The 144,179-nt window shown below is 35.4% G+C and overlaps 3 protein-coding genes and 1 pseudogene across 3 annotated transcripts; 2 read left to right on the top strand and 2 right to left on the bottom strand.

Moving 5' to 3' along the window:
- Positions 1-30,262: 30,262 nt before the first annotated feature.
- LOC115982074 (probable metal-nicotianamine transporter YSL7) lies at positions 30,263-33,939 on the top strand. The gene is made up of 6 exons (XM_031104575.1): positions 30,263-30,701; positions 31,236-31,399; positions 31,544-31,641; positions 31,771-31,905; positions 32,243-32,432; positions 32,570-33,939. The coding sequence occupies exons 1-6, from the start codon at positions 30,323-30,325 to the stop codon at positions 33,680-33,682; spliced, it is 2,079 nt and encodes a 692-aa protein (XP_030960435.1). The 5' UTR covers positions 30,263-30,322; the 3' UTR covers positions 33,683-33,939.
- Positions 33,940-58,065: 24,126 nt separating this feature from the next.
- Positions 58,066-118,287, bottom strand: LOC115981871 (MAP3K epsilon protein kinase 1-like). Its single transcript, XM_031104287.1, has 24 exons — positions 117,987-118,287; positions 117,655-117,789; positions 115,461-115,481; positions 107,711-107,784; positions 107,520-107,610; positions 107,356-107,439; positions 97,779-97,880; positions 97,278-97,409; positions 96,881-96,952; positions 91,859-91,962; positions 79,604-79,718; positions 79,052-79,447; positions 77,597-77,935; positions 77,449-77,493; positions 66,866-67,060; positions 66,645-66,728; positions 66,092-66,183; positions 65,852-65,935; positions 63,219-64,102; positions 62,420-62,808; positions 62,179-62,313; positions 60,011-60,417; positions 59,538-59,652; positions 58,066-58,354 (listed from the first exon to the last, which is right to left on the bottom strand). The coding sequence occupies exons 1-24, from the start codon at positions 118,044-118,046 to the stop codon at positions 58,178-58,180; spliced, it is 4,332 nt and encodes a 1,443-aa protein (XP_030960147.1). The 5' UTR covers positions 118,047-118,287; the 3' UTR covers positions 58,066-58,177.
- Positions 118,288-119,445: 1,158 nt separating this feature from the next.
- On the top strand, positions 119,446-121,092 carry LOC115980947 (annotated as a pseudogene).
- A 10,176-nt stretch (positions 121,093-131,268) lies between these two features.
- On the bottom strand, positions 131,269-134,748 carry LOC115980946 (F-box protein PP2-B10-like). Its single transcript, XM_031103139.1, has 4 exons — positions 134,464-134,748; positions 133,294-133,415; positions 132,766-133,195; positions 131,269-131,394 (listed from the first exon to the last, which is right to left on the bottom strand). Exons 1-4 carry the CDS (start codon positions 134,746-134,748, stop codon positions 131,269-131,271), a joined length of 963 nt encoding a protein of 320 aa, XP_030958999.1.
- Positions 134,749-144,179: the final 9,431 nt, after the last annotated feature.

Here is a 144,179-nt window from a genome sequence, read left to right as displayed (position 1 = left end):
CCTCCTCTATTTATAGAGGTGTTAGTTTCTTAGAAAATAAGCTAGGTTTGCTTAAAAATTAAGTCCAATCAGCTTAAAAAATAAGCAAAAAAACGTATGGTGAGAATCCTAAAAAAAAAAAGAGATTTGGATAAGAGTAAGCTAATTTTTCATATCAGAACATGTTTCAGTATTTTGATCATATCTTTTTACTAAAAATTATTATTAAGCTGAAATTTTTTAAAGATAAAGTGAAATTCAATTCTCTACAACTTTGCCAGAAATAGCGTAGTCCTAATTTTGAGTTTTACTATGCCAAAAGTTCCCTGGAATGTGAATCTAAAATCTGCTACTTGATTAGCACGTTTTCGAAGTGTTTTCCAACTCTAAAACTGTATTTGGACGAATTTTAGAGTTATTTTCATGATAAACCTCATCCCAAAGTGATAATTTGTATTATTAAAATAATTTTTTTGAATATAATTATTCCAAAAGTCTAATTATCTACCGCCTTTAAATATTATCAGTTTAATTGTTTTAATCCTATGCAACAAATCTCACTTAAAAAAAAAAAAGTTAACCAATCATAAAAATTCATTTAATTAATTTTAATCATTAATCAATCAAAATCAATTTCAATTAATCACATGTGATTAGTTCCACCCCCATATAATGCATGCAAACCCTGAAAACTTGATCTTGTGATATCTTTCAATCTGATGGTTCGATTTGGGAACCGGGCATATCGTCGCGATCATTAGAACCTCAAGATTATTTTTATGTTATGTGATGAATGATTTAATGCATAAAATGAAATTATGATTTTTTGGGAATTTGAAATGGTCATTTCAGTCATCTTCCAAAATTAAATTATGGGTGCAAAATTGAGGGTCTACAACATATGGTTCTTAGACCTAATTTACGTAACGACTACATTTACACCCTCCGCCTTGGTCTACCCTAGGCCGAGGTGTACTTCCCATAAGGAGAACCAAAAAATGCTTGTCACGGGTGCTTGCACCCATAACATGCTCTCATGCTCACATGCTTACATGTTCGTATGCTTGTATACTCACATGCTCGTACGCTTTCATGCTTGTATGCTCTTATACTCACATGCTTTTGTATGCTCTTATACTCACATGCTTTCATGTTCATATGCTCTCATGCTCACATGTTTGGATGCTTGATCGCTCACATGCTTATATGTTCATATGCTTGTATGCTCTCATGTTCACATATTTGGATGCTTGATTTCTCACATGGTTATATGTTCATATGCTTGTATATTCTCATGCTCACATGTTTTGATGCTCTCATGTTCACATGTTCATATGCTCACACGTTAACATGCTCGTATGCTTTCATGCTCATATGTTCATTTGTTCTCATGCTCACATGCTTGTATGCTCTCATGCTCACATACCTGTATGCTCACATGTTCACATGCTTAGATTTCACATTCTTGGGTGTTCATACTCTTACATGCTTGCATATTCACATGTTCACATGCTTGCACGCTCATATCTTCACATACTTGTTTCTTCACTTCTTCACATGTTTGGATGTTCACATGATCAGTTGTCATATGCTCATACATTCCTTTGACATTCACATGATTGATTGCCTTTCACATGTTTACTACACTCCATATTTGTTTCACATGACCCCGTAGAAGAATTCTAGGGCTTAATACATGCACACATTCACAGAGGCTCATTAGATAGACACCATTTATCTATTATCCAGTAATGATATATGAAGGTTAGCTATGGCTGGGAAGGCTTTGGGGTGCCTAACCTCTTCTCACCCAGTACCCTAACTTTGGACCTTGTCTAGGTGGAAGACCTTCAAGGAGTCATTTTTTGGTTCTTGGACCTATAAACTAGGTGACAATCTTTTGCCTCTTTTTAAGAGGCACTGTGTACTCCCAGACTCACATCGTTTTGAGCCTAAAATCGCTTTTAGGGAGGTTAAGTACCACGCACACTGCCTTTTTGAGAAGGAAGTGACATGTCAATATGTCATTTAAAGGGGGTGCGGATCACGGAACTTACACATGGTGTCTTTTATGAATATCATGTCATTGTTAAGCAACACACACTCCAGGTAGTATCGTATTTTATTTTGAAAAACCATTTATTTTGGCTATAAAATTTAAATAAAATATGCCTAAGCATCTATAATGCTAATTTCATTGATATACTTTAGCTTTTATTATTTTTTTTTTTCACATTCATACATGTTTATAATTTAAAATATTTTTTTTTGACTATTCCAACTACAACTATACAAAAAACCACTTTAACCGTGTGATACTGTATTTTGTCTGGCCCCAATTAACGCACCAAAATAGTGACTTAAATATAAAAAAAGGGTGAAAACTATGATTTTGAAAACCAAAAGTTGGGAAAAATTTGATAAAAAAAACTATTTACCTAATCGAATGATGATAAAAAATCCAAAATCAAATTTGCCATTTCTGGCAAAATTTGACTCAACATTGACCAAAACCCTAATTGGGAATGGTTAAAATGTTGACTTTTTGCTCTGACTATCCATTCAAGGTAAATTTTGGATCGTCTCAAAGATCATGAAATTCCCTTCGAAACGATAGTTCATGGGCTAAAATCGAAGTTAAAACGGATGAGATATCAAGAAAAAACCAAAATCTTGATTAAATGTATTATTATTTTCAAGTAAAAAAGAGTTGTTTTGGGGAATTTTCGCGCAAAAAACTATACCAATTTAGCCACAATTTGAGCAATCTTCCTAAATGAGATTGAAGTTTGATGTCTCATCTACCTTCAACAAATTGAGCTTGACAATATATGCCATGGATCGGGAGAAATGAATTTTTCAAAAAAGTGCTACTAAATTTCCTATACTGTGTCACCTCCCTTCTAGACATGATATCTTGACGACCGTATCTCCAAATCATACAAAGTCAGAACCGATGTAACATAGACATCCACGCCTTTCCAGAGACACCAAATTAGATGAAATCTAAGCTCGGAAAGGCCTCCAAAAATCAGCACAAATATTGGACCAGAACCAGTAAAAAGGCTAAAAAAGAAGTGAGGGCGTTGAGGTAATTTGAGAGAGATGTTGGATGCAACACTTTACCCAGCCGCATATCACTGTGTGGATAGGTAAGGGGTGCCTCTCTCTTGGAAAAATCACCAACAAATCAAGAAAATAGGCAAAAATTCTCTCCTCTCTTTGTTTCTCCTAGAAATCTTTCCCTAGCTTTAGCTTTTTCTTTCCCCTTAGGAAACCCATCTAAAAATCCATCCCCTCTCTCCATTTACTATCTTCAAAAAAGGTGATTGGGTAAGTTTTGTAATGAAATGGGTTAGCTAAATCTATAGCTATACCCATTTATTTTCTCATTTCCTTGTAAACATCTCATTACATATATAAAATGTTCTATTTTATTGTTCATTAACTTTCTTGTTCTTTATATATTGCTCTCTATATCTCTCTATTTCTTGTTTATGTTCTTTTATTGTCTTCTCACTTCAGAAAACAACCCAACATTTATGATAAATCTTTACATTCCTAACTAGATGGTTTGCGGAGGCCTTGCCCTTGTGCACGACCAAATTTAGTGGGAAAATGAGGCCTTATCATAGATTAGTTTTTCCTAAATGAGTTTTAAACCTTGTTCCTAGGCACAATATGGGTATGTTTCCTAAAAAATGGTAAAATTCTCTAAGACTCCCATTTCTCATTATGTAAAAGGACCCACAATGTTTGGATATTGTAGATACCGTATTTAGTCTACTCTTGATTTGCGTGCCACACCCCGAAAATTCCAAAAAATACTAACTTTTCACCAGGGGACCGTGGGAACATGAAGATTGACATGGTACAACCTGTTCAGGCATTGGAGCACTCGAAGTGCCTTTTTAGGTCAAATTGACCAAAATGCCCCTAGTCAGTCCTGGGTTGACCAAAAGTCAAAGTTAGTCAAAATCACCCAAAACAACACTTTTCATGTTTTCACATCAAACCCGAGCTTGTCAGAGATTTTTGTCAACTTTAACCTATGTTGACTCGAGGTTGACTCTCGAAAGCGCCCGAAAACCTAATTTTGATCCAACCATTGAAATAGGTTGGAACCAATCTTATTATGAATATTATTGAATTCCCTTTCCAACGACTATTCATTGGTTGAAATCGGAATTAAAACGGTTGAGATATCTTGAAAACAGTGTTGGGCGTGTTAGCTAGCTTCCCAAGGCCATAACTTTTGATCTGACTATGGATTTTCAATTTCTTAAGTGTTACGGAAACTAGACTTCCATACCTTTCCAGAGACACCAAGATCAACTCAATCGGAGTCCGGTAAGGCTCCAAATATATGATTGAAGTTAGAATGGGGAAAAGACAAGATTGCTAATGTTAGCAGTTAGCCTTTGTGCCCCTTTAAAGGCCGCTGGAGCTGGCTGGCGAACGAAAGCTAAATGGTCACAAAAAAATATAAATACCTCAAGATCCCCTAGATTTCAAAAGAAGAAAAAAGAAAAAAAAAGAAAAAGAAAAAGGAAAATTGGGCATTTTGGAGCACTTTTTTGGGTAGATTCTATTTTTCTTTCTTTCTAAATCCTTTCCAAAACACACACAAAAAACCTTTGATTCTTCACCTTTCTCATCAACCAAGAGGTAGTGTTCTTGCTCTCATCTCTTTCTCCTTGGTCCATCTACCTTGGATTTGAGGTTCAAGGGTGTAGATGTAATTTTTTAGCTATAATCTACACCCATTTAATTTCATAACATGTTTTATTGTTTTGATGTTGTTGAACTAGTCTTCTTGGGCTAGGATATGTCTAAATTTTTTTGTTTGTGTTTGGATGCCATGCTTAGTGCTTTTATAGTTTTTATCTCTTGTTTATGCCTCTTTCTTGTGTCTTGGCTTTTGGGTAGGGTGTAGATCTAGATCTAGTGGTCTAGACCTACATCCATACACCCAAGTTTGAATAAAGGGTTTGGATTAGTTATTTTTTGCATTTTTGTGCTTTGTTTGCTCTTTTCCATGCCTTTTCCTTTAGATCCATGCTTGTTTGCTTTCCTTTTGTGGGTTTGTGCTTGTTGGTCTTTAGGGCCCTCTTGTTTGTTTGGTTGTATCCACTCCCCTTTTGTGACTTGTTTGGATGCAACCACGTATGGGAGAGTACATCTTTGTGATTTTGGCTCGCTTGCCACTTGCCTTTCCCTCCTTTTTTTTAGCTTGGCATGTTAGGGTTTCTCATGTTAGCCTTCTCGTGCTTTATAACATGTTTAGCGCTTCCTTTTGTGTGAACATGCTTGGCTACCATTGTGCTTATTGTGCTTGTTTTGTGCCATCTTGTGTGACTTTCTTTGTTTTGTTTGCATCTTTGCTATGTTCATGCATATGTCTTTGTGTGTCTGTTTGTGCTATCAAGCTTAGCTCCTACCTATGATTTCGTGTGGGTTTACACTCGTCCTTTTACATGAAATCCCAAGTCCCTTTGTGGAACTCTACTTGATGTCACATTTGTCGTCCGTACTCCAACATGTTCGTTTGCCATTTTGTTTGATTTCTTTCCATGTTTGCTTGTTTTGTGTGTTTGCCTTGTGCTTTATCTGTTTCTTTGCTTTCTCTTGTGTTTGTCTGCTGTCTTTGTGTTTTTTTGTTGTTGCATGTACACGCTTGGAGCGAGGGCATCACTTTTAAAAATGCAATTGCAAGAAGACACAAGCCTAAAAATGGCAATGTTCAATAGATTAGGAGGTTTAGCCTCATAGTGTGGTTGTCTCTCTCTCTCTCTCTCTCTCTCTCTTAGCCTTTTTCCTTAGAACCATGCCTATAGCTTTCTCGACTAGGGCTTTCCTTTCGTTGTATCTTGCTTAGGCTGCATTCTTAGGGCATGGCAATGTTGGATTTACTTTTTCTGTACGTTGGGTGTAGACACCTCATTTTGTACTCAGTTAATAAACTTTGGTCCCTTGTCTCAATGATTAGCTTAACATGTCTTCAAAATGCAATTGAAGTTTTTGATAGTTTGGAAGTAATCACAACTCAAAATTGCTTAAATCACATTGAAAATGATGTTGAAAAATGACTTTTCCTCACTGTTAACTTTTGATCCACAAAGAATTTTGAGTGAGGTTTGTTTCATTGGAAAGTAGACATCCTGGGCTTCAATTTGAACACATATTTTTGCCTAATTTGGACTTATATTTAGTCGTTTGAAGTTGGGCCAACCTAGCAATCAAAATTTGGGTTTTTGGGGACACATGCATATGTATGAATCATGCATGTGTATGCATGCACATACATACACATGAACATCGCATTCTAGAACCTCAAAACTTTAGTTTTTAGGGCCCAAAGCCTCCCCCTTTGATGGGGCCTGGCTCCTAGACCCTTTGGAACATCTAAAACCCCCTAAATGAGTTTGAAACCCCTAATTTAAACATATAAATACAGCCTTATGCCTCCAAACTCAAACCCTAACTAGGGAGAGTTTATCTTATTCCAGGAAATGTTTTTCGAAGATTCTTTCAGAAGTTTTTAAAGAACAACTTTTTATTTTTGAGTTGTGATTCCTTTGATTATCATCCGATTTTGTTGTGTAGGCACTGAGGGGTTAGTTAAATATCAACCAAGTTGTGTTCCATAAGCAAGGTGAGTCTCTCTTCATGGCTCTTCCTTAATTTAGGATTTTATAACTTGTGTTTTTTTGGTTCCTAAATTGATTTATATGTTATGAATTCTTAGAAACATGATTTGATTTATTTGGTTTTGCTTTGTTATGTCTCACCATGTTTTGAATGAAGAGTTGGATTAATTTATTAGAAGCATGCTAGGTTTTGCTTGATTTTTGTTTGTTGTTTTGAAATTTTGTTTCTGGGCGTGTATGCGTGCGCATGCTTTATGCATGCGTACGCATGCTCAAAGTATGCGTACTCATACAGTTGTGATGCGCACGCATACCCTATGTATACGCACACATACTTGTGCCCAGAAATGCAGATTTAGGATTCTTGCAATTTTGTTCGTTTTGATTAGTTTTAATCACATGTTTAGGTCTTGTTGAGTCTAGTTTTCACATGTTTAGGTCTAGGGTTAGTAGAATAACATGTTTCACATGTTTTGATTGTTGAATTGATAATTAGAGGTTATGTCTTTGATGAATCACATGAACATGCATATGAACTTGAACATGCATTGATGCATAGGTACTGAAGTATTATAGTGCAGCGAGGTAAATGAAGGTAAGTCATGCATATGAATATGAACATGCATCTTCGAATATGATGATTGATCTCCTTGATTGATGAATACTATGATGCTAGGTTTGAAAGATTGAATATACTTGATGATTAATGCCTTGTTAATGTTTCTGCCTTGTGATATACTTGCTGCCCTTGCATATATATGTGTTAGATGAATGGTAGGGTTTTTATGCTATGTTTGAGTGTGGGACATATGCCACGTTTGGATGTTAGATGCATGTTAGTGTGTGTGAGTTTAGAATAACATATTAGATCCTTTGATGGGATTAGGATTTGGAACACAATGAGTGGAGGCCGACCTACGGGATGGGTGGGGTTAGGTGCGTAACACCTTCCCATCCCCATACCTAAACTCCAAACATGTGCTTTTGTAGTAGACCAGTCCTTCCACAAAGGGCATTATATTTGTGGTTCCTAGACCTAATTTAAGTGTCGACTCCATTTTTCTCTGCCACAGTCCACTCGGCCTAGGCATACTCCCCCCGTTACGCCCATAATGGCGACTTCACTGAGGATAAAGAGTTTGACTCCAATGTGTTCCATCTCCTAATCTTAACAAAAGCTTTTCTAATATTGTTTGCACACACCTCACTTAGTTCTTTTTGTCCCTTTCACCCTGGTTGGTGATGAGTGGGAAGATAAGTATGCTTCATTCGGACCACAAAATCTTCCGGAGTTCATCCCACCAACTCACAATCTGTGCTATTGCTTATAATGGACTTTGAGTACGTTAACAGTTTGCTACCAATCCACAACAGTCCATTTAGGCCTAAGGTTGGAATCATGACCCATTTAGTTGTGAGTGACCTATTGATCTTGTCCCTTTAGCATTAAAGGCCTTACCCACACATTAAAGGCCTTACCCAACTGCATGCGTTTGATCTTTGTTTGATTTGACCTAAAAGAAAAAGTAAAAAAAAAAAAAAAATGAAATTCAAGAAAAGAAGAAAGTCTTTTTGCAAAGAAGAAAAATTTTCAAAAAAATAATCTTTTGTATATAATTTTTTAAGAAGTGAAATTTCAAAAAAAAAAAAAAAATAGCAAAGAAAAAGAATTTAAGAAAAGAAATGTTTTGCAAAGAAAAAAATTTTCAAGGAAAAGAATTAAAAAAAAAAAATCTTTTGTAGATATTTTTTTTCAAGAAAGGAATTTTCAAATAAAAAAAAGAGAAAAGAAGATGAAAGATGATCCACAAAGCCATGATATATCCTAAGTTTTGGGTCCATTCAAAAAACTTTTCAAATCAAGAGCCCCAGATCATGAGTATATCATAGACTTTGGAGGAAGTCATTGGGCTATAAATTCATAACATACCCTAGTTTTTGGGTCAAAATTCAAAAATCTTTTTCAAAAGCAAGAGAGCTCAAGATCATGAGTATGTTATAGATTTTATTGAAAAGTTGTGAACCCATCCATACTTTGAAAACTTTTGAAACCCTAAAACCCAAAGACATGGGTAAGCTCACCAAAAGCCCAATGAGGATTAAAAGAAGAAATCTTTTTGAACCAATTGACCAAACTCTTTGAACTAGGGGCAAGGCCCATTTGAGAATGAAAGATAAAAATGGATCAAACTTTTGAGACTAGGGTCAAGGCCCTCACGAGGGAGGAGAGTGAACATTCAAGATGGGCTTTGTAATGGGACAAATAAAAGACTTTGATATGTTGAGATAAAACTTGGTCACTTTTTTTTTTCTCTTCAAAGAAAATAAAAAAAAAAGAATAAAAAAGAAAAGAAAATATGTGGACTTCTAAATGTCATGACTCATTTCAAATACAAGTTCAAATAAGTTTTTCATGAGAAAATAAATTTTCCAATATGTTAGGCTTGCATTATAAATGGGGCATTGATTTTTGTGTTTGAATTCTTTCATGGGACCATTTCCATAAGGTCTAATAGAGCACAAGATGTGGACTAACCTTGCAAAATTCATGAACAACCTATGCTTAAGCCCAAATGAGGATGAGGGGGCGAGATGAGTGACTTGTAATTGGATCCAAAGTCCAAAGAAAAAAACAAAGAAAATAAAAAGAAAGAAATGAAAGTTGGGCTTGGATTCAAATGAAGAAAGGAGAGAGAATGAGAGATGTGAATGATGTAATTGGGCTTTAAGCATAGGAGAAAACATGAATTTTGAAAGATTGATGTAGCTCATTCTATTTCTAACTCCAAGATAACAAAATGATACAAGGCTTAGAATATGAATGAGGCATACATGTAGTCCACATTTTAATGCAAGCAAGAAAATTTGATTAAGATGTTGGGTGTAAAACTTTAAAAGACATTGAGAGCACATATTTATTTGATCAAATTTTATTTTTGGCACAATAACACTCTACTCAAAAGAACTTCCCAAGTTCACTTGGTTTCAATCACCTACCCCTAGTCACCTAAAGGAATTTGACATTATTGTACTAGAAGACATGGCTGGAGCTACTAATGAGGCAATTGAGAAGATTATCCAAATGTTGGCTAAGCAAGGAGAAATGCTAGCACAATTAGAAAATTGCCTAGGTTGTTTGGAAGAGGGAAGAAGGAAGAAAACCCAACAAGATAAGGAAGGTGAGGAAGATGAAAATAATCATGACAAGAATGGGAAGAAAGACAAGATAGCTGTTGAGACCGCCATGATGAAGGAAAGATGGAAAAGATGCAAGAAGCCTTTTGCAAGGCCTACGGTATGGATGACTTCTTGTATACTATGGGTGGATTGGGCTCAACCTTATTGGCGCAATTGCCTCCCAAGTTCAAGATTTCTGATGCTGAAAAGTTTGATGGAAGTGGTGATCCAAGGAAACATATTCGACAATATTTGAGCTTAGTTGGAATGAAGGGATTGGATGAGAAGCAAGCTTTGTGTGCCTCCCCTATGTCTCTTATGAGGAACGCATCGAGATGGTACTACAACTTGGATTCGAGCAAGACTAAGGTGTGGAATGAGCTAGTGGAATTGTTTGTGGACCAATCATCTTCAACACTGTGATTGACGTGACTTTGAGAGACTTGGAGGCTACTAAGCAATGGTTCAATGAGACATTTTCTGAGTATATGATGAGGTGGAAGAAAAAAGTTTCAAGGATAGTTAATAGGCCCAATGAAAATGATCAGATTAACATGATCATCAAGAACTTGCTTGTAGCATACAATAATAGGCTTTTGTCATCGCCTATCAATTCCTTTGCGGAGTTATGTGATTGTGGTATGAGAATTGAAGATGCCATTAATACTGGACAATTAGACCTAAGTGAAGCTAAGTTTCAAGCCAAGAAAGTCTTCAATGAAGGAGAAAAGGGTGTTACTCTCAACAACGTGAATGTTGTTTTTGTTCGACCACAAAAGAGGGTGTTCGATGATCTTTAAATGCCTTTATCAGAAGTACTAGCAGTCTTGACTAAGGGGGGCACCTCAAGCCACTTGATCCTACTCCTCTTCAAAATCCAATCCCATCAAATTGGAATAGAAATGACCATTGTGCATTCCACCAAAGGATAGGACACAAGAAAAATAGTTGCCTAAGGTTGAAGCATGAGGTTCAAGATTTGATAGATCAAGGGGTGATTGCCAAGCCACAACCTCAAGAAATGGGTGGGTGTAAAACAAGCAAGAATGAATGAAGGGATGTGCCTAAGAAATTTAATCCATGTGAACACCTGTGCTAAAGGATGAGTCATTTCAATTATGTTGAGTTTTTTTTTTTTCAATTTTCGGATCTTCAATTTGTCGAGTCTATTTGAATCTTTCTCAATGTTATGTTGTGGAGTCTTTGTTTAAGATGTCTTGTTGAGCCTTCTTTTGTCATGTTGAGTCATGTTTCTTTGAATTTTCAAATCAATTTTATTTCACTTTCAATAAAAATGACCATTCTGTGAGAGACCGTGCCCCCGACCCGTTTTTATAGATGTTGGGACAAACTCACGTGAATGAGTGGAGTTGTGTTATTGCCTCTCGAAATGGAGGTTCGACTAGTTATATTTTCCCCTTTAGATTAAGAGTTTTACAATGGAGTCTCCATTTATTTAATTATTGGAATAAATAAGAAAACTAAAATTGAAAAATTCCTCATTTTATTAATTTGTGATTGAATTTACATTGATCATAGGAAAATTACATGGCCTTGGTCCTAGATACAATCTAAGATAAAGTACATGACTTTGTTTCCTACTTACAATCTAAAAATCGAAAATTACATGGATAAATATTTGATTTACTAACCCTTGATCTAAGCTCGGAGGCTATGTTATAAGGTGGGAAAGTGTTAGGCACCCACCTTGCTCGATGAAACCGGCCTTCTAGACTATGGTGGCCAACATTCATATCACATCATCCAATATGTTATCAATCAATTTACATGTTAAATTTAATGTGTGCATGTGATAAACCTTAATTCAATTTATTAAGCATGACATTTGGATTAAAAAATAAACTCTAGTGAATGTGTGTGGATGGTGATATCCTAGATTCAAGAATTTAAAAGAATTATTAAACAAACATCTTTTTCATGTTTTTTTTTATGTGGATTTAAGATCGAAGCTAGTGTTATGCATGGACATGTGATGAATAACCAAGAACATATAAGAACATTCCAACATATTCAAGAGATATTAAATAATTACTATCATGCTTTAATCCTAAATTCTCATCATGGCAACACAAAAAACAAGTTAAGGAAATGGATTATACTTTCATGCAAGATTCATATGGTGGAGGAGGAGACTCTTGGTAGAGGTCCTAAGGGTGGAGGAAAAGAAGAGTTAGGAGAGGAAGAGTGAGTCTCACTCAATATTTTGAGTCTCAAGAAGACCAAGATATGACAAGACTACTCAACTTCCTAGAACTCAAGAGAAGAGAAGAGAGAGGGTTTTTTGTGTGTCTTGGAATGGAGGAGAGGGGGGGAGGGTTTATATAGTAGTGGTTGAGGAAATATGAATGGAAGACCATTTAATGAGGGTTGACAAAAAATTATGAACCTAGACCTCATTTTAGCCTTTGGGGAAATCTAGTGCATTAAATGGAGAGATTGGTGGGAGTGAAGAGCAAGCCAAAATTCGGTTTTCCCGTAGCTGCTGTAACAACCTGTATAGCTAACTTCGAAAAATCATATCTGACTCAATTCTGATCGGAATTGTCTCGTTCTTGTGTTCAAATTGAAGCCCCAGATGTCTAGTTTCTGGGAAAATTAACCTCATTCACAGATTCAAAATATTCTGAGAGATATCGATGAAATGGTGAGCATATGTCATTTGTTAGAAAATGGTTTCAGCACAATTAACATTAATAGGTCCCAAATTAGCTCCCAATTAACATTAAATAGCTCAAATCACTCACATTTCAGACTTACTTGGTTCCAAATTTACCCTAATTAAAAGATAATTACACAAATTACTCATTGAATAATTAATGTTTAGCTATCTAGTTAATTAGGTGTGTGCAACCCTACCATAAAATGTAGTCCTAACTAATCAAATTATGACATATCATCGTTCTCAAATTGATTATACTTATAACCAATTGAAATCAATTGTTCATAATCACATATAGTCAGATTCAATTTGTGATAGTGCATTTCGACCATTAGAACTTGATTTGATGATAACTTTCAATCTGATGGTCCGATTAGGGCTTATGACTAGTCAATTTGATCGTTACAACATCAAGATCATTTTGGTGAAATAAGATTAATGATTTAGTAACCAGAATAAAGATGCATAATTTCAATGTGAAATTACCCTTTTACCCTTTATGTGAGGTTAAATGCGGGTTGCAAAATAGGGTGTCAACACATTCAAATACGATGTGTATCATGTGATCTTTTTTACTAGCTTTGAGATGAATGAGTCCTTAAACCTAAAATATTGGTTAAGCTAAATAAGGAATCAAAAGATGAGATTGTATTAGTTCATTTGATCATAAAGAGCAAGCATGAAAGTGAGAAAGAGGTAGAAAGATAGAGAAAAAGAAAAAGAAAGAAAAGACTTCAATAAAGTGAGAGAGTACACGAGAATGAGAAGGATGAGTGCCGAGAGATTCCTTGAGTGCAAGACATGAATGACTTCAGAGATGGGACAGAGAAATTGAATGAATAACTTGTTGTTTCATACGGTTGACACTACAATGATGAGAACTTGATGAGATGAAAAAGGCTAACCTAGATTTGGAAAGGCTAAACAATTAGGGTTGAAGGGATGAGTGGCTATCTTTTTGCTACCCTTTTTTTTACAATGAGAGATTATTTCCACTAGCTAACCCCATTGAGCCTAGATGAATTCCTTCTTTATACCCTTGCCAAGAGATTACCCCCTACCCTAGGGGCTTGTTATTAAGATATGATAATTCGAAAGGGTTACCCTCAACACTAGAGGCATACTCTAAGATTGGAAAGGGTCAACCCTATGCTAGGGGCAAATTTTGTGGATAAATGATAGAGGGATGTGAGGATGATTTATAAGTGAAAGAATACCCTTTTTCCCAACAAGGGGCATGGAAAAAGAAAAAGAGAGAAAAACAAAGAAAAGAAAATTGGGAGATACAAGAAAAGAAGAAAGGAAAAGGAAAGGAAAAGGAAATGAAAGTGAGAATCAAAATGGACAAGGAAAAATGGATGAAGAAGAAGAAAATGATGCAAGCATGAGATGGGTAGTAATCTTTGGCAGTTAGGATACCTTGGGAATAAAATTGAATTTGAGCCAAAAATACCCTTTCTTTTTTGAGCCTTAGAATTCCCATGCCTCGTTACGGTCCAAAAACAAGTCCTCTCTGATTGGTTGAGATTTTTTAGCACTACAAATTTTGGAAAGCCTAGCCTTAGTTGTGAAAAAAAAAAAAAAAAAAAAAAAAGAAAAAAAGAAGAAGAAGAAAAGGCTGCTAGGTTGAAAACCTGAAAGGGTAGCCTAAGCAAAAGTTAGAGCACCTTGAAAAGAAATGAAGAAGAGCCATAAGGAAAATGGTGAACTTACTCCAAACTAGGGGCAACCCATAAATGAGAATAACGAAAGAATGACCATACAAGGGAAGATGAGACTAGCTCCAAGCTAAAGTAACCATGGTGAGGAAAAGTGACCAAACACGAAAGGCAAGATGATTGGAGAGCATACAAGATGAGAGAAGTGAGGTGTGCATGCTCGATCAAACAAGGACAATGATTGAGTTGACTAGAGATGATCGAATTCTAAATTTATATTTGGACTAATCAATGAAGATGGTAGGTGATTCATGCAAAACTAGTTCAAAGAGAATACACATTGATGTGCAAAGTCATTTGGATCCATGATCCCTTATTTTTTTACCTCATTTCTTCAATTCCACCAAATTTTCTTCAAGGTCCTCTTTGTATTCAAATCATGTTGTGCTCTTCAATCTCAAAACTCTTGTGGTGTTTGAAATTTGTTTGGTCTAGAGTCTCTTCCAACTTGTTGTGCTCATAAATATTCTTTTGTCTCAAAACTTGTGTCATGCTTGGAGCTTCATTGGTCTAGAGTCTCTTTCAACTACCTTTGATCTTCATCTAGAGGTGTTAGGAATTCTATGGAATTGATGGTCATCCAAAGGCAAAAGGTGCATAAAATAAATATGAATGAATGATTTGTTTGAATAAATATGTGCCCCCAAAAAAGGAAAAGAATGCAATAAACCCATGGCCTAATCAATTCTTCCTTGTTAATGCTCTAAAAAGAAAATGCAATTCTTAGAAGTCCAAAAAAAAAAAAAAAATGGGGAAGAAAATTAAAAAAAGAAAAAAAAAATTGAGATGTTGAAAATAAAGCAAAAGGAAAAAAAAGATGAAGATTTGCAAAGAAAAGGAGGACTTGGAAAGTGAGAGAAGAAAAAGAGAGGATAAGGATGAATAGGAGAAGAGAGAGAATAAAAGAAAAGAAGATGAGAGAGAGAAAGGAAAAGGTGCGAAGAGAAAAAGAAATGATGAGAAGGTGAGAATGAGCGATTAAAAAATAAAATTAGAAGAGAAAGAAAAAAAAAAAAAAAAAAGAGAGGAGAAAAAAATTGATGAGAAAAAAAAAAAAAAGAGATGAAAAACAAAGGATGAGAAGATTAAGAGGAATGATGTGACATGTTGTGCCTATGGCTCAGTCTTGATGTGTTTGGGCCTAATTTGATGTGATTTGTTGTGTTTGGTTTAGTCCTGATGTGTTTAGACCTAACCTGATGTGACTCGTTGTGATTGGTTTTGTCCTGATGTGTTTGGACCAAACCTAATGTGACTCATTGTGATCGGTTCAGTCCTAATGGGTTTATACCTAACCTAATCTGACTCATTGTGATTGGTTCTATTCTGATGTGTTTGGACCAAACCTGATGTGATCTGTTGTGTTAATGTGACCTAATTGTTGTGAAAAATCTAAAAGATTCATGAAAGCTTCAAAATTCAAAAATGAATTCAATAATTTAAGAGAGAGATTGACACTTAAGAAGAAAGTCAAGAATTTCAAAAGAAAGATTTCAAGTTTCAAAAATCCAAGAGAGATTTCAAAAATGGAAGAAATATTTCAAAAATGGATGGATTTGAATTATAAATTTCTTAAATGATTTTGATTTCTTTAAATAATGATTTTTTTTTCCTGGAAATAAATGATGTGTGTCTTGAATGATGAATTCTTTAATGTGTGATGTTGAGTCTCTCGAGCTTTTTTTGATCATATGATGTTGTGTTGGTGTGTTTATGGTGATGTTGTGCTGATGTGTTGATAACATGATGCATGATGTGTGATGTGTGATTTTGGCTTAGGATAGTAACCATTGATGTTGTGTTGATGATGTGTTTATGTGTTTTTTGGTTTGGGATAATAGCCATTCTTGTCATGTACCCTTTTATTCTAGGTTTAGGATAGCGAACCTAGACTCTTTGATGACATGTTGATGCGTTGATGATGTGTTGTTGATATGAGCTTTCTTTTGGCTTAGGATAGTAGCCATTCTTGTTATGTTTATGATGTTGTGTTGATGTGATGATAACATAGTATGATGATGTGTTGTGTTTTCTTTTTGGCTTGGGATAGTAGCTGCTTTTGTTTGTTTTTCCTTTACACAAGGTTCAGGATAACGAACCAAGGAGAATAGGGACTCGCAAAATCTAGCGATTGGATTTTGCACCCACGGGCCCATATTTGCTTGTTTGTTTGCATGTTTGCGTGTTTGTGTTGTATGTGTGTGTGGACTTAAAGTTTATTAATCTACAAAATAGTTTGTCTCTTCAGTCATTCGACTACACTTATGGAGCAAGTATAGCCAATAAAGGGGCATTTGTAGACACCTCATTTTGTACCCTGTTAATAAACTTTAGTCTCCGGTCCCAACAATTGAAGTTATTTTGATAGTTTGAAAGTAATCACAACTCAAAAGTACTCAAATCGCTTTGAAAACAATGCTGAAAAATGACATTTGCTCACTGTTTTAACCATAACTTTTGATCCCCAAAGACTTTTTGAGTGAGATTTGTTTCATTGGAAATTAGATATCCTGGGCTTCAATTGGAATACAAATTGTGCCTAATTTGGACTTATATTAAGTGAGTCATGACCATTTGAAGTTGGGCCAACCTAGTAGTCAAAATTAGGATTTTTGGGGATGTATGTGTATGCATGAATCATGCATACATACGCATGCACGTACAAGCAGGTGCACACCGCATTCCAGAACCTCATAACTTCAGCTTTTAGGGTCCAAAGCCTCCCTCTTTGATGGGGCATGGCCCCTAGACCCTTTGGAACTTCCAAAACCCCTTAAATGAGTTTGAAAACCCTAGTTTAAACATATAAAAACAACATTATGCCTCCAAACTCAAACCCTAGTTAGAGAGAGTTGATTTTTGACCTAAAACTCATCCAAGAATTTTTGTTAAAGTTTGTTAGACCCTGTTCAGAGTATAAAACATGAATAACACTAATTGTCATCTTATCTGGGTTTTATACAATTTTCCCATATTGAAATCCTAAATTTTCTCCCTAGAATTTTCTTTCACTTCATAAATTGGGGTAAATAACTAAATATATATAAGCTCGTTCCTAAACATTTTTGAGAAGACAATATTACTATAACTTATAAATAGTTGGGCTCTACAAATTGCAATTTTCCTTATTAATTATTTTTTCTTTACAGGTTAATTTTTTGTTGATTATTAAAATAATTTATTTTAAATGAAAAACTATTTGGCGGCTCAATGTCCCAAACAAAATTAAATCATTCGCTTGGAGAGTGAGAAAAAACATCTTACCAACGGAAGCTAATCTTTATTGAAGAAAAGTGCTTGATAGTCCTACGTATGAGGCTTGTGGAGTTGAAGCAGAGAGTACTGGGTATGTCTTTTAGGGATGTGAAAAAGCCTGTGAAATTTGGTTCCTTTCAGGTATTCCCTTTGACACACATGGGGCTGTTTTTCAAGAGTTTGTGGACTTCTTATGGCATTTGAAGTCTTCTTATGGCATTTTAAGTTTGGGCAACAAATGGGGGATGAGCTGTTGGAATTAGTTATCATGGTGGCATGGTGCATGTGATTTAACCGAAATGAAGTGAGACAAGGCAAAGTGAGGCAGCAGGGGTCGGCAATACTGTAGGTACCTACTGGATGAGTTCCAAAATGCTAATTTCAAGATGTCTTGGGCCATGCCCGTAAGATGAGTACCTCCAATAGACCCATGATACAAAATTAATTTTGATGGCGTGACCTTTGCTAGCAATCAATCCCCCGAGATCGGGGCCATCATTTGTGGCCATGTAGGGAGAGTCGAGGTAGCCTTAATTACGACACTTTCTATACCATTGGGGTCGTTGGAAACTGAGGCTAAAGCCTTGGAGGAGGGTGTGTTCTTTGCATGGGATATGGGTGTCCGTGATGTAATTTTTGAATGTGACTCGAAGAATGTCTCTTATGCAATGAATAGCTTTAGTGAACCACCAATTGCAATTGGCAATATAATTCAGGGGACTTGACAAAAGCTTCTTGATTTTAGAAGTGTGCAAGTGTGCCATGTTAGAAAGAAGGGTAATTGTCCTACACATATCTTAGCACAATATACTAGATATATTGAAGGTTATGTAATTTGGATAGAGAAAATTTTAAATATTTTGTTTTTATCTTAGCACAATATGGTAGATATATTGATGGTTATATAACTTGGATAGAGAAAATTCTAAATATATTGTTTTTATCTTAGCACAATATGCTTGACATATTAATGATTATGTAACTTGAATAAAGGAAATTCTAATCTTCTGTGACTTAAAATGTATTGTTTTTATCTTATTCTTAATAAAAGTTATGATCTTCTTATAAAACAATAATAATAAAAATAAAACTCTATCATGAGTCTTAAAAGTTGTGGTTGAATTAAGTGGTTATTTTCTATTTTTGACAAATGACTATACTCATTAATTAATTGTTAAGAAATCTTAGTTTCCTTTTAAATGAAACTCTATTATCTACCTATCAAGTGGCTTATTAATTGTTAGTATAATTTATCTTAACATAAAACTTTATTATCTTAATTTTGAGCAATATAAAATTGGGATGGGCTCCTCTCCCATTTCTTTTCCTCCCGTTATCTCCAATTTTTAAATGGATGCATTACATCTAGCAAGATCGAATCTAAGGATCAATTATCAAGCCATGTCACATTTCACAAAGACTCCTTTTGTTCAATGGCACTTAATTACCCACCAAAAATACCAAAAACCCATTCACTGCTCTCCTTGACTCCTTCCATCATCTCCTTCCCACTAAAATCCTTTAACATCGCTCTCCATCTCTCTCAGATTTTTGATATAACTTTGACATCACTCTATTAGGACATATGTGATTTGATATTAGGAACATATGTCAATATTTTATGTAATTCGTTAATTCTTTAACAAAATACACTTTACTTGTATTTGGGTAGATCTAGGATAAGTTTAATACTTCAAGGAACAAGGTTTCAAGTTCAAGTGTTAAAACCATGCAAGTTTGTCCAAGAAACAAGTGAAGAAGTGCTGGATTTCAAATCTCAACAGCTAGCATCTATCGAGATTTAAAAGTTGTTTTAGCTCATGGCTCGACAAGTATCTCAATAGATGGCTATCTATCGAGGTTTATGAAACTTAGTTTTTTAGAGCTGCTTTTCATCTAATCCGTGAGTATGTGTTTAGGCTTTCTTTTCTCACAACCCTAAAAATATATAAGGATTATTTTGAGGGCCCTCAAAGGTTACACAAGTTGCACAAGTGTGAAACAAAGTCTTGTTTATGCAAATTGTGACCGGAGACAGAATTTGCCATAGTTCATCTTTCTATTGAAGAAGCTGCTGTGTTTGTACACCATAGAGTTTTGTGACCAAGGATCTTCTTGATCTTCATCGTGTGATGAACTGAAAAACTTTGCAGCTAACATCTTTCTCAAGTTGGTGATCAAGTTGCATTCTAGGATCCGCGCATTTATTAATTAGTCACGTACTGGGAGCCGTGCATTGAAAATGAGAGATTGTCACTACAGAATAAGTCCAATTTGGTATTAGGGTAAGGGTTCAACTATAGATTGGTATAAGGTACTGAGATTCCTTTACTTGTAATCGCTTGTTTTGATAATAGTGGATTCTCGGGAGTGGTAACCTTAAAATCACTCGGTGGGGTTTTTGCCGTGTAGGTTTTCCCCATTCATAAACAAATCACTGTGTCAATTTAATTTCTGCTGCACTTTAGTTAATTGGTGATTTGTTTGTGCTATCACGCATTGTGCATGTTAATTTGATTAATTAATAAACTTGACTAATTTATCAATTAATTCATCACAAGGAGTTAATACATTCTTGACCTATCAGACTCTTGCACGGTATTTCTTACTTTTTCCTTTCCTTAATTTTTGAAATAGGAAGATCTAAGATAGGCATCCAATCTATTGGAGAAACCGCTCGCATCGTGTATTCTTTCGAAAGGGAGAAATTTGATCAAAGAAGTCATTTCTTGCTAAAGCTGGATCTCTTTCTTCAGTTTGTGTTAAATTATTAATGATTTCCATATAAAATGAAAAGATAGTGGTGGAGTACATGTGGCAAAAATTTGAGTCTACTTACGACTTACTTTATTTTGCATTACTATGTAGCACAACAATTGTATTAAAAACTTCCTTTCTCTGATTTAAATGTACTACCCTTGAGGACTAAGTTAAGCAACTTGTGAGGAGAAGCAATGGTAACCCTTGAAATGCTGTGAAGGTGTTTGTGAAAATACTTAGGCTAGTGGTAGCTTGTTTTTTTTGGTTAAAGTACCTCACCAGCAAGGGTGAATGCAAGGCTGTAGGGTCATTTTTTTGTTAGGTGAATGCAAGGCTTGTTTTTGTATTTTTTGCTCATGTAACCATTGTACATTATCTTGATTAATGAAAATTTTTTGTTGGAGTTTTGTACAAATGGGGTCTCTTTATATTCGTTTCTTCTTTGTATTTGCTTTCCTTTTTGAGTGCAAGCCTTGGGAAATACTTTGCTGCATGAGCTACAAGATAAACACATCATAGCAACTGGAATATTGCACTATTTTGCACAATTGCTTATCTCATATTGGCTTAAAGATGAGTTATGCAATTGATTACAAAATTACTTAAAGATATAGCTAATACTCCATTAATTTCCAAGAGAGCATAAGAAAAGGAACATTTTTGCAAGAAACTTTAAAGAAATTTCTCTCAAGACACAAGAAAGGGAACAATGGGTCATTTGATCTCTTCAACTTGGATGCTACAAAAATTTCTCCAAAATTTATATTATAAACAATGCCAAAAATAGATTACTTTTCATGCTTAAAACTTAGCACCATTGGTTGTAAAATTATCACAAAATGCATATATGTGATGTCCTACTTCTACCAAAAATAATAAAACAATGAAGAGCAATTTGAGGTAGCCAGAGGATGCAAGCAGTTTGGTTGTAGCATAAGCTTCTAAGTTGAAGGAGATGGAGCTCATGGCTATACAAAAAAAGGATCTTGTTTTGGGCATCACTCCCTCCCCTGCAATCATCCAACCTCTTATTAGTCACTTAAATGAGTAAAACTATGAGATGGTAGCATCTAAGACAGTCCAAAAATTCAATTCCATATTGATTTTTTTTTTTAATGTTATGTTTTTTCAAGAGAAAATTTATGTTGTGGTATCAAGTGAGCAATAGTTTCTTGCACACACTCAATTTTAGTGACAAATCCCACGCGAAACTTCCCTTCTCTTTAAACCTTTTACTTGTATGGTACATGTGCTCTTGATGACTTGATTTTCAATCTTTAAATATTCTTTTACTTTTGCATCTAACTCATTTGCATGACTTAGAAGGAAATCAGATGCCTCTTTAGATTCAACAGCTTTACCCATCAATATAACGTAAGTGGTGCATAAATTTCTATAACGAGCTTGCATTTCTAGCTTAGGGTCACTTTGTACCTCACACTCATGAATATCCAAGACAATTCTAGCCCTTGCATTCTTGGTCCATCTCTTTAATGTGAATTGTTCAGGGATCATCAACTTAATCTTCATCTCATCGAGTACTTTCAAAATATGGCTACACATAATTCCAACAAACTCAAAATTTTTACAACTACATGTAATCAAACCATTTGAAGATGTAACTATATCTTGCCTGGAACCTTCACAATTATGAACTTTATATGTAGAAACTGGTCCACTTTGATGAAAAGTGTTAACAACCACCATCAATGACTTTTCGAACTCATCTTAGAACATAATAAAAATAGTTCTTGTGTAGATATCTCTGGCATGTCTTAGCAAAGGAACATTAACCTTCAAAGTGGGAATTTTTTGGCTCATGTCATATTTTGCACAAACTTCATTATAACAAACATCATCAACAGCCCTTTGAAAATGTTTGAAAAATTGTACACTGTCCAAATCAAACTTCAAATAATCTTTTAAAAGAGAGTTGAAACTCTCACTAAGCTGTGTACTTTTCTTACCTGCAGAAAATGTATTTCTCCCATACACCATAGCCCACTTTTTTCACACTTTAAATAGATCTTGCAACCATTCATTTTCTTGAAGATACTATTTTTCCAACATATTCTCCCAAGCACTAATGAACTCCTCTTCATACTCACCATCATATATGCAACTTCTACAATCAGCATTGAAGGTTTTTTGGCTCTTAAATAGATGATTAAGATTTTTAAGAGCATTTTGATAAATATGCCATAAGCACAATCTATGATAAGTCTCTAGCATTACTAAAGATATTGCCTTTGCCATTGCAGGATCTTAGTTAGTAAATATTGTACATGTCTTTGGCTTTTTATTGGACATACACTTAAAAAATGTATGAAATAGCCATTCAAATGACTAACTAGTTTCATCATATAACAAAGAGGCCCTAAATACAACTAGCTGATAATGATGATTTACTCCAACAAATACTCCAAAAGGTCGACACTCTTTATTGGTCCTGTAAGTTGTGTCAAAGAATACCACATCACCATATATACTATAGTCTAAAATCATTTTGGCGTCAGCCTAGAATATGTTAGTGATATGGTCTTCAACATCCATTTGAACTCGAAAAAAGAATGATGGATTTTCTGATACTTGACTAAGAAAAATTAATTCAAAAGTCCCCCGACTTCACCTTGCTTCAAATCTCTTTTCCTCTTACTCCTCAAATTATTCTTATGATCTTCCTTAGTAAAACCAAGATTTTCTCTATCTCGAACTTGACGACTCATCAATTCATGTGCCAGTTTAGGCGATATACTTGAATTATCTACCAACTCGATTTCAATAGCTTGAACATCAGTAATAATTCTTTGAGAAGGTAACATGTGTACACATGACTTATCCACTAACTCATGATTGTGATTTGATTCAAAATCAATGACCCGATATTTTCCATTAGCTTGAAGAGAAATGGTTAGTCTTGCTAAGCAACCAATTCTAGTTTCTTTTTCACAGTTTCTTCTGTAGCCTTCCTTATAACAGACAAATCTTCTACTTGATATTACTCCACTAAATCTATCCTCATTTTTCCATTGCTTTCAAATGCTAAATCCAACTTCTTTAGCATATTCATTATACCATTGGTGAGCATGCTCTTTTGAGTCAAACTCCATTTCCCAAACAGATATTTTCCCTTGACAATCAGAATTCCGCATAATATTAGCATAAATATCTTCATTTTCTTTATCATCTTCAAGGCATATTTGTTCATCACTAATTATAGGCATTATACTGACTAGTAACTTTGAAAAGAAGAGAACACCTAAATAGAAATTCAAAAACCAAATTAAAGCAAAACAAGTTAGTGTTGTTGATAAAACAGTCAGTGATATAAAAATAAAACAAATAATAAGAAACTGAATACCCATGCATACTTGCTTCATTACTAAATATTGAATTACTATTATTGAACAAATCCCTTTTTTTTGTACATTGACGAGAGCAGTTTACCCCATGTCATGTCCATGCTTACTAGATATAATCACTTAAGCATGGTAACAAATAAAATAATTATGGACAAATACTTGATAATACTAGATAAGGAAGTCAAATCAGATTTATGAATATTGATTGCAATTGTTTTGATTACTTAGGAAATAATTTTCAATGTCTAAAAGCTAAAATAGTAGAGAAGCAAAAAGAGAAAAGAAAAAGAAAAAGAAAATCCAAATTAAACAAGGAATTCCATTATTTGTTAGGAGATCAGTTAAAGACTTACCAAAAGAGTATAAAAACTACGGGGAAAAAAAAAACTCAAAGAAATAATGCAAAGAATGATTGAGCATCTCTTGGAATTCAGAACTTTCAATTCCAGTCAAGTTGTTGAAATCAACAGTGGTTTTGCTTTGTGGTCTCACTAGACAGGGGATTGCTTTGTGGTCTCACTAGAGTTGGAATGAGGTAAAGATTTTTGTCTTGGGTACACTCAGTAGAAAGCAAATCTTCTTTGTTGGGCTGGAATTCGAATGACTGGAAGATTTGGGAATTGTTAGATATTTTAGCGGGTTGCTCAAAGGTTTTAGCAGAATGGCTTTTCGTAAAATTTTTGAGCGCGGGAAGGGGAGTTTTGTGCTAATCTCTATTAAATGAGATAAAATTTTGCTCATGTGACGTGGCTTAATGAACATCCTTAGATTATATAACTACCAGATGTAATGCATCCATTTCAAAATTGAAGAGAACGGGAGAGGAGCCCATCCCTATAAAATTCTATTCCAACGAAAATTTTGTTACTTATTTTTTACTCCAACTAAATTTATAATATATAAAAATTCAAGAAGTTCATTTAAAATTTTTTGATATTTTTTTATTTTTTATATACTTTATACATACACACGAAACTCAATTAATATTCAAAATTACTCATTATTTATTAAGCTAATTAGTATGTAACTCATGCTTATGCACAAAAATGAATAATTGTAGTAGTGTTATTGATGTTAGTTTGAGTTATTAAACATATAGGACATAATTTGACCAGGACATTTGGAAGTACTAAAATAATTTTTTTTTTTTTTTACAATTTTCATGATATTGGTTATGCCAAATTTCTTATTACATACGTATATAATTTTGAAAATCACTATTGGATACTACATGTACAATATCAATTCACAATTATTTTCTGTGAAAATTTACTAAATATAACACAAAATAAAACAATAAATTAGTTAAATAATATCTCCTAAATTGAATGAGGATAGGTGCATGGGATCATTCAACTCAATTATAGTTTGTTACGTTTAATATCTTTGCATACAAAATATCTAAATAGAAACACTATAAAAAAAAATGCTCATTAGTTCAGAGAAAAAATAATAGCAAAAATCTAAACAATTTAATTTCTATGGAAACCTAACAAATGCAAAATCCAATTTTGATTTTAATTGAATTTTCTCTAAACTTTGGTTTTAAAAGCAATATATATATATATATATATATATATATATATATTACCTAGTAAGTAATGGACCGTACATAGTCATGGTATATTACATAAATGACTTATAAACTTGAATTCTTTTTAGCTATACAAAAATAAAATCATAAATATAAAATCATTCAAAAATTATGTTTTTATTTTTATTTTTTATGGTTTATTTATATTGGACTCCTCGTTTTCTACACTAAATTAACTCATTTGGCATAAAAATTTTAAAAACTTAGATTAGATCAAACATGTGGCGCAAAATTAAACTCTAATTGAAATCTAATTTTTACACTGAATTAACTCATTTGGCACAAAAATTAAAAAAATTAGATTAGATAGGACACGTGGTGCAAAATTAGACTCTAAGTGAATTTCAATTTGAAATCTAATTGGATTTCCTCTTAGCTTTATCTATTAACTAGTATTATGCCCGTGCGATGCACGGTTTAATCAAGAATCACGTGTAAATTAATGAAAATAAAAAAAATAATTTTTATATTAATTAAAATTAAATAGATAATAAAAATAAAGTAATCTTTTACTCTCTCTTTTTTTTTTTAATAAATAAAGTAACTTTAAGTTATATAATGAATATATATTGTGTAAGATTAAGTTTTTATTAAAAAAAAAAATCATATATAAGTCCAAAATTAATTGAATGGAATATGGTGGATAATTATGCAGTTAATATAAAAGGATATGCCTTAAAAATATAAATGGAGTTTGCTTAATTAAAACTCAAGTGCATATTTAAATGAAAAACCTTCAATTCAATAATTAAAAAAAAAAATTGAAAGCATATTTAAGTGGTAACCTCAATGTAATAGTTAAGTATTATGAACAACCCAAATTACTAAACTTTAAAAAATAAAAGTAGTTAAACTTACGTAAGAATTAAATTTTTATCTTTGAAAGTGAGGGGAGAGACACCAAATTTCACCCTATCAAAACAAAATGTGTAAATATAAACTTCAAGAAATTTTTTGAGAAAAACTTTTGATCGAGTGCTTCGGAAGTTCAATGAAACTACCTGAAAAAATAAAAATAAAAAACAACATGAATAATAATAAAATTCACTGAAAAAAATAATAAAAAACAACATGAATAATATTAATAAGAAATTGGGAAGTTATTTTTTGAAGCGAAGAGGGACTGAATTTGACAAAAAAACAAATAAAAAATAACCCTAAAAATTGATAGATACTTGGACATTCAAAATATTAATAAAATAAATTATGAATTTGGCCTTATTATTTATAGTGACCTAAAAATCTAAAGATGAGAGTCATGGTATAATAAAACTATTATCCATAATCATCCCTACATTTATCCAACAAACAAAATTTCAACCATGGTAAACTTCAACCCCCCAAAAAATAAAATGTTAAAAAGTTATTTCTATTTAAAACAATAATTTTAAGTTGTAAAAAAGTTGTTATAAGGAAAAAAAAAAGAATAAATTTATTTAAAATCAAATACCATAACAATCAAGTTATTAACGTTAATTACAATTTTTTTCCTAATATACAATAAATATCAAGTTGTTAACGTTATTAGTTTTTTTTTGGTTATCCAAAAATTTGATATTCATTCAAAAAATAAATAGATTAAAACAAAATATATTTGAAAAAATAGATAACAAATTTATTATTAATTCCTTCTGTGTGTATATCCTCCCAATGAAAGTGGTTTTTATTTTTATTTTTTTAAATTTATGGGATTAGCTATACTTCTACTTACACAACTACACATTTTAATATTTTATGCTTTGGATTTTTTTTTTCTTTCTATCCTATTATTTTAGGCTTTGTTGATAATATTTAGATAGACACAATTGTAGGTTGTAGTTGTGTGGCACCAACCAACTAAATTTACTTTTCAAAGAAGAAAACCAACTAAATTTAATCTCTTTTTAAAATTTTACGTCAAAACACTTATTTTTTAATGTAAGTTGCATGTTTTGTTAAAACTGCTTTATTTTTATTTTTTATAATACACTACACCTTAAAAATAAGGATTAAATGGATTAGATGAAGAATTTAGATTATAATACACTACACTTGAAAAATAAGGATTATGTGTATTAGATGAAAAATTTGGATTGTAATCAAATTAAGATTTTTATCAATTTATAAATTATAGGAGAAGAAAAATTATATATATTTTGTAAATCTAAAAATCTAAAAAAATTTCTGCAATTAAATTTTTTTATATTCACGTTTTATCTAATTAGCTTTTTTTTTTTAATAAACTTATCTAATTAGTTTTAGAAGTGGTATTTGATGCGGATTAGTATTTCAATTATGATCAAATTCAAGTAGGATATAGTGATATGCATAGGGCTTAATATTTATTTTATTTTGTTTTTTGTTTTTATCTATAAATTTCTTGCAATTTGGGGCAGCCAACCTTTTTTTTTAATTAAGATTTTTTTTCCAACTTAAACGTGTACATGTTGCTTTAAAAAAAAAAAAAAATGCTTATTCTCCTTTTTGTTTAGGTGTCTTAGGCTTTATCAAATTAGCTTTGTTGGTCCTTGTAATTCATCTTAATTAGAATTTTTTATATTCACGCTTTATCTAATTAGCTTCTTTTTCTTTTCTTTTTTTTTGGTAAACTTATCTAATGAGTTTTAGAAGTGGCATTTGATGCGGATTAGTATTTCAATTATGATTAAATTCAAGTAGGATATAGTGATATACATAGAGCTTAATATTGATTTTATTTTTTGGTTTTATCTATTAATTTCTTGCAATTTGGGGCAGCCAACCCTTTTTTTTTTCAACTTAAACGTGTACATGTTGCTTTTTGTTTAGGTGTCTTAGGCTTTATCAAATTAGCTTTGTTGGTCCTTGTAATTCATTTTAATTAGAATTTTTTATATACACGCTTTATCTAATTAGCTTCTTTTTTTTTTTTGATAAACTTATCTAATTAGTTTTAGAAGTGGCATTTGATGCGGATTAGTATTTCAATTATGGTCAAATTCAAATAGGATATAGTGATATACATAAGGCTTAATATTTATTTATTTTTGGTTTTGTTTTTATCTATAAATTTCTTGCAATTTGGGGCAGCCAACCTTTTTTTTAATTAAGATTTTTTTTTTCAATCTAAACGTGTTCATGTTGCTGTTTTTTTTTTTTTTTTTTTTTTTTTTTAATGAAGATTTTTCTTTTTAATAAAAGATTTAGATGAAGAATTTGGATTATAATCAAATTATGAATTTTATCCGTTTAGAAATTATAGAAGAAATTAAAATCATATAAACTTTTTAATTAAGATTTTTTTTCAACTTAAACGTGTACATGTTGCTGTTTTTTTTTTTTTTTTTTTTTTTTTTTTTTTTTTTAACAAAAGATTTAGATGAAGAATTTGGATTGTACTCAAATTAAGATAGAATTTGGATTAAAATCAAATTATAAATTTTATCAGTTTAGAAATTATAAGAGAAATTAAAATTGCTGGTTTTTTTTTAAAAATTATGATTTTTATCCACTTAGAAATTATAGGAGAAGTAAAATTATATATACTTTTTCTTAAAATCTAAAAATTTAATAAATTTCTGCAATTTGGTGAAGTCACGTGGCGCAACCACGACATCTAAGTCCAACTTTTATTATATATAATATGATATATACTTTTTCTTAAAATCTAAAAATTTAATACATTTCTGCAATTTGGTGAAGCCACGTGGCGCAACCACGACATCTAAGTCCAACTTTTATTATATATAATATGATATGATATAACATGATATGATATATATATATATATTTATATATATAAATAAGTCATGTTATATTACATAAATGACTTATAAACTTAAATTCTTATTAGTAATACAAAAAAAAAAAAAAAACTCATAAATATAAATTCATTCAAAATTTACGTTTTATTTTTTTATTTTTTTTTATTTTTTTTTATTTTTTTTTATTTTATAGATTATTTATATTGGGTTCCTCATTTTCTACACTAAATTAACTTATTTGGCACAAAAATTAAAAAAATTAAATTAGATTGGACAAATGACACAAAATTAAACTCTAATTGAAATCCAATTTTTACATTGAATTAACTCCTCTGGCATAATAAGTATTTCTGTTTCCTCAAAAAAAAAAAAAAAAAGGGATGTTTATCTCACATTGGTTGTGTGTATTAGAGTTTCACTCCTTATAACCTCAGGTTACTACTACAAAGGTTAGACCTTTTTGTAGGGGTACTCTGGTTATATAATATATTATAAGTTTGTTTAAAAAATTCTATATACTAATTTCGTGTTCGTGTGTTCTAATAAGTATTACTGTTTCCTAAAAAAAAAAAAAAACTTGTGACGTAAAATTAGATTCTAATTGAATTCTAATTTGAAATCTAATTGGATTTTCTCCCAACTTTATCAAAATATATATATATATATATATATGTATAGATTTGATAATATTAAATGTTTTCTTCCTTGTGCATACAATTATTAATTAATCTGTCTTTTTTTTCTTTTCTTTTTTTGAAATGAAAACTTTCTCGTCCTTTTGAATCTAGATGCTTCAACTACTTACTCAAAAAAAGAAAAAAGAAAAAAGAAAAAAGAAAAGCTTCAAGTATATATATATATATATATATATATAATTCCTAAAAATATAAAAGGATAATTTCATAATCTGGCAGAATCTTCCCCAAGTCGAGAGATTAGTATTACAACTCAACTGTATTCCCATTAAGTAGGTGAAAGAATTTGTTGGTAGTACGTAACGTAGGTACTTACTATTAAAAAAAAAAAAATGGTTCCCATAAAAAAAAAACAGGTGGTCTGGTCTTACTTACATGACATGAATGAATCCAGTAGTGTCAACCGATTCTATGATTGACCAAAATTGACCTGAATTAAATCTCTTTTCTTTAATTAATCCCACACCAGACCAGATTCTCCAAGATTCACCCGAACCTAGTCAAACTTGATTGAATTACAGAACATGACAGCTTGACTCGGTTACACTTGAAACTATCTCATCCATACGATAACCTCCTTAGAATTCTGTCTTATCTAAGCTAAGCTATATATATATTATTCCATACTATATTTATATTTATATTTGTTTTTATTACTCCAACGCCTCCTCCTTGAGATTCAGTGTTGGCCAAGGAAAACACTCAGAGAGAGAGACACACACACAGAGGCATGGAGAGAGAAAGAGATGGTTTTAATCATGACGATGAAGATGATTACAAGAAAAGTGATGGTGGGCATCAAAGGGTGATGGTGGAGGAGGCGTTCAAGGACACTGCTGTGCCACCATGGACAAAACAGATAACAATAAGGGCCATGGTGACCAGTTTTATTTTGAGCATTGTGTTCATCTTCATTGTGATGAAACTTAATTTAACTACTGGTGTCATACCATCCCTTAACGTTGCAGCTGGGTTGTTGGGATTTGCCATTCTGAGGAGTTATACGGCCTTGATTCAAAAATGTGGTTTCCTCAAGCAACCCTTCACTAGGCAAGAAAACACTGTTATTCAAACATGTGTTGTTGCATCCTCCGGGATCGCCTTTAGCAGTATGTTTTTCTAACTTTATTTATTTTAGATCTGAAACTATTGCTAATGTTTTCATTTGAGATTTCGGTTAGATTTCATTTCAAGTTGAAAACTTACTTTTTCCAACCCATGCATGGACTTTTTTTTTTTTGGTTACTTGCCAAAAATAAAGTGTTCTTTTTTTTTTTTTTGGGATAATCTTTGGTGTTATATAGTTGAAGACGTTCTTAGTCGCCTATCTGTAATATATATATATATATATATATATATATATTGTTAATGAAATTTAATTGTCAACTCTATTTCACAATAGAATTAAAGATCAACTTTTGGGTGTATGATTCATATATGAAGTTCAGAGATTTTATTTCTCTCAGCCTAACTATTCCAACTCATCTCTATGCATTTCATGAAATATGAATCTTCAGGTAATCGACTGTGAAATGGCCTACTCTGCAGTGAAGTTGTTCTTGCTTATAGCTTGTTAATAATTTAAAAGCTAGCATTATAAATTATCTCATTCTTAATGTATAATTTTTCCCCCATATTATTAGGTGGCACTGCAAGTTATATGCTAGGGATGAGTCCAATTGTGGCTGGCCAAGCAGAAGGAGCAAACACCCCAAACAACGTGAAGCAACTCTCTCTAGGTTGGATGATTGGTTTCCTCTTTGCCGTGAGCTTCCTTGGCTTATTCTCTATTGTGCCCCTAAGAAAGGTTAGAAAATACACTTTGAATAAATCCTAGTTTGGTTTTCCTTAACAAAATTTCTAATTACCATATATTTTGATATAATCATTGCTAGCTTAATGTCTCATCTTTTTTCCACACCCTTAACCTTTCAAAATGAATGTCCCACAGATGATGATCTTAAGGTACAAGTTAACATACCCAAGTGGGACTGCAACTGCATATCTCATCAATAGCTTTCATACACCCAAAGGAGCCAAGCTAGCAAAGTGAGCATCTATATTAATGTTTTGCTTTTTTTTTTTTTAATTTTTTTTTTTACATGCAACTTATTACATTTGCGATCTTAATTAAAGCTATGATTAACTGCTAATGCACTTATTTTTAATTGAATACAGGAAACAAGTTGCTGTGCTTTTTAAAACCTTCTGCTTTAGCTTTGTGTTTGCCTTTTTCCAGTGGTTCTTTGTTGCTGCCGATGGATGTGGGTTTTCAAGCTTCCCTACATTTGGTCTCCAAGCCTATGACAAGAGGTTTAATACCATTCCTTTCAAGACCATTCTTATTAAGTGCCTTTTCAAACAAATGTTATTATAGTTGATAAATTACATTGGCATTAAACTTTTTATTTATTTTTAAATGGAAGGTAGAGTGGAATTAGAGTTTGAACTTAAAGACCATTTGTTGTGATATTAAAATAGATTATCACTTTGTAAAAAAAAAAAAGAAAAAAGAAAGAAAGAAAGAAAGATTATCACTTAAATTCAAAAACTTAAACTATAAGAAAATAATAAATTTAATCATTTAACCATGGTAAGAACTTACAAGAATCTTAATTTCATTAAATAATATTAATTGTATGGCTCGCAGGTTCTACTTTGATTTCTCATCAACATATGTTGGTGTTGGAATAATTTGCCCTTACATGGTAAATATTTCTTTGCTTATTGGAGCCATACTCTCATGGGGAGTCATGTGGCCATTGATTGAGCAGAAGAAAGGTGACTGGTATAGTGCTGAAACAAGTGAAAGCAGTCTCCATGGCATTCAAGGATATAGGGTATTAATTGCTCCTTGCACTACTAGTTTTTGTTTTTATTTTTCTTTAGTGAATGAATATTAAATAAATATGAAAATAATGATTTTTCATCCCTTGTCTTGTGATATGTATTCATAATTTCTTGTTTGTGTTGATAGGTTTTTATTGCCATTGCCATGATGCTTGGTGATGGTCTGTTTCACGTAGTCTACATGCTAATCAAAACTGGAACCAGTCTAGCAATGCACAAGTCTGAGAAGAAACAATCGTCTCAAGAAATTGGCCAAAAGTACTCAAACACAGAGATTGTAAATTACGACGAGCAACGACGTACGCAGTCGTTCTTGAAAGATCAGATTCCCAATTGGGTAGCTTTTCTTGGTTATGTTATCCTCGCAGCCATATCCATTACTGTCGTTCCCTTCATCTTCCACCAATTGAAATGGTACCATGTATTGGTTGCTTATGCAATTGCCCCGGTTTTGGCCTTCTGCAATGCCTATGGTTGTGGTCTTACTGATTGGTCTCTTGCCTCCAACTACGGCAAAGTTGCTATCATAATTTTCAGTTCTTGGGTTGGACTTGACAATGGGGGTGTCATTGCTGGCCTTGCTTCTTGTGGTGTAATGATGAGCATTGTTTCTACAGCTTCTGATCTCATGCAGGATTTCAAGACTGGTTATCTCACTTTGGCATCTCCTCGTTCTATGTTCTTTAGCCAGGTTTTTGGCACAGCCATGGGTTGTATCATGTCACCATTGATCTTCTGGTTTTTCTACAAAGCTTACTCAGTTGGAGACCCTGAAGGGTCGTATCCTGCACCTTACGGCTTAATGTACCGTGGAATATCGCTTCTTGGAGTCGAGGGTATTGATTCCCTTCCCAAAAATTGTGTCAAACTCTCTATCATATTCTTCTGTGCTGCAATTGCCACGAATATACTCACCGAGCTGTTGCGACGTTATGAAACAAAGTACGGGCTCTGTAGGTTTATTCCAAGCCCAATGTGCATGGCCATCCCATTCTACCTTGGTGCATACTTCGCCATTGACATGTGTCTTGGGAGCTTGATTCTCTACTTGTGGCGAAGGAAGAACAAGCAAAAGGCCAATGACTTTGCACCGGCTGTGGCATCAGGTCTCATCTGTGGTGATTCTTTGTGGGGTGTTCCGTCTGCTATTCTTGCTCTTTCCGGTGTTAAAGCTCCTATTTGCATGAAGTTCCTATCTTCCTCTGTCAATGACAAGGTTGATGCCTTTTTGGCTGGGTAAATAATTAATGATCATATATGATATATGATCCTTCAATGTCTTTTTTTTTTTTTTGTACATAGCCGAGTCTTTTCTTTCTTCTCTTGTTTAGGAGGATACGAATATTTATTTTCCCTGCCTTGTAACCAATGTGCTGTTTCTTTCATATTTGAATTGGTGAGGATAGAAAAGGTTGCTTTAATTTAATGCTGCTTGTACTGTGAGTCAAGCTAGTCATTTGCTTGCTTGGTCATGGATATCGGAAAATTATTGTCTACTTTCGGCGTACCATAAATATATATTTTTTTTCTCTCATATGAATGGTGGATTCTACTAATTAAATTCATGGTGAGACCCACCATTCATGTGAGAGAGGGAAGTACGTATTTATGATATTTCGGAAGTACCTTAATTACCAGTTATTTTAAATGTATATGATTCAATTTGGCTCGAATAAATCTATATGACATGCATGGTTTTGAAGGGATGCTTCGCAAAACACAAATTTGGTTCATCAAGCTTTGATATATACAAAACTAACTCAATTCTTTTTCTTTTCTTTTTTATTTTTTTATTTTTAAAATTGGTTTAATTTTATATCAAGTTTGGTTTACAATTTGTTGATATCCAAAATTTCAGGGGTCTGAACCCAAAACTAAGAAGAAACACGCATGCCAATAGAAATGAGGTCTGTGGGTCTGTAAAGAAATACCTAAGGCCTGGCAGACCCAAGAATGGGTGCATTGAACGATAAAAAGCAATGAAGGGTATGGAAAGAGAAAATTAACACATATAGGTGGCCCATGGAGAATTGAGTCCCGCCACCAAGGAAATCCCCAAAGAAATACAACCAAAAAAATTAGTCATGCAGCAGGAACCAAATAATTCATACAACCAACTCCAAGGGTGAACCTTGGCCATAAAATCCGAGAAAACAGACGTCATCGTCATCCTCATCCATCCATGACTACCCAACTAAAAACTTTAGCAAATTAAGATATTTTCCTTGTGAAGCATTTAGTGTTGGTTCTACAGAGCTCACACCGTCTAGAGCCAATTCAGGAATCAGAGGGGAATCTCTATATTTGGGCAAGGGACTCTAATTCCAAAAGCAGTGGGGAAAAGGGTCGAGTACGTAGAACCAAGACGAGCAAAAATCTCATTTATCACTAGAAGAAAATAGCTAGGGAGAGAGCACATGCAGTACGTACGTAGTAGCTTATTGTGATAGTAGATATTAAGATCATTAGGCAAAAAAGAAAGGATCTTGTATAAAAACCATCTTTGCTCACATTCAAATCTCACAATATCTCTTATAGGGTCAAAGTCCAAGTGTGTGAAAGTTGGAACCCATCCATATTATTTCATTCTACTGTATTCTTAACAATTTATATAGGGTCAAAGTCCAAGTGTGTGAAAGTTGGAACCCATCCAGATTATTTCATTATACTGTATTCTTAACAATTTTTAAGAATACAGTATAATGAAATAATAAACTAATTAATATATATTATTATTATTGGTTCGCCACCCACAATCCTATCTAGGCCATGTAATTGGATTTGGGTTTGTCATGTTGGGTTAAGATAGCTTGACCTCGGTTAATTAATTCAATTACTTAAGTTTATTAATTAGATTTAATTGCATGCAAGTCGTGGAGGCACTAACAAATCACCAAAAATACTAAATGCAACGGAAAATAAATTCAACATGGTGATTTGTTGACAAATGGGAAAACCTCGCAAGGAAAAAACTCCATCGGATGATTTTAAGGTCATCACTCCCAATAATACACTAATTAACAATCAAGCAGTTACAAGTATAATGAATTTTACCAACTACCCTGGTGATTATATTTTCTCCTTTAGATTAAGGGTTTTACAATGGAGTCGTCACTTATTTAATTATTGGAATTAAAAAAAAAAACTAAAATTGAAAAATTCCTTATTTTATTGATTTGCAAATGAATTTACATTGATTATAAGAAATTACATGGCTTTGGTCCTAGATACAATCTAAGATAAAGTACATGACTTTATTTCCTATTTACAATCTAGAAATTGAAAATTACAAAAATAAACATTGATCTATCAACCCTCAATCTAAGTTTGGAGGCTATGTTATAAGGTGGGAAGGTGTTAGGCACCCCACCTTACCCGGTGAAACCGGTCTTCTAGACTATGGGGCCAACATTCATATTACATCATCCAATATGTTATCAATCAATTTGCATGTTGAATTTAATGTGTACGCATATGATCAACCCTAATTCAATTTATTTAGTATTTCATTTGGATCGAAAAATAAATTCTAATGAATGTGTGTGGATGGTGATATTCTAGATTCAAGGATTTGAAAGAATTATTAAACAAACATCTTTTTCATGTTTTTAATGTGGATTTAAGATCAAAACTAATGTTATGCATGAACATGTAATGAACAACCAAGAACATGTGAAGAATACATAAGAACATTTAAGAATATTCAAATATATTCAATGGAATTTAAATAATTAATATCATGCTTTAATCTTAAATTCTCATCATACCAACATAAAAAACAAGTTAGGGAAAATGATTATACCTTCATGCAAGATCCATACGGTAGAGGAGGAGACTTATGATGGAGGTCCTAAGGGTGGAGGAAAAGAAGAGATAGGAGAGGGAGAGTGAGGAGGTTTTTGTGTGCTTTGGAATGGAGGAGATGAGAGGTTTATATAGTAGTAGTGGAAAAAATAAGAATGGAATGTCATTTAATGAGGGTTAACAAAAGATCAAAAAGAATCATGAACCTAGACCCTATTTCAGACTTTGGGTGGGAAAGTTGGTGCATTAAATGTAGAGATTGGTAGGAGTGATGAGCAAGCAAAAATCGGTTTTCCCGTGACTATTGTAACAGCCTATAGAATCAAATTCAAAAAATCATATCTTCCTCAATTATGATTGGAATTGTCTCGTTCTTGTGCTCAAATTGAAGCCCCAGATGTCTAGTTTCTAGGAAAATTAATCTCATTCACAGATTTAAAATATTATGAGAGATATTAATGAAATGGTGAGCAGAGGTCATTTGTTAGAAAATAATTTCAGCACAATTAACATTAATAGGCTCTAATCTTGTCCACGACTTAAATGGTTTATTTATTTATTTATTTTAAGAAAACCTTCCAAATATATTTCATTTACATCTAACTAATTATCTATATATCTAATTATATATTATATATCTAATTATTTTACCTTGGCAAACAAAGAGTCGTACTAATGTATGACTAACATGAGTATGTGATATCTTTATTATTTTAATCACTTTAAATGACAATCAATTGCATCATCTCCATTATATTAGAAAGAAAAAAAATTAGGTTTAAATAGTTTTTTTTAATTAATTATAATCAATAAATCATAATAATCATTCAAATAATAATTACATTATTTCACACCTCTATATATGAGAAAACCATAACATGGAGTCCACAAGTATGAGAGTAATATTCAATTACACAAAAAATTATACAAAGGTTTGTCTCCTTTTCATTTTCTACTTCATTTTATTTTTAATATGTCAATTTGAATTTATTGTTTTTGTAAAAATCATATTTACAAGTATGTCATATATTTGATAACTAATTTAAATGATTTCTTGACAAAATTTTCTTTGAATAATTTAATAAGTTATGTTATATATTTTTTATTTTTTTCTAAGTAATAGAAGTTTATTTAGCTATGATTTATCTTTTGGTCATTCACAAAATGATCCTTAACCACTTATTATTATAAAAATTTTAATTTCAAATAAGTTTAACCTAAAATTAATTTGAATTTTTTCTCTAAACACCTATTTCCTATCTCTCTTTTTTCTCTCTAAATTTTTCAAGGTTTCTTCTTTATTAATTTCATCCATCTCAACATAAAAATCTATGAGAGACGGAGATTGGTAACTTTCAAAAGAGTGTACAAAATATAAGAAAAATGAATTAAAATCTGGAGATTGGTAACTTTCAAAAGAGTGTACAAAATATAAGAAAAATGAATTAAAATCTGAATTTCATTGAATCTCATATTACATCAAGTTTATAATTGGTAGACAGTTTATATCGCTTTGGTCCTAGTTACGATCTTAGTAAAATGCTACAAAACTTTTGTAATACCCCAACTTTGTTTTTATGATTATCACCGTACCTTGTAATTTTTAATATAAAGTTGAGGTACTATATGTGTGTGCACAGTAAGATGGAAGTAGACAATTTTGTGGTGCTACAAATAGGTGAGAAAATTAAAGTTTTAGTGCATACAATTTAGTGTGCTACAAATAGGTGAGAAAATTGAAGTTTTAGTGCACACAATTTAGTGCAGCAATTAAAATAATAAATAAATAAATAAAAGAGGAAGATGTTCTATGGACCTCTTGAAGAATAAAGAGAAAAGTTTAAGTGGGTTTTAAACTACAGCCCATTACCCCACTAAGCCCACATCTCTGATGCGTCAAATATAAGGTAGATGAAGAGATAAATTAGGGTTTTTCATAGAAAGGGATTCATCACTAAGGAGGGTAAGAGGTGTATTCTTTCCTTGGAGTTAATTAAAGAGACAACCAAAGAATTCTAGGTATGATTTCTCATTTGTTAGAATCAAAGAATTAAAAAGTTAGAACCTTGTCATGGAATCGGTAGTGATGGGTAGATTGTTTAAAAGGGGATTGTTTACACTATAAATCTTAATTCGTGTAGATGATTTTACGTTCTTCATTGGGTTATATACATATTAATTCCTAGATTGCAAATCATAATTCAAGGAAAACATGGCTTTTACGATTCCTGGTGGTTATATAGATTAGATTGGCTTAATGTTTTTTTTTTACTTTGGGATTATAAAGCCACGGATTACATTTAAGAACAAAGCCACTGTGTGCATTCTATTACAAGTTGTAAATTGAAAAAGGTTATGTATATGGCTTTACTTCTCCTTTTGGTTATATGTATATTAAATCCTAGGTTGCCCACGGTGTGTATCTAGATAAAGCCATGGATTACAAAACTTGCTAGAGTAAAGCCATAGGTTACACAGTTTGATTATGTACATGGCTTTTACATTTCTTTGGGGTTATATATATCTATATATATTAAATCCTAGGGTCCCTACAGCTTGTAGTCTAGAACAAAAGTCAAGATTATAAAGCTTAAATAATGTATAAGGGTTTACTTTCCGTTGGGGCATATATCAAATCCTGAGTTTACAATATATTGGTTACTGCCTCTAAAGTTTGATAAAGTCAAGGAAACTTTTTGGGTAGAGATTCCTTGCATTAGTGTTATTAATTAGTTGAACAAAGTATAATCTTAATGAGTCAGTTTGTATAATTCGATTAACTTTATATTTTTGTGGAGGTTATTAAGTAATTCCCATGATTGATTATAGGTCCTATTTAAGAGTGTTTTGAGGATTTTTGGAGGTTGTTTTGACTGGACTTTTAGAGTGATTCAAGTGCTGTAAGTAAATATGCATAATATGCACAAATTTTGTTCATTAGGTTCTTAGAAGTCAAAAGTTTTCAAAAGTAATGTTTTTAAGCTTACGTTTTCTAAAGTTTATCAAAATGCATTTCTTTATGTCATTTAAAGAGAAACTTCAACTTTTAAATAATGTTTTAAAGAGAAATTTTGAATTTTAAATAATGTTTTGAATGTTCAAATCTCATTTAAAAGATGATTTCTAAACTAAACTATTTTCATAAAATAATTGAGTTTCAAAGTAAGTTTTCTAAAAAGGTTCTTGTTCTTTAAATTTGTTAAAACCAAGTGAGTTCAAAGTCATATTCCTATTCTCCAAATGGTATTTAAAATGTTTCTTTTAGCAAATTGAATTTTCAGATTTACTCAAGAATTGTAAAATACTTATATAATTCCTCGGTTCCTATTTGTTCCCTAAGGGAGTTAAGCACCCTTTGATTCTGTTTCAATTCAATATTGTGATATTCGATATGTCTCTATATATCTGGAATAATTGTTAATATTAAGAAAAATATTCTATTTTGTATATATGTTGTTTTGTGATATGTGACTCAAAATGAGTGTTTTTAGAATTGATCAGATATATAAGTTAATCTGTTCACAGGATTGTATGTGAGAATATGTGTTGATCCCTTACTAGCAGGGGTTAGATGTTGGTATCTGCTCACAGGATTGTATGTGAGAACATGTGATGTGTATATGTGACACTGTGCTCTAATCAATTATATATATATATATATATGTGTGTGTGTGTGTGTGTGTGTGTGTGTGTGTTTTCTAATGATTTTAAGATGTGATTACATATGTATTAAGTGATTCATTATACGTTTTGGAATAATTATTTTTGATATCATTGAATGAGTTTGTGAAAAATCAAAATACTCGTGCTTTGCTTGACTCTATCCTGTTGTGTATTCTGTATAATTACTTACAAGATGTGTGGCTCACCCCATCAATTATTGTTTTCAAATTAAAGTGTAGTTGGGAATATAAAACCTTTGGATCACTTTGTAAGGTGCAAGGTAGAGCGTGGAAGTTGTAGGCGACTTCAGTATTACTTGAAGACTTATAGAGTTTTAGTTACCTTTATTTTGTAATTCATGTTTTATATAGTGGAGATTATTTCCAATTTGTGGAGTTTAGATTTTTGTAAGAGGTTTTGTTTTTAAGAGTATTGTTTCTTTGGAGTTTTAATTTATTTTGGATATTTATGTTTATTTAGTTATATAAGTTCAGCAAGTTTGTCCTACATCTAAATTCATGTTCCATGAATTTGGGTCATGACAGTGTTGGTATCAAAGCTCTAGGTTATGATTCTGTAGACAATTAGGACTTCTGATGTTTTTTTTATAAGATGTGGAAGAATAGGCTTGAATCATTGGATAGTCAATAGGCATTTTATAGGTTTGATAATTGTTAGAAGCTATGTGACTGTATGCTTAGAATCATAAGAATAGTAAAAGCTTTAGTATCTCTTGTATACTATGATTTTTCTTTGAGGTTTATCCAACTCTAAAGTGTTGTTTGTTTGGTTATAGGAAAATGCCACCCTGCAATTCTACCCCTTCTAGTTCTGAGCCAAATCCTGAAAACCTTAAGGGTGTTTTTAATGCTATTAGAAGTCTTGCTGAGGTGGTGGAAAAACATGTTAGTACTAGTGGAACAGCTAAGCCCAAAGATGCTAAGATTGAAGGATGTACCATTGAGCAATTTAGGAAAATGGAGACTTCTAATAGAGAAAAGTCTCAGCAAATGGAGAAAATATTTGATGTGGTTGGTTTTATTGAGGTACAAAAATTCTCTTTTGCTTCATTTATACTGAAAGGGGAAGCAGAGCATTGGTGGAGATCCACTAAAAAGACTTTGCCACATAAGGAAGATGAGATATTGACTTGGATTATTTTCCTTGATGCTTTTTATGAGAAATATTTTCCAGAAAGTGTACAGGATGAGAAAGAAGTGGAGTTTACGGAGCTCATTCAAGGGAACAAAACGGTATTACAGTATGAGGCTAAATTTACTAAGTTGGCTTGATTTGCTTCTCATGTTGTGTCTAACGATGTTAGGAAGGCTAAGAAATTTCAAAGGGGACTACGACCGAGTATCAGAACTAGGATGGCAGCCTTATGATTGAAGGCTTATTCTGAGGTAGTGGAGACGACAAAAGTTGTTGAGGAGTGTGAAGACTATCAGAAAATTCGGGATCAAAATAAAAAGAGATCCAAGTCTGAAGAATCTCAAAAAGAAAATGAAAATGACAAACCGTTCAAAAAGAAGACTACAATAGAACTAGAGCCTAAGGTGGTGCAACAAGTAATAGAGAATTGTTCGAAGTGTGGTAAAAAGCATAACGGTGTTTGCTATTGTGAAAGTGGGGCATGTTTTAAGTGTGGACAAATGGGATATCGTATCAAAGATTGCCCAGCTTTGAAGAATGAGCCGATGGTTAAGCCTAATGATGTAAATCAACGGCCAAAAATCCAAGGACAATTGTTTGCTATTACTGGGCAAAGTGATGAGGAAACTAAGTCAGGTATCATCTCTTTATTTTCTCTTATTAAGTGAAACAATGGTTGACGGGTTTATGTAAGTATTGTATGGTTATGATAGTAGACAAGGAAGTAATGGCTGACTTAATTCTCTCTAAGATTTGAGATTTTGATATGATATAATGTAGATTGGTTATCATGATACTTTTGAGTTCCAAATAGGGGTTATATTCAACGGTGTATTTCCATGTGGAAAAGATATTATGCATAGACAATAGGCGATTGAATAGGATGACTGTGATGAATAAATTTTGATTAGGTGCGTGATTTTGGAAAGGGGTGTGGCCCTTATCAATGCTTTGCTAGCACATTTGGAATCAATGTCAAATTTCCTCAACGAAAATCCAGCAACATTTCGCCTTAGGTGCGTGATAGCACACAAAACACTATTCTCACACCAAGCTTTAATTGTGAGAATACGACAAAAAGATGCCCCATTTTCACAGTAAAAATCCGGAAGAGTTTCACATTTGATGCGCTATGGTGCACCAACAAGGTTTCATACCTGTGTATATGGCGCGCGTTAATATGTTCATACTAGGGCAAGCTGAAGCTCACCAAAGCATCAAACACATTGATGTGTGTCGCATACATGGGAGAAACCAATGTCATTAGCTAACATGGATTAAAGCAATCACACCGCAATGATCATGCACACAATGTAGTATAAATATGCTTCTATTGTGGGCACAACACGTGGTTTGGGGAGTACGCCTTGGCTGAGTGGACTGGGGCGGAGAAATAAGGAGTCGCCACCTACTTTTATGGTCCAGGAACCATGAATATAGCGCACTTACATGGAAGGACTGATCTACCTAGCGGAGAGGGTACGTTGCCAGTTGGTGGGTGAGGATACCCCACAGGTTCCGATGGGGCTGGCTTGAGGGTGCTCTACCCGGTGGAGATGGTACGTTGCCAGTTGGTGGGTGAGGATGCCCCATTGGTTTCGATGGACCCTCCAGTTTTTATGCTTTCCCCACTTTCCATGACGGATACGGAATACCAATTATGGAGGAGTGGCATCCCCTATACCCAACGGTTTCGGATGAGCTGGACTATGAGGAGTTCAACGATACTCGTCTTATGAGTTCCCTCACTCATGCAGTATATGTTCTCCCCTTCTTATTCATTTCCTTTTCTTTGCATTGCTTCGCATAATGATGTTCACATGGGATACTCATGTCAGACTGGCCCTGCTACTGGTGCTCCCATTGACCCTTCTCGTTTACTGTGGTCAATCTATGTCTACGGTCTTGATGGCTTTGCTCATGAGTGTCCGGTGGGCCACACCACAAATGTCATAGGCTACCCTTTTCTTGAGGGTACACGAGCAATGAGTCTTCTTCGTTCTTGTCTCTTTTCTTTCTATTCTTTCATCCCAACACTTGTTCTAACACCCTTTTCCTTCAAAAATTCAGCCCAATGTACAAAAGCATGAGGAGCTGGTTTAGCTTACAGGGAACCTCAAGTTGGAGATGACCAAGTACTCCCAACAGATCTACGGTCCTGGAGGGTTTGCCTACACGAGTGATGATAATGACGACAATGATCATGATGATGGTGGTGGTGATGGTGGTGGAGATTTAGAGGCGACTTCTAGCTACCAGCCAAGGAAGAGGCACTTCTAGTGATCGTACAAACAGACAGATAGACAAACCCAGACACATAACATATTTCTCTTTTTTTTTTTGTTAGCATGTATTTCTGCAGTTTATCTTTTATTTGAGACATTGGGTTGTATTTAAGAACTCTTTTTTTTCATTTATGCTTAGAACATGTACTTAATTTACAACTTATGGGGATAATTGCACAACTTTATGCAATTTTGCTTTTCTTGATCTTTGATGCTTGAAAATTTGAGCATGAGTGTGCCTTAAGTAGTCCCTTAAATTGTAGGAGTAATGGGAGGGGTCTTGGTGGAGGAATCACACTCCAAGTAGGAAAAGGAACTCAGCTCTACCTCCCTTCATGCGTATGCGTACGCATGCCTGCATACGTAGGACTTGACACCCCCTATTCAAGTATAAAATAGCCGTTAGGGGCAACCAAACGTATTTTAAGCTTAGAAAACACTCTTTAAGGATTTCCAATGGCAGAATTCTCTCCTTTAGAAGTTTCAGCATGGATCAAAAAGCTTGGCCCTAGTTTCAAAGAGGCTCTCATTCCTTTTGGTCTCTCTTGTATCTTCCCATATCACCAAATCAAGGTGGAGGAACCTCTCCTTCGTGCTACTGCCAACTTTTGGATTCCTACTCAGCATGTTTTTCACTTCAATGGTGTGAAGATATGCCCCACTCTTGAAGAATTTAGTGCAATCATGGGAGACTCGAAGTCAGCACTCTTATCCTTCCTACTATTGGTGGGGATCTTCTTACCCTAGTCCAAGCTCTTTTGGGTGTTTCTCTTGACACGACGCAGCATTGGTGCATGTTTGACAAGTTGAACATCAGTTCAATTTTTGCATACTTCTCTTGGCTAACTGTTCCTGTGACCAGCAGGCCATGTTCCCACTATCTTAATGCTTTCTGTTTATGTATCCTTGCAAGATACTTCTCGGTACAAAAGACAGCTCGCATAGATCAAAGAATGTGCTTGGTGGTTAGCAATCTGAGGGGTGGAAACCTTGCGGGCATGATCTTGGTTGAAACTCTCAATGGTTTAAATGCATTTCATAAGAAGGAAGCAAATTTCTTTACGGGGAGCCCTCTCCTTTTTTAGGTATAATCCTTGATTTTTTCCTAGGTTTTCAACCTAGCAGGATCCCTCTAATTTTTGCATGGATTGCCTTTTGGTTTTCAACCCATCGAGGCTCTCTATATCATCTTTGTCATCATTTTTTTCTTTTTACCTCTCTTTCTTTTTCTTTTCTTTCTCTCCTCTTTTTTTCCCCCTAAATATGGCTATATGAGAGGCTTCGATTGCTTCATCTCCCCACTATTCCTCCTATTCAACATCTCCCTAAGCACTATCGGGACCGTAGGCCAAACGCACTGAGATGGGTTTTAATGAGTTCACTTAGTTCATGAAGCACATTGATGTCACAAACATTTAGTGGGTAGTGGAATGGTGGTGCATTTCAAGCATGGTCAATCGCAGCTTTAAGGATAACTATGTTCCTTTGGTTGGGCTTCACTGTTGCTCTTACTACTCTACATGTTGCATTGCAAGGCAATTTGGTGACCGTCAAGGGGCTCCTAGTGATGATGGTTCCTTCCATACCTTGGCATTTATTGATAGGATCTTGGGCAGGATCCATGAGTCTTGGCCGCAACAGAGGGTGACCAAAGGCATTTGTTTTCCTCAATTCCTTCATCCAACTTCGGGGTACAAGAAATGGCTAGAGGTTGACATGAAGTGGGTTCCCATAAATGAAAAAGCTTACAAGAGGTCAAACAAAAGAAAGAGGACTAACTGATTACCTTGATATACCCAAAATTTTACTTTTCTGTACTTTATAATTCTCAAGTCTTTTCTTTTGATTTTAATAAAGGATTGGAATGTTCCAAATCCTCTATGGAAACAATTTATTATCTTTTAATTTGAGCAATAAGAGAATCATCCATTTATTATCTTTGCTTATTGTCATTATTTTCTCTTTTTCTTTTTCTTTTCTTTTTCTCATGCCATGTAATTTTTACCCATGGCGTCCTTATAAGAATTTTCGCCATGCCCATGGTCTTTTCCCATATCTTTTTCCTAGACCGCCCTTTCGAGTTTTCAATCTAACGGGGTTCTTTTGCCTTAATTTTTTCCTAGGCTGCCCTTTTAGATTTTCAACCTAGTAGGATTTTTCTTTTAAATGTTATATCTTTGGAGCCTATCCATGTTGATTGAGCGATGCATCTCTTCTCCATCATTCTTATAGCACCTCCTGACATGATTTTCTTGATAATAAAAGGCCCAAACCATCTTGGCTTCATCTTCCCTCTTGGATCAAAATTTTCATCTTTGGGCACTTTTAGGACTAAGTCCCCTTCTTTAAGGTTTCTACATTTCACTTTTTTGTTGAATGCTCTAGCAATCCTCTTCTAGTACCCTTGTGCAAGGTGTTGTGCCCTAGCTCTTTTCTCATTTATCAAAGCCAATTGTTCATATCTTTCTTTCATCCAATCTTCCTCTAGGAACTTGGTTTCCACTAGCACGCTCAAAGATTGTATCTCTACCTCAATGGGAAGGATTGCCTTGCATCCATAGACCAAAGAGTAAGGGGTTGCCCCAATTGATGCACGGATAGAAGTTCTATAATCCCATAAAGCAAATGGAAGTTTTTTCGGCTCAATCCTTGTATGTTACTACCATTTTGGCTAGGATGTTCTTGATGTTCTTATTGGCTGCTTCTACGGCCCCATTAGTCTGTGGTCTTTATGGAGAAGACTTGTGATGCTCAATGTTGTACAAGTCCATGATCTTTCGAACCTCTCCCTCAAAGTGGGAGCCATTATCCAAGATGATCTCTTGTGGTACCCCGTATCGGCAAATGATGTTATTTTCTATGATCTGAGCCACATGTTTGGCTTTCAATACGAAGTAGGAGGCTGCTTCCACCCACTTGGTGAAGAGGTTAATCTCCACTAGGATGTACTCGTGTCCATTCGAAGCCTTTAGGGCTATCCTTTCAATCACATCTATGCCCCAAACTGAGAAAGGCCAAGGAGAGGTCATGCTATACAGCTCACTAGGCGACACATGATTCAAGTTTGCATGTGTTTGGCAGTTATGGCAACTCTTTACAAGGTCTACACAATTAGTCTCCATTGTATTCCAATAGTATCTCATCCTTGGGATTTTTTTGGCTAACATTCTCCTATTCATGTGAGGACCATAAATCCCTTGATGAACTTCTTCCATAACCCTATCGACTTCCTCTTTCTTCAAACAATGGAGATGTATACCATCATAAGACCTCCTATAAAGCTGTCCTCCATATAGGATGTATTGCATAGCCATTATCCTTATCGAACGATGTTCTCTCTTATTGACGCAGTCAGGATATACTCCCAATTCCAAGAATTTCATGATGTCATAATATCAAGGAACCCTTTCTTCTACTATAGCTAAGACTAAAGACTCAGCTCTCCCCTTGTGTAATAGTTCATAGCACTGCCCAATCTCTAAGGGTCATGTCCATACGCCTTTAGGTATTTCAACCATGGAGGCTAAGATAGCCAAGGCATCTGCAAATTGAATCTAAACTCTAGGGATGATAGTATATTTGATCCTATCAAAATCAGAAGAACTAGAGGCTCGAAGGCTTGGGTTGAGCTTCATATTCTACCATGTTATTAGTTGCCTCAAAGTTCAATTTGACAGCCAAAGACACATGGGATCCATCGGGGTGATCAAAAGTACTCCTATCCCATTCCTATATTGGTTCAGAGCTCCATCGAAGTATATTTTCCATGCCCCTAGTTCAATATCCTAAATATCCTCATCTAGGAAATCTTCTTTTCCATCATCTCCTTTTATGGGGTTCTTGGCACAAAAATCTAACACCACGCTTCCTTTGATAGTTTTTCTTTTCACACACCTCAAATCGAATTCTGATAATAGGATCAACCATCTCGACAATCACCCACTCAAAGCGAGTTTCTCAAATAGGTACTTCAATGGGTCCATTCTGGCTACTATCCATATCTGGAATGGTAGAATGATGTGTCTCAACATCTGCACGGCCCATACGAGTGCAAAACATGACTTTTTTATAGGGATATATCTAGTCTCATAATCATGGACTCTTTTGCTCAAATAGTACACTGCTCTCTCATTCTTATCATCATATTCTTGTGCAAGCATGCTCCCAACCGCATCTCCTATGATAGAAAGGTATAGTAGTAATGGCTGCCCGTGCTATGGAGGCACTAGGATGGGTGGATGAAGGAGTTATTCCTTGACAAGTTCAAAAGCTTTCTGAAATTCATCGTTCCATGTGTGGGGTTCATTCTTCCTTAGGAGCTTGAAGATGGGCTCATAAATAGAGGTGAGTTTGGCGATGAATTGGCTGATGTATTGTAGTCGACCTAGGAATCCCCTTATTTCTTTCTCACTCTTGGGTGGAGGTGTAGACACTTAGGGGTTGTTTGGATTTTGAGTTTTCATAACTCAAAACTCAAAAATGGTGGGACCCATAACTGAGAAGTCCATTTGGATATTCATAACTCTGTTTCCAGTTTTTGAGTGATGAGTTATGGAAATTGAAAATACATTTTAGCTGTTTTCAGTTTCCATAACTCTGTTTTCAAAGGCATTTCCGTAAATATATTGACATGGTGGCCCCCATTTACTGTGTCCTATCTCATCCTTCAAACCATCTCTTTTCTTTCTTTTTTTTTTTTTTTTCCTCTTCCTCTTCTCTTCCCAAGCCACTCTCTTCTCTCCATACCCATCTGCCATTAACACAGCCCATCCTTCAGACCATCTCTTTTCCTCTATCTCATCACAAAATTTTTTTTTCTTCGTTGTAAGCTTTTTTTTTGTCTCATCTTTGCAGTTCTTTTTTTTTTTTTTTTTTTTTTTGGTTCTTCATTACATAATTTTTTTGGTTTGAAGCTGCACTCCATGACCGGGTAAGGATGGGTTTGGATTTGGATTTTGGGTTTCAAAATACCCACATGAATGGGTTTCAAAATACCCATTCCTTGAACACGGCGATTAGGGTTTCGGCATGGTGTCCCAGTCAAAACCATGGACGAAGATCTTGCAGTGGGCCGGGTCCTCATCCGCCACCTTTCAGATCTGATCCGCCACATCATGATGCTTATCCGCTTGTCGTCACCATATCGGTTTTGTATTAGGTCGTCGTCATCGCTGGTTGAGGTGGAGGTGGAATTAGCTGTCTGATTGGCCACATTTTGTTGTTGTTGTTGTGTTGTTGTTGTTGTTGTTGTTATTGTGGTTGAAGCTAGGTTCAGGTCTGTTTTGTTGTTGTTGTTGTTACTATTGTTGTTGTTGTTGTTGCTTTTTTTGTTATTATGGTTGAAACAGGGTTCGGGTTTGTGTTTTGGGAGAGTAACAGGGGTGAAGGAGGAGAAATGAGAAAAGATAAAATGGTGGGGCCCGCAAAACAGTTTGCTCTGACCAAGTGACAGGTATGGGGCCCACAAACAGTTGAAAAATATTAAGTGATGACAAGTGAATGATAGTGCCAAACGGGGTGGGGTATTTTAAGTGATGAGTGATGGAAATTGAGTGAGGAGTGATGAGTGATGAAAAAAAATCCAAACAAGGCCTTAATTTTGCACCCATGATTTAATCAAGAAGAATGACTTGAATGACTATCAACGTACCCCAAAAATCATGATTGCATTACATGCATCAGTTTGTTCTTGCATTACATGCATCAATTTGTCTTTGCATTACATGCATTAATTCATTCATTGCATATCATAAAAATGATCTTGAGATTCTAGCGGTCATAATGGTGTGTCCAATTTCCAAATCGGACCATTGGATCAAAAGATATCGCATGATCAAGTTACACGGTCAATATGCATTGTGTCTAGGTAAAGTCAACCACGCATGATTAATTTAAATTAATTATGATTGGTGAGATAATTAAAATTAATTAAATAATTTTGTGATTGGTTGATAATTAGTGTTTAAAATAGGGATGCATGCATAGGAATAAAATGGATGATTGGATAACAATAAAATTGTGGATAATCTGAACTTTATTAAGATTTATTTTAGGGTATTTATCTACAAGATAATTGTTCCTAAAAAAGCATGAATTATCTAGAAAAGAGATAAAATAATCATAGACTAAGGATGAAAACAAGTCTAGGTGCCGGGACCAGATCAAAAAACACTAGTAGGAAAGTCCAAAACGCACCCAAACACGGAAAAACATTCGGTGTTCAAGAGCCCATTAGGCACTTTTGGAGTGCCGAACGACACTTTAAAAGGGCCGAATTTCCCCCTTTGGGCTTTGGCCCAACGCCCTTCGAGTGACGATAAGGCACACCCTTTTCGATCTTTTTGCAAAAGGATGAGTCCCGATTCGCATTCTACACATCAAAGCTATTTTTTAGAGTCTTCTGGCCTCTATAAATAGAGGTTAGGTCTCATGATTTAGCACCTCTTTTTTTCGACGCTTTGAGAGGCATATGTTTTGAGGCTCTCAAATTGTTGATATTTGCTGATCCTCTCTGAGATTTGCTGCTTAAATTAGGGTTTTTAGGTTTCAAAGATAACTAAATAAGTTTCTTTGAACCCTAAAACATCCTCTCAAGAACAAGGAGTGCTCATGCAAGAGGTTGTTTTTAATCACCCTATCTTTTTTATGCTTCTTTGTTTTGATAAAGCATGATTTTGTTTTTATGCAATTGTTATGATCTTTTTTTCTTAATTCCAATAATCTGCATGTGAACAATTCTTTTTCTTAAGACAAAAACAGATTTGCATCTTTCTTAAATGTAGATCTGAATTTCTTTTCAAATAAAAACAGATCTGCATCTTTATTAGATGCAGATCTGAATTTTTCTCAATTAAAAATGAATCTGCATCTTTCTTAGATGTAGATCTGAATTTTTCATCAAACAAAAACAAATTTGCATCTTTATAAGATGCAGATCTGAATTTTTCAATCAAAAACTGATTTGTATCTTTCTTAGATACAGATCTGATTTTTCTTTAACATATAAAGATTTTTAAAATAAAGAAAAAGATTAAACATGATTGTGTTTGTGTTTGTTTTGTTTAATTTATGATTGCATAAATTCATATTATGAGTGAAACTCTCTTCTTAAAAAATCTTTTTCATTCTTTTAAAACATATACAAAACAGATCTGATTTTTCTGTTATCAAAAACCATTTTTTTATTATCATAAAACAGATCTGATCTTTTACAAACCAAAAAACCATTTTTTTAGTTCTCAAAAACAGATTTGATATTTTTCAAATCAAAAGACTTTATTTTATGTAATAAACACAGATCTGAATTTTTATCTCCAAAAACCACTTTTTTCTATACGCTACAAAACAGATATGATATTTTTAATAAACCAAAATCAAAAGAGACTTCATTCATAAATAAATTTGTGTTATTTAATTTTCGTTTCACATGTTCAACATATCATTCATAACATGCATAAAAATGTACATTGGTCACAAGAGTCTAGAAGACCAGACTCTGTCTGAGTGGAATGGGTACCTAACACCTTCTCATTCTGTAACCTAGCCTCCGGATTTAGGTCTTTGGTTAAGTAGATCTAAACCTTGTCTTTACTTTTTATTTTGGGTAGAATGTAACTAGGACAAAAAGGCATGTAATTATTTGGTAGTTTGTAACTAGGACCCAAAGCCATGTAATTTTTCAATTTTCCAAATATGTAATTTTTTATTCAATCAATGAAGAGATAATTTAGTCATGTATTTAGTTTTTCTTATTTTTTTAAAAAAAGTAAGCGGCGACCCAATACCACTTACCCAAAAAGAGAGAAACCCTAAAAAGCACTCCAAAAATCTCTCTTTTTTTTAGAGGCAACTTTCGAGGTCTTTCACAGGAGGCATCTCAAATATGGCTTTGACCCTGGATGGGTAAACTTCTATCCCTCTATCATTTACTAAGAAGTCTAGCAATTTCTTAGCTATTACTCCAAACATTTCTGGGGGTTCAACCTCAACCTATACTCCTTGATCCTCTTGAAGAATTTTCTCAAAGTTAATGATGTGACATTCTCTATCCTTGGATTTCACGATCATGTCATCAACATACACCTCAACCTTGTTATGCATCATGTCATGTAACAAAGTTGTGGCCATCCTTTGGTAAGTTGCTCCCGAATTCTTGAGCCCAAATGGCATTACCGTGTAGCAATAGATCCCCCATTCTGTGGTGAAGGTGATCTTAGTCATATTCTTAGGAGCCATCTTGATTTGGTTATATCCTGAGATACCATCCATGAAAGACATCAAGGAATTACTAGCTGTATTATCTGCTAGGACATCTATGTGGAGAAGAGGGAAATAATCCTTAGGGCAAGCCTTGTTCAAATTCCTGAAATCCACACACATCCTTACTTTTCCATCATTCTTTGGTACAGGCACAACATTGGTTATCCATTCAGCTTGGTGTACAGGTTTGATGAACCCTACTTTCAATTGCTTAGTGACCTCTTCTTTGATCTTTATAAGCCATTCGATATTCATACGCCTTAACTTTTGCTTAACAAGTGTCAGGGGCAGTTTTTGCGCGGAGCCACATGTCTCCTGCTGGAAGTGTGACTTTGCTAAGCTCGGATTTGTTTTAGGGAGTCTAACTCGGAACTCGACATTGGGCCGCATAAACCAATGGCTTCCGGTGTATTTTTAAGCCCACAAAATAGATGAAGCCCATAGTCTTAGAATCATGATAATGGTTGAAATAGATAAATGATATGCTTAGCATGATAGCTTTGATTAGATGGTGAGTTGATATGTTATTATTATGTATATTAAGTGATGTCCAATATTAGAAAATAATTAATTAGGTATCAAATGTCCAACAATGAGATGAGTCCAGTAGTCCATATCTAGTTGCGGTTCATGGTTCATGTTCAACATAATAAGATATGTCTGGCAATGGTCCATGTTCAAATAATATATGTCCAATGGTAGTTCATTTCCAAAAAAAATGTGTCCAAGGGTGGTTCATGTCCAAATAATATATGTGCAACAATGGTAGATCAATTTATTAATATGTATGTTCATTAATGATGTATTAGTGAGATCATGTTCATTAAACAGTGAGATGATGTTAAAATAACTTGCATCCAGCAGTAAAATAATAATGAATTAACATATACTTAATGATGTAATTTCAAAGATGGAGAAAGATTGACTTATCTTTACAGTTTGTAGCTCCAGCCTCCAGCCGTAGAACAACACTTCATATTTCGTAGCTCCAGCCGTATCATGAAAGTTCAAAAACGTGTATAAACACCCTTGAACGTTTAGACCCCCAAATTACAACTTAACCAATTCAAGCATTATGTCAAACAACTAGTGTGTGGAAACTTAACATAAACTATAATATGGAATTGGTAAAAACTATCTAAGCCGAAATAAAACACAATCCACAGTAGATAATAAAAAGGCAAAGATAGAGAGGAAGGAAGATGCAAACACAAAGACAACACGCGATGTGTTATCGAAGAGGAAACCGAAGCCCTCGGTGTAAAACCTCTCCGCCGCCCTCCAAGCGGTAAAAAATCCACTAGAAAATACAGTTAGGATACATGGACAGCAATAGACCCTCCAAGCCTAATCTACCCAGTGCACCTAAGCCCTCCAAGCTTCTTACTCCAACGAGGTTGTGCCGAACCTTTTTCTTTTCTAGCTTCCCGGATTCCGCTACTAGACCGTAGCATCAACCAATGAAGATTGGTTCCTTCCTAACTGCTTCCCAGAAATCCAAACAGCTCTCTCACAGTAATGACAATGGTGAGAATCAGGTTTGGTATAATGCCTCTCAAGGATTTGACAATAGAGAGGAAGAGAGTTGAGGAATTTGAAGAGACTCTAATGTATAGATTGTGGGTGAATCAATCTTGTTTTTCTTTAGGGTTTCTCTCTCAAAATTCTCTCTGGAAGCTCTCTTACAATCGTGGGTAAAAGGGGTATTTATACTGGAGTGGTAGAGGAATGTGAAACGTCAGGTTTTACAAAACAGGGGTGGCTCGCGGCTTGACCTCGCAGCTTGACTAAGTCGCGAGATCCAGTTGTGAGATAACCGTATGGCCAGTTGTCCTGTTTTGTCCTGTAGTGCTCCAGCTTGCATGACTGTTCACCTTCCAGCATGCTTGGCACGTGTGCTGCGTTTGGCGGCTTGCAGCCGCGAGCCACCCGCAAGGCCAAGCCGCGAGTCTCTGTTTTCTTGCACACTCTTGAGCAATCTTCACTCTAACTCACTCACTACCCTTACATCAAACCCACCTAAATACAGGGTTACTAATTGCTGAATTACAAGCAAATTTGGCACGGAATAAAGCCAATTAGATGGTTGAATAAATTCAACCTTACATATCACATCAGTGGACTTAACATTTCAGCAACTTTCATATTCAAAAGGGAAAAATGAGTGCAACTGGAGGGAGAGAGAGCATGTCCAGTCGTGTGCAGAGGTTGGTTAAGTTTATCCCCTTTCAACATGCACTTAAATGACTTTCCCCATGTAATGCTCTTTAAGTTTTTAGTCAAGTATGAGTGATATTGTCTTTCATAAGAAGGGCTTTTAATTTCATAAGCTTGTGCCTTTCATGAAAATAGCTTTAAGTATTAGAAATGTATGTCTTCAATGAGAATGACTTTAATATGAAGTCTTTGTGCCTTTTGAGAAAGGCCTTAGTATTGATGTTCATATGCCTTCTATGAGAAAGGGCTTTTGTAATGTGTTCTTGGAAGAGTGCTTGATGTGTTTTAAGATGTGTGGAGATGGTAAGAAATATATATATATATATATATATATTTATATATTGTGAGATATAGTGTTTGTAATACGTATAGGAATTATATGTAGATACTTTGTTGGACATGGATCTTGTATATGTATACTTTGTAAGACATGGAGTTTAAAGATATATGAGAAGTGTGTATGGGTATTTTGTGAGGGAATGTGTTTGTAAAACATATGGAAGTGTGAGATAGATAATATGAAGGTTAAATATAGTAAATACATGAGATTATTTGTGTTATAGGTTATGTTGCTTTCTAAGAATGGAGATTTTGTATGAGAAATAAAGAATGCAATGGAGATGTGTTTTGGGCAACAAAAATAATGAAGTGTGGAAAAGATGGGTAATGGATAATGGTGTGGTGTGATAGGTGTAGTGTAATGGTGTTATCTAAGAAGAGATATCTTTGTAAGGGAGATGGAGAAGTATGGAGGAGTTTAGAGGTATGTGCAGCAAGGTGAATGAAATTTCAGAATATTGAAGATGAGAGAGGGATGGATGGTGCCCCTTTTAATGTGTAGCTTAGTCCTCTTTATATAGAGCCAAGTATGTAACTAGATTAGAACTTAGTTGAAGGGAAAATTAGCAAATAAGGAAAAATCCTTGGCAAAGTAAGTGGTTTCATTGGTGGGACTTTGTTTTTTAGCCAAAAGAAGAAAGCTAGAAACTTTAAGGTTGATGTTATAGCTGTAACAGCTATCAATCACAGCTATTACAACTGAAAGATGTCATCCAAATGAAACCTTGCTTGGAGGAAAAAATATTTGGCATTAAAGTTATGGTTTGGCTAAAAATGGCAAGATAATCTTTATGGGATCCTCTTGTTTCTGATATCCAGCTACTATGATTGGGCATTAATGGGCAAATGATATCATTTTAGGACATGTGTCAACCTGCTGGAGCTTCCTCTGGAGTTGTTATTGGTATTTTCGGCTAAGTTTCCTCTCTTAAAAAATTATATGTTTAGTCCATATATAATTTTGGTAAGTAATAGACTAGTTGGTTGATGTTTGATGAAGTCTTAGAGATGTAAATATGGTTTTTTTGTATTTTAACCAGATCTTGGAGAGTAAGGAGAGCATTTAATGCTAGATATGAGATACTAATGTATATTTAGACATATGCTTGGAATTGATTTATATGAAAATAATAATATAATTAATATGAAATGATATAATTATATTTTAAAACTCATATTATATGATGGACATTAATTTTTATATAAAGAGCATGGGGAGTTTTATCATTTTAAGTGTTATGCGATACGATAGGCTTACCAAATGTTACCTATTACACACTGACCCGTCAGAGTTCAGGGAATTGGGGAAGACATGCCAAGCAACATGCTTTCCTTTATCAACTTTGAACCATTGGAGCTTTACTGAACATACTTCTTAGCCCTCCAAACCACGACTCCCAAATTTCCCCCGATGAGACTCATGAGCTTGGATCATGAGCCAAAAATGAGATGTTGTGTCATGAGCTCGAACTATGGGCCTTGATGAGATTATATCACCTTGAGCTTTGGACCATGGGCTTCGGCATCATTTTTGTGAATATGGACTCTTTTGGGCTTTAAAATAGATTTTTCCCAATATCCATGATAGTTTTGACGTGGTGCGAGTCGCCAATGAAATGAAGCCATGTGATGTGGAAAATTTGTCCTCAACAACGGGTACCATGTGGGCATGCTAAGCATTTAGTGTAAAAAAGTTTCAATAAAGCAAACATTATCTTATATAACGTGAATAAACTAAACATATGCTATGGATATGAAAAAAATGCTCAATTTTAATTCAATTCTTATATCATTTGTAAATTTTTCATTTACTTAATAATCTACTTCTTATTCAATTGTAGATGAAAGGTAATCGAAACTTACAAATTAAAAAGTCCAAAAGAGAAATAAAATCAAGACTCTTTTTTTGCGATGTTAGTTTAATCATCTCACAAAGTATGAAACTTTTCACTCACATTTTCGGTGATGGAGTCAGAAACTTTTACTATATATAATATTAAATTTTCAAAACATTTTGGGCGGTAGCCCTCATGTAGATAAGCTATTTCACACTTGTCAAGGGGAAAAAAACCCTAATGTCTTATCAAGACAAAATTTTAGGTAAATGTCTCTCTAATAATAAAAGAAATGGTAAAGTTCAAGTACAATTTCTTAGGTAGTGTACCTAAAATTTGCCAATTAATTCAACTATACAATTTTATTGATCTATTACAACCAAAAAAAAAAAAAATGATATTATACATTCCAATGACAAATAAATTCAACCATTTGGTTTATTGGTCAATACAACTGCATAATGAATTGATTAGAGAACCTAAGGAACCATAAGGTCTTATTTTAAAAGAAAATATAATTAAAGCAAAGTGCTACATTCACAACATTTTCACAACAAATTATAGGTAGTAAGTTATTATTGATTTAAATTTAAATTTATTATTGAAATAACTTTTTTATCCACCAATAACAACCTGTAATAACGTACTGCTTATGATTTGTTATGAAAATATTATAAACGTAGCATTTCTCTTAAATAAAATATAAATAGTTTCTCAATTAATTAGTCACATCATTGATTGGGATATTATGGATACAAAACGGAATTTAAATCTTTGGTCATGCATATCCCATATACATTCTTCATCGTATGGATGTAATATTTTTTTCCCCACATTGTCACACTATGGCGCAAAGACCCATGAACCCTTTTGCATGATAGAGTTCTAGTTGAAGCTAAGTAGTATGCTAAAATGTGTAGAAAAACCCAAACGCACCAACTCTTGGCAATGTTATCCACAACATCGTAATTACCTTTTGGTAGTGAATAAGTAATTATATTGGTACAATTTTACCCACATCATAAGAAGTTTTCTGTTTGGGTATGAATAAGTAGCTACATTACAATTTAGCCAAACTTTAATCAAAAAGAGGAAAAAGAAAAAAAGAAAAAAAAGAAACAAATGTATTTATATAAAACCGTCACAAGAATCCCCAAATTTCTCATAATGCAAACCACAGGGAAAAAATAATAACAATTAATGGGAAGTGATCAAACTAAGTACTAATGCCTCAATTAGTTGATGAGAGGCTTCTCAAAAATAAAAGTTGATGAGAGGCTTAAAAAATATGGTTATGGTATTACAATTTTGAAAATATTCTCTTTCTATTTTATTTTTTCATTTTTCATTTTATTTATTTATTTATTTTTTTGGCGCTTTGGAGAAACTAGCAAAAATAGAAACGAAGGTACATTTTAGGGGAACTCAATAGAGGCGTTAGAAGATAAAAATAGTGTTCGGACTTCTGATACAAATGGCAAAAGGATATTCTAAATAGTCTTGAGTATTACTTTCTTGCAGCTTCTATTCCGGGAGAGAGAGATTCTAATTTTGACAGCTTCCTAAGTTCAAATCATAGTGGCATGAGTCATCTACTATCTATTTCGCAAAAATATGAAAAAGTACATAAGAGGAATTGACAAATATATTTGAAAGTTTTGAACATTGAAACCTTCCCTGTAGGTTTGGAAGCATGTCACTCCATTCCAAACCTGGATGGATAAAACCCTCACCTTCCTTGATGTTTGAAGAAAATAACCCTCTCATTCTTTTTATACAAAATATTCTAAATTTCTATAAAATCTTTTTTTACCATAGTTTAACCATGATTAGTACAAACATAAAATGTTGAATGTCATTTCCCAAAACCTCAAGGGAAGAGTGTAATTACCCCAATTAAATAATAACATTCACTTTTCATGTATTTGTAAAGGTTAAAAGTTAAAGGTAGTTAAAATGAAAATCTCTACTAAGCACGAGAAAAAATCCGTTTCATTGTCTTCTGTTAAGGCAACTACTCCGCCACAATAGAAACTGTTTTAGCCACACGTATAAAATGCCACAACTTCAAGCTCATATACCTTTGTTTTTTTTCTTTTAAATTAATTTTACGTCTCATATTTATAGTTTAGCAAAAATGAAAAGAATATTGGGGACAAATATTTGAAGGACCTATATTTACAAAACGGTATTTATATGCAGTGCTTTTAGCAACGAAGTAGCCATTTGTTTCACCAAAACTTGGCCCCCAGAGCTTTGCCCATCTCTACGTTCCTCTATCAAATTCTGAAGCTTCTGAGGCAAATCATTCTCCACAATCAGCTGCTTGGGCCGCGGATGATGCTCATAAACAGCCTGTAGTATCAAAAATTAATGTGCCCATTAAAATTAACTAACCATAGGAGGAAACCACAATTCCAATATAAATTTTCACCAAATATCTAGTAGTAAAACACTAAAGCAACGTCTATTAAAATTGAAAACTCATATCAATATCAAAATAACCATATTCCAAAAAATCAAATATCTTTGCTAAAACTTCCAATCAGAAGGAAACGTAACTAAAACTAGCCAGTAAAGAAAGAAACTATATGTCCATGATCACAGAAAATCTATTACTTAATAATAATAATAATAATCAAAAATAAAAAATCAGAATCAAAATCAAAATCGTCAAAACAGATCAGCTTCAAGAATCACATTTCAAGAAAATACATTCCAATGAACAGGCCTGCTAATACAGTATGTAAACAGCATTTTCACACAACAATACGCATGTAACGCACCAATAGCTTAACAGGGGGACAGGCTAAACAAGTAGCCAAGCACATAACCTTTACTCTAAAGCTACTCATTCTGTGAAGAGAAGAAATTCTATACAGAAAGTAGAAAAAACTAAACACACAAACACTGTACTGAGCCAACATTAAACAAATATCACAATAATCTCCAATACTAACTTAATCATGCTTATTGCTTAAGCAGCATATACCCCAAAACACATTTAAGCATAACCCGATCAAAATTCAACCTAAATGTTTAATATTAACCACGTCAAAGATTATTCTACAAATACCTATGTTTTATAAAACTATAACTTTATTCTATAAAGGTCATTATCCTGTTGATCTTGCCAAAACAGGTCCTGGAAGGGAAGATCTGAATATGGTTTCTTCAGGGTTTAATCAGAAGATTAATCCCTCTCTTATTTATTTATTTAATAATACGTAAACCACTAACAAAAAACATTAATTGAAAAAAAGAAAAGAAAAAAGAACAGCACACTGACCAACTTTCATTCATAATACCAATTCCCACCCTCCCCACCCCTTATTTTTCTCCCAACAACCCCCTAGAAAAGGTACCACCACTTCCTGAATCACTTCTTGATTAAGGTCGAAGATAAATCAAAAAAGTGCAAGCAACATTTGTCAACATATAAAGTCATTCTTCGCTCTTGATCCAACTAATATAGATGACATTAAAATCCATGTACAATGAGCATCATAAATGAACTGGGAGGGAAAAAAGCTCTCACCTTTATCAGTTTAAGCAGATTAAGGCGAGCTATAGCATCTTGATGGTCCAGTCTTGCAATGAGTAATGGTGTCAAACCATTAACAGCTAATGTCGTATTGATTCGAGATGATTTCCTGCCATCCAGAAATGTTAAGCTGTTAAATCAAAAATATCCTTGGTGTATGCATGCATCCCTTCCCTTACTGTATTTGTAAACCATATACAAGCATGCTACACTATATAAAATTCTAATCCAGCCAAAAAGTTTTTGTTGGAGAAAAAACACATGGTGACTTGTCCAACAGTTCATTGAGATAAATGATAGGTCACCACTTCAACTGAAGAGATTAAGCCTTTTGATTTAGGACCCAACTATGTATATCAACTAACTCACTTTCTATCAAATTTCTCACAACGATGTTAATTTCCTGAACATAAGAAACAATCTAATTCATAAATTATAATATATAAGAAAGAAACAAAATTACGCACGTGATCATTTTCAAAAATGGCTCCAATATGTGTACAAAATGTTGTTCTGGACAGCGTTGGAAGAACTTCACCAATTTCTGAACTGCATCCTTTTTCAACAATGCTTGCTCCACTTTCTTGTTGTCATTGTCAAGAGCTAAGCAAACAGCAATAGAATCCAATGCAGTCACAGACCAAAACTCATCTTCAAGGAGGCTCAAATACACATCCAACCCACCATGGGCCCTTAACTGCTCCCTTGAGTTACGAGATGCATGAGCCATATCACACAGTAAAGGTAATGCATACTGCTTCAAGGGAGAATCCAACATAATAAATTGCATTAAATGTGGAATTATTCCATTTTCAGCTGCTTGTTCCTGTCTCCTCTTATTTATCTTGCATAGATTAAAAAGCGCATTGAGGACCTTCAAGGAAAAAATGAAGAAAATAAAAATCATTAAAATATAATTAGAAACTGGGTAACTTGCAGAAAGTACAATCACTGGGGCAAGCCAACCAAAAATAAATAAATAAAGGAAAGAAGGCTTAAGGGAACATGGACGATATCAACAATTTAAAAACACACCTGTCCATTTAGCAACACAAAAAAGTTGTGATATAAAGAATAAAATCTTGAAAATCAAAATTTTTTATGAAGTTCCCATGTTTTTACTATTAAATAACATTAAATAGAATATGGACGACGTAGTAACATAAGACTTGATGCAGAAGACACAAGAAGACTTTTATTTTAATTTAGTAATATTTATGTTTGCAAGTCAATTATATTTTTATGTTTTAAGTCCTAGTAGTTTATAAGGCTATTAGTATTTTAATATTTGGAAGCAAGTTTATTTTTGTAATAAGGAAATTAGGGTTTCCTACGCCAATTAGGAACTAGGGTAGCAATCCTTTATAAGAAAACTATTGTACTATTTTTGGAGATAGTTGATATTTTGATAAGTGAAAAAAATGGCCTTCTGTTCTCTTTGGTCTAGTGCCGACTCTAAGTCCACCCTAGGTGCTGACTCTTATTGGTTTTCCCACTTGGTGTTGACTTCAAGCCAGGCCTAGGTGCCAATTCCTAGGACATATCCCTTTACTTTCTTGTCTTTCAATTTTATTGTTAAATTGTTTTGGTTGTCTTGAACCATTTTGGTAACAGAGCAAATCTCAATTCCTTGAAGCATCACCACAGTCAATCCAAAACCATAAGAAAATCACAACAAAAAAAAGTTTGTTCACCATCAGTTTCCCACCACCATCAGAAGGTTGTCTCCCCAAAGCCTACAACCCAAAATCTTTCAAAACACCAGCCGGCACCACCTTTTTCGTCCATCTCAAACCACCAACAACACCACAAACCCCAAAGTGCTGCAAGCCCATCTCTACTGCTAGTACCAGATCCAGTGAACCCAAGATCAAACCCGCAAATTTTCAGTCATCGGAACCAGATTTTCAAGCCAATTAGTCAATTAAAACTGGTTTAGCAATCCTTAATAAGAAAACTATTGTACTCCTTTTGGAGATATTTGATATTTTGATGAGTGAAAAAAATGTTCTCTTTGGTCTGGTGCTAACTTGAGGTCCACCCTAGGTATCGACTTCTACTGATTTTCCTGCTTTGTGCTTACTCCAAGACAGGCCTAGGTGCACTTACGTGCTAACTAATAGGTCATGTCCCTTTATTTTCCTATCTTTCAATTTTATTGTTAAATTGTTCTGATTGAGCTACAAATTTTAGAGAGAGAGAGAGAGATGTGATGACAACATAACAAAAGAATAAAGAAATTAAAATAGGTTTGTAGAGCATATTAGATGCATATGATCATTTCTAAAGTAATAGGTTGACCAAGAAAAAGAAGGGCACACGCAAGAACACAGGACACGTACAAAAGTTTCCCATATGTAAAGCATTTTAACAGCAAATGCCACTTTGTTTTCTTTCTGCTATGTAATAGATTCATTAAGAAAAAGGAGAACACTCGACTAGATGGCAAGTGTGTAAAAATTCCAATAAAAATAATCAGAGAAAAAAACAGGAACTTTGCAGCAACCCTGTATCTCATAACTGAACACAATTTTCAGTGCATGATATTCAAACCTCAAATCAAGCACAAATGTATCTTTTAGCCTAGCCATGCTTGTTTCTTTTTACTTCTCAGACATGAATAAAGAAGGCCCACCTCATGATGTATTTGAGATACAAGGGACCCTTCTTTGAGTTCAAGATTTGGGATTAAATATTTCATGGCTTCTGCACGCTGAAGGTTCTCTAAGCAGTTTGGATCAGTTGACAAATGATTGATGCACTTCAGTATCTGTAAGATGATAATGACCAACAATATTATAAAGCATTGTAAGATACACTGCAACAATTTTTTTTTTTTTTTTAAACGCACAAAATGGAAAAATTCTCTAACGTACCTTCAAAAGAATTGGAGGTTCTACCCTATTGAACATCTGGAAAAGACAGCTTAGCAAGCTTTGGCTACACATGAATGACTTTACAACTGTATCTGCTTGGGCAAACTCAAGCAGAAGATCCGACACCTTTCCTAAGTACTCCCTAGCAACATCTGCATTCAATGTCGAAACCATATGGGATAGTAACCCAGAGGATGTTGCACTCCCAGGTCTAGCATTTAGAACACCTGAACCAGATAGTACACCTGATGCTGTCTGAGATACAATTCCAGATGTCGAAGCAGGTCCCTCATTAGATGCCAGTGGTCCAACCTTCTTATTTGCTGTTTTAAGCGAAACTCTAGCACTAGATTCAAGATTTCCATTTTCCCTTCCACGTTGAGAAACATCTGCGAAACCATAAACAACTTATTTACCCTCTAAAGAAATTTGGAATATCGTCAAAGCAAAAACTGATACATACTGCTACTACTTTTACAATGTTAAGAGGGAAAAAGGGAAGACGAGTTAAAATTTCTTTTGGTAGATATGCGCATAAGAGAGAGATGATGAAAAGCAGCTGTTAAGTTCATGCGCCAACAGGACATAGGGAAGTTTTCTGTACACCTATGAAGGTTCACATAGAAGGTCAATTTCTGGATGATAATATACCTTAACCCTGGGGGATAACATATGGGGATACAAGCTGTCCTAATTCCTAATCATGATATGGTTTCAAGGATATAAACCTAGAATCCAAATAATGCATTTACCAATCTGAACAGAGTTTAAAACAGAGTAGATAAATGCAGTCAATTACCTGCAAATTCAGCCATCAGAAAATCTAGATCACCATTTGTTTTCTTTTCATTAGATGCATGTAACAGGGGCAGTACACTCTCATGTCTCTCCAACCCTGGCAGGTGGCGCACATAGTCAAGCTGACCAGAAAAGCGTCGGGAAGGGGGTTCCTTATCCAACAAACTCAGAAGAGGTCGAACTTGCTCTTGCTGACTGGTCACTGTTGTAGGAAACCCATTTGATGCATTTTCAATTAATTTCAAAGGCCGGTCTGTGGATGTCCTATTGGCAGAATTAACAATACGCTGCTGTCTAAAGTCAACATCAGTTCTAGAAGGATCAATCTTCCATCGGTCTAAGTTGTCTCGTTCTTTAGATGTACTTGCTAAAGGTTCCTTAATTGATAGATTTGTGACTTTCTCTGAAGATGCTGGGTCTGGCAATTTAGAAGCAACTGAAGCTTCCATTGCTGCATTGCTAGATTGAGGCCTATCAGGATCTATTGGGAGGTATCGTGAATCTGATTGATTGGGATCCGATCTCTGAGAATGTGAAGTTGAAGCCCGTGAAGCTTCTTGCATTCCAGTTGACATATGATCAATTATTCCATGCCTAACCTTGGGAAGATCATACTGACCAGTTGTGGAAACTGGTGCCTCACATTGAACAGATATCGGATGGCTAGAGTCCAATTGACCAGAACGAGGTCGTTGAGTGGAACCATCAACTGCCCCAACAGAAACAGACGCTAGTCGAGTTGCCTCGTTTAAGCTGTAAAGAGTGTTGATAAGCCTCTGCAGTATTCCATTCTTTGCAGCTATTCGGCAGAAATCATTTCTAGGGGTTGATCGCTGAAGCTTGAAGACCTGCCACATGCCGTCAATAGCTAGATGAACCATTTCCCTGGATATAAGGAGCTTTATTAGCTGTATTATAAAGAAATATGAAAGAAGAAAAATAGATGGGACAAATAAGAGAGAGGAGAAGATGAAATAGAAGAAAGAAGAAAAAAGAAAAATAGGCAAGCAAGTCTGATCTAAACAGTAAATGCAAATATGACATTAAACAATTAGGCCAACCACGAATAATGTCAAAAATGACATTCTAAAGTAAGATATTACCTTAGCTGAAATAAGCTGCCACATAAATATAATATTAGATCCTCAGAAATTACAACATGCACATCGTTGACAGTCAAAAGCCTTTGGGTACAGGTTTCCTTTTACAGAAAAAATCCACATACCAACTCAAAAACCTCAGGAAAGAAATATATTACGTCATTGTGGTCAAAATGCACTAAGTGGTTTGTTTTATTATTATTATTTTTTTTAAATTTAGGTAAAGAAATTACAACATGCACATCATTGACAGTCAAAAGCCTTTGGGTACAGGTTTGCTTTTACAGAAAGAATCCACATATCAACTCAAAAACCTCAGGAAAGAAATATACTAATGGTCATTGTGGTCAAAATGCACTAAGTGGTTCGTTTTATTTTATTTTATTTTATTTTTTAATTTTAAGTAAAGAAAATTTTCATTTAATGAAGGCTACTTCATGTATAAGTTCAATGACAACAAAGGAGTCTAAAGAATTACAAAGAAAAGTATCATGTACAAAAAGGTAACGACTCAATAAATTCAGCTATGGAAATACTTTTTCTTCTTTTTTTTTTCTTTTTTTTTTTTCTTTTTGATTGGTAAATAAAATTCCCTAAATAAAAAATGTAATTCCAATACACGGTGTGTACTGAAATGATACAAAAGAGTGCAAATGAAGTAGAAAGCATCAGCTAGGAACAACAAAACTAACTAATGTACAAAGAATCCATAAAATCTAGTAGCCCCACATCCGAGAAGGATGCAAGCACAGAGTTCCACTCATATAGTGTCTTCAAAAATAAAATTTTCAACTTTGCTATGGAATTACTATTAGTAATTCTGACTCCAAAGCTAAAAGGCAATGTAAGTTTCATATTCATACCAACTATGAGGCTTTTAGGGGCTCCCATGGAGAGACTTTTCCATGGAGGAGTGAATGGTGTACAAAGACACACAAAAAGGTGGCTTTATTTCTTTAGACAGCAACGTGGAGACAAGACAATAAATTAATAAATAAATAAATCTTTTTAGAAATATTTTTGTTTATTTAGGTTTTAAAAATAAACCATCAAATTTTTGAAAACATATCTAAAATTACTTTAGAAGTAATAATAGATAGCAAAGAAAATATTGGACTAAAAAAATAATTAAAAATTGCAACTAAGGTAGTCATTCAAATTCTAAGATTTTTGGGTTGATCACCCTCGCTTTCTGTCTTTGGTTGATTTGGTAACTACATTTTAACAATAACATTATAAATAAATAAATAAAAACATTTTACAAGGTGGAGAAAGCAAGAGCACAAAACACAGGAGAAAAAAAAAGGGGTGTTGCATGAATAGTTTTTTTGTTTGAGAAGTAAAAAAACAGAGAACCGAAAGTGACACATGATATAATCTAACGAGGGGTTATACTGTTGGTATTAATTGGGCCTGCTCTTTCCATTTCCATAGAATCTCTCTCTTTTAAACCAAAATTAACCACTAAAATTAACTTCAATACCTAAAATTCCAAAACATATATTGTTCTGTTATAACAAAAACAAACACAAACCTGTACTTTGCATAATCAGCCTCCAGAAATCCAACCAAAACTGGAATTCCACGGCAAGCTATGAACATTTGCAATGTCAAGGAGCTGCACAGAAAGAAGACTCCACGGTGAATCCTAAACTACTTTAAGAGAGAGAGAGAGAGAGAGAGAGAGAGAGAGAGAGAGAGAGGATACAAGTTGATAAAAAAAAAAATTTAAAAAAATTTAAAAAAAAAAAAACCCACAAGGAGACAGATGTACCTTGACTGACAAAGCTGCTGCAAGAAATTAGCTGCTTCCATTCGAACTTCCCGGGGACGATCATGTACCGCAAAGCTCATTACTAAAGGGATCTATAAAGTAATAAATCAATAACACAGTGGCATCTACAGTAACCAATGTTCTAGTCCATAGACTCAAAAAATCAGGACATTTAGACCCACCACAACAATATACTTAATACTTACCACAAACCCCCCAGCCCAAAAAAAAGAAAACAAAAAAAAAGGTAAAAAGAGTACTCTACTACTACCAACTGAAAAAGAGGCTTTAGCCTCACCCAATAGTCATATCTTCCTCAATTGGAAGATAATATAAAAAGATTTAATCTGCCTTAAAATCCAAAAGAGGATACTGCCCCATTCCTAAGGAAGAATAAAATGTTGCAAGTTAGACAAAGAAGTGACGAATATTTGATGGAACTAACAATAATTTAAAGCAACCTCTTTTTTGGATCCATCCAAAGAAATTTTTCAAAAATATTAATAATTGTCCAACAAGAGAACATAAAAACCTGAATAAATGTAGTACTTACCAATCCAACAAGACAGGCATTTTCTTGGAAATCAGTATTATCTTTAATTATCTGATTTATAATTTGGAGCACAGCACATATGACCTGTAATCATTTGATGCATTCATAACCACAAATTTAACAATTATCTAAGTTGACAATTCTGTAAAAAAGAGGGGGGGTGGCAAGGGGGGGGGGGGGGGGGATCAAAATAATAACCAGGTAGCAAGTAACTAACATACACGAGTTTTAGAAACTTCTGTTTTCGAAATGTCAAGCAGTTCCATTAGAGGGAGCAGACCATGCTGGGTCACAAAAACAATTTTCTGCTCAGGGCGTTGGTGAAAGATGGCAATAAGTTTCTGACAAGCAGACACTATCACATCTTCTGATACGTCAGGTCTCAATGATGCAACTAATCTGCTAAACTCAACAGCCTAGCAAAGGAGGAATATGTTAAACTTTATTTGTTATCCATATTCAAGTGCATTATAGCTGTAAATAAAAAATAAAAAAATGCATTCCATTTCAATATGCATGCGGGGCAGGACTACTCAATCTGTATGGCATATTTGAGTTAGTGTAATGGACAATGGAACATTTATACAATAGGAGATAGATTATATCAATCATAAGAAAATGCTAAGTTTATTATTATTATTATTTTAGGAAAGTTAGAAACTCGATCAGTATGAGGAAATTTTAATCTCACTAGAGAATTATAACTTCAACAGTAGGCAATGAAAGAATAGGGATGAGGTAATAGCAACAATTTGAAGGTTCAGAATGCAAAATAGATAATCACTTTCAGAAACTTAGTCCTAGTCCGACCACCAAAAGCAAAGGGAAATTCAAGATGCCACCCATAGAATTAGACGGAGTGTATGAAGTGTTTGGAGAATACATAACTGTAGAATATACTTAATTTCAGAAAAAACTTATATGACTACCATAAGGCCAACTATGCTTTAATGGTAAAGTATCATTGAAAAGCACTTCCACAAAATGAATTTAATTAAGACAAGGATTTTTTTTTTTAACAAAAAAAGCTAATTACGACCAAGATGTCAATATAATTGGATAAGATTCAAATATGTCTGTTTGATGTTGGAGGGCATCAATTGAGGTCACCTGCATACATGACATTTCATAAAATTATTACTCGTTAAAAAAGAGAATGAAAGTCGTACGAGATGGCATGAACATGCCGATAGAAGGCCTGTACATCAGTCAATGTAGAAATTATTTATTTGAAAAAAGTAAAAAGATTATATTAAAACAGTGTGTGGTCCTAGTACAAAGGATATATACAAGGTAAGTGAAGGGTTTATGATGCAGGAAGCGAAAGAGGAAAGATTTATTTTAATTTAGTCTTCTTTGATTTTGAAGTCAAGTGTTTTTTTTTTTTTTTTTAAGGTATTGCTAGTTAATTAGGTTTATGAGTATTGTTATTGAATTTCCGAGAGTCTAGGTTATTTTTGTAATTTTTATTTTATTAATAACAAGATTTATTGATATAAAAAAAAGGGACGCCCTAGTACACAGGAAGTGTATAGGCGTCAAGAAAATCAAGTACAAAAATGACATAAATCAAAAAATTCAAGAAAATAAGAGAATGATTGGTTTCAAAAACCAAAAAGCCAATCCACTAAGATTCTAAAGAAAAATAACTTGAGGTCTGATATGGATCTCTCATTATCTTCAAAACACTTACTATTTCTTTTCCTCCAAAGACACCACAGTAAACAATGGGGAAAAATTATCCATATATGATCGTCATTGATTGTTTAAATGACGACCAAACCAACCTTGCCAACAAGTTAGGAGCCCCACAACTGGATTTGGCATAACCCAACTTACTCCAAATATACCCAAAACCATAAACCACAAATCCATAGCAATTGGACAATGAAGGAAAACATGGTCAACCGATTCACCATTACACTTAAACATATAACACCAATCCAATATCCAAACCTTAGTTTTTCTTATATTGTCAATCGTCAAACATTTCCTCAAAGCAACAGTCCAGACAAAGAAAGCCACTCGAGAGGGGGTCCTCTGCTTCCATATGCTTTTCCAAGGGAAACATAAATCATTAGAGCCCACTAGAAGACAATAATAAGTGCTAACCATGAACCCCTTAGTTCTATCTGGTTTCTAGCTCATTTTATCCTCCCCAATCCCCCTTTCAAAAGTTCCATATATGGTATCCATGAAGCTCAATAGAGCCTCATATTCTAGATAATGGACAGCACTAAAGAAACTTACATCCTAATGGAGGACTCCATTAGTAAACTTCATAAGCTCAACCACACTTGCCTCATTATCTCGACAAATTCTAAATAATTCAAGATAGCTTATAGCAAGAAGTCTCCCCACACCATCGGTCTCGACAAAACTTCAACCTCGACCCATCAACTATTTCATACAAAATATACGAGATAAAGAAGGCCATCCCCGACTAACATTTTTCCACAAACACCATAGGGACAAGCAATTGAACCGGTACACCAGCCACCCCATGCACATCCATATTTCACCTCTATCACTTGCCTCCAAAGAGCATCCTTTTCAAGCCTAAATCTCCACAACCACTGCCCAAGAAAAGCTTCATTAAAAAGTTACATATTCCTTATCCCAAACCACCAGAAGAAAGAGGAGTACAAACAGTGGCCCATTTAACTAGGTGAAACTTGGGTTCATCCCCTAGAGCACCCCATAAGAAATTCCACTGAAGTTTTGCAATATGGTTAACCACAGAAGCAGGGATAGGAAATAAAAAGAGGAAATTAGTAGGCAAATTTGATAGAGTAATTTTAATTAAAGTGACTCTACCTCCCTTGGATAAGTACAAACACTTTCATCCCACTAATCTACTTTGCACCTTCTCCAAAATCGGGTTCCATATTGTCTTATCCTTAAATTTTGTACCCAAAGGAAGACCCAAATATTTCATTAGGAGAGTACCATGCTTACAGCCAAGGACATTCAACAATATCTGAATATTATGAACCTTGCCGAGGACATTCAACAATATCTTAATGTTATGCACCAATCCCACATGTACCAATTCTGACTTACTAGGAAAACCACTTTATCCAACATTCTTCCAAGAGCTTCCATGACCAAAACAAATAACAAAGGAGACAAAGGATCGCCTTGTCTCAAACCTTAGGAGCTCTTGAAAAAAACATAGGGAGAACCATTATTAAGAATAGAACTTACAATAGATAGACAAAAGAAAATCCACCTTCTCCACTTATTAGGAAAACCACTACGCTCTAACGAATTCATAAGAAAGCCCCAATTCACATGATCAAAAGCCTTCTCAACATCTAGTTTACAAAGTAATCCTGGCAGACCAAATTTCAATCTATTGTCAAGGTATTCATTAACAATAAGGACAGGGTCAAGAATCTACTTGTCTAGAACAAAAGCATTCTGTGAAGCTAAAATTGTATCTCCCATGATTGTGTGTAGTCGAGTAACTAAAGCTTTCATAATAATTTTATGCACCCCCCAACAAGACTAATAGGGAGAAAGTCCCTGACTTCTACTATAGTAGTTTTTTTTGGAATGCGAGTAATGAAGGTTGCATTCAAGCTTTTTACAAACTGACCTTAAGCAGAAAAAATGGTGAGACACAGCTATAAGATTTGGCTTGAGAATCTCCCAAAAATGCCATGGGAAAACCATCTGGCCCAGGCAATTTGTCACCATTGAAATCCTTAATGACTTCAAATATCTCTGTCTCCTCAAAAGGTCTCTCAACCAATTCGCATTATCTCTGGATATCGTTGGAAATTCCAACACATCTGGAAAATGTTTCAACTTGCTGCTCATAATATAAATCCATGAAAAATTGAGTAATACAATCCACAATCAAATTTTTATTGGAAGACAAACTCCCATTAACTAGAAGATTCTTGATACCATTATTTCTTCTATTAGAATTGGCCATCTTGTGAAAAAAATCTTGTATTGGAATCCCCCTCCCTCAACTGTAGCACCCTAAACTTTTGTCTCCAACTAATCTCTTCTAATAAAGTGAACTCAATTTCTTTACAGAAATTTACTCCCTCTGTCTCAGTTTGTTTGTCCTCTATTTTATTTTGGTATGTCCCAAAATATTGTCATGTTTCTAAAAATAAAATTCATTAATTTACTAATGTTCTTATTATACCTCTGCTTTATTTTCAAAACTATTTGAAAAGAAAACAAAAAAATATTTAAAAAATCAATCTAATTGGAGCATCTTTTTAGTTGCTTCATTAAAAATAACTCTTAAAAAAAATTGATAAGTTTATTTAAGGGTAATTTTGTAAACTTATACATATTTATAAGGCAGACAAGACAATAAATAATGTTCCCTTAAAAAGTTTGACTTTTTAAACAGGACAAACAAATTAGGACAGAGGGAGTACCTGTTATAATTTTTCCCAAGCTATTAGAGGGTGGGTCTCTCCTCTAACATCTAAAGCATTCAAATTAATCCATAACTACTTCTTAATAGTGACATTGTCAAACTCTGTTTCATTCCACTATTTTAGATCCAATTTTAGATCTAATTTCAAAGCTGCCAACTTCTTAGCCAATATATAGCTAGGAGTCCCTTGAAACAGATAAGATGCCCTTATCCCACCAGCCCTTCACTTTGTATACAAACCTCTCTGCCTTCAACTGCATATTCTCAAAAATAAAAGGAATTCACCCTCTCCGTTGGCTCTCGCCTCCAACAAAATTGGAAAGTGATCCGATAAAACTCTAGACAACCTTTTTTGGGAGAAAAGAGTGAAATTATATGCCAAAAGTGGAGAGAAAAGAAACCAATCAATTCTAGATGCTGAGGAGGAATTAGACCATGTGTAAAGGCCCCCTTCCATAGGGATATCCATCAGCCCATGAAGAGAGATGAAATTAGAGAAGCCATACATAACCTAAGAAAAACTTGCAACCCCTAATCTCTCTTATGGAAAATGATTTACATTAAAGTCACCTCCCAGACACCATGACACATCCCACCGATTGATAAGTCCTGCCAATTCTGCCCACATTTTTTGACGCTTCTTGCTCAAATTTGGACCGTAGACACCTGTGAAAGCCCACTCAAATTGATCACCAACATTTTTAAACATGCAAGAGACCAAATAATGCACCACTACTTCCTCCAACTTTTCCACAACCCCTCAATCCCAAATAAGAAAAATACTGCCAGAAGCACCTTCAAAACCCAAATACATCCAATCTATATAAGGACAACTCCAGATACTTCGAACAATTCCTCTGGTAATCCACTCAAGTTTAGTCTCTTGCAAACAAACAATATCAGCCATCCAAGTACACAGTAAGTTACGTATCAAAAGCCACTTTTCCAACTCATTTAACCCTCTAACATTCCAAGATAGCAACTTCAAATTTATTGAGAAACAAGCAGAGCCTTATCTCTACTATTACCACTACACCTTGCTAATGCTGAACCATAAATGATAGAGTTGAATAGACCCCCCAGCTCGCTTATTCCTTTTACTCCCAAACTCTTCATTTTCTATTGATTCTTTTCCTCAACAACCCTTTGGTATAGCTTAGCTTCAACAGTTTGTCATCTATGGGTTGTTGTAGATGTTGCATTACTCAAAAAATTAATTTGTACCATGTCTATTGATACCCAAATTTCAACAAATTGGTTGCATATGGCAAGATAGTTCTTCAATTTGTCTTACCGTTTGACCCCCCACTTTACCATCAAACCCACATTCCATCCTTATAGAGACATCTAAAACCAAGCCATCTCTAATTCCATTAGAATCTATACCATTTATAATTGACGAAATTTTGGCCCAAATCTGAGCATTCGCCTTCCCAGAATTCCCCTCGCTTGAATCATGAAATTGACTGCCTAAGAATGAAAATTTGGAATTAATTGCTTTCCCTTATTACCTCAACCACCTTTGCTCTGCCCACCCCCCAACCCCCTCCGCCACTGCCAACATCAGTGTATTGGAATAACTCTGTCAGCACCTCTCCGCTGGTAACGAGACAGTCTATTTGAGCCTAGATAAATTCTGGGATGGTGGCTAGGCAGCAAGTGAATCTAGAGCAATGGCCTTCCGCAGATTAAATCCAAAGCCTGTCCAACCACTATCTAGTTTGAGAAAAGTTTAAATGCAACCTTTATCTCCTTGATTCCCAAAAAGTCAAATGCAATAGAGGTGAAAGATTTTCGGCCTATTAGTCTGATAGGGGGGGTTTACAAAACTATTGCTAAAGTATTGGCTAATAGGTTGAAAGAGGTGACTGGGAATGTTATTTCGGAGTCTCAAAATGCCTTCGTTAAGAATAGGCAAATTCTAGACTCATGTCTCATTGCAAATGAGTGTTTGGACAATAGGTTGAGATCAGGAATTCCAGGGGTGTTATGCAAGTTGGATGTGGAGAAGGCTCATGATCATGTGAACTGGGGTTTCCTAATGTATATGCTTGAGCAATTTGGGTTCCCAGAAAAATGGAGAATATGGATTTTTTACCGTATATCCATGGTCAAATTCTTAGTTTTGATTAATGGAGCTTCATGTGGTTTCTTTGAGAATTGTAGAGGCTTACAACAAGGTGATCCTTTGACTTCATTATTATTTGTTGTTATGGAGGCAGTTAGCAAAATGATGGATAAGGCGGTGACGGAAGGTCGATTGTCCGGATTTAGTGTGGGTACCTCCACAAGTGATCGCTTACAGGTAACTCATCTTCTTTTTGCAGATGATACGTTGGTTATGTGCAATGCTGATATCAACTAGATGTTTTTACACCTGATTTTGTCATGGTTTGAGATTGTATCGAGATTGAAAATTCATTTGGATAAGTCCGAACTAGTTCCTGTGGGAGTGGTTCCAAATTTTGAGATGCTAGTAGATGCGTTGGGTTGTAAGCAGGGCTCACTTCCTATGAAATATTTAGGCCTTCCATTGGGTGCAAAATGGAAAGATAGAGAAGTTTGGAATCCCATCATTAAGATGGTGGAAAGGAGGTTAGCAGGATGGAAAAGATTGTATCTATCCAAAGGGGGGAGACTTACTCTCATAAAAAGTACTTTATCCAATTTACCTACTTATCTCCTCTCCCTTTTTCCAATTCCAGAAGATATAGCATACCATATAGAACAACTTCAACGAAATTTTCTTTGGGGTGGTCTGGGAGATGATTCTAAACATCACTTGGTGAATTGGTCCAAGCTATGCTCGCCTATCCAGTCCGGGGGTCTAGCAATTCGAAATTTGAGATACTTTAATGAAGCACTATTGGGAAAATGGTTGAGGAGATTTGGGTATGAGAGAGACGCATTATGGAGAAGGGCTATAAGGGCTAAACATGGAGTTGAGGAGGGAGATTGGTGCTCTAATTCTGTTCCAGGCGCCTATGGGGTGAGTTTATGGAAAACTATTAGTAGTGGCTGATCTACTTTTTCTTGCTACATTCAGTTTCAGATTGAAGATGGGACTAGAGTGAAATTTTGGCATGATGTCTGGCATGGGGATAATCCTTACGTGTTATCTAGATTTATTCAGAATCAGTAATGATAAGGAGGCTTATGTGGCTAATCTCATGCAATTTCCTAACGGGGTTCTTTTTAGGGACTTAGAATTCCTACGAGAAATTCATGATAGGGAATCAGATTCTTTGTTTGTTTTTTGGAATGTTATATATGGAGTCTCATTGAGAGGTATTGGTAAGGATAAGATGTGTTGGACACCTGCTAAGAGTAAGGGCTTTGAGATAAGCAGTTACTATCAGGCTTTTTTGGGTGTATGTACTCAATCCTTCCCTTGGATAAGTATTTGGAAGCAAAAGGTTCCATCCAGAATTGAGTTTTTTGTTTGGACTGCAACTTTAGGAACTATCTTGACTATTGATAATTTATTTAAGGTGTTAATTCTAGATTGGTGTTATCTGTGCAAAAGTAATGGAGAATCGGTAGATAATCTTTTACTACATTATCCTATTGTTTATGAGTTGTGGTCTATGGTGTTCACCGTATTTGGTATCCACTAGGCGATGCCAAAGACTGTATTGAGCTCCTTGCTTGTTGGCAAGGAATTTTGGTCATCATCGTAATGGTATTATTTGGATGGCTGTCCCTCATTGTTTGATGTGGTGCATTTGGCAGGAGAGAAACAACCGGTGTTTTGAAGATTCTAAAAGGACTAGCTGATTTAAAACTTTTCTTCTTTAAAACTCTATTGGACTGGATGTCTCTCATAGGAAGTCATTCTATTTTTTCAGTCTATGATTTGATGGATGCTTGTAATTTATATATTTGATTATTTTGGTCCCCTGCTGTATACTTCTTGTATACTGGGGTGACTCATTAAGTATTTGAATAAAATTTCCTTTACTTATCAAAAATTTTCCATCCAGCACCACAATGAAGCCTTTTCGACAACCATGCAAAAGCTCTGAGATCATTAGAAAAGAACCATGAGCACTAGAACCCAATGCAGAATGAAAACTTTTTCTCCATCCCTAAAGGTTCGCACAAATTGCCCAGGAGATACATTGGACATGAGGTCCTCAACAATGGATAGCAAATGCTTTGCACTCTCTTTGGCCATGAAAACTGAATGTAAAGAGTCCGTACTTCTCTCATAAATACGTAACATGTAAAAAGTACCTCCGTCTTCCAACAAAAATTCAAAATTTTTTGACTCAACAAAGAAGAAAATGGCACCTCCCATTACAACAGAAAAGAAACTAGAAAAGACAAAATTTGATGACTAATCCAAGGTAGCCAGGCCTTCATTTGGGAGATGGAGACAAAAACAAAAGTCTGACTAAAGCTTGATTTCAAATAATTGGGTTATTTTTTAATTATTGGGATTTCCCTAGGCATTTAGAATTAGATTTCCCAGGTCAGTTCTTATATAAAAAATAAAAAATACAAAATAAAAAGGTTTCCCAAGTCCATTAGAAATTAGGTTTCCTAGGTCAATTAGAAAAGGGTTTCCCAAGTCAATTAGAATGAGGGTTTAGTAGCTAGGTTGCACCGACACGCCATTTCTGGCAAAGTACCGGCGTCCGACACGTGTCAGACACCGATACTAGTAAGACTCACCGAACTCCGGTGTCTGAGTGGTGTCCATTTTTTTTTTTTTTTTTTTCGCTTCTCCGACATGGTGCCAACACGGCTCCGACACATTGACGTTGCCACCACCATTTCGCCTTTATGATGCCAGTTAGCTTAGGTTTTGGCAAGCTCCTCCTCTCTCCTTCTTCTTCTTCTTCTGCTGCTTCTTTTTCGTTTTCTTTTTCTTTGCTCTCTCACCCAGATGCCTTCTGCCTTCTAGTCTAGTTCATTTTAACTTTTCTAATCTTTTTATATTTCCTCTTTGTTTTGTGTCTTCTGCCAACCCCACGTGAAGGTCAATTTCAAATTTTAACTATTGAGTACCATATGTCAGTGCCATGATGTCATTGATATGCCATTGGTCCAAAAGAAAATAATTTATATTATTATTTTGACTATTATTTTTAGTATTAGTATTAGTATTTGAATTCTCAGAGAAAAAAAAAATATATATATATATATATAATAAATTAGCGATAATTTCAAAACAGTATACCGGTATTAACCGGTACCGAAATATTTCATTTTTTTAGCTAAACCGAAACAATCTTCAGTACGGTATTGACTCCCTTGGAGAAATCATTACCGTGAAACCCACAGCCCAACCCTCCCTCTGCCCACTGCCCTCTGTTTTCCTTTTATGTTTTTAGTTCTATGGTCATCTTGAAATTTTAAAGCTTGTTTTCCTCTTATGTTTTTAGTTTGATGTTGAATGTAGCCTATTTAAACTATTGGTTTGTACTCTAAACATTTTATGTATATTATTGTATTACTTTGGGTGTTAGTTTACTTATTTGTAGTTCTTACATAATTTAAATTCTAGACATTAACGTATTTTATCTCTAAAAATATGCCTAAATATAAAATTTAATTAATTATTTAATTGCCGTACCCACGCCATGTCATACCCTTATTTTTCAAAAATTACCATACCCCCATATCCGTACCCGTGTCTGTGTCGGTGCAACTTAGTTTAGTAGTCTATATGAGCACAATAATGTCCTCTATAAAGACGAATTAGTTTGACGATGAATAAAAATTTCTCTAGAAATACTCCCAATGGTCTGTTTACAGGTTCTCTCTTCAATTTTTAGGTTGCATCTTTTTGGGGTAGTCCTGCATTAGTTTACAATTTAAACCAAAAAAAAAATGGTTGAACAGAATAAAAATGACATAGGTAAAAATAGAATTAGTAATATTGATCATAAAGTTAAAGCAGGGAATATAACTTAAACTGATTTGCAAAAAGAGATCCACCGTCCCAATTAGTTTGGAATGAGAATTCATGTAGCCAAACTTCAAATCAGATGCTATGAAGATATAGTAGTGTTGAGTAGAATTGAACAGCTAACAAGGGACACATATAAGTATATAACCCTAACTGTTATGCGCAACAAAGCAGTATCAAAATGGATTTAAGAATGTTACTTTAAGCACATTAAAACTGAACAAGAATTAGTCAATAATACAGCCTTAGCAAATTAAAAATCATCACTTTTCATGAAATTTGATTACTCCAACTCTGAAGAGAATCCAACAATAAACTAATTTGCAACAGAATCAGGGAGAAAACATGGAGAATGCAAATCAATATTAACTTTAAACTACTTTATATCATAGTAATCAAGTTTAGCACAGAAACAATATCAATAACCAAGAAATTACATAGGCGAATTATGACCTATTGTTCAAAAAATTCCATAGTACCTGGAGGGGAAAAAGATTTTCTCCAGGCAACCTGTCATCAAACACCTGTTAAACAAAAATACACAAAAAAAAAAACAGAAAGCATTAGGATTAATAAATGAGGACAAGGGGCATGTATGGAAACTTATACCACATGGACTTAACATACCAAACTTTCAATACCCATAACATTATCCTCAACAACACCCATTATTAGGCGTAATAGATCACCGCCACCATTTGCCTGCTCCATTTCATTCTCCATTTGTTTTTGAGCAATTGTAGCCCTCAACTTTGTAGCCAGGTCATTTTTCCCGGCATCAGCTACAGATGCATTGGCTTCGTTCAAGTATGATGTTGATGTTGATGCTGATGTTGATGCTTCAGCAGCCCGATCCTCCAGATGTTTATCCAATGGATGAAATAGATCATCCAAGGATGCATCTCCAGGAGTGTCACTAAATCTACTTAGCTCATTCTCCCCAGAAGTGACTGACATCTTTGCAGCCTTCAAAAGTGGCAGTTATATTACCATGAGATTCAATTTACGTATTCATTGACTTTATTATACATTCATATCAGTGGTGACAAGGTAGGACAATAGCAGGTGATGATAATTCCAAGCTCGTTATGAAACTTGATCCTAAGTCTGGGGTACAACCATAACTAGACTTCACCTAAATGCAAGGAAAAAAATGTGAAAAGCAACATTCAACTCAAAAAGCCCAGGGTATTAAAAAGATTATAATCTATAATCTATAATATATAATATATTTAAAAATGAAGCAATTTGACTTTTAGTTGACCTCATAATATTGTGCCACATAAGCTCTTGAGGCCTCACGATTTTACACATCATTATTTCAATTTTTTTTTAATTGAGTTTAAATTATATTTTATATTTAAATCCAACATTAGAATCTAGCACTTCATATTTTATTTAAATATTATAATATATAGTTCCATATATAAACACAATCATAATAAATGTCTAATGCTAGAATATATAGTTCCATATACATATACAATTATAATAAATGTCTATTACTAACTACAATAATTATCATATTTCATAGTTAGAAAAAAAATAAAATAAATAAATAAATAAAATCATATTATGTTAAAGTTTCCCATGAATTGCACTGGTTACCAACTAGTATAACATGAAACTCAAAGATGATAAAATCAGGGGAAAATTTTTGACAAGCTCTGCAACCATAGCAGATATAACAATCAGAAAATTAGAGGAAAAAGTTTCTTAATTAAATAAGACATGAGAGGATGGTCAAAAAAATCAACCACAGAAAACAGCAGAAACACCATAAAAAATCATCCAGAAAATCATTGCCAGGCATTTTCACTTTTGGTCCATTAGACAGTACACACAATCACTGAGTAAAATAAGATAAGAACATAAAAGTAAAGCAATGAAGTATGAGGACACCTAAACAAAATGAGCCAAATGAATTCAAAAGAAGTGAATCAAATGCAAGCCTTTTGCAGGTTTGGAACGGTAGTTGGTGCATCTTATAACAATAACCACTCGTTCATGTGTAATAAAATAATCAATAAAATGCTGAGTAACTAATCAAAATGAATACAGCAGTAAATAGTAAAACCTTACCCTTTGAAAATTATTTACTTGACTTCTTTGTCCAAAGCCCAACGATCTATTCCCAACATGGGTAGAACTTCCTTTTCCTCCATGTTTTTCAGTTACAACCTTCTTTCTTGATTCAGGGGATCCTATATCACCATTCATCAGCACTTCCCCATGGGCACTAGTATGTGGTAGCTCATGAAGCTCGGTAGGCTCAGAGGTAGCCACCTCCCTGTTAGAAGATTGTTGGCCGGAAGCAGCTTGGAGGGATGACTTTTCATGGATGGCAAAGGTGGGAACTTGATCTGAATCTTCTAGATGAGCTGCCCTTTCCTCAATATTATTAGTATCTGAAGCATGATCTTGATCAGACTTGCTCATATCAGAAACCTCAGTTGATAACTCGCCTTTCCTAGAATCCTGGAATTCAAAATTTTAAAGTCACTAACATAGTAGAAATAGAATTCAATTGCTTCAAGCAAATATTATGAGCAACTAAATTCAATAAAATTCTAATCTTTAACAAAAGCCTATAATTTTCCCAGAAGAAAAGGACCAAAAAAAAGTTTTTTTTACAGCTTTAGTGTTGGGATCAGCTACTTCCACTTTATCAACAGAAGGACTTTCACCAGATCTCTGATTATCTCCATTAGAGATCTCTGCATCCATTGAAACATCTTCCTGTATATTTCTGTACCCAAAAAAAAAAAAAAAAAAAATGTAATCAACACAACCATCACCTATGCTATCTTCTCTTCATTCTATCAGAAAATGCAAAAACCTATTACAATTAAAATCAGATGTAAAACAGGAGTTGTTTGGATATGTTCGATAATAACCCTAACACAATATATTATTTATATATATATATATATGGGTACAGTACAAAACCTATGGTTCTGCCCCTAACATAACACTGCCCCCTCAAGCTAGAGTATATATCATGCAATCCCAGCTTGTTACGTAATAAATCTAAACGAGACTTACATAAATCTTTGGTAAAAATATCAGCAATTTGAACTCTTGTAGACACGTATGGAGTAACAATTACACCTTCTACTTTCTGCGGAGTAATGTAGCAATCTACTTCTATGTGCTTAGTAACTTAGTTCACTCATGGAACATTGGATTGGAAGCAATGTGAATTGCTACTTGATTATCACAATTCATAGTCGTAGGCACCTTCACAACGAAATTTAATTCCTCTAGTAAATGCTTAATCCACATAAGCTCACATGATGTATGTGCCATGGCTCTATACTCCGCCTCTATACTAGATTTGGCTACAATAGTTTGTTTCTTGCTTTTCCAAGTGATCAAGTTTCCTCCTTGAAAGGTGCAATATCCAGTAGTGGATTTTCTATCTGAAGGTGATCCTGCTCAATCTACATCTATAAAGGCTTCCACTTGTAGGTGATTGTTAGCTTTATACAAAAGACCATGACCTGGATGTGCTTTGAGATACCTCACCATCCGAATAACTGCCTCCCAATGTAAAAGGCAAGGAGCTTTCATGAACTAGCTCACAACACTAACTACAAATGATATATCTAGGCGATAATTTAACTTACTAACCAAACGACAACTTAACATTATGATCAATAGGGGTCACCATTGGTTTGATCCTATCCTAACAAGCCTGTTTCTTACAAAATATCCAAGACATATTTTTTGTGATAAAATGATGCCTTCTTTAGATCGTGCTACCTCAATACCCAAGAAATAACAAAGTTTGCCCAAATCCTTAGTTCAAAAGGAGTTTTGAAAGTATCTCTTCAAATCATCAATACCCTTTTTGTCATCACTAGTGATTATAATATCATCAACATACATGATCAACAAAATCTTTCTACTTGCAGAGGTATGAGAAAACATAGAGTGATTAGATTGGCAACGTCACACTCCAAAATTTAACATTGTTTCACTAAATTTGCCAAACCAAGCTTTGGGAGATTGCTTAAGACCATAGATAGCCTTATGCAGCTTGCACACACCTTTCCAAACTACACTTAAGCTACAAACCCAAGTGGTTGCTCCTTATACACCTCTTCCTTTAAATCCTCATTCAAGAAAGCATTTTTAATGTCTAATTGAAATAATGGCCAGCCCAAAGTGGCAACTAAGGATATCAAAATCCTAATAGATGAAATTTTAGCAATAAGTGAGAATGTCTTGGTATAGTCAACACCGTATGTCTAGCTATACCCTTTGGCAACCAAGTGAGCTTTCAAATGCTCAAAAAAACCATCACCAAGTACTTCATAGTACCCAACAACAACCAACAGTAGTTTTCCTTGGAGGATGAGTAACTAAAGAACAAGAAGCATTTTGAGACGGAACAAACATTTCTTCTTCCATAAAAGACTTCCAACTAGGTATGGACATAGCCTATTGGACAGTCTTAGGAACAACAACAAAATTCAAGGAAGAGGTAAAAGCATAGAGAGATGGAGATAAATGGCCATAAGAGACAAACTGAAAGATAGGATGAGTGGTACAAGTATGCTTACCTTTGCGCAGAGCAACTGGAAAAGAGTCAGGGTCAGGAGGTGGGATCACTAGGTGGGGAAGAAGTCTCAGTTGGAGGTTTCTACCAACAACGATACACATGGAGTGGTTTCTAAGGAGGAGATTCAGAAGGAGACACATGCAGTAAGCGATGAAGACAAGGAAGAGAACTACAACTACTAACCGAAGGAGAGAAATAGGATTGAGACTCATCAAAAGTAAACATCAGCACTTATGAAACGATGACAAAGAGTAAGTGAGTAATATCTATAGCCCTTCTAAGTGCAAGAATACCCAAGAAAAAACACATTTGATTGATCCAGGATGAAGTTTATAAATCCTTGAACACTACCAAAGGTTTTAGGAGGTAAATGAAACAAACGTGGGAGAGAGAACAAAGTAAGGGATCTGACCACCTAGAACAGTGGATGGCATGCAATTAATCAAGTGACAGGCAATTAACACAGCATCACTCCCGTATGATCTAGGAACACACATGAAATAATAGGGCACGAGTGACCTCTAACAAATGATGTATTTTACATTCAACAACTCCATTTTGTTGTGAAGAATAGAGGCATGAAGATTGGTGAATTATATATCATGATCGTCAAAAAATTGAGACAAAGATGTATGAAAATATTCACGAGCATCATCAAATTGAAAAAATATGAGACGAAGCATTGAATTGAGTCTTTATTTCCATAAATATATATATATATATATAAAATTTGAAAATTGAGTACAATTATTGCTTCCATTCATAAGATAAAGCTAGGTGACCCTAGAATAATCGTCAACAAAAGTGACAAAATATCTAAATCCCAACAATCAGGGAGTGCTTATTGGATAACAAATATCAGAGTGAACTAAATGAAAAATGACTACTAACATGACTCTCACACCGATAGACAAAAGGCACCACATGCTGCTTACCCAATTGCGATGCCTCACATTGTAAGGACACAATTGGACGACATGACAAAACTAACAACTTTAAATTCTTAAGAGATGGATGACCAAGGCAACAATGATGCTGAAGAGGTGAGATAGAAAAGTGAGAAGCCACCAAACTGGAACAACCACACTAATCCAGGTTATAGATTCCACCGGCCTTATGCCCTCCACCAAGAATCTTCCCCATCTTGAGATCCTAAAAGATACAGTGAGTTGATAAAAAAATGGCAACGCAATTCAAAATTTTAGCAAGCTTACTAATCGATGAAAGACTAAAAGGGAAGCCAGGAATATATAAAACAGACAAAAGAGAGATTAGGACTAAGATTGACAGTGCCCAAACCAAAGACTTTAGTGGCTAAGCCATCAGCCAAAGTAACATTGGAAAGATTACTAGAATGCTCAAGGTTAGAGAGTAAACCTGAGGTACCAGTCATATAGCACCTGAGTCAATGACCTAAGGTTACTGAGTAGCAAGACAAGCAATGGAAGTACCTTGTTAAGCCAAAGTAGTTGTAGAGACAAACCCAACATAATTAGAACGCATAAAAAAGAGGCGATTGTACTCTTCCTCAGGGACAGAAATTACTCTGGATGTTGATGAGATGAGGGTTTACCCCACAACTGCCAACAAAAATCTACCGTATGATTCTCACCATGACAATAAATGCACTTGCGTGGGCCACGTCCTCCACCACGACCCCCTTCCCCTTGCTCACGACCTCTACAGCCTTGACCCCATGGCCTCAGTCTCCACAACCACCTCTACTACTCCCCATAGAAGTGGCAAAAGCATATTTATCATCGAAAGGTAATGTAGCAATACTAGGGTAAGGTAATTGAGCAATACTAGAGTCAAATAATGTGGCATGTCTAAGTCTACCAAAAACTTCACTCAATGAAGAAATGTCCTCACTAGCCAAAATTTGTGATTTTACCAAATCCAAATTTCTAGGTAAGCCAGAGGAAGCGAGCAACATGCATGTAATCTCTCTATTTCTTCATAGGTTTAATATCAAAGGAAATTGGTTAGTAAATATTGAGTTCTTCACCTTTAAACTTGTTATAATAGTCTTCTAAAGAGAAATCATTAAGAGTAGTAGCATTGGGGCTGTAAAACCTCCAAAATGCTATTTTACATCCTCACATGCTCAAAACCTAGTTTAACCGGGTTGCTATTGCTAAAACATTTTAGTAACCGTGAACAGTGGCCTCTTATATATACAACCCACTATAGCTTAGGATGTAAAAAATTTTATAATATTTTATTCTCTTTTCCCAAATAAAGATAAAATATCTCCTTTCTCATCTCTCATCTGTCTCCATGTCTCATCAGTGGTGTGTTTGGGTTGCTTGGCAATAGTGGGTTGCTTGCCAGTTTGGGTGTAGGCTTGCCAGATGTTGCCCTGATTGGTTTGTTTCAAAGGAAGAGGTAGTAACAAAGAGTAAGAGAGGGGAAGAGAGAGAGACGATAAATAAATGGTGGTGGTGGAAGGTTGTTCTAGGTTTGGGTTTGTGTGATGGGTGGTTGAGAAAGAGAGAGACAGAGGAAGAGATAGAAGAAAGTTGGGAGAGGAGAGAGAGAGGTTAGTTTTATATTTATTTTATTAGGTAGTTTATATTATTTTATTGAGTTGTATGTAAAAATAATAACTGGGATGTTGGGTATATTGTTAAATGAGTTGGTAAAATAGATAAAGTAGTATTTGAAGATATAATATAGGTCTTTTTTTACATCCTCATATGTGAATGCTCTAAGAGTTTGGGAGAAATAAGTTTGATGAAGATGCTAGAGTACAATTCCATGGCTTGTTCCCACGCAAGTTTAACAATTGGTAAGAAAACCAAACTGCAAGTAATCTTAGACTTCATGCTATTCCATAAGCAACTCCTAATTTGTGCATTTTCCTCTCTCTAATCAGCATATTTAGAATCCATAGACACAAGGGGGTCACTAACCACATAATCAAACTTCTTTCTACCAAGAAGATATTCATTGTGCATAATTACTCCCATCAAGGCAAATGGATGTAATTGAAAGCATATCAAGACATAAAATAAAATGAGGCTAAACACCACCTTTCAAATCCATAACAATAAAAACTTGTATGAAAGAACCAATTAACGGATAACAATAAGCCAATGGACCCATGGAGAGCAACTAAAACCATGAATCAACAACCACAATTAAACAAACTCAACCACCAAATAAGTCTAACATCCCAGAGTCATCAACAATCAAACCAATACTCAACAACAACAGCAACCATTGAGAACACCGAGAACCAACAACAACAACAAACACAACTATTGATAGCAACCAACAAAGGAACAAAAACTAATAAAATCATTATTGGCCAAAGAAATACACCAGAGAAAAACCTAACAAACCAGATCAGAACCCTAAACTAAAGAATCCGGCAGCGGCGCAAGGTAGAAGCAATGGCTTGTGGCTAACATGTGTCACCGGAGGGAGGCGGTGACCTGAACTGTGACTGAATCGCCGGAGCTAAGGAGGAGAATCGAGGCTCGGTCTGGTTGTTGGAGCTTGTAATGGTGATCATTGTCAACAATGAAGGTGGCTGGCAGCAGAAAAGAGGTGGGTTGTGGTCGGTGGGGTTAACAGCAGACTAAGGACTCTAATACCATTTTTTTTGGATGAAAAAGTGTTTTAGGGTTTATTAGTTAATAACTAGGAAGCACAAGTGCGGATTCGGGTGCAGGTATGGTGTAGCGCGGCGTGACGACACAACAATTTTTGAAAAAGTAAGACACAAGTGCGGCAGAATACATTTATTAATTAATTATTAAATATATTTTTATTTTTATTTTCTATATATTGTTAAGTATTTTTTATATTATACTAAATAAATATTAATGTATTATTACTGTAATACTATAAATTAATATGTATAGTTTTTTTTAATAATAAAAAAATAAAAAAATAAAATAAATAAAAGAACTCAAATAGAGTGAAATTGTGAGCAAAAAAATATTTCTTTATGGTTTTTTTGTAAATACAACTACCATTTTGGGTAATTGTAAACAAAGAACCTTCCATGAAGGTTCCTTTAGCACTTTATGTCATTTCATAGCTCCTACACGTGCGAAAGACCATTTACTCTTATTCAAAGTTCAAACTTTCAGTCTCCTCTCTTTCCTCATTAGACTGTGATTCTTAGTAATCTCTTCTCCTCTTATTCTCTTCATGCAAGTTTAAAAATGTAGGCGACCAATTTGAGTGGGCTTTCTCAGGTGTATATGGGCCAAATTTGAACAATAGGCGTAGGTTGATGTGGGAGGAACTAACCGGGCTGATCAGTTGGTGGGATTTGCCTTGGTGCCTTGGAGGGGACTTTAATATTATCCGCTTCCCTTCTGAGCGTTTGGGGGCTGCTAGCTTCTCCAGGGCTATGTATGGATTTTCTGACTTTGTTTCTTTGCATGGATTGTTGGATATTCATATGGAAGGGGGCCTTTATACCTGGTCCAATACTTCCTCAGCTTCTAGGCTAGACCGATTCCTTTTCTCCCCTCTTTTGGCAGATCACTTCTCTCAGTTCACCCAAAAAAGGATGCCTAGAGTTCTTTCTGACCACTTTCCTATTTCGTTGGAGAGCGGGTGTCAGCGAAGAGGTAGAATTCCTTTCCGTTTTGAAAATATGTGGTTGAGGGTGGATAACTTTGTAGACAAAGTGAAGGAGTGGTGGGCTTCCTATTTGTTCCATGGAACCCCTAGTTTTATTCTTGCTAAGAAGTTGGCTGCATTGAAGTCGGACTTAAAAAAGTGGAATGAAACTGAGTTTGGCAATGTCACCTTTAAGAAACAGGCCCTTTGGAGTAAGTTGATTGATTTGGATGCTAAAGAGGAGATTCATAGTCTATCTGCTGAGGAGAAGTTAGCTCAAACTAATCTTCGTTCAGATATTGAAAAGTTGACTCTTATGGAAGAGACTAGTTGGAGACAAAAGTCTAGGGTATTGCATTTGAAAGAAGGGGATGCCAATACCAGATTCTTTCATAGAATGGCTAATTCCAACAGGAAAAATAATGGCATTGAAAGCCTTATGGTTAATGGTACTTTGTCATTGGATCAGGGTATAATTGCAGACTACATTTCTCATTTCTTCATGAATCTGTACTCTAAGCAGCAGGTTGAGCAGCCGTTTCTGGATTCGTTGGTTTTTCCAATGATATCTGGTGAGAATGCGGTTTGGTTAGAGACGCCTTTTGAAGAGGCATAAATCTTTGACGTTATTCAAAGTTTTCATGGTGATAAATCCCCTGGCCTTGATGGCTTCCCTATGGCTTTCTTCCAAGCTTGCTGGGGGATTGTTAAGCCTGATCTTATGGCTGTATTTCATCATTTTTTTGCCAATGGTCAGTTTGAGAAAAGTTTAAACACAACTTTTGTTACTCTCATTCCTAAAAAACATGCAGCTAATGAGATTAGAGATTTTCGGCCCATTAGCTTGGTTGGGGGGGTTTATAAAATTATTGCGAAAGTTTTGGCTAATCGTCTCCGCTTGGTGATGGGGGATATAATCTCAGCATCTCAGAATGCTTTTGTGAGGGACAGACAGATCCTTGACCCTGTTCTTATTGCTAATGAATGCCTTGACAGTAGATTGAAGTCTGGGGTGTTGGGGCTGATTTGTAAGCTAGATGTTGAGAAGGCTTTTGACCATGTAAACTGGAATTTTCTGCTGCAGATGTTAGAAAGAAGTGGATTCTCTGCCAAATGGAGACAATGGATTCTCTTTTGTCTTTCTACTATCCGCTTCTCCATCTTGATCAATGGCTCTGCTTGTGGTTTTTTTGGTAGCACCAGAGGCTTGAGGCAAGGTGATCCGTTGTCTCCTTTATTGTTTGTTATGGTGATGGAAGCTCTTGGTCGAATGTTGGACAAAGCAGTTCTTGAAGGTCGCATGTCGGGTTTCAGTGTGGGTAACTTGGAGGGAAGATCCATGGCGGTGTCTCATCTCTTTTTTGCAGATGACACGCTAATTTTCTGTAAGGCTGATTTAGATCAGATTTTGATCCTTCGCATGATTCTTATTTGGTTTGAGGCGGTGTCTAGCCTAAAGATCAACCTGGGAAAGTCAGAATTGGTTCCGGTTGGGGTAGTCAATAATTTTGACCCTTTCTTGGTTGTTCTTGGCTGCAAGTAGGGCTCTCTCCCAATGAAATATCTAGGTCTTCCTTTGGGTGCTAAATTCAAGGATAAGTCTATATGGAATCCTATTCTAGAGAAAATGGAGAGGAGATTGGCGGGTTGGAAACGTTTATACTTATCCAAGGGAGGTAGAGTCACCCTTATCAAAAGCACCCTATCTAATTTACCCACTTATTTTCTTTCTTTATTTCCTATTCCTGCTAGTGTGGCTAAACGAATTGAGAAGCTCCAGCGGAATTTCTTGTGGGGCAGTCTCGGAGATGATCCTAAAATTCATTTGGTTAAATGGGCTACTGTTTGTTCTCCTATTTCTTCGGGTAGCTTAGGGATAAGGAAGATAAGACTTTTCAATGAAGCTTCACTTGGGAAGTGGCTTTGGAGATTTGGGGTTGAGGAAGATGGCCTTTAGAGGCAAGTGATCAAGACAAAGTATGGATGTATGTGGGGGGGCTGGTTTTCTAGAGCTGTGATTGGCCCTTATGGTGTTGGTTTATGGAAAAATATCAGTCAGGGATGGCCTTCTTTCTCTCGCCATATTCTGTACGATATTGGTGATGGGTCTAGAGTGAAGTTTTGGCAAGACCGGTGGTGTGGAGAGACTTCTCTTGCTATTAGATATCCAGACTTGTTCAGATTTTGCAGGAATAAGGATGCCAGTGTGGCTGAGCTTATGATGTCCGCTAATGGTGTCCTCTTTTGGGATGTGAGATTCATTAGGAGTGTGCATGCTTGGGATCTAGAGGCTATGTCCGACTTCATGGCAATTATTTATGGTTCGCATATAAGGGGGCGAGGTGAGGATAAAATGTGTTGGATTCCTAACAAAGTTAAGGGTTTCTTGGTTAGTGATTATTATAGAATTTTAGCTGGCACCGCTTCCTTTGGGTTTCCTTGGAAAAGTATTTGGAAGCAAAAGATTCCCTCTAGAGTAGCTTTCTTTGTTTGGACTACTGGTTTAGGGAAATGCTTGACGATTGATAATTTACGTAAAAGGAAGGTGTGGATTCTAGATTGGTGCTACATGTGTAAGAGAAATGGTGAATCGGTTGACCATCTATTTCTTCATTGTCCTTTTGCTTTGGATCTATGGTCTATGGTTTTGGGCCTTTTTGGAGTTTCTTGGGTTATGCCGCACTCTATTCTGGGGTTGTTATGGTGTTGGCAAGGCAGCTTTGGTCGTCATCGAAATGGTTATATTTGGTCTATCATTCCTCATTGCTTATTGTGGTGTCTTTGGAGGGAGAGGAATAGTAGATGTTTTGAAGATACTGAGAAATCTATTCCTGACCTCAAGCTTCTCTTTTTTAGAACTTTAAAGGATTGGTTGTTTGCTTTGCAAGATAAATCTTTCCCCTCTTTTATTGATTTCCTAGACTCTTGCAATTTTTGTATTTGATTTCTTTTCCCTTGTACACTCCCTGTGCACTAGGGTGTCCCCTTTATATCAATATATCTTATTACTTATCAAAAAAAAAAAAAATTCACCTTCTCTATGCTAGAGCAATATAGCAATCAAAGAATGAGAAAGGCTGTTTGTGAGTTGTGACCCAGCAAAAGGAGAGATATGCATCGTCCCCAAGAGGCTGTTTGCTGTAAAAATAAAAAATAAAAAAATTAATTCATGGGGATGCGCATGCAGCCGCGTCGCACGCAACATGCATCGTCCCCAAGAGTCTGACACTGGTGTGGCAACCAGATTGCCGCACCCAGGTGCTTCCGAGGTTTATAACCCTAACACATATTATTTATATATATGGGTATAGTAGGAGACTTACAATTCTGCCCCAAACATTATACTAACTCATAACAGGTAATAAGGAAAACTATGCCATATACCAAGTCCTCACACAAAAAAGGTGCACCGTGGGCGGGCATGCAAACATCTGCGACAAAGCAGGTAAACCCTGTAAACACTACACCACAATGTCATCATTTGACATGAAACCATTACTAGACTCCACAAGTGGGAAGGACAATCATAGGAACTAAGAACAAACCACACCTACCAGGTTCTCACCTTGGTATCATTTTCAGCCAGCAATTGGTCAAATGCTAAGATTTTAAACTCTTCTGCCCACAATGCTTTCAGCATAACCAATGAGCCACATATCAATGTATAAAAATTATTCCAATGCTAGGTCAACAAGTCACCAGACAAACTACCACAATATAGTGAACCACCTAGGAGCCTTGACAACATTACATCAGTTGAAAAAAAAGAGGGGGGAGTGGGGTTAAAACATTCTTTTTGCCCGTGAAATATAATAAATGTTCTATTTTGTCTCAAACCTTTTAATTTTCCATTTTCATCCCTTGAAAATTTAAAATGTCAAACATTTCGTCCCTTTATCCACACTTGCATTAAATTTTAATAGTTAAATGATTAAATTCACCACAAGCCACAGCCATGAGTTCATCAAACACCCTCCGTGCACCAACCTTCTCACCCTTCTCCATATTTCACAGATACTACACACCTCCATAATTGCTTTTCCTTCATCCCAAAAGGCCATAACCATTTACCCAACAAAGCATGGTTAAATGTTACTAACTTCCTATTTCCGAACTGCCATTAGCAGTTGGGAGTGCACACCAAATCCACCCCACCAAATGAAGTTTCACCTCTTCACCTATACCACCCCAAAGAAAGTTTTTCTGCAATTTCTCAATCTTATTCGCCACACTAACAAGGAGAGATAATATGTAAGCAAAGACGATGGTGTACGCTTCAATAACGTTATCCACCCCCTTTGAGACAAATACAGTTTCTTCCCACCTAATAATTTGCGTTCCATCTTCTCTATAAGAGGATTCCATACTGATCATGCCAACGTTGCCTTGAAGGAGCAGACACCCAATCTTACACCAAAGGAAACCTGCAAGCTCTAACATATTCCAAACCTCACCAACAGGAACTATGTCACTCATAGGTTTATCTTAAGACCTGTCACATCTTCAAAACAAGTCAACATCATTCTAATATAAAGAAATTGTTAAGGATTAGCATCACAAATCAAGATTGTATCATCCACAAATAATGAATGAGAGACACAGATCAGCAACATCAAAGCCAACCATGAAACCTCCCTCCTCAGTTCTCAACACTCTACTCACAACCTCCATCACCATAATGAATAACAAAGGGGATAATGGATCACCAATCTTAAGCCCATCAAACTGCTCCCTTATTCAAAGACAAGAGACTTTATCGGTTGAACTAACTAAAACATACTTAAATGTCCTCATGATTAATCATTTATACTCTAATTGTGTGAAAACCATTGTCAAGGTTAGAGACACAATTTCAAAAAGGGTTTGCACACATATCGTTTTGTGTCATTCATGTTTCCTTTTCTAATAAAATTTTCAATTATAAAAAAAAAAATAAAAAAATAAAAAAAAAATTATACAGTTTTGAACTACAACTGAGATGCATTCTAATCAAACACATGCGGTGAATACAAGCACAAAGCCTCAGAGTAATTAGCATTTTAATATGTTTGTAGTATCTCCATGTAGCACTGCCAATGTAATAGAACAGATAAAAACTATCACACCACATGGTACCGTAATAGAGTAATAACCGCAGCAACTAGGAGCCACATTACATTTTATTCCTCCAAATATCAGCTTTATTCACCACCAATACCCATTACATTTTACACAAGAAGAGTCTCAAAACCCTAGAATCAAATTGATACCATCTAAAAGAAACCCAAATCTATACAGAAACAAATTGATACCCATATTAATATTTATTAAAAAAGCATAGAAGAATTACAGAAATTAAAATAAATTGACCCATAAGAAAAATTAATTACCTAAACATCACAGGCAACACATAAAATACAGTGTATCACACTTCAATTGAAATATTTAAAAGATAAGACCAATATCAATTATTACAGCTACAACACCCATCCAAAAGTCTCATAAGTGGATAACTCTGTATGTGTATGTACAAGAACGAGTATGTTTTGTGTGGGGGCCTATGTCCACACGTGTAATCAACATGTAATTTTAAATGAAAACTTATTTATTTTCCATTGATACTAAACCATCCTAACTCTTTTAACAAAATAAAATGAACTATAGGTGATATTGTTGATCACATGGCCAAGAAATGCATGAATGATACAAGGATTTGCTCCATCAAAGACACCAAATAAAATGAACTTCACAACTTCTACCTTAATGTTCCACTATGACGGAGAGAAGATTGCAAGGCACGCCTAGAATTTTGTATCCAAGGATGAGAAAGCAGTGTTTTCGCATCAGGCCTTTGCCTAGCATCCTGAAATATGTAACTAAATGTCAGAAAACATACTTACCAATAAATCACACATCATCTAGTCATTCAGTCTAATCAACTAATTGTATTCCGGTTTGCACATATATATCTCAGCAGTCCATAGACCACAACAAAAATTAACAACAGAGCAGAACAATTGCAGTTTTGAGAGTATGTTTGGACCAGCCAAAGTAAATTTAAGGAGGGTGGGGACTAGGCAGAAGGTGTCTCAGACTTAGGTGGCAATTTTTTTTTTTTTTTTGTTAACAAAGTTTTATTAGGGGATATACTATGGAAACCAGTCTACTACAATAATGCCTATTTTCCGCAAATTATCTGTAGGCAGGATCTTATCCAAAGATGCAGTCCGTAGTTTTTTTTTTTTGGTTAAGTAACAAAGTTTTATTGACAGAAAAAGGATTGCAAGTACACAAGGGGATATACTATGGAAACCAGTCTACTACAATAATGCCTATTTTCCAAGAATTATCTGTAGGCAGGATCTTACCTAAAGCTGCAGCCCAGGAAAAGAACACAACCCTAGGAGGAACCTTAGATCTCCAAATAATTTTCCAAGGTAACAACATGAGATGAGACATGGACGACAAACAGTAACATCCTCCAACCTCAAATCCACGACACTCCCCTGGCCTCCAACAAAGTTTGTCTTCCCCTCTTCCACTCATAGAAGTAGAATAAATTAATTCCATAACAACATACAAAGGCTCCTACTCCCAACTTTGAACTAGTAGAGAAATGAACATCCCAATGAAGAAACAAATTACAGAATTGCATAAGATCCACTATGGAAGAATCTTTATCATGATTAATACGGAACAACTCCAAAAAGGCCTCTTTAAGTGGAGAATCACCACACCACAAATCATGCCAAAACTTCACTCTTGTACCATCATCCAAATCAAACTGAAGGAACCTGGAAAAAGACCTTTAGTCCCGTCCTATAGACTTCCAAAGAACACCATAAGGGCCCAGACTTCAAAAGAACACCATAGGGCCCCAAACAACTTTAGTACACCAATCCACCCAATGGCTCCCATATTTCACCTCAATGACTTTTTGCCAAAGTAACCCTCCCTCAGTTCCTTATCTCCACAACCACTTCCCTAATAAAGCTTGATTTAACCTTCTAAAGTTTAGGTGGTAGTTCCATTTACCATTCTTAAATTAAAGTTTTGTATGTATCAAAGATAGGAATATTTACTTACTCACCCCCTTGACATTCAAGTCTACACATACTCAAAGATAGTAAGAGAAACTTTCTATGAGCAGAAAAATGTAATAACTAAGTATCATTGAATTAACAATAAGGAAGCCTATGACCTTGGGGAAGACGGTTTTAGGTATTAGACCTCTTGGATCCTTGAAGAAGGCCCAATTGGTTAAAGGGTTGAGGAACATGGAGAATGAGAAGATCAAGTCTCTAACCAGAAGCCAATGAGCTCTAGATCAAAAAGCACTTCCTCCTCCCACAATGATGTGATGAAGAGTAAGTTCATGGGTTCACGACCCGCTAGGTGCATGTGTAACTTACCAACATATAAAAAATAAAAGGGAAAGCATTTTGATAAGTAATAAAATATATTAAAAAGAAGAAGGGTGTCACCTGAGTATACAGGAAGTATACATCAAGGACAAAAACAAATCAAGTGCATAAAGTACAAAAGTCCATGAAACCATGGAATGAAGAAAAAGAACAAAAGCCTAATACTGCAACCCAATCCAGAAGAGTCTTGAGGAAGAAGAGTTTAAGATCTTGGAATCCAATATACCTTCAACAGATGATGGAGATCATATGCGATGGAAGTTGGCGAAGAATGGGGATTTTGACATCCGTTCGTTTTATAGTAAGTTGCGAGGTCTTCTTCCCTTGTCTTTCCTTGAAAAGGTATTTGGAAGGTTAAGGCATCTCGGCGTTTCTTTCTTTGTTTAGACTTTAGCTTGGGATTAAATTCTTACAGGTGATAATTTGCGGAGTAGGGGTTTCAATTTTGTTGACTAGTGCGCTATGTGTCGTTGTTGTAAGGAGATAGTGGACCATTTTCTACTACATTGTGAGAAGGCTCATCGGTTATGGAGCTTTGTTTTTAGATCTTTTGGGATTTCGTGGGTTTTACGAAGATCAATTGCAAATTTTCTTTTTGGTTTGTGGAATTGGTTAGGGAAACACTCATCTAAAATTTGAAATTTAGTTCCATTGCGTTTAATGTGGAGTATTTGGAGGGAGCATAATTAGCAGACTTTTGAAGACATGGATAGATTCAATGACCAATTGCTTGCTTCATTTAGTGGTTCCCTTTTTGACTAGTCTAGGGCTTGGAGACTCACATCTAGTAATTCTCTCTCTTTGTTCCTTAGTTCTCTCCTTTATAATTAATTTTCTTCTTTGTTCTTTCGCTTTTCTCTTTTTTGTAATCTTTGGTTTGCTTTGTGCCCTTTTTGCATAAAGCAGCTTTTTTAATATACGTCTTTCTTACTTATCAAAATAAATAAATAAATAAAAGGGAAAATTCAATGCATCAATTTTTTTTGATAAGTAAGAAGAAAATATTATTAATAAAGGAATAGCAAGAAATATACAAAGAGTTCACGATAGTGAACAAAGACAAAAGAAACAAAAAGACACAAGCAACCACTAAGCTATTTTAATAGACGAAAGAAAATCCATAAGGGTAGAACAATCCGAGAAACCCCAACACCGAGACCAATCAAAGAGGGTCCATTGGCATAAATCTAATAACTGAACCACAGTTTTCGCCTCATCCTCAAAAGACCGCCGATTCCATTCAGTTCAAATAGTCCACATTAAACAGCCTGGAACCAAATTCCAAATAGATGGGCTACATGGGAGGTGCCCATCCTGTAATTTAGAAAATCAAAGGCTCAAGGATTAAGCATAGAGGCAAAAGAATCCACAAAAGATTGTTAAAGTTCTAAGTTAGATCCTTCATTGCCTGACCAAGTTAAAACTGATTCCCATCCATAAGTTTCATCGTGTTAGTCTTATGCTTAACTTATTTTAGTTGAATTCCCTTTAATCTCAATTCAAAGACATTAGGTAGTTTTAAAATTTTCTGGACATGAACTGTAGATATGATCCATGGATCTTATTCTATGTGGCCTTCATTTGTTTAGAACTTGCTTTAATCGATGCACTTTCCATATTCTGCAGCTTATAACTAGAATTCTCCATCTAATAGCATAAGAGCATTAGCATATTTTGGGTGTAAAAACCCCCCTAGTTGCTATTTTACCAAGACACTAAAAGAGGGCTTTACCTGAGTATGGGTACCTAAAATATTTTGCCAACTATGAATAGTAAGGTTGTATAGATGCAACCTTACTATTCATGGGTTATAAAAATAAAAACACATACTTTAATCTATAGTTTATATCATTTGTGGGTATAGTTTATATTATTTTAATGAGTTGCATATAAAAATAGAAACTGGGATGTTTGGTGGATTGTAAAATGGGATGGTAAAATAGATAAAATAGGTTTTGAGGATGTATAATAGACACTTTTTTGCATCCCCAGATGCTAATGCTCGAGGTGTCCTATAGCCCATTTATGATATTTCAACTAAATATAGATATAGAAAATAAGTTCTCAAGTAACTATAACACTTTTCAAAGAGAGTATAGTAACTATAGTTGCTTCTTGTCAGTTCCATTGGTTGTAAAACACAGGTTGATTGCCTTGATTTTACACATTTTATCCTACGAGTCCTAACCACCCTATGTCATGCTACATCATACTATAGCCAAATATATATCATAAAGATATATCATATCTACGATGCTGAAATCTAAAAAGATCCTGCTTCACCCTACCATATTGATTACAAGAAAGATAATTCTCAGGCTGGTTATACATTAAAAAAACAAGCGACATTTTTTATCAACAATGAGATCTTAATTACATATTTGCAATAAAACAAGTACAATTTCCTTTTTGGCATTTCCAGATCCTTAATGCATGGTAATAAATGGTAGTTTCACTGAGTAAATAAATGCTTCAGAATAAATAGCAACTGAGAACTTCCCAAGGAAGACTTCAATGTTAAGAAGTCAAATCTGTGGCAAACTTATGTAGTCCCTAGCTAGAAAGTACTGATATGGACACAGGTACAATATGAAATGGTAAGGATATAGCAATAAATCCAGTAACTAATATTAGTTTCAGGAATATTTGATGCTACTTTCTTGTTTAAAAATAATTAACAAGAATCTGAATAAAAAAGTAAGGTAGAGCATGAGGTTGTGGGTGGAAAACCCATCGGGGGCATGAATAATTACCAATAAAAAAAGGTTTCTCAAAAAACAAATTACCAATAAAAAAATAAATCTAAAAAAACTACTAAATAAGTATTTTAATCTATAGTGGAATAGAAGAGATTAGCAACAATTAGATGGTGACATTCATATAATAAGTTATACACAAGAACCATTTTTTACTAAATAAATTAACTTCAATCACACCTTAAAGCATTGACGCATAAACTCAGTAATTACTTTCTTGTTTAAAAATAATTAAAAGAATTTGAAAAAAAAAAAAAAAAAAGTAACGTAGAGCATGAGGTGGTGGGTGGAAGACCCATTGGAAGCATGTGTAATTACTAATTACCAATAAATGCATAAAATCAGTAATTACTTTCTTGTTTAAAAATAATTTGAAAAAAAGAAAAAGGGAAATGTAGAGCATGAGGTGGTGGGTGGAAGACCCATTGGAAGCATGTGTCATTACTAATTACCAATAAATGAATAAAAACTTATTTTCACTAAATAAGTATTTTAATATATAGTGGAAGAGAAGAGATTAGCAACAATTAGATGGTAACAGTCATAATAACGTTATACACAAGAACCTTTTTTTTACTAAATAAGTTAACTTCAACCACACCTTCTTAAAGCATTGACGCAGAAAATCAGTAATGTCAGGAGATAGACTATCAGGTATAGGAGGATTCTCGTCCTGAAAGAAAGGTGAGGAAAATCAATTGTCAGCGTTGCTATCCAAAGTGTAAAGAAGATAATAAAATAAATAAACATTTCACAAACAAAATATGACAAACAAGAAATGTACTTAGAGTGATAGCATTCAACCAGTAAAAGCATGATTAGGAACTGAGCCTTCTCCAGCAAATGGTAAAAATAATGGATAACTGGAGATGTCTAAAGTAACATATACAATAAACAAAATTGGCAAAGAGAACTCCGTAGGATTCACACACAATACAGAATGCTCTCACATCCTAATAATAACGAAAATAACCATAAATAAAGACAGATGGGCACACCTGAACAATACGAAAGAGAGCCGGCATTGGCTGTAGATCATAATAAGGAGGCACACATGTAAGAAGTTCAATCACAGTGCAGCCAACACTCCAAATGTCAGAAGCAGCACAAACTCCTGACATTTCAATCACCTGAAACATTCACAAATTTCGTCAAGATGAGATCTCCTCCTTACTAGCACAAAAATAAAAGATGAGATCTCCTCCTTACTAGCACAAAAATAAAAGGAAAAGAAATTAATTGCAACATCAGTTCTTACAAGAAATAATGTGTACTACGAGGAACAAACATTATAAAGGACACAAACACGCACAACTCAACTCAACCTAGCCTTGATCCTAATTAAATGGGGGTCGGCTATGAATACTCATCAACTAGTCAAAGTCACCACTTGTAACATCAATTCAACAATTTGTATCAGTCACTCCCCACAGGGCTCAAACCACATTAGAAAAAACAAAAGCTGACAAAATTACAAATAAAATATATTATAGAAGTACCTCCGGGGCCATCCAATAAGGTGTTCCAACAACAGAATGTGTATTAACATCAGCCTCAGTCAGTTTAGTTGCAACACCAAAATCAGCAAGTTTCACAAGACCCTGAAAGCATATAGATTAATGTAATTCATAGAATTAGTGAAATTTTCCAGACCCTGATAAAAAAACTATGAATTGAACAGTGAAACCAGAGATAGGCGAAACAAAGTTGGAAAAAAAAACATATAAAGCTAATGAAGCCAGAATGACATTGCACTAATAATAATAGCTATAGGAGCACACACATGACATTAGACTGAAGCACCTCAGGATTTACCCTCATTAAGAAACGTATCAAGCTAAAAATCTCTTAAAATTAGCTAACTATCAAGCTAAACTGTTATCAGCCACTGTATCAGAAAAACTTCGCATAACATGAGTCACTTAAAGCTTCTACCACCAAAGATTACTTCATTCTGAAGACCACAGAGGCATAATCTCTGAGACTTTCCCATTAGGTAGCACTGACACAGCAGAAATCTGGTTTATGAAAGTTATACCAATTCAGGGAATAAGTAAAACACTCCAACTGTTCTTAACAGTCACTACCACAGGAATATATTATTATAAAACATTGAATTAGAGCATAAACAGAACACCATGGAAAAGGCTGTTAAACACCTAGAACTCAATAACTCAAAGATATATAAGATTTTGCATTTATTCACTGATCAAAATGAATTTCAGTGCTATGCATTTGTCAAAAAACACACAAAAAGAAGAGACATATTTCATGAAGAAAAAGAATAATACATACTATGCGATGGAAATGAATGCCTTTTGGAGAAGGCTAATAGAAGCTAAATATAGTAGTGATGCAGCGTGAGCATGTAAAAGCAGAATCTATAACACACAATTACTACAACTCTTCCACGAAACCTAAGTTTTACAAGAACACTAGGCTAGTAGGCAAAATAATAGAGAAAACCTCTCTAGAAAACTTTTATTAATAAACGCATAATAACAATAATCAACCCCTCTATAAAGAGTATTTATAGGAATAAGATTTCTCCTACTCCTTTTAGGAAAAGAAATAATAAACCTATTTCTACTTGAGAAAGGAAAAACAATTTAACTAGGAAAAGAAAAACAATTAAAATCCTAATTCAACTAGAAAAAGGATTTTAATTGAACTTGTAAAAGCAAATAAATCCTAATTCCACTAGGAAAGAAAAAACAACATAAAATATTAAAATATTTTATTCTTTCTTAACCAATCTACATCATTCTCTCGGGGTTGGGGAAAACTCGTCCTCGAGTTTTGTGGCAATCTTCCACGATCAATTGGAACCCCGAATAATCCTCTCCATCCCATTCTTCTGTGCAAGACAAGACGAATCAATATGCTACTTATCAATCTTTTCTCACTCATAATAAATCTTGATGTACGAATTTTTATTCTTCACCTCTTTTGCTGCGATGGAATATATGAAGCAAGTACTAAAAAAGAATCCATGCACACATCCATAAACTTCATATTGCCTCCTCCGCAAAAATTACTTAAAATCACTTGTTCACGCCTCTTGTTGACCTCTATCAATTCTTGTTCAATAAAATCCTCCCAGAAGAGATCAATAAAGTTTTCCATTAATCTTTCCAAAATAATATTAAATATACTATCAGGAAAATTTTTGTTGAGAAGCTCATCAACCCCAATGAAATCATAGTGTTTAATGTGTTCAAGTTCAAACTTTAGTAGATTGACACTTCGTTTATCAATAAAGAACTCGTCTATTTGTTGAACAAACCAATCGTACCAACATATGATTGTAATCAATAAAATCAATAATCTCTTGTTTTTTAATGTTGAAAGTCTCATCAACGGTGTGAGTCTCATCAACGGTGTGAGTTATAAGCTCACCTCATATGTATATGACTTTATTTTCATCAAGCTCAATCTTGTCTCCTTGACTATAATCTTCAAGATAGTCATCTTAAATTGGTGGAGAATCCCAATTTACTACACAAACTCTAACAATGTATTCATCCTCCTTTTTGATATCGTAGTCCTCCTCCTCAACATCAAAATACTCCTCCTCCACATAACGTGGATTTGGATGGCAGTTTTGAGGTCGGTTTTCAACAGCTAAGGCGGTGAGTTGCTTTGAAAGTGCATCAAACCACTCCTTTGTTCATTGAAAGAACGCCTCTAATTGTGCATCACATGCAACCTCATCGCGTTCATACACATCATCTATGGCAATAGGTATTCCCCCACATGCTCCTCTTTGTGCCATGGTAGGAACCTAGCCTTGCTTTGATACCAACTGATGCAACATGGGCGTGTAGAAGCAAAATCTATAACACACAATTATTACAACTCTTCCACGAAACCTAAGTTCTACAAAAACACTAGGCTAGTAGGCAAAATAATAGAAAAAACCTCTCTAGCAAACTTTTATTAATAAACGCATAATAACAATAATCAACCCTTCTATAAAGAGCATTTATAGGAATAGAATTTCTCCTACTCTTTTTAGGAAAAGAAATAATAACCCTACTTAGAAAAGAAAAACTATTTAACTAGGAAAAGAAAAACATTAAAATCCTAATTCAACTAGAAAAAGGATTTTAATTGAACTTGTAAAAGCAAATAAATCCTAATTCCACTAGTAAAGAAAAAACAACATAAAATATTAAAATATTTTATTCTTCCTTAACCAATCTACATCAAGTAGCATGTGGGGGGGAACGGGGTGGGTTGGTGTTCTTGTAGTGTGCAGGGGCCTTATGGGGTTGGTCTATGGAAATATATCAGGAAGGGGTGGAAGGCTTTTATCCTATTAGGTGTGGGATGGTTCTTGTATTAAGTTTTGGCATGATCCTTGGTGTGAGGGACTTCCCTTGGAAATAAACTTCCCAAAACTATACAATTTTGCCAGTAAAAAGGACACTTCAGTGGCTGAGTTGTTATCGTCCTCAAGGGCAAACTACCATTATAAAATCAGTTTTACTCGACCGGTTCAAGATTGGGAGTTAGAATTGGTTGCCACCTTTATAGACCTCATATATTCTGGATCTTGGAGGAGTGGGGCAGATAAATCAGTTTTAGAAACTCTCTCCTAGGGGTGTTTTTGATGTTTGGTCTTTTATAGGACCTTACAACCCATAAACCTTGTTCTTTTCCCATGGAAACCAAAAGTTCCTACAAAGGTTTGGGGAAAATATTAAACACTGATAATTTAAGGAGGTAGAAAGCAATGGTTGTGTTGGATTAGTGTTGCAAACACAAGAGGAATGGGGAGACCATTGACCACTTAATCCTACATTGCCCAGTAGCTCAAGAGTTGTAGAATATGGTGTGTACAATATTTGGGGTTCATTGGGTCATGTCGCATAGTATTGTGGAACTTATAGCAAGTTTAACGGAGTCAGAACTAAGGTGCTTTGGAGAATGATCCCTCATTGTCTTATGTGGGTCATTTGGAGGGAAAGGAATACAAGTCCTTTGAAGGGAATGAAAGATCAATTCATAAGCTGAAGCTTCTCTTCTTTCGAACTTTGCTTGATTGGGCAAATGCTTCGTGTTGGGAATACACGTGAGTGAAGTCCCACATTGAATAAGAATGTCAAGAGAGAGTGGTTAATATAACATAATTGAGAACAAACTCATAGGCTTAAGTCTTTTGGATTAGGTGGTGTCCCTATATGTTATATTAACTACTCCCGAAGGTGTTATCTCCCCAACAAATGGTATTAGAGCTTAATATGGTGTGCGACGAAGGTGGCAAGGTGTTTAGGGTCCCTTTCCTAGTGGGGATAGAGCAAGCCTTAAAGGCCCACACAAATGATCCCAAAAATAGGCCCTACAAAGAAAGTTGTGTGATAAAGGTGACGAGGTGTTCAATGTCCCTTCCATAGCGGGGATAGAGCAAGCCTAAAGGGCCCACACAAATGATCATGGAGAAAGACCCAAAAAGGAGTATTGACAATGATGCTAGATCACCATGAAGCATGTGGTTCCAATGGACAAGAATGTGGGGGCCGGTTCCCACGGGTGAACATGCAAGGTTGACACCCATGGATGGTGTATGAAAGGCCCATGAATAATGTGTTGGTGATGGAAAAAGCCCATAAGGCAAGGGGGAGCATGTAGGACTAGGTCAAACCCCACAGAAGGGTAAAGACTCACACGTGAGGGAAGATTGTTGGGAACAAAAAGTGAGTGAAATCCCACATTGAATAAGAATGTTAAGAAGGAGTAGTTAATATTAACTACTCAGTAGGAGGCTCCCCAAGGTGTTATCTCCCCAACACTTCGGGGGTTTTCACTTTCATTTCTTTGCCTGATATGCTTGATTTTTGTACTTTCGATGTTACTTGGTGTTTTCTTTTGTAGCTTCTAGCACATTGCCTAAGTGCCTTTTCCCTTTGTATTTTCTTGCATTTTATTCAATGAAGTTTATTTGATGTAGGACAACCTAGGCTTCCCACCTAAGGTGTTTGTAATCACCACCAAACAAATTCTATGCAATCTCTGCAAATAATCTCAATAATAATAATAAAAGTCTGTCCTACAAAAGAAATCATCAGTATGCAGCTTCCAGGAATCACAAAGATAAGGATAAACTCTCCTAAACAATTCCTAAACAATTTCATATACTAATCTGATAATCCTAAACAATCTCAAATAATAATCCAACAATCCTAAACAAATGATAATGATAAACTACGAATCCTAACCAAACTCAAATACCAATCCAAACTAAACAAATAACTATGTTACAATCTAAAATTATCCACTAAAAATCTAAAATGAAATATTGAAATAACTTTTAGTTATGCCCCTGCATTATACTCCCCTAGTTTAAGAAAACTCAACCTCGAGTTTTGTAGTGATGAAGAATTAAGACTTTGGTGCTTAATACTTCCTTCAGATCAAAAATCACCCTAGGAAGCATTGAGAGTAGAATAACCTTCAATTCCATGACACCATAGAACTCCTCTGGAAACACAAAATCAATGTGTTGAACAGGCACAATTTTATCTTGAATCATAGTATCAACCTTTTGGACTTCAACAACCTGTAGATGTTCATCAACCTCATGGATCATGAAGGGCTCAATACTACTTTCATCAAAATCAACCTCCACATCAAGTGCACCCTCTAAATCTTCACTCACTTGTTGAAATTTCTCTTCTTGTGTAGACTCTATAATAGGTTCTTCTTGCTACATGAATGTTGAAACATCATCTATTGGCATTTGTACCTCTATTTCAACATTAGTCTTTGGTGGAACCTGAGCATCCTTTTTCTGAGTAGAAGAGTCTAGCAAAACCATTATTTTTCTTAAGTCTTGAGCTATGGCAGTGAGTTCTTGACAGAAGGATGAGGAGTTTTCTTGCTGAGTATTGTCTCTGTGGTGTAGAAAATTCTCATGCGAGGATTGAGGTTGATAGTTCTCTTGATAGCATTTTTTTTTTTTTTTTGATAAGTAATAAGGATTTATTGATAACGAAAAGAGAGAGATACCCAAGTACACAGGAAGTATACAGGGGTGTACATATCAAATACATAAATTACATAAATCAAGAAAATCCAAAAAAGAAGAAAAATGATGGTTTCTCCATACTGAGAACCAATCCAGTAAGGTTCTAAAAAAAAGAAGCATGAAACCAGGCATAGAACGCTCAGGGGGTGTTTGGTTTGTGTTTCCAAACAACCATTTTTAGTTTTTAAACAGTATTTCAAGCATTTCCACACACTTTTTCACCCACACGTATTTCCACAAATATTTTCAAACAACAATTTTCAGTTTTTAAACACATGTACCAAACGGGCCCTCATTGTCTTCAAAATACCTACTATTTCTTTCCTTCCAAATACACCACATCAAACAATGAGGGACAACCATCCATATATCTCCATTGTGATGGCGACCAAATTGACCTTGCCAGCAAGCAAAAAGCTCAACAACAAACATTGGCATAACCCAACAAACTCCAAATAAACCAAAAACCATATCCCACAACTCCAGAGCAACCGGACAATGAAGGAATAGACGGTTAATGGTTTCACTGTTACACTTGCACATATAACACCAATCCAAAATGCAAACCTTTCTTTTCCTTAAATTGTCAATTGTCTCTTGATAGCATTGGGGAACATATTTCTCTCTAAGTATTTGTTTCGTTTCATTCCAATCAGTTATGGCAGGCTTGCTCCTTCCTTTGAGATTATTCTCAATACTAAGCCAAAAGTCTCTAGCTCTACTTCTCAATTTCAACTTGGAAAACCTAGCCTTATTAGCATCTGGCAGACATATTTGATCAAAGAATTGATCCATTTCAGCTAACCAAATAATGAAGGTCCATGGACCTGGACGTCCATCAAATATTGGTGCTTCTAAGACTACCATGATTCATGGGAATAGACTTTCAACAATCTAAAATGAACATGGGCTTGGTAATCTGGGCTTTGGCTGGTGCTCTGTACTGATCATTATGTGGGGCTTGATGAGCATGGCTTGTAAGTGAACTCTAGTGTCTGCCGGAACTTTTCTACCTTAGACTTTTTTTTTTTTTTTTGGCAATACAATAAAGAAAGAACTAGAATATAAAACTAAAACCTACCATACAGTAGCACGTCAAACATTAAAACACCGAAACTAAAGAAAGAAGTTCAGAGTAAACTATGAAAGAAGAAACTTCAGAGAGAGCAGTCACGAAAGCTTCGCTAGGTTCCTCAAAGCAGAGGCAGCATGAACTCATTGGCAATGGCTAGTGGTGGCGCTCGAAGGTGGACATCGAAACTTGTAAGTCAGATCTCGGTGGCTGGTGGCAGAACTCCGAGCTTCGTGAAGCGGCATGAAGAGATCAGTGATGGCAAATCTCGGTGGCGTTGCTCCAATAGTGACATCGGTGGCTGCTTGTTGACTTTCAAACTCTCTTTCTCTTGATCTAATGGGCTGGGGTTGTGGTGGAATTTCGGTTCTTTGTTTCTAAGCAAATATGGCTTGATTGGTGGTAATTTGCAAAGATCTTGTGAGACATGCTTGGAGTGTTGATGATCATGGGTTGTACTGCTGGTTGGGCAGTAGAGTTGATCAAAGTGGCTGGATGTTTCCTGTTTGGCTTGAAAGGAGTTCACAATGATGTTGGATTGACAGTGGTTGAAAGAATGACAGGTTTTGGGTCGCTGAAATTTTGATAGATCGAACCTGGCTCTGATACCAAGTTGATGTAGGACAACCTAGGCTTCCCACCTAGATTAGTCCTACCGAAGAACCTTAGGCTTCCCACCTAAGGTGTTTGGAATTACCACTAAAAAAATACTATGCAATCTCTGCAAATAATCTCAATAATAATAATAATCTCCTACAAAGAAATCATCTGGAGCTTTATATGCAGCTTCCAGGAATTAAAAAGATAAGGATAAACTCTCCTAAACAAATCCTAAACAATTTCAAATACTAATCTGATAATCCTAAACAATCTCAAATACTAATCCAATAATCCTAAACAAATGATAATGATAAACTACTAATCCTAACCAAACTCAAATACCAATCCAAACTAAACAAATAACTATGTTACAATCTGAAACTATCCACTGAAAATCTAAAATGAAATATTGAAATAACTTTTGGTTATGCTCCTGCATTATTATTACTCATCAAAAAAAAATATACATACTATACTACCACTCACACTATTCCTATTGTATGTGCTCTATAAATTCAGAAAATGATTGTTGGCCCTATCAGTCTTCAATAGCTAGGTATGACTTTAATGCTATAATTATCTAGCGAAAAAGAATATCTACTTTTTTTTAAGAAGTGAATTTTGGCTCAAGGGGACAGGGAAAGAGAAATTCGAACTAGTGACCTATGCTTTCTAAAGCATTTTTTGATAAAATAAAACTTGTATTGAAATGAAAAAGAGTATGCTCATGTACACAGGCAGTGTAAATCACAAATTGTGAAGCATCTAGACTCTTTTTAATTGATTTTTCTACAACAACAAACCAACATATTTTTTTCCATGAACCTGTCAGGTAGATAATTTGTTTGTTGGTATCACTTTGGCCCATCACGACAGATACATCTACAATACCTAAAGTTATACCAAAATCATAAAGAACATTAGCATGATACTCCTAAATTTCACTAGAAAACAAAATGGGGCTTGACGTTTTGCTATGGCCAATCTGACAGGCTGCAGCAAGGATTGGAAAGTTGATTGTGTGGGTCTAGTGGACAGGACTTCTCGGAAAGCCAAATGAATCAGCAAGATAAACAACACAGATCCTACCTAGTAGAGTCAAGAAGCAACATTATAGTTACCCAAGGCAACTGACATTTTTTATTAATAAAAAACTTTATTAAAAAGAGGAAATTCAGTACACAAGTGATATACTGAAATAGTAAAAATCATGAAAAGTTACAACTACCAATGAAGGTAAGCAAAGAAGAAATGAATGAATGGATAGAACAGTCGCTAACTCATATAAAATATGCAGCAAGAACAGTTTCAGGTCCGTTAAAAAACACTTGGCCCCTCAAATGCTCTTTGCTTACACTCCACACCAACCAGAACACACAAGGGCACTGCACATCAAACCGTACGAAGGCCTCACCTAAAAAAGCTCCCCTTCCAGCAAGCTAGAACTGCAGTTAGATTATGAGGTATAACCCGTTGAACGCCAAATAGACAGGATATCAATGACCAAAGCTCGCTAGCATACGCACAATGAAGGAACAACTGATCCATAGTCTCCCTAGCTTTCTTACACATATAACACCATTTGACACAAGCCTACCGGCAAATCAAGGGCAGTTTAAACTAAACCCAAACCATAGGGATGTAGACAAAAACACACACATTCCCCATTGCAACAGTTCATTTCCCCACTTAAAAATTGATCTACTCTCACATCATCCAATTCGCGGTGGTCCACCAACTTTTAAGATAATTCTCTAGCCTCAAAACCATCAACATTGGACCATTTGAATTACTCTTCTAAACTGACCCACAAGATTTTATTTTCTATCAGTATGTTACCCACAAACCAATGAGTTTTGAATCCACAACCTCACCCTCAACTCTGTCCTAACAGGGAGAGGAAGTGCAGTTTGAGCTATAGCAGATTGGCAATATCTCCAAAACATATTGCAAACCAAGTTAGGGAATAACAGAAAAATTTTCACCATGTGATTTGTCTAGAGAACAAAAGGCACATTGAACTTCAAAACAGCACTTCAACAATGAATAAATTAATAAAGATATTATGCACATTAAATGTAAAATCTTTTGATACACCCCAAGGAGCTTTTTCATGCTGTCAAAACTTTGATCCTTTGGCAAGCTACATCAATCATTTTTTTGTGCTAATGAGTTTTTTCCAGAGACTATAATACTTTAAGCATAAGGTGGAAAATGATTTAATAAGCATTAAAAAATCCTTCTAAACTATGTCAATTGTAAACTTTGCACTGGATGCAATAAGATGAGGCAACCATAGCTATTAAACTGCTTCTAAATTCATATTTAGAAGATCAAATATAATATAGGACTAGAAACAATGCCAGGAATTTACCTCCTTCGTTGTCAATATGTTTGCACCCTTAATATCCCGATGGATCACACCCTGTTCATGTAGATAGACCAAGCCTTCTAAAACCTGTCTCATGATGAATTAGCAAACCTGAGCAAACCTTAACACCAAGCAAATAGAAATGAACTGCAAGGACACTAGCAAACCTGAGCAATGTAAACAGCAACCAGTGATTCCGGAAAAGGCCCAAATTTATTAGGCTTGATAATGTTTGCAAGTGAGCCATTCTCCACGTACCTATGTGAAAGCAAAAAAACAGAAAGCACAGATTTTCAAGCAGAGAGTACAAATAACGCTGTAATCAAATCTTTCCAACAAAAAAATGGGGTTGACTTACTCTAGGATTATGTGAAGGTGAGTCTTTGTCTTTAAAGATCCAAGATATTTCACAATGTTTTTGTGATTCAAGTTCTGCAATAAAAGAATCATATTCCAAACAGCATCAATAACACATTGAGCAGACAATTTTCTTTTGTTCGTTTTATTATTTTTTTAGAGTGTTGAGCATACCCTCTTTTTCATTAAAGAAAGCAATTGTATTACCAAAAAGATTATACAATGATACATAGGGGACAACTGGAGTGCACTGGCTACATACTGAAAACCTCCCCCATGAGATCAAGAGTAGAACAAATCTATGAAGCAATATCCAGAACAAATTTGGCACTGAAAAGCAGTTTTTACGTGGTTTCAAATTAATATGAATTGGTCCTGATTGGTGATGTGCCAGGAGTTGAAGCTTTGGCTGCTATTCTGAGATGCAAGGTAGCCCAGTTGCCCGTAACTTATCTGGGCATTCCTTTAGGCTCCACTTTCAAGGCAAAAGCCATATGGAATGGTGTGCTAGAGAAAATGGAGAGGCATTTGGCCAGATGACAGAGGATGAACCTTTCTAAGGGAGGTCAAAATAGAGAGCACTATATATAGCCAGCCTATTACACAGGGATTTTCTATGGGGAGGGTTGGGAAATGAATTTAAATATGACCTGGTGATGGGGGGAAATGGTGAATAGGAAAACTATTTTAGAAAACTAAGTTGCTTAGAGAAAAGAATGAATGAACTCACTCTTCAAGAGACACGCTTTTGGAATAATACCTCATAGGTAGAGATTTCTTGGATTCAAATTCAACTAGTAACAATGAGGGCGGCCTTGCTTATTTATAGTTACACAAGCAATTTGTTGAGTTAGTTACAAGAACCCACCATCTGGATGCCATGTGATTGGCGAAAGTCTAACAAACTTCTCTAACTAACTAATAGGCTATTGCACTTATCACTAACAATCTTATCAACGAACTTTCTATTACAAGTAAAAGGAACTACTTATCATACAACATAAATGCTAGTAAACAGCTAGCTTTAGAAATGAACTGCATCAAGATTCTCCCTCTTTGGAACACACTTGTCCTCAAGTGTGGCTAGTTGTAAGCTGATCTGGTGCATGATAAGGCATCAAGTGATGCACATTGAAACTTTTGGAGATGTGCATACAATCTGATAGTTCCACTGATCTGCATTCTCATTAGTTGTTGTATCAAGCATGCTAGAGATTAAGGACTGTTGCTGCTTTGTGTCAAGGCTGCAAGTGTAAGCAGCCATGTAGATGCTCTTGCATCCAACCTTCTTCATTTTGACCATTGGTTTGGGGCTAGCTTTCCCCTTCTTTGGTTGCAATGTGTAACAATCTCCGTTCTTGTATAATCTGAATGTGTTGCTCATTCCACCCAGAATGGTTTGAAATGGACATGATCTTTCACACCCAAGTAAGAGATGGCAAACATCCATGGTTGTCACATCACAAAGAACATAATCTTGAATGTCATTAATTAAGAACACTAAGCACTTTCTTGAATATCTAACTTCACCTCCTTTCTTAAAGCAAGATCATTTTTGTGGTTGGGGCTGGTCTTGATTCAAGATTCAAGATTGTTTTTTTTTTTTTTGATAGGTAATCAGAAATTTATTAATAAAGAGAAAAAAGAAAAGTACAAGTTGTTCATGATGATGAACAAGAAGAAAAAAACAAACAACACAGCAAAACAAGAAATTAGGAAACTAAGCTAAGAGAAGACATAAACTCAAAGAGAGAAGAACATTCAGTAAAACCCCAACACCGAGACCACTCCCAAAGACTACGTTGGCATAAAACTTTTAACTCGTCCAAAGTCTTCTCATTATCCTCAAAGGAACGACGATTTCGTTCCAACCACACAATCCACATTAAGCACCCTGGAACCAAATTCCAGATGTCTGAATTATGTTTCCCGAGCCACTGATGCCAACAAGATAACAAACCCGCCACTGATCCTGGCATAACCCAATGAATACCAAAGGCCTGAAGCATAAAAGTCCAAAGGGAATGAGTAATAGGGCAGTGAAGAAGAAGATGGTCTACTGACTCCCCATCACAACAACACATACAACACCAAGTAGCCAACGGACGACCCCTAAGCATTAGATTGTCCAAAGTGAGGATCCGACCATGAGTAGCTGTCCACAAAAAGAACGCTACTCGCCTAGGAATCTTTGGTTTCCAAACACCCTTCCAAGGAAACAAAGAATTCGAAGCACCCCGAATCGCATGGTAATAAGACCGGGTGTCAAAATTTCCATCACCCTTCAACCGCCAACAAAGAGTATCACTCCTATCACCCCGAGGAATGCGAGATTGGATAAGCTGGAGAAGAGAATAAGAAGCAGCTAACTCCCAATCTTCAAAAGCTCTATAGAACCTTAAATCCCATACTCTAACAGTACCCCCATCTGGCATCCACAAAACCTCAGAGATACAAGCATCCTTGACCGCTGAACACATATAGAGATCAGGATAGAGATTTTTTAGAGTATTATCACCAATCCACCTATCATGCCAAAAGCGAATATGAGTGCCTTCACCCACTACGAAAGACAGATGCTTAGAGAAGCTATCCCACCCTTCATTAATGCTTCTCCATAGGCCACACCCATGAGTCCTCCTGCACACTTTAGAGCACCACCCCCCTTGGCCCTCACCATATTTTGTGGAGATAACTCGCCGCCAAAGATGGGTATCTTCATGCCCATATCTCCACAACCATTTCCCTAATAAAGCTTGATTAAAAGACACCACACTTCTAATCCCCAAACCACCCATCTTGACGGGTAAACACACCTTTTCCCAAGCCACCAAAGGATATTTGAAACTCCCCTCAGATGATCCCCAAAGAAAATTCCTTTGAATCCTTTCCAATCTAGCAGCCGCAGCTTTAGGAATAGTACAAAGAGATAAGAAGTATGTTGGGAGGCTTGAGAGGGTACTCTTAAGTAACATGAGCCTACCACCCTTAGATAAATAGAGACGCTTCCACCCAGATAGCTTCTTCTCCATTTTCTCCAAAATAGGATTCCATATTGAAGCTGTCTTAAAAGAAGTCCCTAACGGCATCCCCAAATATTTCATAGGCAAACTGCCCACTCTACATTGAAGAGTATTAGCCAAAGCGTTTAGATTATTTACCTCCCCAACAAGGACAATCTCACTTTTCCCAACATTGACCTTCAAACCCGTAAAGGCCTGAAAACAAGACAACACCAACCTAATGGACAGAAGCTGTTCCCTAGAGGCATTACAAAATAAGATAGTGTCATCAACAAATAGCAGATGGGAGATACTCAACCCAACAGAGTTCACAGGGCCCACATGAAAACCCCGAATAAGATTACACTCCTCTGACTTCTTCAAAAGTCTACTCAAAACCTCCATAATCAAAAGAAACAGAAACGGGGATAATGGATCCCCTTGTCTCAAACCACGAGAACTACCAAAAAAACCTTCAGGGGAACCGTTTACCAGAACAGAAAAACGGACAGAAGTAACACAAGCCTTAATCCATCCCCTCCATTTCACCCCAAAACCCATTCGGCCCAACAAATAAAACAAGGCCTCCCAGTTCACATGGTCATAAGCTTTTTCAATGTCAAGCTTGCAAACCACACCTGGTAATCTGCTCTTCAACCTACTATCCAGACATTCATTTGCAATAAGCACTGAATCCAGAATCTGCCTTCCGCCAACAAACGAATTTTGAGACTCTGAGATAAGATTATCCAAAACCACCCTCAACCTATTAGCCAACACCTTGGATAGCAGCTTGTACACACTACCCACCAAACTGATAGGGCGAAAGTCCTTAATGGAAACAGCATTACACTTTTTGGGAATTAGAGTGAGAAACGAAGCATTCAAAGACCGTTCAAACATAGAGTGCCGATGAAAATAGTCAAAGAAATCCATGACATCCTTTTCCACAACACTCCAACATTTGTGAAAAAAAGCCATGGTGAAACCATCAGGACCAGGGGCTTTATCGCCCTCCATCTCCCTTAACACCTGGATGACTTCCTCCTTCGAGAACTCCTTCTCCAAGGACAACCTCTCTTCCTCTTCAATGCATGCAAAGTCTAACCCATCCATAGTAGGGCGCCAAGCCTCAGTTTCCTTATACAACCCCTGGTAAAAAAGGACTAATTGAGCGCGCACATCAGTCTCATCCTCATAAAGAACACCATCCACCTCTATCCTCTTAATTAGATTAGCATTTCTATGGGAATTTGCTAATCTATGAAAGAAACGAGTATTATTATCTCCCTCCTTCACATACAAAGCACGAGACTTTTGTCTCCAGGAAATTTCCTCAAGAGAGGCCAAATGTTCTATGTCCCCTTTAAGCTGAATGCGACGATTGTGATCCTCATTCGAAAGACCCACTGACTCCTCTCTTGCATCTAAACCTATAAGTTCAAAAAGCAAATTCTTCTTTCTAAAAGCCAAATCACCAAACACCTCCTTGTTCCACTTTTTTAAATCAGCTTTCAAAGCCTTCAACTTTTGTGCCAAAATAAAACTTGGAGAGCCTGTAAAACTATAACCAACCCACCATTGCTGCACTCTATCAACAAAACCCTCAGCTTGCAGCCACATGTTTTCAAATTTAAAGGCACTGCGACCTCGTCGAACAACAAAAGCTTCCAACAAAAGCGGACAATGATCTGAAATAACACGCAGAAGCACCCGTTGGGATATATTCTCAAAATGATCCTCCCAATCTAGAGAAACCAAAGCTCTGTCAATTCTTGACATAGAGGGAATACCAGAATCTCTAAACTAAGTGAAAGAAGCCCCCTCTAAAGGTAAATCTACTAAAGAATTACTTTCTATAAAGTCCGAGAAACCAAACATAGCCGGGCTGAACGACTCACATCCAAGTCTTTCACTAGGGTACCTGATAATATTAAAATCCCCTACTAAACACCATGCCATGGGCCACCTAGCACGCACCCGTAATAACTCCTCCCATAAAAAAGACCGCTGACTATCCTCATTGGGGCCATAAACACCTGTACAAGCCCAAACAAAGTCATCCACTACCCCTCTCAATAAGACACTGACAGAAAACTGTCCAACAATAACATCCATCTTTTCAAAAACCCTCTTGTCCCAAATCAGCAAGACCCCTCCTGAAGTCTGGACAGCATCCAAAGCAGCCCAATCAATGAAAGGACTTCCCCATAAACTTCGAACAAAAGCAATGTCAAAAGAAGCTACTTTCGTTTCTTGAAAACAAACAATATCACATTTCCACTCTTTAAGAAGATTCTTACAAGTACTTCTAAGACACTTGTCATCCTCCATTTCTTTCTTTGGAACTAGCAATAAGTTTATTACTCATGATAAATCCTCTTCTTCCTCTATATGAGCATCTACTTCCTCCACGTATTGATCATATACGGGTTCTTGAATGCATTCCCCTCCTTTATTGTCTTCAATTATCAATACACTATCACACATTTCTTCTTCTTCTTCTTCTTCTTCTTCTTCTTCTTCTTCTTCTTCATATTGATCATACATGGGTGCATTCATCAACATATCTTCTTTGGGTGCTAGAAAGGCGTTATCAAGGATTAAAGCTATACCTTCTTCTTTGCATGTATTGGCTTCCTTTGATGAATCAGATGCCACATTAACAATAAAGCGCATTGCTGCACTTCCCTCATCATTTTTGGTCTGCCAAGAATCATTTTGTAGATAGCTTGCATATAGTTGAAAGGCAGAAATTGCTTTTGCAATTTCCGCTTCATTTGAACCATTCTCGAATCTTTCCTTTACCCCTCCTAACTCTCTGAACTTGGAGTTGTTCCCACCAGGCTAAAGTTCTCCCTCTCTGCTTGATAGAGACCTACTTCACCTTCTTGGAATCTTGGACCTCATAGTACTCAAATATACTCTCAATTTGATTCAACCAATCCACAAATTCTTAAGGATTCAGGCTCCCTTGGAATTTTGGAAGGTCAAGTTTGATGTTTGGCTTCCATTTTGGCTCTTCTCTTTGAGGAACTTGCAAATGCACAAGACTTGGCTGGCCTAGGTTCTTGCACAGGCACTTGCTGATTTCCTCTCACAAGTTGGCCAAATGGGTTGTTGAAGTTGCCGTTGTTATCTGCATCAGTATCTTCAGATTGTTCACCGTCATTTCTAGGATGATGACACTGGTTTCTTCACACTTCCTCAGTCAAGGCAGCAAGCTGCCCCCTTAGCAACTTCATAGCCTGCTCCAATGTCACCTAGGGTTCTCCATGGTCAGGTTCATGTGCTACAAAAGCTTTCTTGTTCCTTCTTTTGAATACTACTAGTGCCATCTACATTAATCCTTAGGCTCACTGGTAGAGGATAAAAAAATGAATGCAAGGATTGAATCTTTGAATAGGCTATGCTGTAGAATAGAAAGGACAAGAAAGAACTTGAATTCCCAAATGGATCTCAAGCTCTGATACCAAATTATGACGGAGGAAAATGGTGAAAAAGAAAGTTGTTTTAGAAAGCTAAGTTTCTTAATGAAAAGAAAGAATGAACTAACTCTTCAAGAGACACACTCTTGGAATATTACCTCATAGGTAGACATTTCTTGGATTCAAATTCAACTAGTTACATTGAGGGCAGCCTTGCTTATTTATAGTTACATAAGCAAGTTGCTAAGTTAGTTACAAGAACCTACCATGTGGTTGCCATGTGATTGGCCAAAGCCTAACAAACTTCTCTAACTAACTAATAGGCTATTGCACTTATCACTAACAATCTTATCAACTAACTAACTTTTTGTTACACATAAAGGAACTACTTGTCATACAACATAGGCACTAGTAAACAGCTAGCTTTAAAAATGAACTGCATCACTTGGTTAGTTAGAGGTGTGTCTGTGCACCTTTTCAAAATGGGGGGTTAGGCATCCGAGATCTGGTGCTATTTAATCAACCTCTATTGGAGAAGTGACTACGGAGGAAAGCGATGGAGAGGGATGCCTTGTGGAGAAGGGTAGTGGACACTATATATGACAAATTGATGAGGAGGAGGGGGGATGGGGCTCCAATAGTGTGCATGGGCATCCAATAGAAAAGACGCAATAAATTGGGGGTTTCAATCTCTCTATTTACGGCTCTTGCCCCTCAAAAATCCTTCTATTCCTCACCCTCAATATTTGCCACATCCGTACCCTACATCCAAAGGAATCAGGTCTTGGTCACCAATATTGAAGCACTCCCTCTCACTGTTTTAGGCATCACCCATTTAACTATAAATGCGACAAATGATCAATAGTCATAGTTTTGTTTCCACATACAACACCGATTCGCTATAAACATTCCCGTTTAACAAGACTGATTATCATGAGAATCTTTTCCAATGCTGCAATGCACACAAAGAAAGCTACCTTCATTGTAGCCTTCACTCTCCATATTACCTTCCACGGAAAAGAGAACATGTAGAACACTAACACCAGAAATGCAATGCCAAAGGCTCAAAGGAAGAAGCTAGCACTCATTGGAAATTAAAGATATAATGTATCAATGGTTAAAGCCATAGCCAATTAGGTATGCAACAACTTCAGCATATCTCAAGAAGGCTTCTCAGTTAACCCAATGCCTTCAAGCACTACAGGTATTAGTGTGCATTAGTGGATCACACTAAATCTCATGGTTGGAATTAAGCAAAGGAATACACAATTAAAACCATAATTAAGACATTACAACTAAAAATCAAGAAAAAAAAATGTACCTTCAGTAAATCAATCTCTTGCTAAACCGTTAAAGCGTCCGACCAATGAGAGTAAAATCAAAGGAAAAAAGCACCCAGTGAGACAAATCAACATGGTAGATACATGAAACAATAATATATGGAAAGATAACATATTAGAGGACCAAATACATATATAAATCCAATTCTTATATTTATCGTCTACTCTGCTAAACAAGACACACTCATTTTTAACCTCAGAAAAAGAAAGGTTTCATAATTAAGGTTGACAATAAAAATGCGCTAAGATAGAAAATGAGCTTTGAGAAACAAGGCAGCTGGGGAACTAGAAGTTATATAGATACAAGGTAATAAAAAAGAAGATGAGAAAGTCCCAAAGTTTCCATGCATGTATTGATGAGATGTAGATGTATATATTTGCAACACCTTAAAGGTTCACACTCCATTACAAGCATGAAATTTCCCATCTCACATCCAATAGAGGTTTCATTTTCCTTGATATGTACTAAAATTTTATTAAATGAAAATAGAGCACGCCCTAGTACATGGGCAGTATACAAGAGCCCCACCGAAGAATTAATATCTAACCAACAAAAATTTCGTAAAAGAAGAAATAATCGTTTAAAAGGATCAAACAAAGTAATTACTACACTGATTTTTTTTTTCAACATTTTCAAAACATGGATTCTTAAGGTGACTTAAATTGATTACACTGCGTTTGGTATAGCTTATTTTCATTGGTTTATTTATTTCAAAAAACAAGGTGATTACATTACAGTACATTTGGCTTTTGCTTTTTTGTTTTTTGTCTCAACTTTTTTGCAAATAATCAAACTTTTAGCTTTTTGTCACACATTTAACATAAATGTTACCAAAAACTATATCTTTTGAAAAACACTATGTAAATAAGTTGTTCCAAAACACAAGCTTATTTTCACTGATTTATTTATTTCAAAATATAAGCTGGGTAAAATTACAGTTTTACTTAAACGTGAGGTTTTAAAAGGTTGTACCTTTTAAGCTGCAAATTAGCTGAACAGAGGCTAAATACAATAAGCAATTAGGCAAACAGAAACAACAATAAATGCTCTACAGAATCTGGAAGAACCAGGAATAAGGTTGGAGACATACAAGAAATACTTTTGAAAAAATGGCAATAAAAAAGCTTATTAAAATTTGGCAGTAAAAGAAGGTAATACCCCTTTTGTAAGAGTCCATCATCTGCTATAAGAAAAATAATTCTTTATGATTTAGGCATAGAAAACATGGATTAAATTGAAAAACAAAATATATGTGATAACCTCTAGTCCAATAGCCAACAAGGTAAGTCGGTCACTGTGAATGTCACCTCATACCCAAATAGCTCACATTATCAAAACCCAAACCAAGACATATTATCCAATAACTCATGTGAAAAGTATGTAGAAAGGGCGCGCAACACTAAGTAATCCAATCCAACCCACATTACTGACTAACAGTGGATAATTATCTTTCTTAGAGATACTAAATACAATTCCATGAATGAGAAAAATGGAGGTTGCATTAATAATAAAGATCTCTGGAGATACCACTAAAAAAAGATTGAACATGTTAGAGGATCTGAACAAATTCTGCTTTTCAAATAAAATGGTATGTAGTAAGTTGAAGGTATTTTTTTTTTTAATGGCGGGGGTGCAAATAAGATGAAGGTATTATTTTCAACCAAAATATGTTTGAATTAGGTTCTGGTTAAGTAGCAAAACTCAAAATTACCTAAACAAGCCCAGAAATTTATTTTGTACAATTTCTAATTTGCAACTTCTTCATTGATAACGTTAATAATGACCCTATCAATTACTGTATTTGGGTCAAGGGGTTCATCATGCTCGACTCCATAACTATACAAATTTCCAGCTTTAAAATTACATGGTGAAAAGAAAAACAATGCACATATGCAAAGTAATTATATGGTTATGTAAGTATATGGAATTTGATTTTTTTTTGGCAGGACAGCTTTCAGCTCCCAAACTGGTATGAACTAGAAGCACCCCAAATAATTTTTTGATAAATTATATTTATTATTAACTACAACTTTAATATACAATCTTCTACAAATGTGACTAATAACAAGGTCCATACTGTTCCAAAAAAATCTTCCAGAAGACATTAATAATAGAGAAAATGATGAAGGGGTGACGTGGGAAAGCGAAGAAAAGGAAAAGATGATTGGGCAAACCATAATGATATTGAGATCCTCTTGAGCAATATTCTCCAAAGAAACTTGTTTGATTGCAACAAAGTCACCATTCTCCAAATCCAAACCCTTGTAAACTCGACCATACGCTCCTTTCCCTATCTCATCTCCGAGCATCTACATCAACAGCCAAAAAATGAACAAAAATTTTACTTTTGTTATGTACGAGTACGAGTACGAGTACGAGCCACAGATTGAGAATATTACTACCTACTCATTCAAACTAGAATATTACTACTACTAGTTTGATGGATGAAAAATGATTTGATTGCGGGTAAGCACTAAGCAAAGCAAAGAAGAGAAAGAGATGATACGTATTTGTTGTCGAGAGTCTTGGATTTGTGGAAGGCGGAGGAGGTCATTTGGCGAGACATGGCTGATGATGATGAAGATAATGATGCTGATGATGATGATCGCCTTCAATTTCGACCTTACCTTGGCTTAGCTTAGCTTTCTTTCAAAATAAACCCTAACAGACCAGTGCTCAATTTCCATTTCAATTTCCATTTCCATTTCCATTTCTTTCTACAACAAAGTGTTGTTGGGTGAGGATGGAGGAGAGAGAGAGAGAAAGAGAATGCTTTGCTAATTACGACCCAAATACTCGGATTCGGACTCGGACCCGGACCCCGACTGTGACTCGGACTCGGATTCTCCTTCGTTATTTTTATTTTTATTTTTTCCATGTGGGGGTAATTTGGGTAGTATGGTAGCAGAGCTGCAGAAGTAGTAGTATTCCTAATTCCATTTGTGGCCGATTCGACTAATAATTTTTTTTTTTTTTGATACAATTCGACTAATAATTAAAAAGCCAGATCTGGCCTACTATCACTACTAGTCCAACGTACTTAGATTGGCGCTGAGTTTTGAGTATCACTACTACTGCCAACTATTAACTGTCAAATTTAAAATGGATGGTCAAAATGGAATGGAATGTTCTCTCTTCGGGAGCAACCTTTCTACTTTTTTATCTTTTTTCCTTTTTTAAAGAGAATTTCAAACTTGTGACATTCATTTTTAAGGATCATTCTATCATACCCACTCTTTTTTTGGGTATGGTACCCACCTAAATCTAAACCATTAAATGAATAAAAATTTGATCTGAACTGTTCATTTGATTTAGAGCAAATACTGTCTACTGGTCAAACAAGTTATATATATAAGTAAAAAAACAGAAAGAACCCAGTATTCACTGTGCGCTTCTCTTTCTCAACAACAAAATTCTCTCAGTCGCACTTTTCTCGGCCAAAATGGGTAATTAATCTTGATTTTCCAACTATTTAGTTAGTAGGCCCGGTTCTCAAACTATATTATTTACTAGCATCTCGAGTTTATAAGACTCGATTTTAGCTTATAAATCGAGTCTCAAAGACTCGATTTCTATGGTCTAATCACATCCAATGTGACATATTTTTGTACGAACACATAAAAATCGAATCTCTAAGACTCAATTTATAACCCTAATAATTTTGCGGCATATTTTTCCACGTGACGAACACATGGAAATCGAGTCCCTAAGACTCGATTTATAACCCTAATAACTTTGCGACATATTTTTCCACGTGGCGAATACATGGAGGCCAAGTCTCTAAGACTCAATTTATAACCCTTATAACTTTGCACAATCAGCGAAGAACCCAAAAAAAAAAAAAAACAGTAACAGAAAGAGAGAGAAGATCGAGATTGGCGTGGGAGAGAAGAAGATGGTAGAGAGAGAAGAACTAAGCCTCAAAACTTTCCCGATCCCTCACTGTGAGAGAGAGAGAGAAGAAGATGGCAGAGCCAGAGCGGCAAAGATTACGCTCAAATCCAAAATTACTAGAAGAGTGCATTAGGGAAATAGTATCACTGTTGAATCCTAAAGAATGGTGCAGAGGGTGTGCGGTTTCGCGAATATTCCGTGAGGCTTCTGAGTCCGATGAAAATTGGGTTAGATTTTTGCCTCCTGATTGGCTGGCAATCCTTTCCAGATCATCGGCTCACTTACATTTCACTTCTTTGAAACAGCTATACCTCGATCTTTCCGATAACCACATTTTAATTGACGGCGATACAAAGGTACTTTCCTTGTATTCCTTTTCTACAATACAACTCTTCAAATACGGGTTCATTTTGTGGGTTTGGGATCAAATTTCAAAACTCGGGGTGTCCATGGAAACCGTCCGACCCACCGCCACCCGATCCGATTACTCCGGCGGTCGGACGCAGGTTCCAACCTCATTAACCCGACCCCAGTGGGTCGGTTGTCGGTTTTTAATTTCAAAACCCGTGAAACAAGACCCGAACCGAAGTCTATTCAAAATCCGGCCATTTTTTTTAGATTCCGGCCACTTTTTTCATTTAAATCCGTCGATTTTTGGCACAATAAACACCGGATCTGGCTGAACCAGTGATCTCATCATGATTTGCCAGAAATCTCGCCGGATCCGACAGGATCTCACCGGATCTTGGATGGATTTGGCAAGATCTCGCCGTGTTTCGAAGCATTTCGGTGATAATTGGGTTCACCCAAAACCGACCACCACCCGCCGGCAACCCGAACCGACAAATCCGGAGCTTTTAATATCTTTTTATCAATTTTGTGTCAGCCTCTAATTCTCGTTCACGTGATTTATTGTACGATGCTATGTTCATCTGGGATAAGGTAATTTTTTGGGATTAGCATCATAATTTTCCATTCATTTCAATTTGAGACATTTCTCTTTTCTATCCAATTAAATCACATGCATAGTGATTTTTATTTTGGACATAGAAAATACATTCATTAAAATGAAAAAAAAAATGTAGTACAAACAGATGTGAAAAGAAAACAATTCGAACACCAACATAAATAAATAAGGGTGAGCACTTAATATGTTACAAACTGTCTTCCTAGTTTTCCACTTCTAGAACACTTAATTCTATTTCTGAATTTGCTGAATGAAAAGAAGTAAAGGGGTCAGTTCTTGAATGAATTTAGTTATAGCGCCATCTGCAAAAAGAAAAACAGAATAAAACACACACACAAAAGGAGCTTTTATCTTGGTGTTCAAAATATGAAAGATTTGGTTGTATGTATGCTTGTGGCCATATCTGTACTGATCTTCTTTGTTTCCAGCAGAGCTTTTTCTAGGACAAATCAAGTGGTAAGAAATGTTACCTTCCTCCTGCAATGGAATTGTCCATTATATGGACACTCCTCAATATTGGAGATGGATTTCTCTACCTGAAGAATCCAGGTCTGTCCCTATTATATATTAGTACTCCTTTATTTATTTATTATTTTTAAATTTAGACTTCTTTTTTTTCATCTAGTTCTTAACGGTGTACATGTAAAAATCAAACAGGTTCCCAGAGGTAGCGTAACTTCATGATGTGTGGTGGTTTGACATTAACGGTAAGATGAGTACTTCCATTCTGTCTCCCAAAACACAATCATGAAACAAAATGTAATAGAGTGGCAACTCAGTTGATTTGGAATTTCCTCCTATTTGAGAAACAAAATTTCAATACCCATGATTGCTTTACCATAATTCTCCCCCACCAAGACGACCACCACCAAATAAATAATATAAAAAAGCATAATAATAAAAAATAAAATTTGTTGTAATGGGAGGGTCTGTCAACTATGCTTGTAACAAAATGTAATAGAGTGGCAACTCAGTTGACAGACTAGGCTGGTAGAGTAAATGAGTTTCATGTCTGGCTAGGGGAAGGCTCTGACTACTTCAAACATTTGTACAACAAGAACTAGTAGTCTTGTTCCTTAATACAAATACTGCTATTTTAATTAAATTAAAATAAAAAGGTTAAGAGATTGTTATAGCATTATGTCCCCGTAAGTCCTCTCTCAGCTAAGTTCTACCTATCCCTGGCATTCTTTAACATGGTACTGTAGTTAGGGAAGCCTAACATAATGTTATATATATGAGTGAGCTGATATATATGTATTTGGAATTATAGATCTTTTTGCTACACTGTTCTCCTCTTATAACCTTTTGATTGTCTTCTCTATGTTAGCAATGATGTTATCTTTTATCTTTATCTTGTGCATTTCTTTCAAATATTGATTTTTCTGTGGCACTTTCCAATGCTAGTCATTGCAATGTTTTGTAACAACTGCAAATTAGATATTTTATATATATATATATATATATATATTTTTCATCACAATTTTTTTTCAATCTATAGTTTTTAGTTTGTTTGTTGGTTTTGTTGCTTGGGTTTACTCCCATGGCATTTGAATACGACTTAGAAAGCCTTAGTTGATAGTTGCTTTGCTAATTTATGGAGTTTGTCAAACGATTTTGTATATTACTTTTGTATCAACAGTTCAGTCCTTCACATATTTTTTATTCTATAATTTTTTTTTTCCTTTGCTGAGTTGTTAAAGTTGAGTTGGAGCTAAAGCTCATTGGCATCTATGTTATTTGCAACTTAAACTTCCTGCATTCGTATATTTTTTCTAAGCCGTATATATGTTTTTTTTTTCCTTTTCAAATATCCAAAGATACTTCTCCCTTACAATTTAGCTTTACCTATTGAGGGGGAGGGGCAACCAGGTTTTTGGTCTATCTTTTGTTGGGGAGATAGTTGGGAGAAGGAAGATAGAGAGAAATATTATTCTGGTAGACAATATAAAAATTCCATTGAATTCTTACTTGCAATGAGAATTTTGATTTTTTATAATCAGAAAAAATGAAATGAAAGTGTTCAAACTTCTATTGTATGCCTTTTTGAAATTATTTTTGCTATATGGTTGGCATATTGTTAGTATCCTCTCTTATTAGATATATCATATATGAAAACTACGACATTTCATGAGTCCAGCACCTTTTAGTCTCAATTACAGAAACTCATTAGTTGTTAAAAGAATTTAAATTGAATGCTAAATAATCACATATTTAATGGCATTGAGTTTTTTAATGTTTACTCTTCAACTAAAGTATTTATGATTGTTGTCTTTTTATAAGTGGACTACTGGTATTGGCAAAGTTACAATCCCTTCTCTTTTGTAGACTTAGTAAATTGTTTACGTTTTAGCTTGCAATTCTTTAGATTACTGCAACTTCCCTTCTTGGTGTGTGTGTAATTTCTACCAAAAAAAACTTTAGAAATTAGAGGGTTTCTTTGTTTTCTTTCTAATAAAATGTTTATGACTTAAAAAAAATAAAAAATAAAAAAAGAAAAGAAAAGAAAAGAAAAGAAAGAATGTTGAATGACAATAGCTATCAAACAGAAGTGAACAAATGAGTATTCTTCCAACTGTTTAGGTCCCCAAGTAAAATTTCAAATACAGTATTGCTATTAATTAGACCTTTTCTCTTCATGTTCCCCATATTAATTTCCCAGTTATGCTCACTTTCTTGGTACTAGTCCTTATATTAATGAGTCTTGAAATTTAGCACACGGGTCCAGAAGTTTCATTGTACGATGAAGTTATATATGTAGACATTGTTCGGGAAAAAAATTGGCATTGAAGGTGAAGGTAAGGCCCCGCCTCAATTCTTTTAAATGAATCTTCTATTTTTCTACCTGAACTCCCATTTCATATTTTTTCTTCCTATAAATTGTGGAATGGTCATTGTTTGTAAAATAAATTTGCTGCACAAATGAATTCAAAAGCTTTCTCACGACTTTATTCTGTGGAAGTAGTTTTTTTAGAACCTAAGGAAAATTACACTCCTGAGATCAAATAGATGTTGATGTACTATAATTTTTCCCTTTTAAGAATTGTACTCAGTCTCAACTGATTAACAAGTGCATGAAAAAAAAGCTTCATTTTGTTTTGTCCAACCAATGAATTTTCCATTGATTAGACTATTTACTCCTTGGTGGTTGGTAAAAGTGTCATGTATGCTTTGTAGATTTGGTGATGAAGAGTTTATTTATAGAAGTCAATTACACAATTTGCCTTAATGTTTTCTTCACTCAAAATATTTTCAAAAAATCTCTTAAGATAATCACGTTAAAAATGTTTAGTTGACGTTTATCTTAATTTCTCAACAGATTTCCTTAGTGTATGTAATTATTTATTTATCTTATAAATTGATGCTTAATGTCATGGCTTAGTTCATTCAAGTGAAATAGTGCTGGCACTTACAATGCATAAGGCTAGAATATGGCTTAGCTCACTAAATGTTTTTTTGGTTAATGAGTTCTTAGACTTCATTTTTTTGCAATAGGAAATTTTAGACTTTTGACATAGTTATTGAATCTTTCTTAGCAGATTGCCTTAGTGTATGTAATTATTTATTTATCTCTTAAAATGATGCCTAATGTCATGGCTCAGTTCATCCAAGTGAAATAGAGTTGACACTTACAGTGCATCAAGCTAGAGTATGGCTTTGCTCACTAAATGTTTTTTTGATTAATGAATTCTTAGACTTTATTTTTTGGCTATGATGATAGAGTTGGGGGTGGTGAATGTCATTGCAGTTCTGGCAACATGTTGTGAAAGAGATTAAGGGTGGTATATCATTATAGGTTGTTGCATCTTCATCATAATCACAAGGTGAACATGTGTTTACCCAAATCAATAGCTGATGTGTTTTTGTCATTATCACAAGATGAAGATAGACTTAGTGTGGTATATTTATCTTAGTTTTAAAATTGATTCTATTATCCATTATAACATTTGTAAATGCCTTTTAATTTTTTATGATATAAGTTTTATGTTAAGTTGTGTGGTAGTCACTTCACAAGTATAAGTGATTGTGGGGTGTGGGGAATAAGGGATAGGGTTCAAGTTTCCAAGAAGGAGCTTCACACACATATGCACTTAAATTAGGATAGAATAGAATTTCTATCTTGTATAAAAATAAAAATAAAAACATTGATCATCTATGTTGTCTAGGACAAAGTTTGCAAGGAAAAAGTTTGCAATTCCCACAGCTTTCAATTGTGATTTTTTTTTTTCAAATGTATGTTATTGCTTTCCTTGTTTTTATTTCATGTTATATTGAGATAGGAGTATGGGGAGAGTGGAAAATATTGAAGAGCAGGGTGCTGTCCAAGTTCCCCCCCGGGGAAAAGACCAGTTGGACTATTTTTAATTTATTAGTAAGATTCATTTTCATTATATATCCATTTATAATATATTTCCTATTGTTATATTTAAAATAATCTATTTTATTAAATTTGGATTTTCAGTAAAAAGCAAATAGAATTTATGAAAGCTAAGCACATTGTCGATAAGATAAGCATAGATGTAAGTTGAATAATACTTATAGTTTTTAGGTTATTGTTATTGTTTAGTTGACATGACATATTCATGGAGATCTTAATTGAGTATGAATACCTATTACAAGTTAAGAAGGAGATTAGAGAAAAGTGGATGAATCTTAATGAAAACTCTAAATTAGAGTACAAGAAGGAAGCACGTGAGAATTCTGAAAAGTATGCTAATTTGTCACATGATATTCCTCGCAAATCACGTAAAGTAAGTATTTACCTATGAAACTTTTAGCATTCAGGACTATGTATTAAATTTCGTAATGAAACCCTTTTTGTTCATTATATACTCGGTGTGCCCCTAATCGTGTTCGTTTGATGGCTTTAAATTTAAATGAAAGACAAAGATTTGTTATTCGAGAAATGGGATTTGGTAGTATGTTGGATTTAAGGTCTACACAGTTGGATAGAGATCTTTGCAAATGGTTAGTTGATCATTTTGACCACAATTCTTGTGCATTGGATATTTGTGTGGAAGGAGGTTACCAATATCCACTGAAGATGTAGAATTTATTCTAGGAATAAAATCAAGTGGGGTAGATGTGTCTATTGTTGCAAGCGCTGAAGAGATAAATCATATATGCTAACAACATGGATTAAATGTGGTAGGGAATATACCAATTACCCTCTTAGAGGGTAAGCTGAAGGAGATGAAACATCGGGAAAAGAATTTGTTGGTTGTTTTTTGCTGTTTGTATTGGGTACTTTATTATGTCCCACTCCAAAACCTTATATCAAGCGGTCCTTTATCTCAATTTTCCTTAATATTGATGAGTTCAAAAACTTGAATTGGGCGAAGTTGGTGTTGGATTTTCTTATTCAAGGTGTGCGCAAATATAAAGGAAAGAATCGTGTTGGCGTTAATGGTTGCTTGCTATTTTTAATGGTAATTTGTAGAAAATAGTGACTTTCAAGAATATGATTTTGTTTATTAAATTTCTATCACTCTTTTGACTAAATTTCTATGACCCTTTTATACATATTGCAGTTGTTTTATTTTAAGCATGTCAATGTTGAAACGAATCTTGAACATGTGTCCAAACGACTTCTACTATGTATCTGTTATTGGAGGAAAGAAGTTAACCAAAGGATGCTTAAATTACATTCAATTGGAAGTTTTGACAGTCCTAAGGTAATAATTGACTTTTTTTAATGTTTGACTATTTATAAATAAGTTAAATATGTTTTATATATGAATTATTACCCCCATGTAGTTGGCGTAATATATATATATATATATATATATATATTTTATCATAGTTGGTTGTAACACAAATGGATGGTGGACATGAGACAGAAAATATTCTACTAGAGAAACAAGATACTAATGAATCTCATGCTATGCCATCTCAACATGAAGACAAGCCAAATATGGTATCTTTTTTCAACCAATAAATCTTATGAATTTGATGATAATTTGGTGCTGGACATTTGTTGATGATTGTACCTATAAATTAATCCACAAGGTTCTGATGAAGCAATTCGTAGAATTGAGCAATCAATAACAAGTCTTAGAGAAGAAATGCTAGTCAAGCAGAAAACCGTGGTAGACATTGCAAACAATATGGACACATTTAAGAATGACATTCTTTTGGAGTTAAAGAAAATAGCAAGGGAACATAATGGACATTCCAATGACCTCAACTTAAATGATATTATAGATGTTAAAAAAGAAATGAAGTCTGCATCTCCGTATATAATCCAAGACACAATGGATCAAGATGATACATAATGTGCTAAAAAAGAATCTTAGATAGAGTCTACATCTCCAATTCAAGACAAAATGGAACAAGATGATACAGAGCACATCAAAAAAGTATCTAAGATAGTGTCAATGGAGGAAGACTGCAATGTTCACATTGCTGGGCTAACTCAATCTAATCAAAAACCTGGCAGCAAAACACCCTTGTCTCATAATGTGGTAAGTGAATTAGTATTTGTTATTTATTTATTTTAAATGTGTTTAGGATGTTTAGTAGCAACATGAGTTTTTGTTTTTTTTTGTTTTTTTTTTATTATTTATTATTTATTTATTTATTTATTGCACAGGATGTGGATATGCTGCAATTAACTTTCCCTCATAATGTTCAACTTAATGCATAATGTTCAACTTAATGCATCATGTGTTACACCTTCTAGCAAGCCTAAAGTCACCAGATCACAAAAACATAGCCCAATTGTCACATCACAAGTTGAAGTTCCAAAAGTCAAAAAGAGGAAAGAAATCAAAGATTCATTGCAGGTGAGTTCATGAATGTGTACATTGATACAACATATTTTTATATGCTAATTTGATTATACTATATTCTTTTAGGAATCTATACTGGGTGATGACGAGGATATGAATTAGTTCGAACCATTTACTGAAATGGAGAAGATCATATGTAACTACATTTTTAATAAAAATTTTGAGAAGAGGTTTGTCCTTTTTGAAGTTGGTATTAAAAATAATGAATTTATTGAATAAGCTCTAACATAAGAATTTGTCAATGAATAATGTTTAGTGAAGTTCTTGTTTCCATGAAATATGTGTATGGTGATCATGCAGCTTTCAATACCTTGCTCCCTAACCAATGGATAAGCAGTCAAGTTAGTATATGAAATTAAAATACTGTAATAAATATTTGTGCTGTTTATTTATACAATAATTATAACAATTATGTTGTATTTTAGATTATTAATTTGTTCGTTTGCAAGATGAGGATGGAAGAGAACAGATATAGAGACATGTTTGTGTGGTATTTGCCAACGCATTTTGCTGTAAGTTTTCGTAATATTTTGGTTTGTGTGCTTATAGTGTTTAATTAATACACAAGTTGTTTTTTCTTGAATAGATGTTTTGGATTGTGCTTGTAGTGTTTAATTAATACTTTATTTTTTTGAAATTTTTATATATTTTTGTAGCAAAAAATGCTTGAAGAAGATGGCAATCCCACACTAGAATGGTTTAAAAAGACATATAGGGACGATGACAAGTATATGTCAAATTTGGTGAAGTGTGAACGGGTAATTTTACTTAGCGTGCACACACACACATGTATATTACATTGACACATGCTAATACATTGTTCATTTGTACCTGTAGATTTTTATCCCTATGAATGACAATAATTGTCATTGGTACTTATGTGTCGTTGATTTTGCAAAAAGATTTATATATATACTGGACTCTTTGCAAAGCACAACTAGTCAAGACATTCAAACAAAAAATTTTAAAATTGTGGTATTGTTTCTTACTCTTTCTACTCAATAATGATTGTTTTTAATGTAATTTTGTTAGGTATTGTACTAAAAATAACTGATGTTAAAATCCAACTTTGCAATAGGTTACGGGCCTTGATAAGTTATTGAGTTTTTTAGAGAGAGACAAGTATATTGATAGTATTACCAAATTTAGATTGAAATCACCCAACTCGAATCCTCAACAAAATAATGGGTAGGTACCAAATTGTACTAGTACATACGGATAACTATTCTATGCATTTTTCAAATTGCAGAATTTTAACAATTTTCGTTTTTTAGGTATGATTGTAGGATGTATGTTATAAAACACATGTTTACAAATACTTCCAGCAAGCATATACCCCTTTTGGTAAAAAATTTCTTTGAATTAAATACAAATTTTCACATAATTTGTTTAAACTACTTCTTAATTACATGTCTAATTATTTGTAGGAGAGCTGGTTAGAACGTTTACGGTACAAGTTGGCAGCAAGTCTAGTGCTTTCAAAGAATAATGATCAACGTTCGAGAATTGTTGAAATTGCTAGAAACATTTCACTACAGGAATATTTTCGGTCACTCAAAGATTAGTATAAAAGAATGAATAGGATATTGTTTGAGTTAGTGATTTGATGAATTGAATTTTTTTTTTTTTTCCTAATGAATGGGAGATTGAATTTTTATCTTTCATACAGCAATTTAGTAAATTGTTTTTTATTTTTCTAATGAATGTGAGGCTGAATTTTTATTTTTTGTTATCACATACGTTTGTGCTGTGTGCACAAACTGTTTTGATTTCAGCGGCTCTGTTTTGTTAATTATTAATTTATTTTGTTAAAAATAACAGATCTTTTGATAATCAACTATATAGATTCATTTTGCTTAAACTATCTATTGTGTTTTCGTTGTTTTCACTTCTCAGGTGGTAGTGCCAGTGGTTGTAGATCTTTGAATTTTAATTCTATATGATTACTCACATTTCTTTGGGTCATGTCTGGTGGTGCAGATCTTTGAGAGAAGTAGTAATATTTCTTTGTTTACTCTCTACTATATACCAAATCTTGGCTTTCTATATGATTATACACATTTTTTTAATTCTTATATGTTTTAAAAATGTGAGATGATGAGATTTCTTATATGGTGAAGGAGCTATTTGTCAACTCAAAGTTATAAACTTCTTATGCTTTCTTCTCTTATTTGCAATCTTTATGTTTTGATATATGAATGTGTTGTGAAGGTTTAGATATAGTGTGACTCTATTATGATATAAAAGAAACTTTCTTGGTTTCATTTATCACATTTTTTTTTTCATTCTCTTTCCCTCGTGGCAATAATTGGATGCTATTGGTTAGGTTTTTTTTTTTTTTTTTTTTAATGATTGATTTTAAGGTGCAAGCAACAATGAATTTCCCTTGTAACTAAAGAATAAAAAAGATGATTTCTAGTCACTCTAAGCACCTTGTCAATTGGATGAATACATTTTGAATGATTTCTGGTCAGTTTATTATTTATGTATGCTGATTGGATGAATTCAGCTAGCCCTTTATAATTTTTGCACCTGATGGTGGAAGTAAGTTAGGCAAGTCTCTTGGATCTTGAAGAGTCCACGTTGTAGCCTTTAACTAGTCGTATTGTGGTACTTCTGACCATTGGAGGATTGTATACCCTCTCTTAGCACCTTGCTTTGAACCAATTTCTTATTGTAGGCAATTTGTTACGTTCTAGGTTTGTTCTGTATATTTCTGAACTCATGTGCATTGAAAAGAAGAAACTTGATTTCTTCTATTTTGATGATATGTTTGTTCTTAGTAGTGTTTGTGTCCCATTTGCCCAGCTTGTCCTGTATATATCTTGAACTCAAGTGTATGGAAAAGAAAACACTTTTTTTTTTTCTTTCTATTTTGATTATAATGTTTGTTCTTAGCAGTGTTTTTGTCCTGATTCTAGGCTTGTTATGTATATTTCTAGGTTTGTTATGCATATTCTTGAAGTCGATTGTTTATTCCTAGCCTTGTTTTGTATATTTTTGAATTTGTTAGTCATAATCTTTTTCTTTGTATAAAACTTAAGCTAACCTGTTTGTTTTGATGTTATTTTAATAGGATGACAAAAATTCCTCTCAAGGCATGGATACTGTGGTTGATTTGGTACCTTTCGGTTGGCATGGAGTTTGAGACTAAGTAGCATGAATACTCCCACAATGTGGTTGATTTTGAAACTTAGTAGCATAAATAGTGAGGAATTTGGCTATGTGGCTTACAAATTTTTTTTATTCTACATTGGCTCTGATATGACACAAGCTTTTTTGAAGTAGCAAGGAGTGCATGTTGCTAATGCTGATAGACTGCGTGTTGATAAGGGCGCAGAGATAAGTGATGGCTGATAAGGCATGCCTGCTAAGGATAGAATGCTTGTTGCAATGGATTGATGGAGAAATTTGTACCAGAGCTAAGCAAATTATCACTGGATTAGTACGAAAGGCTAACAAGTTGGAAGCTAAAATTTTGCAATTGGAGAAGGCTAATTAATTTGGCAATGTGAAAGCAAATGGCCAAGGACTTGTATTTAGAATAGATGAATTGTAGTTTAGTTATTGTAAAAGATTGTGGTGACAATTTTTTTGAAAAAATAGTTAGTTTCTAATCCTATTTAATGTAATGACAATTGTAATGGCCACTCGTCATATTATATTGTACTGAAAATTGAAATGCATTTCTTGCAATGGAAATTGGCATTTAGTTGATTTTCCTTAATATTGTTCAACAGCTTGTTCAGCATAAAGACCACATTAGCTTGTTCAGTATCGCCATCATATTGCTCAATAGCTTGTTCAACAAAAACACCACATAAGATAAATAAATTTAGTCAAGTTGCTTTAATATTTAGTTGTTAACATAAAGGTTTTGTAAACTATTATCCAACAAAAAATAGGATACTTATGTCTAGTATCACTATTATAGAAGCTTATGAAAGGCTTTACAAGACAGTGACCGGTAATGTTTGTCAAACCAAAGGTCCTACTTAAGATCAACATAAAATAGGTTCCTTTTGTCCATTAACACCATCAAATAAGCTTATGGACAGCTGTACAAAACAATAACCATAAAAGGTTCAAATAATCGAAGGTCCTAATATATAAAAGGTCCTACAAAACTAGCACTGCTACTGCCCTTCAATGTTCTCAGCTCTTCCTTTTCTAGCACCAGTTCCAATGCTTTTTCCAGCTCCAACTCCTTTTCCATATCTACCAACTCCACTACTTCCAGCAATACTTGTTTGGGTTGAGACCTATAATAATAGATACATTGGACCATATGATAAGCATGTATGCCCAACAAGATCAATGACCAAAATACTGGCAATATGCAAATAGCAAGCACAATGTGTAGTATATATATTTGAAGTTAGAGAGTAGAGAAATCACAAGACATAAAAGCAAACTTCTAAATTAATTATATCCAAAGCCATATCTACTGAAGATGCTTAATTTGACAAAAAAAACATGCTTAATTTCAATGAAACATAAGCATAATCATGTTTATCAAAAAGCTTTGTTTAAAACACATGTTTACAAAAATATGGGCTGCTAGACCCTCATATCACAATCCCTTACCTCAAGGCAAATGCTTTTGCTTGTAGGGGAGTCCCCTACCAATCTTCTCCTGCCCCTAAATAGAAAGCAGCCACTTTCATTATTAAGCACACTATTCAACTCATGGAGTGTTATAATCCATAATTTCGTTACTTACACCCTCAAGTTCCTATACCTATTAATTCTTCACCCTAACTAGGCCCCTGTGAATTCCTACAACCATCCCAAATGCAACCAAACACTCAAACATGCAATTACCAGTTTAAAACATCAAAACACACAAAACTGAGCACTAATCATAAAAAAACTATAGTTTAACTAGGCTCCTGTGAATTCCTACAACCATCCCAAATGCAACCAAACACTCAAACATGCAATTACCAGTTTAAAACATCAAAACACACAAAATTGAGCACTAATCATAAAAAACTATAGTTGCAGGGCTTATAATTTTTCCTTTGTGTACTAAACAGTAGAACTAAGGTACATGAACATTCATCCATACTCTATACATACTAAATAGAGCTCCCACAAATTTACAACTCAATCCATTCACCCTAACTTGAGAAATAAATCCCCAAAGTTAGGTGGTACAATTCATTCTTACTGCTTTATCCAACAAAGTGCAACTTACTTCCAAACTTCAATTGAGTTACCAAAACACATCAACATGTCATACCAATTTACAAGGATATTACCCTATATGTCTTACACATGCCATAAAATTCTAAAAGCCAAATTCTAAAGCTACAATTTAATAAAAATCATATAAGCTAGTACACTCAAATCTGCCCCAACAGATTTGAGGTCTAGATAGTAATTCCACTATAAATTTTATACTCATCCAATTGGCTTGGGACCAATATCAAGTTTGATAGAATTGCAATTTACTATATTATCAATGTCACTTATGGTCTGTTTGGATTGAAGGAGAGGGAGGGGAAGTAGAGTACAGTAGATTTAGCACAAAATTAGCTTATTTTTAGTCAACTCAACTTTATTCCCCCTCCTTCCCCCCTCCATCCAATCAGGCCATTAGTGCTAATGAAAACACAAATTTTACTAACCCTTTGTGGCCTGGTCTTGATCCCTTTAAGAATGAGGCCAATCTTCTGGGTATTAGCTTTAATCTGCAGTTTGTCATCTTCTCCTCCCCCATTGAAAAATTGACCCAACTCAATCTCTAACCATCCATCTATTCTCTGCTTAGGATGTGAAGTGTGCTGCTGCGGCGGCAGTATAATCCGGTGTTGTTGGTTTGGCTCCATGAGAAACAGGCCCAAACGAACAATTTGTTTATAAACTTCACCTCCAATAGTTCCCACTGAAGCCTTGAAAGGAGGGCCATCAAATCCACGGGCTCCGCTCCACAACTTGTACACAAGGTAAGCGACATAGCGTGTTTTGGGAGACAGAATGGAAGTACTCATCTTACCTCTGATGTCAAACCACCACACATCATGAAGTAGCGCTACCTCTGGGAACCTGTTTGATTTTTACATGTACACCGTTAAGAACTAGATGAAAAAAAGAAGAAGTCTAAATTTAAAAATAATAAATAAATATAGGAGTACTAATATATAATAGGGACAGACCTGGATTCCTCAGTTAGAGAAATCCATCTCCAATACTGAGGATAGTCACAGCATATAATGGACAATTCCCTTACAGGAAGAAGGTAACATTTCTTACCACTCGATTTGTCCAAGAAAAAGCTCTGCTAGAAACAAAGATCAGTACAGATATGGCCACAAGCATACATACAACCAAATCTTTCATATTTTGAACACCGAGATAGAAGCTCCTTTTGTGTGTGTGTTTTATTCTGTTTTTCTATTTGCAGATGGCGCTATAACTAAATTCATTCAAGAACTGACCCCTTTACTTCTTTTCATTCAGCAAATTTAGAAACAGAATTAAGTGTTCTAGAAGTGGAAAACTAGGAAGACAGTTTGTAACATATTAAGTGCTCACCGTTATTTATTTATGTTGGTGTTCGAATTGTTTTCTTTTCACGTCTGTTTATACTACATTTTTTTTCTTTCATTTTAATGAATTTATTTTCTATGTCCAAAATAAAAATCACTATGCGTGTGATTTAATTGGATAGAAAAGAGAAATGTCTCAAATTGAGATGAATGGAAAATTATGACACTAATCCCAAAAAATTACCTTATCCTTGATGAACATAGCATTGTACAATAAAATATGTGAACGGGAACTAGAGGCTGACACAAAATTGATAAAAAGATATTGAAAGCTCCGGATTTGTCGATTCGGGTTGCTGGCAGATGGTGGTCGGTTTCGGGTGAACCCGATTATCACCGAAATGCTTTGAAACACAGCGAGATCTTGCCAAATCCATCCAAGATCCGGTGAGATCCCGTCAAATCTGGCGAGATTTCTGGAAAATCGTGATGAGAAATCACTGGTTTGGCCAGATTCGGTGTTTATTGTGCCAAAAATCGACGGATTTAAATGAAAAAAGTGGCTGGAATCTTAAAAAAATGGCCGGATTTTGAATGGACTTCGGTTCGGGTCGTGTTTCATGGGTTTTGAAATTAAAAACCGACAACCGACCCGTTGGGGTCGGGTTAGTGAGGTTGAAACCTGCGTCCGACCGCCGTAGTCATTGAATCGGGTGGCGGCGAGTCGGACGGTTTCCATGGACACCGTTAAAAGAGTTTTGAAATTTGAACCCAAACCCACAAAATGAACCCGTATTTGAAGAGTTGTATTGTAGAAAAGGAAAACAAGGAAAGTACCTTTGTATCGCCATCAATTAAAATGGGGTCATCGGAAAGATCGAGGTATAGCTGTTTCAAAGAAGTGAAATGTAAGTGAGCCGATGATCTGGAAATGATTGCCATCCAATCAGGAGGCAAAAATCTAACCCAGTTTTCATCGGACTCAGAAGCCTCACGGAATTTTCGCGAAACCGCACACCCTCTGCCCCATTCTTTAGGATTCAACAGTGATACTATTTCCCTGATGCACTCTTCCGATAATTCTAGATTTGAGCGTAATCTCTGCCGCTCTGGCTCTGCCATCTTCTTCTCTCTCTCTCTCTCACAGTGAGGGATCGGGAAAGTTTTGAGGCTTGATTCTTCTCTCTCTCTGCCATCTTCTTCTCTCCCACTCCAATCTCAATCTTCTCTCTCTTTCTGTTTTTTTTCTCTCTCTCTCTGAGTTCTTCTCTGATGTTCTGGGTTCTTTACAGTGTAAAAATATAAGGGTTATAAATCGAGTCTTAGTGACTCGATTTCCATGTGTAATACATCAAACCATGGAAATCGAGTCTTTGAGACTCGATTTATAGGCCAAAATCGAGTCTTACAAATTCGAGATGTAAGTAAATAATATAGTTTGACAACCGGGCCTACTAACTAAATAATTGGAAAATCAAGGTTAATTACCCATTTTGGCTTGGTGGTGAACTCGCCGAGCCAATTTTATGTTCAATTATGACTTATTTAGGGGTCATTCTATCGTACCCACCTATATTTTTAGGAGAAAGTTTCTCTGCAATCTGAATTGGAGGAAGTCTCTCTAAACTCAATATCAGAGAGCGACACCTGTCTCATTCCACTAAAACTCAAATTCAATATATAACTTCCGTTAACTCAAACGTTAGGCACTTTTCCATATTTTTTTATTAAAAAATAATTAATTATTTCTCACCGTCACCTAAACTCAGTCCTTTCTCTCTCTCTCTCCTTCAATGCAAATCTGTTCCCCATCTCTTTGTTTTGTTCCAGAAATACCTAAAGTAAATAAAAAAAAAAACTCAGCAAACCCCATCACCCCACCGGTCCATCACTACATCGCCGACGACACTAGCAAGAGGTGGCCAACACCTTCATCGCTGCCATTCACGACTAACCTCTACCTCTGATAAACCCATCTTTCTTCCACTCCATCCCTCTCAAAACCCACCCACCACCACAAAAAAAACCCAGCAAACCCCATCTCTCCACTAGGGATGGCAATTTTGACCCGACCCGCGGGTACCCGACCCTACATTAATGGGTCGGATTTTAACCGGCCTGATAAAGAATAGGGCCGGGTCTAGGTTTTAAGAAAAACCCAGCCTGAACCCGAACCCGAACCTGGACCTGACCCGACCCGCTTAGTTTAGCTAAAATTACCAAAAAACCAAACTATATATATTACCATATATCTAACCCTAAGTCTCACTCTTCTCTCATTCTACCCTCACTCAGCAGCCGCCCCTCTTTGCCTCTCACGCCTTAACCTTAGTTTCTAGTTTCCACTCTCACTCTCAATCTCAACTCAAGCGATCATTGATCAAGCCTTCCCTCAAGCAATCAAGCCCCACGCTAGCCCCCCCTTAAGCGACCAAGAAAATCCTCGCCGACAAGCCCAGCCACCGTGAACTACCCTTCACCAGTTACAGACCCACCACTGGATGGGTTGGGGATTTTTCATTTTCGTGTTTTTGTAAGCAAAATTTAGGTTTGGGTTTTGTTTTTGTGAGCCAAATTTGTTGGTTTTTTTTTTTTTTTTTTTTTTGTATTTTGTATTTTGTTGGTGGAATTTTCAGATTTACTAGTTTTATTTTTGGATTTGCAAAATTTCTGGGTTTGTTAGATCTTGGCATTCTTTTGGCTACCAAGAAAATTGCCAGGAAAATGTTGTTCTGTGACGATTTGTGCTTTTGGGTTTTTACCGATTTCTTTGTTTGTGATTTTGGGTCGAGCCTGATGGGCCCCACGGGCTCTGACGACAGGGCGGGTTTGGGTGCAACCAAAAAAACCCATTTATTAAACGAGCCGAGTTCAGGTTATGGGTATAGGCCCCCGGGTCGGGTTCGAGTATAAAGAAACCCGGTCCGAACCAGACCCGTTGCCATTCCTACTCTCCACTAGTCCTACTAATCTCCCTTCTACTAGTCACGGCCTATTTATCGCCTCAACAAACTCATCTCCCTTCTACCCACCACCAATTTCACCCAAAAATAATTACCCAAATCGAACTTTTGGTTAAAACAACAATCCCATCAATTTTAAGCAAAACCATCAATACCATTTTGAAAATAAATGAGATTATTGCAGGTTGATCTGAGTAGTCATAACAAATCCTTATTAATCCTTCAACGTAAAGATGAAAATGGTGGTGGATGGGTGGGTTTGAGAGGAATGAAATGGAAGAGAGATAGGTTTGTTGGAGGCAGTGGTTGGTCGTGAATGGTAGCGGTGAAGGCTTCGGCCACCTCTTGCTAGTGTTCCCATTGAAGGTAGGTGGTGGACTGGTGGGGAGTTGGGGTTTGCTGGGTTTTTTGTTGCGGTGGGTGGGTTTTGAGAGGGATGAAGTGGAAGAGAGATGGGTTTGTCAGAGGTAGAGGTTAGCCGTGAATGGCAGCGATGAAGGTGTCGGCCACCTCTTGCTAGTGTCGCTGGTGATGTAGTGGTGGACTGGTGATGGTGAACGTAGGTTATGGACCAGTGGGGTGATGGGGTTTGCTGAGTTTTTATTTATTTATTTTGGGTATGGGTGGAATGGTGGAAGTGGTGGATGGGTGGGATCGTCATAGACGAGACAAATCAGGGGGACCGATGGAGGTAGCATTGGTTGGGGCTGAAAACGATCGAATATAGGGAGAAGGGTCTGGAACAAAACAGAGAAATGGGGAACCGATTTGTGTTGAAGGAGAGAGAGAGAAAGGACTGATAGTTTAGGTGATGGTTGTGTGAAATAATTAATTATTTTTTTAATAAAAAAATATGGAAAAGTGCCTGAGTTAAAGGGAGTTATCTCTTGAGTTTGAGTTTTAGTGGAGTGGGACAGGTGTTGATGGTTCCTTGGAAATCAGTAGGTTGATAAGTCTCAGGCGCTGATGATCTTAGGGCTTGATCCTGAAAATAAATATTAAGTCAGAGGGGATCGGCCAAATGTCCTTCAATGATAAAGTCAGTGGATTTGTAATTCATTGTAAAAAGGAAATAATTTCTGAAAAAAGTGTCTGAATGAATCTTACCTTCTCATCGAAGAATGCTTATATAGCATGTATGAAACGGTTATCTGTTTAATAACCGTTCCTATTGTCGAGGAGTCCAGAGGATTTGGAGGTAACTTCCATAACCGCCATGGAAGTTACCTCAGTTGGACTTGTGTTCCATAGTGGTTAATGGAGAACTTAGCACATAGTAATTCAACCCAATAAACTCGTCCATCCTTTATTAAGGACGGACGAGGCTATTAGGGACGACTTTTCCTCGTGCATTTACTTTTTCCTAATTTCTTGTAGAGCTCGTTCGTCCAAATGATTCTAAGGATGGACAAGCTTCTTATAGGACCTCGTCCGTCCAAAGACGAACGAGGTCATTAAGGATGCTTGGGATGATCACCTCATGTGCTTGGTTCGCCCTAGTCGGTCTTTCAATGGACAAGCCATATGGACGAGTTCATGAGTTGGTGTTTTTTTTGTAACACCATCAGTTGCCCCCTTGTCCATATGGATCGTCTAAAGGATTTGTGCATTTAATGTCTGAAACTATACGTGCCATGTGTCATAACTTAACCAATGTCCAATCTCATCGATTTATTCTTCCGAGGGTAGGTCACGTGTCGCATCCTAGTTGGTCGTACCGTTTCGAATACCTAAGTCAGATGTCTATAAATAGTGGAATTCCTCCCCTACCCTTTACATTTCTAAAATCTTTCTTTGTCTAGGGCCCTCGTTTAGAAGTTTCTTCGCGTCCATAGTCCTCTCTCATCTAGAGCCAGGTACTCTCTTCCTTCTCGTCTTTAGGTATTTGGTTTCCAAAAAATGTCTTAAACTATTATTTCCTCGTCTAGCGATAGTACAAAGAAAGCTATAGATGAGTATTATGATTCAACCAATAATGGTAGTTCAAGTAACAGTAGTCATAGGAGTAGGGAGAGTTCTACGGATGAGGGGTATACCTCTGTTGTGCCCGGGCTTCCTTTAGAAGTCATCCAAGAACAACTTAGGAAAGCCTCTGGTTCCAAGGCTGGCACTTCGTCCAATGTACCTCCATCTAGTCTTTTGGACGAAGAGGAGATAGTTTACAGTTGTACTGTAGGTGTTCATTCTAAAACGAATGAGCAAAGGCTAAACAATCTTAGGGCATGGTACCAAATTCCGGATGAGCTTAACCCTAGGTTGCCCGTCCATGGAGAGTGGTGCTGCAATCCCCGTTTTGGGGTGGGCGTCTATGAGGCTTATTTCTTAAGGGGTTTCAGGTTACCCCTGAATGCATTTGCTAGAGAATTATTGGTTAGGTTAGGTTTAGGTATATATCAGTTTAACCCTAATGCGTGGAGACTAGTTATCTCTATGCAAGTTTTGTGGAATGAAGTATTTGGGAGGGATTGTCCCCTTACTGTGGACGAGTTCCTTTTTTGTTACAAACTTTAGAAATAAATCAATCCCTTGGCTTTTACCAATTCACAGCTAGGGGTAAGGATTATAGGTTAATCAGGTCTTTGGCCTTGTCTGACAGAAATTGGAAGACAGAGTTTATCTTTGTCTCCGGTTTTTGGGCAAGGAATCCTATGGACGTTGGCAGGGACCCTTTTACTCCTTACTCTAGGGACTTAGGGAACCTTTGTCTTGAAAGTACGTCCCTCCCCTTTTTCATCTTTCTTTCTTTCAACTTATTTTTTATTTGCTTCTAACTTTTGTTCGTTATTTGTTTAAAAGGTGTTAAATGTCCGTCCTTAAGCAAGTTTCACTGTGATCGCGTCCATAGAGCTTGTCTTTTCGCTGATAGGGATTTTCGTTCTTTAGTCACCCTACGACGTCTTGCCAAGTGGGGACTTGGCCCTAAACCATCAGACGAGGCTATTGCTCACGAGGTCATAGTTAGAAGAAGTAAGTTTCTACCTAATATCATTTTGAACACTTAACTTATTTCCTGATCTACTTAAAATTTCTCACTTATTGTCATTGTTCTTCACCTTTAGGAGTGTCAACCATGAAAGAAAATAAGGGAAAAGAGGTTGTAAATGAAGAAGACTGTCCTGAGTCCCAGCCACAAGTTCGTCCATTGGCTGGGGACAAGAAGAGATCCCTATCCAAAAGTCTTGATTTGGGAAATCTCCCCAACCGTCGAGGCAAAAAGGCCAAGCATGGGTTGTCCCAAATAATTAAGCCCAACATTTCCTCGTCTCAGCAGCCTGTCAAAACTTACGACGTGGATTCGTCCACTCCAATTGAGACTACTCCGTCCAAGACTCCTCCGTCCAAGACGACTGTGCCTGCCACATCCCAGCCTTCTCAACAAGTCCCTTCAAATATCATTGAAAATGAAGACCTGGCTTGGGAGCGTTTTCAGAAGGCTGTTTTAGAAGAGGACATAAATGTTTGCTATGACATGTCCTTGAAGGATTTTGAACATTCTGGTGTTCACGATTTTTTCAAGGTAAGTAATTTTATATTTTTCCTCGTCTTTGCCAATATATATACATTTTCATCTAACCTTCATCTCATTTTTTTTTTTTTTTTTTAGGCTATGTCAAAATTTATAACAGCGTCTAGGCAGGCTATAGGATTGGACAAGACGAGTGTCTTGCTGGAGACGAGGATTCAAGAGGTGAAGGAGGAATCCAAGAAATGGGCTGGGGTGGCTGCTTAGGCTAAGGAGAAAACAATAGAGCTCTAGAAATTGATTGAGGAGTTGAAGACTGATGCAGTAGAAAAAGGCACTCGTCTTGATCATTTACAGAAGAAGAACGACGAGCTGAGTGTTCTTTTATCCAAGGCTAAAGAGGATGCAGTAACTGAATTTAAGGTGTCCAAGCAATACACTGATCTTCTGGACACCAATTATGCAGCAGGTTTTGAGGACTTCAGAGCGGATGCTATGGAAAACTTCCTAGAAGTGGACTTTAGCTCTATTAAGCTTAACCTTGCTACTGCTACCAGCTCTCTTCTTCAAACTAGCTTCGAGGACGTCAATGTGGAAGACGATGCCAGTACTCAGCCACCCCAAGACGACCCCAATGCTAATGCCCCCTCTTCTTAAAGACGAGACTTATACTCAAAGCAATCCTTGTATTTCTTTTCCTTTCATTTGGTTTTTGTTCGGTCCTTTGTTTTGGGACCTTTTTATGTAACCTAAGTACATTTGCCTCGTCCATGGTTTTAGGACGGGGTTTTAAACAATCATTTCAGTTTTTTGACTTAACAAGGGTTTTTGGACAAAGGATGTCCACCCTTTAGTTAATGAATGAAAGTTTATTTTCTAAATTTGCATGGACGAATGCTATTATCTATATCAACTCCAGCTTTGGCTCGTCCATGGCGAAAAAATATATATATTTTATATTATTTTTGTTAATGTAACTCGTCTTTGTGGGTAGTATTTTCATTTTGCTTTATTCGTCCTAAGACTTGCAAGTTGATTTCACATACTATCCAGTTTCTTTTGCCTAACTTTTCACTCGTCCAAGGATTGGATTGTTTTAGTTGGCTATTGAATCTCGTCCTTAAATTGGACGGACATGCTTCATAAGGCTTTCCCTCGTCCATGACTTGGACGAGTATGCCTATAGACGTTACATCTCTGCATCCAGAGAATTTATTCGTCTTGAATCTTTTAGCCCCCTAACAAGAATAGCATGGAGATTTGAAATTCACACAACATTTTGTACATAACATAAATATCGTTTACAGATAAGGCACATGCATGCTAATGCCTTTTTTATTTAATAAGTATAAACTCCATAACTTCATCCATAATCACGACACAAATAACCACAACATAAATAATAAAGTAGCAGTATCAAATACAAACATCATCAAACATAAGTAGAACGTAAGTAGACAGACAAGCTCCAAGCTTGTCCATAGTGATACTTGTCCAGACTCACTTTTACTGATAGTACCTCCTCAGGTGCTCCACATTCCATGGATGTTCCAATTTTCTCTCGTCCAGAGCCTCCAAGTAGTAGGATCCTTGCCTTTTACAGTTGATAACTCTATAGGGTCATTTCCAATTAGGGCCTAATTTCCTATGAGCTAGGTTTTTGGTTGCTAAAGAGACCTTTCTCAGGATAAGATCTCCTATGTTGAAACGCCTTGGCTTCACCATTGCATCATATTGCCTAGCCATAAGGTTTTTGTACTTTGCTGCCCCGTGCTCTGCATATGCCCTTACCTCGTCTATTAGATTAAGGTTAAAACGGAGTTGCTCCTCATTATCCTTATCTTGATACTTTATCACCCTGTGATTGGCCATATGCACTTCTGCAAGTATGACTGCTTCACTTCTATAGGCTAACTTGAAAGGAGTTTCCCCCGTAAGGGTTCTCATTGTCGTCCTGTACGCCCATAACTTCGTCCATAATCACGACACAAATAACCACAACATAAATAATAAACTAGTAGTATCAAACACAAACAACATTAAACATAAGTAGAACGTAAGTAGACAGACAAGCTCTAAGCTCGTCCATAGTGATACTCATCCAGGCTTACTTTTACTGATAGTACCTCCTCAGGTGCTCCACATTCTAAGGATGTTCCAATTTTCTCCCGTCCAAGTCCTCTAAGTAGTAAGATCCTTGCCTTTTACAGTTGATAACTCTATAGGGTCCTTCCCAATTAGGGCCTAATTTCCCATGAGCTGGGTTTTTGGTTGCCAAAGAGACCTTTCTCAGGACAATTAGGGCCTAATTTCCCATGAGCTGGGTTTTTGGTTGCCAAAGAGACCTTTCTCAGGACAAGATCTCCTATGTTGAAATGCCTTGGCTTTACCATTGCATCATATTGCCTAGCCATGAGGTTTTTGTACCTTGCTGCTCTGTGTTCTGCATCAACCCTTACCTCGTTTATTAGATCAAGGATCAAACGGAGTTGCCCCTCATTATCCTTATCTTGATACTTCATCATCCTGTGATTGGCCATATGCACTTCTGCAGGTATGACTGCTTCACTTCCATAGACTAGCTTGAAAGGAGTTTCCCCCGTAGGGGTTCTCATTGTCATCCTGTACGCCCATAGAACACTTGGTAACTCATTTGGCCATATTGCCTTTGCCCTCTCAAGCCGAGTCTTGATAATTTTCAGTAAGGATCGATTTGCAACTTCAGCCTGACCGTTGGTTTGGGAATGGGTGGGCGAGGAATAATGATTTTGAATTCCGAAGTGTGCACAGAAGTCCCTGAAGAGTGCATTGTCAAATTGTCATCTGTTGTCAGACACCAATACCTTGGGCACTCCAAATCTGCACACAATGTTCTTCCACACGAAATTTTTAACATTCTGTTGTGTGATATTTGTTAACGATTCAGCTTCCACCCATTTGGTGAAATAATCAATGCCTACCACTAGAAACTTCATCTGCCTTGTGCCTAGTGGGAAGGGACCCAAAATGTCTAGTCCCCATTGTGCAAAGGGCCACGATGCCATCATCGGGGTGAGATACTCTGATGGTTGTCTGGGGACGTTGCTAAACCATTGGCATTGGTCACAGACCTTGACGTATGCTTTAGCATCAGCTTGCATATTTGGCCAATAATACCCCGTACGGACGACCTTGTGGACAAGTGACCTGGCTCTTAAGTGATTGCTGCACGCTCCTTCATGAACTTCTCTCAATACATAGTTTGCTTCGTCTAGAACCAAGCATCTAAGATAAGGTTGAGAAAAACCTCTTTTGTATAGCACTTCGTCTATAAGAACGTACCTAGCCGATCTTACCCTCAACTTCCTGGCTTCGTCCTTCTCTTCTGAGAGTCGTCCGTCTTTTAGGTATGATACAATCGGGGTCATCCAATTTCCTCAGCTCTCTACCTGTTGTACTTCTGGGAGATCTATACTTGGCATATACTGAATCTCATCAAATTCGTCCATGGATTCATTTGCTGAGGCTTCTTTCGCTATGGTATCAGCTTCCACATTCTCCTCCCTTGGGATTTGAATGAAGTCAACTGTTTCAAACCTTTTGATAAGGCGCACCACCCTACTAAGGTATTTCCTCATCCGTTCTTCTTTAGCCTCATATACCCCATTCACTTGGCCCATAATCAACTAAGAATCCCCCAAGACGAGTATGGACTTGGCTTCCATAGCCTTAGCCAATTCTAGCCTTTGGAGGAGGGATTCATACTCGACTTCATTATTAGTTGTTTGGTACTGCAAACGAAATTTGTGTTTCAGTTTATCTCCTTCTGGGGATTGTAGGAGCACACCAATTCCTCCTGCGTGCCGTATAGACGAACCATCCACATGGACAACCTATCTCTTACTGTTTTCCGTTTCATCATGATTTGGGGTAAACTCCGCAATGAAATCTGCTAGGGCTTGAGCTTTTATGGCATGCCTTGGTTGATATCTAATGTCAAACTCACTGAGCTCTACAGCCCATTGGATCAATCGTCTTGCAGCTTCTAGTCTGTTCATTGCCTTCTTGAGCGGATGATCTGTCATGACATTAATGACATGTGCTTGGAAATAATGCCTTAGTTTCCTAGAAGCAGTTATCAATGCGAA

Source organism: Quercus lobata, chromosome 3, assembly GCF_001633185.2.
Source record: "Quercus lobata isolate SW786 chromosome 3, ValleyOak3.0 Primary Assembly, whole genome shotgun sequence".
Lineage (NCBI taxonomy): Eukaryota > Viridiplantae > Streptophyta > Magnoliopsida > Fagales > Fagaceae > Quercus > Quercus lobata.
The sequence above is the reverse complement of the archived record's forward strand: the minus strand, read 5'-3'. Positions and strand labels throughout refer to the sequence as shown.

What these genes read in the sequence shown, in the direction of transcription:
- LOC115980946 (XM_031103139.1), bottom strand. Translation starts at nt 134,748, where the DNA reads ATGGCAGAGCCAGAGCGGCAGAGATTACGCTCAAATCTAGAATTATCG. An exon ending in TCTCTAACTGAGGAATCCAG is followed by an intron (nt 133,196 to 133,293) that starts GTCTGTCCCTAT and finishes GGTGTACATGTA; the next exon opens with AAAATCAAACAGGTTCCCAG. An exon ending in TCAAGACCAGGCCACAAAGG is followed by an intron (nt 131,395 to 132,765) that starts GTTAGTAAAATT and finishes CTATTATTATAG; the next exon opens with GTCTCAACCCAAACAAGTAT.
- LOC115982074 (XM_031104575.1), top strand. Translation starts at nt 30,323, where the DNA reads ATGGAGAGAGAAAGAGATGGTTTTAATCATGACGATGAAGATGATTAC. An exon ending in AAAGGAGCCAAGCTAGCAAA is followed by an intron (nt 31,642 to 31,770) that starts GTGAGCATCTAT and finishes AATTGAATACAG; the next exon opens with GAAACAAGTTGCTGTGCTTT. An exon ending in ATGGCATTCAAGGATATAGG is followed by an intron (nt 32,433 to 32,569) that starts GTATTAATTGCT and finishes TTGTGTTGATAG; the next exon opens with GTTTTTATTGCCATTGCCAT.
- LOC115981871 (XM_031104287.1), bottom strand. Translation starts at nt 118,046, where the DNA reads ATGTCTCGCCAAATGACCTCCTCCGCCTTCCACAAATCCAAGACTCTC. An exon ending in AAGAGATTGATTTACTGAAG is followed by an intron (nt 107,785 to 115,460) that starts GTACATTTTTTT and finishes CTTTTATTGCAG; the next exon opens with AACTTGAATCACAAAAACAT. An exon ending in AAGTAAATAATTTTCAAAGG is followed by an intron (nt 77,936 to 79,051) that starts GTAAGGTTTTAC and finishes CCACTTTTGAAG; the next exon opens with GCTGCAAAGATGTCAGTCAC.